Genomic DNA, 115,902 nt, shown 5'->3' on the forward strand with positions numbered 1-115,902 from the left:
AGACAGAGCATGAGCAAGGGAGGGGCAGAGAGAGAGGGAGACACAGAATCAGAAGCAGGCTCCAGGCTCTGAGCTGTCAGCACAGAGCCCCACTCGGGGCTCGAACTCATGAACTGTGAGATCATGACCTGAGCCAAAGTCGGATGCTCAACCAGCTGAGCCACCCAGGCGCCCCTAAAATGTTTATTTTGAGAGAGAGAGAGCACAAGCTGGGGAGGGGCAGAGGAGACATAGAATCTGAAGCAGGCTCCAGGCTCTGAGCTGTCAGTACAGAGCGTGATGTGGGGATGGGGGCTGGAACTCAAGAACTGCGAGATCATGACCTCAGCCAAAGTGTGAGGCCCAACAGACTAAGCCACCCAGGCACGCCCTAGCAAGCCCTTCTGACCATCAATTCCTACAATCTCTATTCTTTGTGGGATCAGTCTTTGATCCTAGCTCACTTACTCACTTTCCTAAATATAATGCCTTCTATTTGGAGCAATATATGTATACTTTTATTACCGGTAACCTACCACTTACGTCTAATGTGAGCTGCCTGCCTGTGGGTAATAATTGTAACCATTTATTGCAGTTCTTGCCTACCAGGACAGATACTACGTCCTCTGCATGAACGATCACTATGGTTCCCATTTTACGGAAGACGAAGCCAAGGCTCAGAAAGTTTTGACTTCTGCAAGGTCAAGCTAGAGAGCGGTGGGGCCAGAATTCTAGTCCTTGTGTTTGACAGCAAAGCCCTTACATGTTAATGGGACATTAATGAAACCGCATACATTTTTAAATTCTGCTTTAGGCTTTAAGATCACCAACATTGCTTTTTCAACCATTAAAAAAAATTTTTTTTATATTAGCTCCTGTCTTCGATTTTACTATCTGTTGACTTTCTGCCCGCTTTACCAACCATAGGGGAAGTTGAATGAAAAGAGGTTATTGTTTTTATGCCAAATACCTCTGTCCAAGTCTAAGTTTACAGCTAAAAGCAATAAAAAGGACGGAGCCCGCGGCTTTGTGCCTCTGCGGTGATCCGAGGATCTCCTTCCGCGTCCTCCTTTCGTTCTTCCGCTGAACTACGCTTCCCAGCGTGCCGCGCGGCCGAGAGCGCGGGCTCGGCCGGCCCTCCCTTCCTCTTCGCCTATCACTCGGTCGCAGTGTAATGATGCAAACGCGTCGGGCGCTGACGAGTGACGGCGTTCTGGCTCGCGACCGCGGCGGCGGCCTTAGCAGCGGCAATAGGCGCAATAGCAGCGGCGACTGCAGGGACGACGACGACGACGGCGGCGGGGCGGGCGCTGTGCGCAAAGGGGAGGGGTAGGCGGGCGGCGCCGGCGGCTTCAACTGCGGCAGCTACGGCTAGGGCGACGAAAGAATCCCCATCAGCCGGCGGTCGAGTTAGGCCTAAACAGCGCCTGGAGCTGATCGCGTTGTCCTCTGCGGGGGATCTCCATAGAGACCGTGACATACACAGAGGCGGGGGTCTGCAGGAGGCTGCCGGACCGGAGCCAGCTCCTCGGCCTCAGTCGCCGCCACCGCCTTCCCTGCTGCCAGCGCGCATTTTCTCTCCGCTCCTGCTCGAAACCTCGCGGCTCCTGGTGTGCCTGTGCCCTACTGTGTGGGCAGCGAAGGCGGACTTTTGGGCTGGGGCCGGGCGGGGGGGGGCTCTAAGGCCTCCACCTCTGCCTCTCCCGCCCCCTTACCCGCCCCGACGCGGGAAGCGGCGGAGGCTCCGCCATGGCCTCGGGAGCCGGAGGAATAGGAGGGGGCGGTGGCGGCAAGATCCGGACGCGGCGTTGCCACCAGGGGCCAATTAAGCCTTACCAGCAGGGGCGACAACAGCACCAGGTATGGAACCCCGACGCGGTGGTATCTCAGCGGGTTCGGAACTCAGCGGGAGGGAACAGGCGGCGTGGGGCCCTGGTGCCCCACGTGGAGCGGACGCTAGGACCCGAGGAAAGGCCCGAGCCAGGCGGCGGGATCTCAGGCCGCCGGAGTGGCGACGGGAAGTGGGCTGAGACAGGCCCATCTTTGCGGCACACACGTGTGGTTCGGGCCGCCTCTCCCCGATCTTCTGGGCCAGGGGCTTCCCCAGACAGGCGCAGGGCGGGAACAGAAATTCTAGGCCCACGTTGCGCGCATTTCTTTCGGTTTTGGCGGGGATTGGGGGGTTTGAGGGTATTACTCACGTCCTCTCCAGGGAGAAAGGAAGAGATGTGGCTGGAGGCCCATACGCTTGCTGTTTTCTAGTCTCCCGCGTTTCAGTTTGTGTGGGGAGGGGGCTGTCCCAGGCAGTCCGCTTCCGAGGCACCCGGGGGTGGGGACAGGGCGCTGTTACACAGAAAGTGGAATAACTTTGTTTCATGCTATTAATTAATTCCGCGTCTCCCCTGCCGGTGTCCTTCGATCTGAGACCATCCACTTAGATTTTTCCCCCCCCTCTCCCATAACCGGATAGTAGTTACCTAGGTCCTGGGGCATTTTGAAAGTCCCTCTTCACCCTTACGTCTTTTCTCCGCTGCGAGACTCTTCCCTCTCCTCTTCTATCCACTCCCTCCCCCCCCCCCATTTTATTTTGGAGGCTAGAACTGGCTGTTACGCACAGTTGACCGGGACTCCAGTTCTGATCTCATGCACGAAATATTTTAATATTACGGGGCGTATTCTAGAAGTTTAAGGTACTTTTGACACCCAGGAATGTTGGTGGTCTTCTCATTAACCACCTTGTGCACTCAATGGGTGTTTGAAGTATGAAAAGGAGTTTATCCTAATTGTAAACGATACATTTGATTTTGAGAAAATATTATTTTAAAAAACTTATTTGTTTATTATGGGAATTGAATAGGAAAATGTTAAAAAATTATTTTAATAAAAGTCATGTATAAAATTTGACAGTGAGGCTAAGGTGCAGGTGTGTGTCTTAAGGCTGTTAAACAAAAGTATGGGGAAAGGGTCTGGTAACTTGTTGCATCCTATTAAAGGTAGAATTCCTAGATTGCTTTATTTTGGATGATGGTGGTATTGAATATTTTAACATGTTTGGTGATGATGTTAAATTGTATCATTAAAACGCAAATTTTTTAAAGTAAAATTGGGGGGAAATTTTTTAATAGTAAAAATTGTGGTTTATAATTTTAAGTAGCTAATGGCTAGAAGTCGTGACATTACTTTTACCTCCCAGTAGGTTTCCCCCAGATGTATACAGAAAGGGCCGGTTTTTAAATTTCTTTGTGAGGAACGGGGTGGGGTATTGCAGGCAAATTTAAGATTAGAATTCAGGTCACACGCCTGGTCATTTAACCTAATCCTTTTGTAGAATGGAAGTTAGACACACATGCTTTCTGTTTCTCTTGAAGAATAAATGTCTTTGAGTTCTCAGATCTTCTTACAAGAAAGTTACTATATAAAAAATAAGATGTTTTAAGTACATGTATTGGATGATCTGGACAGAGTTTAAAAAGGAGTTAATATATTCCAGGTGGCAAATGTTACAATCACAGCTTATTTTTAAATGTACTTAAGATAAACTAATTTGGGGGACATGATGCCTTAACAACATAATACTTATGATCCAGATTGCCTTAGATCGGATGTGATTTTAGGCTGTGTAGTTTTAAGACCTTGATAATTTATCTTTTCCCCTTATCTAAAATACTTCCAGCTTCTTGCCCTAGCCATTTGAAAACATTTTTTTAATGTTTATTTATTTTTGAGAGAGAGAGAGAGAGAGAGAGAGCTAGAGAGAGAGAGAGAGAGAGAGAGCGCGCGCGCACGCAAGCGCAAGCGCACACTGGAGTGTCAATGGGGGAGGGGCAGAGAGAGGAGGAGACACAGAAGCAGGCTTCAGGCCCTGAGCTGTCAGCACAGAGCCCTATGTGGGGCTTGAACTCGCAAACTGGGAGATCATGACCAGAGTTGAAGTCAGGCGCTTAACCGACTGAGCCACACAGGCACCCCTTGCCCTAGCCATTTAATTGAAAAAGAAAATACATTTTAGCTTTTGAATTGGGATTAAAGATGTTTGGGGGTTTCTTGATCAACACGGCAGGTGTTACTTAATATTGGCAGAAAACACCAAAGAAAAGTATGCAGGAGTATACAAATGCTCAATTTTTAACAATCTAAAAATAAAAACTGTCCTTAGTCCTTACTGGAACTTTTGTGGACTTGTAGACTGCCTGCTAGCTGTCTGCTGTCTTACGTTGTCTGTCACCTCTATGTTTTGCAGCAGCTGCTGAGTCATCATGAATAGCAAGGAGCTTCATGACATGGCATGTTTTATACTAATGTTATTTGATTAAATGTCCACGGGTTTCTGGGCAAAAATGAAGTTTTGGGTTGTGTAGTAGAGGGTTGGAATAAGAACGGGAGGTCTGGCATTGTCGTGGATGTTTGCCATCGCCTGGCAGGCCAATTAGCTTGTGCGGTCAGGCAGTACCTGCAACTTTTGCGTGTGTTCATCTGACTTGTAATTTCCTGTTTTGACTTCTCAGCTCTGCTAAGATACATCTAAAGATTACATTTTTTTCCTTTTAACTTCTGATCTTTAAAATGCCATCTTGCTTGAAGTTTGGAGACAGAAATCCGTTTTCTGACTCAACTAACTGAAGGGCAGTTACTTAAAGAATTATAGAAGCAAAAATGAAGAACAGCCCTGAATAATATAAGTCGATCATTTTCACTTGCCTTCTGTCCTCCTTAACTCAGCCCAGATGCATTTAGGAAATGGTGTCATTTTTCTAGTTGGGAGTGAACAGATCACTGAAAGAAGATGTGGTTAGTTTTTGTCCCCGCTTCAGTCGCCTTTCCCACTTCTTGTGCAGATTGTCAGGCCCAGGAAGTCAGCTCTGGAGAGATCAAGCTTTTCCTAGTAGTAACCACAAAAAACCTGAACCCATGGGCAAACCAGAACCTTGCCTCTGGAAGAATCTACTGCCACCTCCTGGTGAGAGGGCACTATTTATTTTTGCCCTTTTTTTGAGGGGGGTGTGCTTAAGAGGTTTTGTCTTCTGGTCTGGAGCTGTGGGAATCCACTCATTTTATCTACCTGGATATAGCTTGTCTTCCAACAAGTTAGTTTTTGCATTTAGCTATTTTAGAAAAAGGAGGGAATCCCTTTATTTAGTAGCTTAAATCGGGAGTCTGCAAACTTTTTTTTGTAAAGGGCCAAATAGTAAGTATTTTAGGCTTTATTACTGCAAGTTGTTTTGTTTATGCAGCCCTTTAAAAAATGTAAAAATCATTCTTAGCCTGGGGCTTGTATAAAAACAGGCTGAGAGCTGAATTTGGCCCACAGACCATGTTTTGCCTAACCCTGGTTTATATGATAGTTTAGGTTTTTTTGTTTGGTAGTTTCTATATGATACTTTCTCCCAAGTATGCCCCACTTCCAAGTATGTCCTACTTGGGATCTGATGGCTAAAGAGTATTCTCAGTTTTGAAATGGAAGGATATTTAGACATCAAGTACTTATTGCAGAATGTACTAAGTAGTTTTGACTTTAATTTTATCTTTACTGCTTTGTCTTAGATGTTAAATACTATCAGTGGAAACAACTGGAAATAGTTGATAGGGAAAAAATAATGGAATCAGAGTATCTGGGTTTGAATTCTGTTCTGCCAGGATTTGGACAAGTTATTTAAATTCTCTGCTTAATTTATGTGTCTGTAAAGTGAAAATTGTTGTGAGGGTTAAATGAGATTAGTAAAGCTCTTAGAGCAGGGCGTGGCATATATAGTAAGGACTCACTTGAAATTGTTGTGATTAAATACAGCCTTTTTTTAAAAAATATTTATTTATTTTTGAGAGAGATGAATAAGCAGGGGAGAGGGCAGAGGGCAGAGAGGGAGACAGAGAATCCTAAGCTGACGGTGCAGAGCCCAACGCGGGCTTGATCCCAGGAACAGCGAGATCATGACCTGAGCCGAAATCAAGAGTGGGGCGCTCAATCCCCTGAGCCACCCAGCTGCCCCTAAATACAGCCTTTTGATATAAATGTTTGTCTTTGAATTTTGCTGCCTCTCAGTAGGGTTTTTTTCCTTTATGTACCCAACCTCAAGCTTTAGTAGGCTTTTATTGGATTTAGGGACTTTTTACTAGGTGATGAGGCCAAACTTAAACTTATTGAATACTTATTTTCGAACATGTTGCCTTCAAGAAATGCCAGTCATTTAAGTGTATAGGAGAGTAAATCCAAATATTAACTTACTTAGTGCATAGTAGGTTTTTTGTTGGTGATGGGAGGCCCTTGTATGTGATATTTTATCAATTCACTTACCAGTGTTTGAAGTAAAATGAAGACTTCGGTCTGATGTTACTAATTAAAACCATTTTCTTTAGGCACAGAATATTATCAGGAAGATGTAATGACCTCATGTTTTCAAAAATGGTTTTATTTGTAGGCAGTTAGCTTATGGCCCTGGTTGCAATATATTTTTAAGATTCTTCTGTGTTGGGTGGCCTGATTTAAAGTCTTGCTACAAGATACAATTTACTCTGTTTGCTATCAGAAACAGGATGGTAGAATGCCTTTCCTGTGTATAGATGTTTCAGTTTGCTTGATTTTGCTTATCTTTTTCATAGTGTGATTTAAGAAGTAAACTCTTAAATCCTGTTTTCAAATAGATTATTTAAGAAAAGTGACAATATCTTGTATAAAACTTTTAGTGGGTTAAACTGCTTTGGTCTTTATTGGGTTTCCTATGGCTAGTTTGAAAGGTCTTTTAGGGATTCCTTTTCTTGTTCTTGTTTGATTACTGTTAATTATCTATGAATACCACCTCTATAATGTGGAACACTAAAAATAAGAGACCAAGTCAGGTCATGTTTCTCCTTACTGCATTAGGGCAGACTTTTGAAGGACTTTTGAAATTTGTGGCCAGTTGTAGTTAAAAAAAATTTTTTAGCCAGAATAATTTTTATGCTCGTGGTTTTTTTGGCTTCATTTCTTGAAGTTGAGAAGAGAAATGGAAAAAGTGTGGATTTTAAGTGGCTGTAAGGATTTGGACTGTGGATGGGGAAACCTTGGCTGCTGAATGACTATCTGTAGGTTGTAAAATAGCACAGATAATAGCTTAGATTTGAAGGTTAAATTCAGATTATTGAAACCAGATTCAGTATAACCATATTAGATTTTGAATACTTCATTACTTTTTTCCCTTGTGGAAATAACTGAGTGTTAAAGTTAGGTGTTAAAATTTAGTAATGTTAGAATAGATATATTACAAAACTTGAAATAACTGAAGGATTATAATGGCATCTAGATTTTTGCTATTTAGTGTTTCAGATGTTTTTATAATTCGATATTCGTTATTTTATTTTAAAAAATTTTTTAACATTTATTTTTGAGAGAGTGAGAGTGCGCGCGAGCTAGTGGGGGAGGGGCAGAGAGAGAGAGAGAGAGAGAGAGAGAGAGAGAGAGCGCGCGCAAGCGAGCGGGTGACACAGAATCCAAGGCAGGCTGCATCCAGGCTCTGAGCTGTCAGCACAGAGCCCAATGCCAGGCTCGAACTCACGAACAGTGAGATCATGACTTGAGCCGAAGTCAGATGCTTAACGGACATAGCCACTCAGGTGCCCCATATAATTAGATATTCTTTAAGTCTTATGTGAAGTCTTGGGTTCTGTAGCCTTTGTTCTTCTTCATTCGGGCTTGGAGGGAGCAAGGGGGAAAACAGGGAAACTACAACATAAGACTTTCAAAAAAGTTTGGAAAGGTGACACAGGAGTTCAGTGGGTAAAGAGAGTGTGCACAGAACCCTGAAAGAAAACTAAGTAAAAGCCAGTGACAGGTATTAACAAAATAAAGGCAGCCAAAAGAGCAGATAGAAATGAAAACAGCGGTGTATTTGGGGCAATAGGGGCTCCAAAACCCTGAAACTGAAGATGGATTATATTTGGTATTTATAGTTAGGGACCCAGTGAAGTTACCTGAGAACAGGGATTTTATAATCTGAATACTACTACTATTTAATAGAGGATAACATGGAGAAAAGAGAATTTAACAGAACCAAAGTCAAGAAAACTAAAACCTAATAGGAATAGAGAGCTTTGTATAAGGAGAGGGAATGCTGTATAGTAATGGTAAACTGGCCACGTAGGAGGGATGTCTCTGGTTATTCTAAGGTTACAAATTGGTGAAAAGATACATAGGAAAAGAACGTTTTTTTCATTACAAACGAGTTCTGAATTAGGATGGTAAAAGAGCCTTGCCCCACCTCCACCGTCTTTCATTAATCCTTGAACTCAGGTTAAAAATAATTCGAAAAGCTAATATAGTCACAGTATCTTACACATTGAATGTGCTTGATATGCATTTAGTGTTGAATTGAATTTACTTCTAGCCTCCAAATTATTTGTTGTAAATATCAGTGGCATTTTTGCCATGTTTTGCCAATTTTTGTCACATGAAAATCCCTGAGTTCTTAGAAAAAAATTCAGTCAGTTTAACTAGTCCAAATTTAAAGATTCACTCTTTTAATCCTTGACACAAGTTCATTACTTATGATTCTCTAGTGCAGACTTCACTTCAGGGTTATAAGGAGTATTTTTAAGATTTTGATGCCCCATTTGTTCTGTTGATTTTTCTAAGCCCTTCATTAATTTTGCTTTCTTTGGCTACCTTTCTGCTTTTCTTCATTTCATTGGGTGTTATTTATCATTCCAGAGGATGGTTCAGTTTTCCTGTACTCTTGGCTAGCTTCACAAGTTGTCTTTTTGGAGGAAGGGCTACTAGTGTAGCAACAAAAATAATATTTTCTTTTTTTGTTTTTTTTTTTTAATTTTATTTTTTTAATTTACATACAAATTAGTTAGCATATAGTGCAACAATGATTTCAGGAGTAGATTCCTTAGTGCCCCTTACCCATTTAGCCCATCCCCCCTCCCACAACCCCTCCAGTAACCCTCAGTTTGCTTTCCATATTTAGGAGTCTCTTCAGTTTTGTCCCTCTCCCTGTTTTTATATTATTTTTGTTTCCCTTCCCTTGTGTTCATCTGTTTTGTCTCTTAAAGTCCTCATGTGAATGAAGTCATATGATTTTTGTCTTTCTCTGACTGGCTAATTTCACTTAGCATAATACCCTCCAGTTCCATCCATGTGGTTGCAAATGGCAAGACTTCATTCTTTTTGATTGCCAAGTAATACTCCATTGTATATATATCCCACTTCTTTATCCATTCATCCATCAATGGACATTTGTGCTCTTTCCATACTTTGGCTATTGTTGATAGTGCTGCTATAAACATGGGGGTGCATGTGTCCCTTCGAAACAGCATACCTGTATCCCGTGGATAAATGCCTAGTAGTGCAATGGCTGGGTCATAAGGTAGTTCGATTTTAAGTTTTTTGAGAACCTCCATACTGTTTTCCAGAGTGGCTGCACCAGCTTGCATTGCCACCAACAATGCAAAAGAGATCCTCTTTCTCCGCATCCTCGCCAACATCTGTTGTTGCCTGAGTTGTTAATGTTCGCCATTCTGGCAGGTGCAAGGTGGTATCTCATTATGGTTTTGATTTGTATTTCCCTGATGATGAGTGACATTGAGCATTTTTTCATGTGTCGGTTGGCCATCTGGATGTCTTCTTTGGAGAAGTGTCTCTTCATGTCTTTTGCCCATTTCTTCACTGGATTATTTGTTTTTTGGGTGTTGAGTTTGAGAAGTTCTTTATACATTTTGGATACTAACCCTTTATTTGATATGTCTTTTCCAAATATCTTCTCCCATTCTGTCGGTTGCCTTTTAGTTTTGCTGATTGTTTCCTTCACTGTGCAGAGCTTTTTATTTTGATGAGGTCCCAGTAGTTCATTTTTGCTTTTGTTTCCCTTGCCTCTGGAGACGTGTTGAGTAAGAAGTTGCTGCGGCCAAGATCAAAGAGGTTTTTGCCTGCTTTCTCCTCGAGGATTTTGATGGCTTCCTGTCTTACATTTAGGTCTTTCATCCATTTTGAGTTTATTTTTGTGTATGTTGTAAGAAAGTGGTCCAGGTTCATTCTTCTGCATGTCGTTGTCCAGTTTTCCCAGCAACACTTGCTGAAGAGACTGTCTTTATTCCATCGGATATTCTTTTTTAAATTTTTTTTTTTTTAACGTTTATTTATTTTTGAGACAGAGAGAGACAAAGCATGAACAGGGGAGGGTCAGAGAGAGGGAGACACAGAATCTGAAACAGGCTCCAGGCTCTGAGCTGTCAGCACAGAACCCGATGCGGGGCTCGAACTCACGGACCTCGAGATCATGACCTGGGCCGAAGTCGGCCGCTTAACCAGCTGAGCCACCCAGGCGCCCCTCCATCGGATATTCTTTCCTGCTTTGTCAAAGATTAGTTGGCCATACGTTTGTGGGTCCATTTCTGGGTTCTCTATTCTGTTCCATTGATCTGAGCATCTGTTCTGCCAAAAAATAAGGTGAAACTATTACACCAAGAAAACGTATCACTTATTTTTGGATTCTAGAATTACTGAAGTCCTTTTTAGCAACTTGTCATAAGATACCTATTTTTTCATGTTTATATATTTTTGAGAGGGGGCGGAGGGGAGGGGTAGAGGAAGAGGGAGACAGAGGATCTGGAGTGGGCTTGGTGCTGACAGCAGAGAGACCGATGTGGGGCTTGATCTCACAAACCACAAGATTATGACCTGAGCCAAGGTTGGATGCTTAACCTATTGAGCCACCCAGGTGCCCCTTTTCACGGAATATTCTTACGTGGGTATAAGAGGTTGGTTGAGCAGCGCAGTCGTGGATAAATTAAAACTGTGCATCAACTGATCTGTGTACCGTACAGATCTGTTGTCTGTCCTCACAGAGTTGATGCTCTGGTGGAGTGGATGGACAGACTAATTATCATTCTGTTAGACAAATTGCCATCATAAGGGAAGTACAGGGTACTGTTGGTGCATATAAGGGGTGACTGGCCCAGACGTGAGGGATCAGAAGTTTTCTGTAGGTTTCTGTAGGTTTTCCAATACCCAGGTATAATGGTGGCAGTTTTGCCTACCACTGAAGCCTCTGAAAGTCTAGAAGTTAGTCCGGTAAAGGAGGACTTGCATATTCACTCCTTAGTAGACCTTTACTCAGTGTACCTCTATTTCCCTGTCGGGTTTTTTTCCTCTTGGTATCATAAAGCGGTCTTTCTTCAGGTCCATATAGGAAGCTGACGTGCCACATTTCCATAAAGACCTGAAACATCTTCTCTCAAGAACTCCTGAAAATGTACACCTTCTTTAGTAAAAGCATCAGAGGTGCCTTTTCTTCCATAAGAAAACTATTTCTCTCCTTTTCTCGTTCCCTCAGCCTTTCTCAGTTTTCCACTTAGTGACTGAAGAATCTAGTAGTTAAAAAAAAAAAAAAACTTTTTTTGAAGTTTATTTATTTATTTATTTTGAGAGAGAGCATGCGCCTGAGCGGGAGAGGGGCGCAGAGAGAGAGAGAGAGAGAGAGAGAGAGAGAGAGAGAGAGAGAGAGAGTCTCAGGCAGGCTCCACACCGACAGCATGGAGCCTGATGCAGCCTGATGTGGCACTCGAACTCAAACCATAAGATCATGACCTGAGCCGAAACCAAGAGTTGGATGCTTAACTGACTGAACCACCCGGGTGCCTCTGGTACTTCAGAACTCTTAAAAAAAAAAAATTGCCAGGCAGGAAAGTATCTCTCCAAGTCTGTTTGATAGTCAAAGTCCCTTAGCTCTTTATAGTCTCTCCAGTTCTGAGCATAATCAGATTTATATTTTTCCTAGCAGTTTTTAAAAATTGTAATATCTGATAGCTGGTTATTAACTGTAAAGAAGTGGAAATAAAACAGATGCAAAGGTAGGCTTTTATGTTTACTGCTTGTTTGATTTTTCAGAGCTGATATTATAAGGTAGATATTTACAAAATTGGTATAAAGGTATGATAATATTCCATAATGAGATAATCATGGAAATAGGGTGGTCTTTTAGGTAAAACTTTATGTTGTAGTTCAACTTACCAGCCAGCTATGTTTTCCGTAGCCTTAATTGGGAACACAGTCTTTGAGTTTTAGGTGATTTTAGTACCCTGGTTCTCAAACTTTAATTTGCATAAGAATCACCTCAGGAGCTTGTTAAAAGACATTTGCATTTCTAACTTGCTCAAAGGTGACACCAGTGCTGCTGGTTTGAAGACTGTAATTTGAGATCCACTGTTTTAGTCCTTGTATAGTGACTAGATATATAAGCTACAGAACAAAGGATTGCACATACATTCCCATCCATTCACATGCACACACATATGATTAAAGAGGAATTTTTAAAGTTTTTAATAGTTATTTAAGGCTTATTAGATTTCGTATTTATTAATAAGTTTACCAGAAACTCAGAAGGCATGTGCCAAGGACAGTACTGTATTTAAGACTTTGCCCTTTTTGTTTACTCTGTCGTAGTTTACCAGAAGTTTGCATGGCTAGGTCTTTGCTTATGTAAAATGCCTATCCCCTTCTGCTTTGCTGCTTTATTTTTGTTCATAGCACAGAATCACCATGTTGTTTTCCTATTATATTTACTAAGTTCTCGGAGAGCAGGAACTTGTTTCTGTTGCTCCCCACTGTTCCTTGCCTGACATGTAGTGTGCCATCAGTAAGTATTGATTGAATGAATTGAATGAACAAAATAACACCTGCGTTTACCTATATAAGTTGGATAACATTCTCGAATATTTTACAGAGATAAAGATTGGACTGAACTTTTGAGTATTATGAGTGTTGTATGTGTGTTCCTTTGTTGATAAGGCTACATGGACTTTTTCATTTTCATGTTCATTAGAAAAAAAAAATTAACAAGTAGCACTGCTTTATCAGTTAGGGGGCCCTGCAAGAAACCGTTCGTTCACTCCAGATGTTCAACTGAAATATCTTTAAGGAAGAGTCTGCTTTGAGATACGTGGGCGGTTAAAGGAGTAAATACTGGCAACTAGCAGTAGCGGGAGGCTGCTACTCTGCCGAGGGCTGGAGGGATTAAGGAAGAAATGGTGTACCTGGAGTGCAGGGGGTGGGGCCCACCTGGCTGGAGCTGCAGTGTTAGAGATGGGGCCCTTGATCAGAGAGGGCGCGCAAGAAAGAATTGTCTTCTCTGCAATCCATGAATGTCTAGTATCCCCTAGTCTCTCATATGCCATTCCTACCAGAAGCCAGTTTGGTGGGACAGCCCATCGAGAATGAGTGAGGGAAGAACAAGTGAAGACCAGTACAACATCAAATCTGTGATTTGATAGATTGTATTGTGTAGGAAGAGCTGAATTTATTTTGGAGAAATGAATGGATAGAAAAAAACCCATTAATAATAGAAGAGGTAAAAACCATGGCTACAGTTGGGGGAATGACTGGGGAAATAGTTCTAGAAGTAAGCTGCCTTATGTTCACAGTCCACTGTAAGATTTGTTTTTCTGATTAATTTTAAAATATCTTATGATATATCTTAGTTATTGTACGACTAGTGCTCCACATACATATGTTTTCCAGATAACTGTTAGGAGTTAAGTATACATAATTTTTATTCCCCTCTTACAGAGGGACCTTTTCTCTAAAATGTATTGTAATTTCTTGAAATGCATCTAATTTCCGAGTCTCTTTAACTAGAATGGTGGCTCTCAAACTTGAGCGTACGTTAGACTCATTTGGGAGGGTTTGTTAAACAGGTGAGCCTGTTTAGTAGGGCTGTGGGGCAGGGCACGAGTTGACACTGAGATTACCGGCAAAGGGACCACACTTTGGGAACCACTGTGCTAGAGTATACTGAGCTTAATTGTTGTTGTTGCCTTAGGGGTCATTTACCCTACACAGGTATGTTGAAGTTAGGGATGCTGGTTTTTTATAATGATTCCAGGTCAGTTTTATCACCTGCGTTTCTTGTTTCTGCCAAGCTGTCCGTGCCGTCCCTCATTGTGCCATCAGTAAGCCCTCTCTCACTGTAATGTTCTTACACTAACGCTGCTGTGGGCTGTGACCAGACACATTGGTTAAATTTTGGTTTAGAAAAAGAGAAGGATCTAAGCAAACTTTAAGAGCTTTGGTGAATGAGCTTTATTTTATCCATTTTGACTGTTCAGTTTTGTTTGATTATTCTCCACAATACCTAATGCTGCCGCATAAGTGACCTTCGGTGAATGATGGTGTAATGTTGCTGTTCTGTACTTTCTTTTTAAAAAAATTTTTATTTATCTTGAGACAGAGAGAGTGGGGAGGACAGAGAGAGTGAGTGAGTGTGTGTGTGTGGGGGGGGGCAGAGAGAGAGAGAGAATGAGAATCCCAAGCAGGCTTGGGGCACGGTCAGCGTAGAGCCCAACTCTGGGCTCGAACTCACGAACCGTGGGATCACACCCCCGAGCTGGAGTTGTATGCTTAATGAGCGGAACCACCCAGGTGCCCCTGTACTTGCCTCCCTAAGTGAGTAGGGATCACAGAGGATCTCTGGTATTTTTAGTAGCCTAACACCTTAGAAATTCACAAAAAAATTATTCTACATTAAATTGTTGCTATCACTGCTTCAGGTAACTTACTGCTTCTATCAAGTATGTGTCTTTTTTTCAAGTCTTATTTAAACAGTGTTACGTTTATATTTTGTAAGCCTATTCAAATCTTTTGAAATATGTAGGGAGGTGGTAAATAAATATTTAAGTATAGGTAATAAGTAAAATAATAAATATTATGTATATTTTTAGAAATGCTAAATCCTGGATGTAGGTAGATAATCCTTCTGAATAACTAATACTGAGTTACAGTACTGAGAAGGGGAACAGTGAATCTGTTTCCAGTAGTGAGTATTTTATAGGACTGTTGGCTTCATGTGTTACTAGAGAGCTTACATTGTTGTAGAGTGGTTCAAAATTTCTGTTTGGAGAATACATGGAAAAATAATTACATATTTCCCAGTGGTTAGCTATACTTTTCATACAGTAGAGAAAATATTGTTCAAGTGCCTGTATCAGTCTTTTCTGTTGACGGGATTTTTCAAGGCTTCTTTGTCTTGGGTTAGCTTTCCGAGTAGATTTATCTATTCTGCCTTGATTTTTAACTATTGTTTTTTGTACCTGCCAATTCATGTTTTTCCTCCTGTGATTCTTTCCCTGAAGCCCCACAAATGGTACTTTATGAAGGAAATTGTTGCCTAAAATTGGTTATCTCACCCCAGTTTGTTTCTGCTGGCTTTTTCTTCCTCATTAGTAATAAAATTATCAGTATATATTTCTGTTATATTTTGTAAATTGTGAAGTACTTTCACTTTATTTCATTTGATTTTCATTATAATTCTCTCTCAGGTAAGAGTAGGAAGGGTATTATTGTTATTTTACCTAGAGTAAATCAAAGTACCGGGAAGTACTCAAATTTTATCCTAGGTCCTATCAATCCCAAAGCCCATCCTTTCACTTTATCCTAGATAAACCATAGTAGTTGTGTTTGTACCTTAGGTAAGTTACTTTAAACTACACTGTCTCTCTTCGTCCGTAAAGTGACATTATTAATGCCAGCTTCATAAAATTATTGTGAGGATTACATTTAATATGTCTAAACTGCTTAGAACAGGGCCTGGTACATAGCAAAGCTACAATAAATGTTAATAATACTGTTGTTATACCACACGTTTTTTCTCCCTTTAAAAGTTGTCATAATAAAGTTAATTCCTCAGATCTTCCGACATCCTTTGATGTAACAGAATTTTCCCATCAGAAATATCTTACTTGCTTTTGAGAGAAAGAAAGAGCGCGTGCACGAGTGCTCACAGGAGAAGGGCGGAGTGAAAGGGAGACAGAATCCCAAGCAGGCTCCGTGCTACTAGCGACACAGCCCCGCGCAGGGTTGGAACTCACAAACCAGGAGATCATGACCTGAGCTGAAATCAAGAGTCAGATGCTTAACGACCGAGCCAACCAGGTGCCCCCAAAATCTTAGATTATTTATTCAATTTATTATGTTGGATTAGTTATGTTCCTCCTTGTCTTAAAAAAAACTCATATTTATATTCAAATTTTTTATCTTTCTTAATGTGCAATAAAACAATTGCAGAAACTGTTGAAGGTATTGTTTATGTTGCTTTTTTTTTTTTTTTTTTTTTTTGCAGTTTTATACCTTTATTTGACAATCAGCGATTAGTTCTCATCCACATTAACTGTCTGTAGATTTTTGAAAGTGGTGACAGGTACATAGATAACCAGTGTATTGAGCTTGTTTGGTGAATCTTCATCCTTGGTATGTTTTCTGACAACTGCACATGGATACGGTATGGCACATTCCTCATTCCTTTGGTCCGGACACCTTTGTTGACCCTGGTGTCAGTGCATACATCTGGAGTTCCTATCTCCTTCATGGCAGATTTCCAGATCTCTGAGTGCCCAAGGAGCACACTTCTTGAAACTCATTCCATGGATGCTCTTATGAATATTGATGGTGTATTCTCTGGTCACTACCTTTTTGATGGCAGAATGGCCCTTCTTTTTTTGCCACCCTTCCTTGAGGAAGCCATTCTGCCAGGTCCTGTTTGGAGAGGAAGTGTTGCTTCTTTTAATATGCTGGAATCAAAATGGATGCCTTTCGCTGGGATTGTAACATTTTAGTGCATTATCTCATTACTTAATCTGAAATGTATGGGCTTATTTGATGGCCTGTTGGGAGTTTTTTTTAATTGTATTTTTTTAATAAAGTATTTTTTTTAAGTGTTTATTTTGAGAGAGAGAGAGAGAGAGAGAGAGAGAGAGCAAGCAGGGGAGGGGCAGAGAGAGAAATCCCAAGCAGGCTCTGTACTGTCATTGCAGAGCCCGATGCAGGGCTCGATCTCACAAACTGTGAGATCATTACCTAAGTCAAAATCCAGAGTCAGATGCTCAACCAGCTGAGCCACCCAGGTACCCTGCCTGTTGGAGTTTTTTTAAAGATTAGAATAATAAGGCCTTTTGGGGGCAGTTATTGATTCATGGGTGTGGAAGAAAGAAAAAAATAGGAATTTCATAATGTCTATAGAATTGTAAAATACCATTATTTTGGCGTAATTCAAGTGTCTGAACTTTAGGAAACTTTGGAAGTAGTTGTGTTTTGCTTGGTAGGGCTTTGTGTAAGTACTAATGTAGAAAGATAAATTTCTAAAACTGCCTTATGTATTTCTCCCTCCAACAGGGCATTCTTAGCAGGGTTACAGAATCTGTTAAGAATATTGTGCCAGGATGGCTACAAAGATACTTCAACAAGAATGAAGATGTGTGCAGCTGCTCAACAGACACAAGAGAGGTACCACAGTGGCCGGAAAATAGAGAAGATGATCATCTGATATATGCCGATGAGGAGAGCTCTAATATTCATGATGGGAGAATCACTCCCGAGCCCACAGTCAGTAATACAGAAGGTACACAGAATGTGAATATTTTGTTATGAGTGATAGGTTTTCATGCCTTAATTTTAAATATCTTTATATTACTTGGCTGTGGTAAATCTAATTAGGTAGTACATAAACCATGTAGGAGGAGGGTGATGATCAGGTTCAAATGAGTTACTTACCAGCTTTTTGTTTATTAAGGGAGGCTGATAAATCATTTAAGAGTGCAGTCTCTGGTGTTAGATTTGGAGTTTGAATTTTACAGACTGTCCTATGGCTTCGGACAAGAGAATCTGTTTTCTCTCAGTATCTTCATAAATTGGTTTGAAAAAAGTAAATGTGAAACCATTAGAATAGGTCCTGGCACTAAGATAGATGATGGGTGAGGAAGATTTGGAATACACACATGCACACACACACACACGCTCAGGAATAGTAAGCAACTATAAACAAGAGGGGATCGTGCCATTTGCAAAAACATGGATGGACCTGAAGGGTATTATGCTAAGTGAAATAAGTCAGAGAAATGAGAAGGACAAACGTCGAATGATCTCATTCATGTGGAGTCTAAAAAAACAAATGCATAAACAAACCGAAAACAGAATCAGAACTATAAATACAGAGAAGAAGCTGATGGTTGCCAGAGGGGAGGGGAATTGGGGGAATGGGCACAATGGGGGAAGGGGAGTGGGAGATAACAGTCTTCTAGTTATGGAATAAGTCATGGGAATAAAGGGCACAGCCTAAGGAATACAGTCAGTGATAGTGTGATAGAGTTGTGTGTTGACAGATGGTAGCTACACATGTGGGCATGGCATAAAGTATAAACTTGTTGAACTGCTATATTATACACCTGAAACTGACGTAATAATGTTGTCAAGTGTACTCAAAAACCCTGGGGGGCGGTGCCTGGGTGGCTCTGTTGGTTAAGTGTCCAACTAAGGCTCAGGTCATGATCTCATAGCTCGTGAGTTCGAGCCCTGCATTGGGCTCTGTGCTGACAGCTCGGAGCCCGGTGCTGGCTTTGGACTCTGACTCCATCTGTCTCTGCCCCTACTCCACTTGTGCTCTCTCTGTCTCTCAAAAATAAACATTAAAAAAAAGTGTACAATTCAGTGGTTTTAAATATATTCACAGAGTTGTTCAGCTATCACCACAGTCAGTTTTAGGACATTTTCCTCACCATCCCTCTCACCCCCACTTCTCCCCCAAAAAATCTATTCTCATGAATAGTCACTGTCCATCCCAGACAACCACTGATCTGTCTCTATAGATTTGCCTGTACTGGTCATTTCATATAAATGGAGTCCTTGAATATGTGGTCCTTTGTGTCTGGATTACTTCACTCAGCATGTTTTTCAAGGTTCATCTGTGTCACAGTGTGTGTCAGAACTTTATTCCATTTTATTGCCAGGCAATATTCTGTGGTGTGGATTATTTTGTGTATCCACTCAGTTAATGGACATTTGGGTTATTTCCACTTTTTGAATATTATGAGTATTGCTGCCATGAACATTCATGTGCAAGTTTTTGTGTGGCTGTTTTCTCTTGGGTGTACACGTAGGAGTAGAATTGCTGGGTCATACGGTAATTTTAACGTTTTGAGGAATAATTGTTTTCCAAAGTGGCCATACCATCTTACCTTCCCACCCACAGTATATGAAGATTCCAGTTTCTTTACGCCCTCACCAATACTTACTTTCCATTTTTAATTTTTTTTAAAGTTTATTTATTTATTAAAGAAAATGTTTATTTAGAGCGCATGCGCACGCCAGCAGGGGAGGGTGTGGCAGAGAGAGAGCAGGCTCCGTGCTGTCAGCACAGAGCCTGACATTGGACTCCAACTCATGAACCTTGAGATCATGACCTGCGCCGAAATCAAGAGTCAGATGTTCAACCAGTTGAGCCACCCTGGCACCCCAGAAGTTTCTTTCTTAGTAATCTCTGCACCCAACATGGTGCTTGAACTCACGACCCTGAGATCAAGAGCTGCATGCTCTTTTGACTGAGCCAGCAGGCACCCCTTTAATTTTTTTATTAAATCTCTTCTAGTAGGTTGAAGTGATAATCTCATAGTGGTTTTGATTTGCATTTCTGTGCCTGCAATACTGAGCATCTTATCATGTGCTCATTGGCTGTTTGTGTATCTTTGGAGAAATGGCTGTTCACACCCCCCTTTTCCATTTTTAATTGGGCTTTGTCTTTCGGTTGTTGATTGAGAAGAGGTCTTACGTATTCTGGATATAAGTCCCTTATCAGTGTAGGATTTGCAAATATTTTCCCCCATTCTGTGGATTGTCTTACTTTCTTGATGGTGTCCTTTTTTTTTTTTTTTTTTTATCTTTTAAGTTTATTTATTTATTTTGAGAGAGAGAGAGAGCAGTGAGCAGGGGAGGGGGCAGAGAGAGAGAGAATCCCAAGCAGGCTGCATGCTGTCAGCAGAGCCCAGTGCAGGGTTCAAACTCACAAACCGTGATGATGACCCGAGCCAAAATGAAGAGTCAGACATTCAACCAACTGAGCCACCCAGGCGCCCTTTGATGGTGTCCTTTGAAGCACAAAAGTTTTTAGTTTTGTTGAAGTCCAGTTTATCTCTTTGTATATATTTCTTTCTGTATATATATTTTTCTTTTGTTACATGTTTTAACTTATTTATAATTATAAAAGTTTTCTAACTCTGTGTTAAAGTCTTGTATTGCCTAAACAATTGGTGTGTATGGCCTATTAACTTTGGTGGTTGTAGTAATGTATTTTCCTGCCTGGTATGCTTGTAGTGAAACCTAGTGAGAGTGAAATGGTCCTGTAAGAATGATTCTCACTGTGGAGAAATGACGTATCTAAATTTTCTTAGTAATACTTGATTTGGCTTAATTTTTAAATGTTTGCTTATTTTTATTAGAATAACTTAGGAAGTTTTAGTATCTACACCTAGACAGATTTCTTTCAAATCTATTATTACCAACAACCACCTTGAGGCTTTACCTAGTAGGTCTAAGCTGAGTGCTGCTATCTCATTTTTCCCCCTGGACATTGAAGGGAACCCCAGCTTCTCTTTTTTCATTATAGACTTCTGTGTTCCCTAGCCTATATCCACAGTGACAGACACTCTCTTTTCCATCCTAATGACCATGCTTATGAGGATTAACTAACTTGAAGAATTAATTTAGTTCAGGTGTGAGATAGTGTTTCTCATTTTACATCTGTACAGTTCTTTTTTGTCTGTATTTGTATTTTCATTAATGGGATTTATTCAGTGGTTTGCCAAGGTCAGTTGTAACTCAGATTTTCTTTATTGTGTTAAGTTCATATGGTAGTTTTTATGTTACGTGTATGGTACACGTAGACCTTTGTGAGTAACTTCTAAACTTACATTACTATGGCAGATTTCAAACTGCATAATAAGGAGACTACTGCAAAGAACACCTGTGTACCCATTACCCATCTTTGAAGACAGCCAACTATGGCTGATCTTGTTTTCTCTGTTCCCACACTAATTCACCCACTTTCCTACCCTAACTCCTCTAATTGTGCAGAAGCAAATTGTGAGCAGCTTTTAGATACTAATTTCAGGAACTTGATAGTATTTCCCACCTCATTCTTATCTTAGATCTGAATCCTGCTCCTATCTTGAATTTTGTTAGTTCCAGACAGTTCTCTTCTCACAGTGTTGCATTCAGTACTTGTAATCACATAATGTGTGACTTAAAGTCCCACTGATAACTCCTCAGTGTGATGAATATAGATCTTACTAGATAAAACAATTCCATTTGTTTACTCTGAAATGTTACACTTAAATTTGACAATGCATTCTCAAAAAACAACTTAGACATGTCTGTTCTTAAAGTGATGTCAAATTATTGAAAGCTTAAAATAATTTCGATATAACAGTCCTGAATGTTGTTTACTTAATATTAATTTTACCAGTGTAACTTCCATATTAATAGTAACTAGAGCTGGAGAGTATTATACATTCCTCAAGTGGAGCTGGAGAGTATTGTACATTCCTCAAATAGCACAGTGCAGTAAGAACAGCTCTAGAATCTGTGGCCCATTTAAAATCTGTTGTCTGCAGCCTTATGCCTGTGTACTTCCTTGTGTTGACTGTCTTATCTATTTATCTATCTATCTATTTATTTACTTATAAATAAAGAGACATGGGGAGGGGGCAGAGAGAGAGAGGGAGAGAGAGGATCTTAAGCAGGCTTCATGCCCAGCACAGAGCCCGATGTGGGACTTGATCCCATGACTGTGAGATCATGACCTGAGCCGAAATCAAGAGTCTGACGCTTAACTGAGCCATCCAGGTGCCCCTTGTATTGACTGTCTTAATGATGGTGAGTCTTTGGGTGTTTGGGTTTCTTCTGCTAGGTTAGTGGGATGGATCAGTGAGAATCTGAAATAACGTACATGTTTCATTGAGTCAGTAAGAACTCAGGCCTCTGAAAGGCCCCGCAGTGGCATATCTAGCATATGAGTCGGCAGTAGACTCAAAGTTGTAGACTACTTTGTCTAATTAATGCCATGTGATGATAGATACACTCTTAGACACTGGGCATTTGTGAGTGATGTAAGTCTGTAGACGACATGGCCTTGTTTAGTCTTATTATCCCAAACTGTTCTTTATTGGTCCTGGTTTTGGGGGTAAAGAAGCTCTGTAAGTAATAAAAAAGTAGCATTGTTGTTAGCATCATACCTTCAAGTAGAAGTACATCACAGTAGTTTTCTTTTTCCATTATAGTGTCTATACAGACTATATATTTTTTTCTTAATTTTTTTTTTTAATGTTTATTTTTGAGACAGAGAGAGACAGAGAATGAACGAGGGCGGGTCAGAGAGAGAGGGAGACACAGAATCCGAAGCAGGCTCCAGGCTCTGAGCTGTCAGCACAGAGTCCGACGCGGGGCTTGAACTCACAGACCAGGAGATCATGACCTGAGCCGTAGTCGGACGCTTAACCAACTGAGCCACCCAGGCGCCCCTATACAGACTATATTTAACAGATGTCTGCCAATAGCTAGAAAATTGTCCTTTTGTTTTAAAATATACTACAAAATTAGAATACTTTGTATTTGAACAAGCATTTCAGTTTATACATATGTGTGTCCTAAGTGCAGAAAAATTAAAATAGTATAGTGTTTAAATGCCTATAGGTTTAAATGTCAGTAGTAGTAGATTTTCAAACTCCAGCCAGTATCTCTCTTAATTTGAGTGAGCTTGATAAAGAATTATTACATATGAAGCAATTTAAATATTCTATTAAATTTTAAAAATATGTTCCATGAATAGTGATTTTTAAAAGTTGTTTATTTTGAAAGAGCGTGTGTGTGTGTGTGTGGTTTGGGGAGGGGTGGGGGAGGGGGAGAGAGAGAGTGAGAGAGAGAGAGATCTCCTATGAGTAGACTCCTGTGTTTTTGTCCTTTTGTGGACTGGCTTATTTCACTTACCATGTCTTCAGGGTTCATCCACATTATACCATGTATCAGAATATATTCCCTTTTTAGGGCTGAATAATATTCCGTTATACATATATACCACATTCATTCATTTGTTGATGGATACTTTGGTTCTTTCAGCCCTTAAGCTATTGTAAATACTATTGTCGGGAACATGCTTGTAGAGATCTCTTTGAGACCCTGCTTTCAGTTCTTTTAGGTATATACCCAGAAGTGGAATTGGCTGGGATATATGGGAATTCTATTTTTTTTTTTTTTTTTTGGAAGAACCGCCAAACTGCTTTCCACAGCGGCTGTGTCATTTTACATTTCCTACCAGTAGTGCACAGGGGTTCCACTTCTTCCATGTTCTTGCCAGTGTTTATTTTGTTATTCTGATAGTAGCTGTCTTCGTGGGTGTGAGTGGATCTCATTGTGGTTTGATTTGTATTTCTCCTGTGATTTTTAATGCTGAGAGCATCTTTTCATATGCTTGTTGGCCATTTGTAGATCATCTTTGAAGAAACATCTCTTCAAGTTCTCTGCCTGGGTTTTAATCAGATTATTTGATTTTTTTGTTGTAGGAGTTCATATTTATATATTCTGGATATTAACCTCTTATCATATATATGATTGGCAAATACTTTCTGCCATTCTGTAAGTTGCCTGTTCACTCTGTTGATTGTGTCTTTTAGTGCACAGAAGTTTTTAAGTTTAATATAGTCCCACATGTCTGTTTTTCTTTTGTTGCCTATCAGATCCAGGAAATCATTGTCAAGACCAATGTCATGAAGCTTTTTCCCTTCTGATTTCTTCTAGTTTTATAGTTTTGGGTCTTGCTTTTTAGGTCTTTAATCCATTTTGAGTTAATTTTTGTATATGATGTAAGGGTTCACTTCCATTCTTTTTGCATGCATCTCTCCAGTTGTCCCAGAACCATTTGTTGATGAGATTGTCCTTTTTCCATTGAGTAGTCTTGGCACCTTTGTGGAAAATCATTTGACCATGTATGTAAGGGTTTATTTCTGGGCTCTCTGTTCTCTTCCATTGGTCTACATGTCTGTCTTTGTGCTGGTACCACACTAATTTGATTACTTTTTTGTGATATGTTTTGAAATCAGGAAGTGTGAAACTGACAACTTTGTTGTTCCTTTCAAGATTATTTTGGCTATTAAGGGCCCTTGAAGTTTCCATAAGAGTTTTAGGATGGATTTTTCTATTTTTGAGAAAACGTCATTGGGTTTTTGAAAGGCATTGTATTGAACCAGCAGATTGCTTTGGGTAGTATTGACATGTTAACAATATTAGTTTCTTCAATGTAAAAACATGGGATGTCTTTTTTTTTTTTTTTTTTTTAAGTTTATTGTGTGAGAGAGAGAGAGCATGTGTACCTGAGCACAAGCAGGGGAGGGGCAAAGAGAGAGGGAAAGAGAGAATCCCAAGCATGCTCGTCGTGGTAACATACAGAGCTGTGGAATCACTAAGTTGTACACTTGGAACTGTGTGTCAACTACACTTCATCTGAACAGATTGAAATTATATTGGGGGGGGGGGTGCTGGGAGGAAGAATATTCTCACTCAGGAACAGGTATTAAATAAGTCTGTTCTGTTCTTTTTACAGGTTCTGTTGCTATTGTAAAATACAAATTAGAAATAGAAAATACAAATGCCATTTGTCCAACTGTTGCTGATTTAGAGGAAAGCTGTTGGTTTTTGTATGGTGATCCTGAAACCACCAACCTTACTGAAGACATTTTTTTTTTTTAAAGTTTATTTATTTTGAGAGAGCGTGTGCATGTGAGCATGAGCAAGGGAGGGGCAGAGACAGAGAGGAGAGAGAATCCCATGCTGACAGCGTGGAGTCTGACATGGGGCTCGATCTCCTGAACCGTGAGATCATGAGGTGAGCTGAAATCCGAAGTTGGACCCATTGAGCCAGCCAAGCCCCCTGGGATGTCTTTCCATTTATGTCTTCTTAAATTTCTTTCAGTGGTGTTTTATAGTTCTCATTGTTCAAGTCTTTCATTTTCTTGGTTAATTTCTAAGTGTTTTGTTTTTTTCTGATGCTGTTAATGGAATTGTTTCCTTAATTTGCTTTCCAAAATGTGCATTGTTAGTGTATAGAAACACAGCTCATTTTTGTGTGCTTATTTTGTAACCTCCTACTTTGCTGAATTAATTTATTCCAATGAGTGTGTGTGTGTGTGTGTGTGTAATATTTAGGGGTTTCTACATACAAGGTATATCATTTGTAAATAGAGCTATTTTATTTCTTCCTTTCCAACTTTGGATGCCTTTCTTCTTGCCTTAACTGTTCTGGCTAGAGCTTGCAATACTGGTTTAAATAAAAGTGGGGAAAGCAGGTATCCCTGTCTTGTTCTTGATGTTAGAGGAAAATCTGTCTTTCACCATTGGGTTTGATGTTAGCTGTGAGTTTTTCATATATGACTTTTATTATGTTGGTGTTTCTTTCCAGTTCTAGTTAAGTGTTTTTATCTGAATCTTATTTTTTGTATAATAGTACTTTGAAACTAAATAATCTGGAATTGTTTTCTATTGCTTATGCTCTTAAGTATTTTTGAAGACAGACTTTGAGAAAGAAAATTACAGAGCATCAAATACAATCCAGCAGCCCGTTAAAAAATAGAATCTTCTTACTCACTAGGGAGAGTTAATCTTGGGATATAAGGAATCATTTATCATGAGGGAATTATTAATATAAGTTAGCATATTTATATAGTGGAAGTCTTGTAATTATTTTCTTTCTGGTAGATAATTAATAGGTATTTGCTATGTATTTTATTTAGAATTGTTTATTTCATTTAGAGCTTGCTTAACATGTTAGTCATCCAAAGGCCAGAATCACGTGTAATGGTGAAGCATTAGAAACATTCCCATTAAAGTCAGGTATAAAATGGAATCCCATCATCACCACTTCTGGATGTTAAAGATGTAATTAGGTAAGAGGATGTATGTATACATGTAAGTATTGGTAAGAAGGAAGCAAAATAATACCCAGAAAACCCAAGAGAGCCAATTGATGGGAAAAAAAAACAAACAACTGATTAGAATAAGAGATTTGTAGAAATTAGTCACAAAGTTAATATAGAAAAACAAAAAACAAAACCGCAGTAACTTATTTAAGCAGTAAACGGAAAGTATGAAGGAAGAAAGAATCCTACTTACAATATCAAACAACAAAAACCTAGAAATAAACTTCAGAAGTGTATGGCACTCTAGAAGAAATTCTTTTGTTCCGCTGAGGAACATAAAGGAGAGCTGAACGAAAAAAGTCAGTAGGAAAACAATGCTGGGTATGGTATCCCTTCCTTTTTAAAATCTTTTAACTTCAGTGTGATCCAAATCAAATCATTTTAATGAGTCTGTTAGGAACTTTGAACATAGCTAAAATACTTATTTTTAAAGCCTTTAATTGCATCATCTAATTCATGTTTAATTCCAGTTGACTTTTTTCTGCACTGTTGATCACATTTTTCTTATAGATGTCATTTTGAAAAATACACGTAGAGATTTGGGATGCTGTTATCTTCCACTGAGGAGTATTGATTGTTGTTTGAGCAGGCAGTTGTTACTGGTCATTTTGAACTTTGTAAACTTAGTTTTATGTTTTGTTAATTGTGCATCTGTGGAGGGTCCAAGATTTCTTAAATTCCCTAAAGTGATAGGACTTAGCCTGCAAATTGTTTCTCTTGTGGCTTTTTAGGTTGAGTCTAAACCTATGTCCTAGAACATAGGACATGTTGTTCTAGGACATGATCCTTTGTCTCAAGGGGAAGCTTTTCCAACATCTCGGTTGAATGCCAGGGATTTAAGGAGGTGTTTATGGCATCTCTAAGTTCTGGCAACCCTGTGGCTCCTGTGTCCTCAACACTGCTTCTTGCCCCCTAGCATTGCTCACTTCCTAGTGACTTGTTTCCTCAACATGTAGTAGCTCATACTTGGTAAGCCTTATATGGTCTCACTCTGTGCATGGAAAGCCCATTCACTGTCTGGACACACCCATGTGGACTTCTGGAGGCCCTTCCCTGCAGTTTTCTACTGTCCAGTGCCCTTAATTCTGATTTCTGCCTGCTGTGTTCTGCTTGGACTCCAGCTCTTTCTTCCAGGTCCGAAAACATACCTAGGTAGAGAGCTGGGTAGTGATAGGGTTCGCTTTTTGAGTTTTCTTGTGCCGTTTTCTGTTGTTTGAAAGATATCTCCTATTCTGTTCAGTTTTATAATTATTTAAATTATAGCAGAAGCACTAGTCTGGAGGCCCAGACATTCCAGCCTAATTGAGAGTCTTGGAAATTTGACAAATGATTTTAAGGGTTTTTGAAAATACACCTGAAGATGAGTAGAGAAATTCTGAAAAAGAGTAAGGGGAATGTGGGGGGTGGGTTGGAGTAACTTTTACAGTTACTAAATGTGTTCTAAAGTTGTAGTGGGTAAAACATCATTGTACAGATACATCACTGGGGAAGAGGGTGAAAAGCCTTTCGGGATTTAGTATGTGGTAGTGGTGGCTTCTCCGTGATTATAAGGTATTTTAGGGGTGGCTCAGTAGGTTAAGCGTCTGACTTCGGCTTAGGTCATGATTTAATGGCTTGTGAGTTCAAGCCCCGCATCGGGCTCTGTGCTGACAGTTCGGAGCCTGAAGCCTGCTTCAGATTCTGTCTCCCTCTCTCTTTGCCTCTCCCCTGCACGCGCGCCCTCTCTCTCTCTCTCTCTCTCTCTCTCTCTCTCTCTCTCTCAAAAATAAACAGCAACAAAAAAAACGAAGGTTATTTTAGAATGTAAACAGACTAACCATTTGGGAAACAATGAAGCTGAATCATTCCTTCACTACTATATCATAACTGACTCCAGATGGATTCAAGATTAAATATTATATTGAAATAAAAGTAACAGTGCAGTACCAAAAAATCAGTAAAATTTTCTATTTCTTATAGTCTTGGAATGGTAAATGCCTTTGTAAACCAAGTTTACAAAAGGTTGGTAAACCTTGTAAACAAATTACTTTCTGTACTGCAAAAAATAACATCAACAAAATGAATAGGTTCAGCCAACAGTGAAAAATAGTTGTAATATTTCAGGCCATATTGCAGTATCTTACTGATCAAAGATTAGATTTTATTGGGGCGCCTGGGTGGCTCAGTTGGTTAAGTATCCAACTCTTGATTTTAGCTCAAGTCATAATCTAACAGGTCATGGGTTTGAGCTCCACATTGGGCTTTGTGCTGACAGCACAGAGCCTGCTTGGGATTGTCTGTCTCCTCTTTTTCTGCTCCTCCCCCGCTGGTGTGCACGCTCTCAAAATAAACATTAAAAAATTACTATATCAGTAAGCAATTAATAGAAGTGTAAATGAACAATGAGTATAGGGAAGGATGCACTATCCCTCTCATTTAAATAAATGCAAATAAAATAATGGTGCCGTTTGATAGATAGAAATCAGAAAAGGTTAATATCCAGTGTTAGAGACTATGGTGGAAATGTACATTGTCATTTGCTATTTGTGGGAGTATAACTGATAGGATTGCGGTATGTTTCATAAGCAAAAATGAGCATACTCTCTGATTGAGTCCTGCAGAGCAATTCCATATAATTGTTTATCCCATTGATTCTCTTATGGGCCTAACTTCAGACTTACAGAATCAGATATTTTTGTGGGAAGCTTAAAAGTATTTTTAAAATTATTTCTCTTTGTGCTTCTATTCTTAGAGAACCATGGATTAATCCAAAAGAATACTCTTAAGAGTATGCAGATATCAGTGCATATATGTTCGATGGAACATTGGGAAAATAATCACAAAATAATTCGCATCAATTAGCATGATAACATACAATGTGGTCTTTAAAGGGAATGCTCTGTATGTAGAGACAAAATTGGTAAATGAAAAAACAGGTCATAGAACTGGATGCATAGCATGATTATATAATTAGAGAAACGATTTATGTCTGTATATAAAATATCTGGGAGATCTACAATTTTAATAGTGGTTGCTATGACTTATATAGCTTCTTTTACTCTTTATGAGCGGGTTTTATAGTAGCAATTCAAGCATCAATATCAATAAAGAGCCATGCACTTTTAGAAATTGCATGTGATCCCTGAAACATACATAGTTTGATACGAGGTTAAGTAAATTCATTGCAGCTAGATGAAACCTTTTTTGAGTAAAGAATAGCTTAAACCGAGCTTATGGGAGGCTTCAGTGGCTTGAATTGAAGCGATGTTATATAGTATGTTTTCTTAAAAACCATTTTGTTGTGATATTGTATTGCTTTTTCTAAGCTGTGTATTCATAATACTAATGCCTTTTTGGTTTTTTTGTTTTGTTTTGTTTTGTTTTGTTTTGTTTTGACTCTTTAAAGAACCCTCAACAACTAGTACTTCTTCAAATTACCCAGATGTATTAACAAGGCCTTCTCTTCATCGGAGCCATATGAATTTCTCCGTGTTGGAGTCTCCTGCACTACACTGTCAGCCCTCCACATCCTCGGCATTCCCAATTGGCAGTTCTGGATTTTCCCTCGTAAAGGAAATTAAAGATTCTACCTCTCAACATGATGATGATAACATCTCAACTACCAGTGGTTTTTCTTCAAGAGCTTCTGATAAAGGTATTCTTGGTGTTTGGTAGTAAAGTTAAATTTCATGGGATAGGTTTTTTCTTACTTGTAATTTTCATTTTCTGTTTATAAAAATTGAGGGCCTTGTAATTAGTGCTCTAACTATGCATTACATATTTTTGTTTCAGATATAGCTGTTACAAAGAACACTTCGGTGCCACCTCTGTGGTCCCCAGAGGCCGAACGTACTCATTCACTCTCACAGCACACTGCCACCAGCTCAAAAAAACCAGCATTCAACTTGTCTGCCTTTGGAACACTTTCCCCTGTGAGTACTAGTAAGATTGGATTCAATCACATTTGTTTTGAGTATTTATTGCTCATAATTTGTCATTTTGTTTCTGTGCAGTCACTTGGGAATTCTTCAATCCTTAAAACAAGTCAGCTTGGAGATTCTCCTTTTTATCCTGGAAAAACAACGTACGGTGGAGCAGCAGCTGCTGCAAGACAACTGAAACTCCGAAACACACCGTATCAGGTTGGTTTGAATAGGAGAAGGACTGATAACGTTAAAAATTGTCAGCGGCACTCCAGTGGAGTTTTGGTTTGATTATTTTTTGGTAAAATGATACCGTTTTCATTTAGGGACTATCTGAACGTTGTATTCGACTTAAGTGAATATTTATTCATTACACTCGGGAGCATGTTATGTGCGTCTGTGTTTTAGGAAGTGTGATGATTAATTCCTTTTTTAAAAAAATTGAGGTGTAAATTATGTATAGTAAAATTTACCCTTCTTAGAGTATTTGCATTTTAACAGAATACATACAGTTGTGTGTGCACTCTGCAATCAAAGTATTGAATAAACATTTCCACCACAGCAAATTGTTACCTTGTGCCTCTCTGTTGTCAACCCCTCTTCCTACCTCTACCCTCTGGCAACCACTGATCTGCTTTCTTTCCCTGTAGTTTTGATTTTTCCAGAATGTCATTTAAATTTAATCAATATAGCATCTAGCCTTTGAATCTGGCCTCTTGTACTTAGCATAATGCATCTGGAATGGATCTTTATTTTATTTTTTATTTTTTTTAATTTTTTTTTTTTTTTCAACGTTTATTTATTTTTGGGACAGAGAGAGACAGAGCATGAACGGGGGAGGGGCAGAGAGAGAGAGGGAGACACAGAACCGGAAACAGGCTCCAGGCTCCGAGCCATCAGCCCAGAGCCCGACGCGGGGCTCGAACTCACGGGCCGCGAGATCGCGACCTGGCTGAAGTCGGACGCTTAACCGACTGCGCCACCCAGGCGCCCCATGGAATGGATCTTTATTTTTGCACGTATCAGTAGTTCCTTCTGTTGTTGAGTTGTAACTTGTTTATCCTATCCATTCACTACTGAAAGGACACTTGGGTTTGATGTGATTTGGAGCAGTTGTGAATAAGTGGTTTTAAGCGTGTTATGTGAACATTAATTTCCATTTCTCTTGGGTAAACACCCAGAAGTTGGCTGCTCGGTCTTATAGTAAGTATACATTTAACTTTCTAATAAATTGCCAAACTGTTTTCCACAGCAAAGTAATGCTGTTTTCTCAGCAAAGTAATGGAAGAGTGTTCTCGCCAGCACTTGTCATCAGTTTTTCATTGTTTTATTTTAGCCATTCTAATAGGCATGTTGTGGTATCTCCACACCACCGTGGCTTTTATTTGTGAAATTAAGCATCTTTTCATGTGCCTGTTTGCCATAGATGTGTCTTCTTTGGTGAAATATCTGTTCAAATCTTCTGCCCATTTTTAAATCGGGGCGCTTTCTTATTAATGAGTTTTAAGAGCATGCTACACCTTTATTAAGTCCTTTATTACATACGTGTTTTGCAAATGTTTTCTCCCATTCTCTGGCTTAAGTCTTTTACAGAGAAGTTTTTACTTTTCATGGCATTCAGTATATTGGGTTTTTTCCTTATATGCCTCATGCATTTGGTGTAGTATGTAGGACATTTTTGCCTAGCCTAGGGTCACAGTGTTCTTCTGTGTTTTCTAGTGGATTTATAGTTTTAGGTTTTGTTTTGTTTTGTGTTTTTAAAGTTTATCTTCTTTTGAGAGAGAGAGAGTGGGGAAGAGGCAGAGAGAGAAGGAGAGAGAATCCCAAGCACACTCTTCTCTGTCAGCACAGAGCCCCCCGACTCAAGGCTTGAACTCCTGAACTGTGAGATCATGACCTGAGCCGAGGTCGAGAGTTGGTTGCTTAACCGGCTGAGCCACCCAGGCACCCCATAGTTTTTTTGTTTTTTTTTTAAGTTTGTTTGTTTATTTTGAGAGAGACAGAATAGGAGGGGCAGAGAGAGAGGGAGAGAGAGAATCGCAAGTGGGCTTCACACTGTCAGCGCAGAGCCTGATGCACGGCTCGAACTCACGAACTATGAGATTGTGACCTGAATCGAAACCAAGAGGTGGAAGCCTAACCGACTGAGCCATCCAGGCACCCCCACAGTTTTAGGTTTTAATTTAGGCTTCTGATTTATTTTGAGTTAACTTTTGTATATGGTATGTATCATGTCATGAGGGATCAAGATTCATTTTTTTTTTAACATAACGAATGTCCAATTTTTTTAGTAGCATTTGTTGAAAATGTTGTGCTTTCTACATTGCATTGCCTTTGCATCTTTGTTGAAAATCAGTTGACCATATACGTGGTTCTATTTCTTGACTTTCTATTATCTTCCATTTCTATGTATCCTTTGGCCAACTCTACATTCTTTTGATTACTATAGTTTATAGTAAGTGTTGAAATCGGTAATGTGAGTCCTCCAACTTTGTTCTTTTTCAAGCTTGTCTTGACTTTCCTAAGTCATTTACTTTTTCATAATTTTAGAATCATGTTACCAGTTTTTACAATCTATTGGAATTTTGATTAGAATTGCATTGAGTCTGAAGGTAAATTTAGGGAGAAGAATATACATCTTAATAAAATTGAATCTCCCAGTCCTTGAACACAGTATGTCTCTCTATTTAAGTTTTTGAAATTTCTTTCATCAGTGCTTTGTAGTATTCATCACACAGACCTTGCACATATTTTGTTAGATTTATACCTAAGTATTTCTTGTTATTTGGTGTTAATTAAGAATAAATGGCTGTGGGGCACCTGGGTGGCTCAGTCAGTTGAGCGTCCGACTTCGGCTCAGGTCATGGTCTCACGGTTTGTGGTTCGAGCCCCACATCAGGCTCTGTGCTGACAGCTCAGAGCCTGGAGTCTGCTTCGGATTCTGTGTCTTCCTCTCTCCCTCTCTGCCCCACCCCCACTCATGCTCTGTCTCTCAAGAATGAATAAACATTAAAAAAAAAAAATAGCTCCAATAGTCTGTTCCATAAATTGAATACATAGTCAGAATACCTTCCAGCAAAGAAAATTTCAGGCTCATTTAACTTCCTTGGTGAATTCTACCAAACATTTAAGAAAGAAAGAATACCAATCTTATGCATACGTTTTTGTATAATAGGAGGGTACACTTTCCAACATATTATGGGGCAAGTATTACCCTGATACTGAAACCAACCAAAGGCATTACAAGAAAGCCACAAACTAATATTTCTTAGGCATTACAGACCCAAACCTTCTCTATAAATATTTGTAAAGAGAATCTAACATATATAAAAAGGCTACTATTTCATAATCAAGTAGGGTTTATCTTGGGAATGCAAGGTTAGTTCAACATTTGAAAATTAACGTGAGCTACCATTTAAACAAACTAAAGAATAGAAACTGTATGATTATCTCCATAGATGCATAAAACACATTTGACAAAATTCAGCATCCTTTCATAATAAAAATTTCCTGTAGCCTGAGGAATAAATGGGGATCTTCTCAACCTGATAAATGGTAGCTACAGAAAATCTTTAGCTAACATCATACCGATGGTGAGAAACAGAGTACTGTTCTCCTAAGGCCAGGAAGAGAACAAGGCTGTCTGCTAGCATTGCTGCTGTGTAGTGCTGTACTGCAGGGCCTACCCACTGCACGAAGGAAGAAAGTGTTACTCCTATTCATAGACAACATGCTTATCCACATAGAAAGGCCTAAGAAATACAAAAAAGTTATCAGAACTTAATGAGTTCAGCAAGATTACAGAATACAAGGTCATTATGCAAAATCAGTTATATTTGCATATAAGCAAAGAACAGTTGTAAATTGATAATAAATTTAAGGTGAATCCCACCATCCTGTATTTTATCCTATGAGTTCTTTGAAGCCCGTAAGAAATTGTTTTGTCTATATGGCGTTGTGCTTACGTTTACAGATTTTGACATTTTAAAGATGGAGGAGTAATTATACTTTCAGTAAGTAGACTCTTGGAGAGGGGAATCTGTGAAGATGAGTCTATGACAAACATAGAAATGGCATAGAAACAAGTATATTTTAAGACTGTCTTGTCTTTAGTTTCTTGTTTTCCTAATTAGAGGATGGTTTCATGTATGTAGTTAACAGTAATTATGAGTTTTATTTCTGAATGTGTTCATGAAGGGCAGTATTTTGTTATTTAAGAAAATGTTAACTAGATGTTGGAGTTACACAGGGAGCTTTTTCTAAAGCTTAAACTGGATCGTATTCTTTAAAAAATTTTTAAAGTTAAAATAATAGTTCAGCCTGTTAGTAGATAAGATGATGCAAGCCTGTGATTCATAGAATAGTCCAAGTCTCAGTATATTCTTGCTTTTCTTCATTTCTTTCTTACATTGAATCCTGTACTTTTTAATGGTGAATTGTGACATACCCTTAGAATCTGTCTCAACACAGGCTTCCAGATGTTTATTGCTGACGTTTGGGACAAAGCTAATAATTCCTTTCCTAGAGTATTAGAGCGGGAGGTATATTAAAGATTCTGTAATTCAACTCCATTTTGTGGATTAGCAAACTAAAGCCCTGAGTGGTCAGTGGCCAGTAGAATCCAGTGACAGGACAGACTATCAGATTTTCCTAGAGAATTCTAATGTTGCTTCATGTTTGCCCAAGCCTCTGGCTTGAACAACAGTTCTTAATGGGCATCAAGTTCTCGATAAAACTAATGGAGAATCATGCAGCTACTCTGGAAATGTTATCATTGTTTGGTATCGGACAGAGAAACAAAGTAGTTATGGTTCAAGTTTTCAGACATTGTGAGCTATTTGTAGAGATTCAGTTGTGTTTTGATTGTGATAATATCTTTATATTAAGCATTACCAAACTTGCTTTGTGGTAGTCCTTTGGTTATTGGAATGTTGTAATGTATTTTTGAGAAAAGGAACTGTTTTAGTTGGAATTTGTAAACATTGCTTATGTATTAAAGGGTACTTGTCTATTCTTTATAAGGTTTTTTCCTTAACTTCAATTTTAATAAAGTTAAAAGGTTATTAAGAAATAGCCCGAGTATTTAAAAATTTTTCTTGGGGCGCCTGGGTGGCGCAGTCGGTTAAGCGTCCGACTTCAGCCAGGTCACGATCTCGCGGTCCGGGAGTTCGAGCCCCGCATCAGGCTCTGGGCTGATGGCTCGGAGCCTGGAGCCTGTTTCCGATTCTGTGTCTCCCTCTCTCTCTGCCCCTCGCCCGTTCATGCTCTGTCTCTCTCTGTCCCAAAAAAATAAATAAACGTTAAAAAAAAAAAAAAATTTAAAAAATTTTTCTTATTTCAAAATTTGAGAAATTAGTTTAAAAATGCTAATTTCCTTTACAATAGAGCCTACAGTCTCTTCATTTAGTTATCTTGGAATTTAATTAATACCCAGAATAACTAATATTTCGATATTCTCATTTATTTAGTTCTTTGATTTACCTATGTTTATTTTTTGTTGGATTACAGTTGACACACGATGTTACATTAGCTCTAGGTGTACGACGTAGTGACAACATAGTGACTCAACAAGAAGTGTTCTTTGATTTAAATATCAGGGATAAATGGATCAAAGTAATGCCTGAACTTTATACCAGTGATCTCCCTTTTCCCATTTAACATAGTTGCAGATCTTCAGTGCGGTGTGTGCTGTCTTTCTTGTTTCCGATTGTAAAAGTAATTGGCTTTTCAGTAAAAGGTATAAAGAAGAAAAGTTGAACTTAGGCATAATGACACCATCCAGAGATAAATTCCTGTTAGGACATTAATCCTATTTCTCTTTGGATATCTGTTCTGTTTTGTAAATACTTTTAGTTCCTGAAATCTGTGCTTTAGAGTTTATGGTCCAAAACAGTAATGCAACGTTTACTTCATAGGCGCCAGTCAGAAGGCAGATGAAAGCTAAGCAGCTGAGTGCACAGTCCTATGGTGTGACCAGTTCCACAGCTCGGCGGATATTGCAAACTTTAGAGAAGATGTCAAGCCCTCTCGCGGTAAATTTTTAGAATCACAAGTAAATGCAGGTATATAACGACATTTGACTTTTGTGAAAAATTTTAACTTTGGTATTGTTTCAACATTAACAGGATGCAAAAAGAATCCCGTCTGTTGTTTCTTCTCCCCTGAATTCTGTAAGTTGACTTATAAACCTTTTATAAGAGATAACGTTTTTATATATTGGTGATGAAAGTCCTGTTTTTCTCAATTTCCAGTCTATTCTAATGGCATTTTACTTTTTCAGCCTCTTGATAGGAGTGGAATAGATACGACCTCAGACTTTCAGGCCAAAAGGGAAAGGGTAAAACTTCTTTTGCCTTTATTTACTTAAAGTTTCAGCAGTTTTATTGTATTTATTTTTTAGTTAGTAAATATAGAAATTAAATTTGATAGTCATTAGGGGACACGTTTGAAAGATAAGATTTGTTTCCTTGGACATTGTGGCGGCTTGTGAGGGCCTGCCTTAGCACAACGCTATATATGTAGTAAGTGCTCAGTACTTTTTGGTTATTTGCCATTTCCATCTTCAGCGTCTTGGTAGTCTATGAGTGACTCAGACTTTTTGATAAATAAAAATAGGAGTGGACAATGCTTGACATGTTTAGTAATTATAGAAGTTCAGTGAACTAAACCCTCATTGAGCATAATCCTCTTTTAAACTTTCCTCATTAACATGTCAAATCTGTTGTGTGTAATAGAGTTTCATTAGTCAAAATAGTGTTCCAAGATACTGGAACTAATAAATATAACTTAGAGTCTAATTTCTTGATGACCCTTTCAGTGTATTCTATTTGGTTAAAATTAGTTTTGGAGGTTACTGTGGAAAAATTAAAATGCTTGATAGAGTTAAAGAGGTATATTTTTTGTAAGTTATACTTGTGGCTAGTTAAGTATCCTTCAGGAGAAGCAGAGTCCCAGATCCTTACTTGTGAAAGCTTTTACTACAACACCAGTTTCCCTCAGAAGTCACTGATTAAAATAATCATAATTTTCTGAATTCGTTGTGAGAACTGTGTGTGAGATATTGGTAAGTTATAATTATTTTTACTAAAATTCTGCAGAGAAGAAGGCTAAAATTGAGAGTTTGGGGAGGGATAGTGTTACTTCATAACACTATCTAGAATTAACTAGATGTTTGTGATCAGGCAAAAGAGAATCCATTATTAGCCATGGCGATGGGATTAATTTATGGCATTGGCTGCTTTTCTCACACTCCTGTTTTATATTAGATTGTTTAAAAAGTAAATTAAAAAATTGTACCATAATACAAGTTCTCATTGATAAAAGTCTTTATTAATGTTTAAATGTAGTATCGATACAGTTTTATTAATGGGTGTGAAGATATATAAAGGCCAGAATACAATATTGTAGTTCATGTTTCACAGATGTAACAGTCTACAGAATAGACTGTCATTGAGTTATAAGATCACAGTTGTGATGAGGATTTAGGGAAGAGCTAGTATGCAGGAGCTTTGCCTTGGAAACCAATGTTGTTCACAGCTGCTGCTAAGAGAAAGGACTGTATTCATTGTATTACAGTCTTTGGACAGAGTACAAGTTCTTGGCTTTATGGTCCTCTTTCACCAACAGGACTTTTACTGTGTTTCCGTGTTGCAAAAGACTGTTGACAAAACACTTGTGTGCTCAGATAATAATGCCAGTTTATTTTAGGATTTGGAATTCTTTTTTTTTTTTTTTTTTTTTAATTTTTTAAGTTTATTTAGAGAGCGCGCACATAAGCGCACGCGCGCGTGTGTGTGTGGAGGAGGGTCAGAGAGAGAGAGAATCCCAAGCAGGCTCTGCACTGTCAGCCCAGAGCCCCACGCAGGGCTTCATCTCACAAAATGTGAGCTCATGACCTGAGCTGAAATCAAGAGTTGGCTGCTTAACCAACTGTGCCACCCAGGTGCCCCTAGGATTTCAAATTCTTAACACAGTTTTACTAATAAATTTTAAGACTTTTAGTTTGGTTTTTAAATAACAATAGGGGAAAATTAACTTGGAGAGAGGTTTGCTCACAGTTTTAGCAATTATTTTCATAGCTAGTTTAAAAATAATCTTATTTCCAGCTGAAGGATATCTAGAGAGTAATTTGGGGAAAATGTGGCAAAATCAGTTTTAGTTTCTGTATTTGAAATTCAACATGTGAAAACTTAGATTTGTAGAACAGTTTTGAATATAGTTTCCATTTTTCTGCTTATATGAAAAGTCATTAAGTGTAGAAAAAAAATAGTCTGAAGCTATTTGGGATTTTATTATATACAGGTTTACATATAAACCTATTACTATTCTATTACTATCTATTTTTCCTTTTAGTATTTGTTTGCATATACTGGATATTTCTCTAGGCATTTTCATGGTCTCTAGCTCACATTAGCTATTGCCAGATAACGTTTAGATATGTGTCACCGATATATATGAAAAAAAAGTTTTTTCTATGATTTCTGATTACCTATAAGGTGGATTCTCAGTATCCCCCCGTTCAGAGACTCATGACCCCGAAGCCGGTTTCCATAGCAACAAATAGAACTGTTTATTTTAAACCGTCTCTGACCCCATCTGGTGAATTAAGGAAGACTACTCAAAGAATAGATAAAAAGCACAATGTGAGTATGTGTTTATTTTCACTATTCTTTTTTTTTTTTTTTTTAAACATTTATATGTTGGAGAGAGACACGGTGTGAGTGGGGGAGGGGCAGAAAGAGAGGGAGACACAGAATCCGAAGCAGGCTCCAGGCTCCGAGCTGGCAGCACAGAGCCCGATGTGGGGCTCGAACCCACAGACCGTGAGATCATGACCTGAGCTGAAGTTGGACGCTCAACCGACTGAGCCACCCAGGCGCCCCTATTTTCACTATTCTTTGGATATTGATAAAAATGAGTAAGAATAAATAATATATGAGTAGTCCACCATTGCAGTCTAGCAACTAGGTAATACATAGAGTTTGTGTATTAGTGATGGTTACGAGTTGGTGTGCCTTTCAAATGGCTGGCACTGTGATCAAATCGTAAATTAGTATTTACTAGTAAGTAACACTAGTATGTACTCATGGTTTAGATGAAATAATTTTGCCAGACTTGCTTTATTGGTGTGTTTTGTTTGTGTTGTTGTTGAACTATTTGAAAATAAAATTTTGTATAACACATCTGTTCACCCCTAAGTACTTTGGCATGCATTTCCTAATTACTTCTATATTACCATATCCAAAGAAATTAATGTAATATTGTCTAATATCTAGTCCACATTCCAGTGTTGTTTACAGCTCCTTTTTTGAATCAGAATCCAAGCAAATATCACACATTGCTTTGCGTTTTCTCTTTCTGACCTCAAACCTTGACCCTTACCACATTGTTTTTTTTTTTTTTTAAACAACTGTTTTATTGAGATGCAATTCACATACCTAATTGAAGACTACAGTGGAACAGTGATTTTTAGCATATTCACAGGGTTGTTTGGTCATTACCACTGTTAACTCTAGAACATTTTTATAACCATTCATCCCAACCACCCAAAATCTCATTCCCACCCCTCCTTCTCCAGCCTTAAGCAACCACTGATCTGTCTTTATAGATTTGCTTGTACTGGGCATTTCATTTAAATGGAATCATAGAATATGGTTTTTAGTGTCTAGTTTATGTCACTCAGCATGTTTTCGAGGTTCATCCGTGTTGTAGTGCACATCAGAACTTTACTCCTTTTTATGTGGCTGAATATTTCATTGTTTGGATATGCTAGATTTTGTTTATCCTTTCATCAGTTGAGGGAAATTTGGGTCGCTTTTACTTTTTGACTGTAACGAATAATACCGCTTTCAACTTTGGTGTACAGGTGTTTTGTAGGCATATGTTGCGGTGTTTCTGGGGTCTGTACCTAGGAGTGGAATTGCTAGGCACATTGGTTTTTGAAGAGACCAGGCCAGTTGTCTTAAAAATGTCACCATGTTCTGGGGTTGTGTTTTCTTGTGTTGTTTAGCTAAAGTGTATTTTTGGTATTTATTGTATTTACATGGTATCTTGTGCATTACTTGTGCATTTACTTATATTTAATCTCATCTGATCTTCATAATCTAATTTATTAAAAATTTTCAAGCTAAAGTTGACAGAATAGTAGTCTTTAGCCATTACTCCTCGTTTCACCGAATCATTAACATTTTGTCATACTTGCTTTATTAAAATTTTAAAAATATTTCACATATAATTTTGGATTCATAGACTTTGCAAGAACAGTTTTAAAACTTCACAGTATACTATGTCCTAATTTTACTGTGTGTTTCCTACAAACAGGGAATTCCTTTAATGTAATAATTGCAGAATAATTATCAAAAGCAGAAACTTAACATTATACAATTCTGTGATCTGATCTATAGATTTTATTTTGATGCTGCCAGTTATCCCAAAAGAAAAAAATTCAAGATTATGTATTGCATTTTTTAGTTTTCTTGTCCCTTCATCTCCTTTAGTCTAGAACAGTTCCTTAGGGTTTTTGTTTGTTTTTGTATTTGCTAACATTGAGATTTCTAAAGTGCAAGTAAGTTACTGTGTAGAATGTTCTGCAGTTTGGGAATGTCTGATGTTTCCTCATGATTAGATTCTAATTATGTGCTTTTGGTAATTAAGGTTGCAGCGGTAAGATTTTTTCGCTGCGAAGTGATGATTTTGTCTTTTGTAATTAATAAATATCTGGTGGGTAGATAACTGAGAGGATAAATCTCCTCTCAGTAGTTAGTATTATTGGTGATTTTTGCCTAAACCTGTTTGTAGATTGCCAGTGGGTGGTTTTCTAATTCCACCTATCTTTCAACATTAGTTGACCTCCTACTGGAGGAAAAGTTTTCTTTAATCTCATTTACATACCTATCTTTGAATGTGTTTTTAAAGTCAACTTTAATTCTCACATTCTGTAGTTTATAATCCTTTATTGGCATTATTTTGATGTTCATGTTCTATCATTTGGCCTTTGAACTGGCTCCTGTGTCCTTTTAATATTTCCTCTCAGTTTTTTGTTTTTGGTTTTTTTTCCCCCCTCAGTTTTTGAACATTTAGTTGCTTTTGATGTAAAAGAATCTAGGCTTGTCCTATAAGTTTCTGGTCTCAGCCCTGTGATTTGCTAGCTCTCCAAGGAGCCATGATATTCTTTTAATGGAAGAACTTAAATTAGAGGGATGCATTTCCCAAAGAAGATCCTTGTAAATTTGCTTACACCTTTAATAGGCCAGAATGAGAGAAGAGTAAAAGTATTTTTGCGGTCTGTAAGTGTATTAATTTTGTGTACTACTATTTTATTGAAAGGGCAGTGTGCTCAGTGACATTTTATGTGTATAGTCATGTTGTAACTTAGTTGTTGTTCAGAAACAGGGTGTAAGTTGGAAGTTTTAGGATTCACTCACTAAAAACCCATCAAATTCCTGATTTCAAATATTAAAATGGATTGACAGAAGGGGAGTATTAAGAAAATGAAAACAAATAAGCAGGCATGTAAATCTCTGGTGTGCTCATCTTATTCTAGACTGGATATGAGAACCCTGTGACACCAGGACAAAACAGAGAACAACGAGAAAGGTAATGCGTCTTCATAGTTAAGCTTCTTTATATGTCATTTGTAAGGTCTGTGTTTGACTTATGTATGTTTTTTTGAAGATTAAGAAGGTTAAAAAACAAACGTTATACACACACACACAAATCTGTCCGCATTTATTATTTTTTTTATTAATTTTTTTTTTAACGTTTGTTATTTTTGAGAGACAGAGAGCAAGCAGGGGAGGGGCAGAGAAAGAGGGAGACACAGAATCAGAAGCAGGCTCCAGGCTCTGAGCTGTCAGCACAGAGCCCGACGCGGGGCTCGAACTCAAGAACCACGAGATCATGACCTGAGCTGAAGTTGGCCGCGTAACTGACTGAGCCACGAAGGCACCCCTCTGTCTGCTTTTAAAATCACATTCAGTTGTATATTTATTTTCTTGTTAGCAGTTCTGATTTTTAGGTGTTCAGTTAGTTAACAAGTTATGGACCAGAGTAATATATCATTTGTTTTAATTTTCTTTTTCTTTGCCTAGTGGCTTTTCTTACCCAAATTTCAGTATGTCTGCAGCCAATGGTTTATCTTCTGGAGTAGGTAGTGGAGGCGGCAAGATGAGACGAGAGAGAACACGCTTTGTTGCATCTAAACCTCCAGAGGAAGAGGTAGGTTATATGCTTGTATTCTTGAAGTTTATTAAAAGCTTTGGTGTAGTGGTGGTGAGGGGAGTTCTGGAAGGGTGGGTCTTGGGGGAGACCCAGCACAGGAATGAATAATCTGCCACTGAAATAGTCCCTTCCAAGTGAGTGTGCATGCGTGTGTGTGTGTGTTCAGTTAGCGGGCTTTTTGAACCACCTTCACTGTGACGGCACGGAAAACCTAACCTGGTGTTTTATGGGTACCATTAAAAAGCCATAATTCCTTTCAGTAAGAGAATTACAACTGAAATTCTTTGACCTTTGGAATGTTACTGTTTGGTTGGGTTTTGTCTGTTTCTGAAATTTACATAAATGGATTAATACTGTTACATGTTCTTCTCATTTGCCATTTTCTTCCTCTGATTTGTGAAATTTGTGGGTGTTGTAAAAGATAATTGCCGGGTTGTTTAATTTCACTGTTATAGATTTATCCAGTATGAAAATATACCACAGTCCACTCTGTACATCCTAATACATGCTGAAGTCAGTATTTATGCACTTCTGCCTCAGCACATACAAGCAGTACTTTCTCTAGGCTGTTTATCTGGGAATGGAGTTGTTGGGTTATCGGGGAGGATCCACATCTTCAAACATAGTAAATGTTGCCTTATTGCTCTGAAGGCAGTTTGAATACTGTAGGGTAGATCTGCTTTTTCTTTAGAGTACTTGATTTTATTTATTTTTTTTTTACATTTTTGCCAAGGTGATATGTGTAAAGTGTTATGCCATTGGAGTTTTATTTAGCATTTCGTGTTTACTAGGGAGGGAGACCTCTTTTTGTGAGTTTCTTGTCATTTAGGGTTCTCTTCCTTTATCCATTTTTTTATTAGGAAGAGTTCCTTATATATTCTGAACCGGAAAGTTTGGAAACGATAAGGACTAATCAAAGATCGGTTAAATTAGCCTGTATTTCTATAGGCTGCTCTGTTTGTTTCCTAACTACTTCTGGGTTGAATGCAGGCCTTCTTCCATTCTTTTCACAGGTGAATTTCATCCTAACTGAATCATTTAAGTTTTGATACCTAATACTTGCATTTGTTTTTTGTTTCTTTTTTTTTTTTTTTTTAAGTTTCTTTTTATTTATTTTGAGAGAGCAAGCGGTGGGGGGGGGGGGGGGGGGGGGAGGGGGGTGCAGAGAGAAGGAGAGCGAGAATCCCAAGCAGGCTTTGAGCTATCAGCACAGAGCCCAAGGCAGAGCTCGAACTCACGAACCATGAGATCATGACATGAGCTGAAATCAAGAGTTGGACACTTAACCAACTGAGCCGCCCAAGCACCCTTGTTGTTTGTTTCCAATTAAAATTTCATTTGTGACTTCTTCGTTGATGCATGAGTTTTATTTTTTTAGGAGTTTTTAGATTTTTAAGAGCTTTTTTTTTTTTTTCAACGTTTATTTATTTTTGGGACAGAGAGAGACAGAGCATGAACGGGGGAGGGGCAGAGAGAGAGGGAGACACAGAATCGGAAACAGGCTCCAGGCTCTGAGCCGTCAGCCCAGAGCCCGACGCGGGGCTCAAACTCACGGACCGCGAGATCGTGACCTGGCTGAAGTCGGACGCTTAACCGACTGTGCCACCCAGGCGCCCCTTGGAGTTTTTAGATTTTTAAACAGGAGATCTTCTGGAACAGTTTCTGTTGACTATAAAATCATGTGTTAATTGAAATTATAAGAGTTAGTATTAATTTCCTTCTTGTCTCTTGGTATGCTTTCCAAGTTTGTGCAGAGTAGGCAGTCTTTCTTTTCCATTTTCTTTATCTCCTCTTTTCCTGTTTAGCACTTTTGTAGTTGTGCCTCTCTGACTCACCGGAACCACGACTGCTTTGGCAGCTCGGACGTTCTGCCTCTGAGCCTCGCTTGTGATGCATGACATTATGCTGGGGTCTTGGCTCAGTACTGGTCTTGAGGTTTTGTCTTTTTCTGAGGTTCTACTTGTTCTGCTGCAGTGTTGTGAAAGGAAGGACTGTATTAATGTATTCTGTCTACCATCTTGAAAGAAAAAGTCTTGAATGCCATTCGTGATTCAGCTCATAAAATTTTGTAGTTTTCTTAAGCAAACCAATTTTCTGTTGTTACAAAAGCTCTTTATGTAGACATGATTAAATTACCTTTAAGAAATGGGTTATTTTGGGGCACCTGGGTGACTCAGTCGGTTAAGCGTCCAACTTGGGCTTGGGTTATGATCTCACAGTTTGTGGGTTCGAGCCCTGCATAGGGCTCTGTGCTAATAGCTCAGAGCCTGGAGCCTGCTTTGGATTCTGTGTCTCCCTCTCTCTCTGCTCCAACCCCACTCGTGCTCTGTCTGTCTCTGTCTTTCTCAAAAATAAAAGATTAAAAAAAAAAAAACATTAAAAAAATGAGTTATTTGTCTTGCTTTGTATACATAAGGAAATTACTATGTGATTAGTATAGCTCTTTATGTAGCCTGTTCTTTAGACAAGGCTTTATATTTCTCAGTAAAATTTGTGTCTCTAGCTTTTTAAAGTTTATCCCTGTATGAAGAAAACATCTTGGTGTGGTGTTTGCCAGATAACAGATCTGTGAATTTTGTTTCTTTCTCTTCAGTTTCAACTTTTTTTTTTTTTTTTAATTTTTGTTATTTTTGAGAGAGAGAGAGACAGAGAGCAAGCAATGAAGGGGCAGAGAGAGAGGGAGACACAGAATCGGAAGCAGGCTCCAGGCTCGGAGCTGTCAGCACAGAGCCCAACGCGGGGCTCAAACCCACAGACCGCGAGACCATGACCTGAGCTGTAGTTGGCTACCCAACCGACTGAGCCACCCAGGCACCCCTCAGTTTCAACTTTTATGAAGAATATATTCCTAAGATCTTTAGCTGAAGTTGATGTTTAGATCTGTAGCTCAGTTTTGACTGTCTTACAGAAAGATATGTGTTTTGTGTGTCTTTTGTTGTATCAAGACATTGGGAGGGCGTGAAAGTTTATTAATTTACTTTGTTTCCTCTTACTGGTTGGTATACTGTAAGGAGCTTTATGAAAGTCTCACTCCAGAACTCTTTATCACCTCCTCCCTTCTCTGGGCCCCCTGTCCATTCTGGCCAACTGCCAACTGCCAACTTTGTATCCCAGGATGCCTCACCCAATTCCTGTCCTTAGTTCTGTTCCACACTGGAGTTAGTCTTCACATATCCGAGGAAAGTGGTACAAAAGGGGTGGCTGCCGCAAATTTTCTGCCTACCTTCTGTTTTTTAAATCTAGGTAGAAGAGGTTTCTAGGTAGACGCTTTCTTATTTTGTGTTCAGTGCTGTTTTCGCTTCAGATGACAAGTAACGTTTAGACTAGTTCTTAATTCAGATATAGTGAATAAGAACTTTTGGTAAAGGATGGAACATTTGTGGGTATTTTAATGGGTTTTTGGGATAAGTCAAATGGAAGACATTTTATTTTTAGTGGAATGTAAACAAATTAGGCTAGTTTCAGGTACTTTTGGCATTTAGCAGGGATTGGTATTTTTTATTCACTTAAACATTCAGGTTAATAGAGCTCTGTGTTGTAAATAACCCATTTTGCATTATGAGGTAGTAAAAGTATGTTTTGCCTTTCACTTTCTCTTAGATCTCAAAATTTATAAGGAATGTGTGTTAGTCACTAAATATTTGGCCTTTTTGTCTTTACTGTGATACCAGTAATAATGAAATAATGAAAAAATCTCATTGATACAGAACAGATTAGGAGTATATAATAAAACTGAGTTTGGGGAGATTTAATTGATTGATATTGTCATGTCAGGTACAGGCCTGCTGCTTACTAACTGAGTGATCTTGGTCAGAATAATTTGTATGTACATCAGCTTATCCGTAAAATGGGGATAAGAAGAATAAATAGCTTGTGTCTGTGGGATGGCTGCCATTTAATAGCTGTATGATATTAAGCCATGTATCTCTCTGTCTTAGTTTCTTCATCTACAACAGTAGTATCTTCCTCATGTGAGATAACCCATGTAAAGGTATTACAAAGGTAATACATAGACACATATCTGGTGATTGTGTTCAACTCAAAGTATCTGGAATAATCCAGTTACAATTCTTAACTTTCTTGTGGACTTGTGGGATCCACTTCTGATCAACTAAGTCAAAATTTTGGTGAATAGGCATCAAATTTAGGCTTGGTTCAAGGTCAGTGATAAAAAGAACCAGGATGTCCAAGTCTGTGGCTTATTGAGTTGGCATAAGTAAGATAATAGGTTGTTTAGCTGATGTGCCCAGGTGTTGTGAGGGTCTAAAGGGAAGAAAGTAAGACTGAAGATTGGAGATCAGATGAAACTTCCCTACTGAAATAGTCAAATGCATCTTCGTTCGCTTCCTCTCCCCTCCCTGAAATTTGATTATGATAAGTTTCAAGCATAAGAAATAGGGAAAGAATTGTGTAGTGAACACAAATATACTTAGCACTTAGATTCCAATACTTTGTTATATTTGCTTTATCAAGTGTATATCTTAGTTTCTGATGCATTTCACAGTAAGTCGGAGATCTCAGTATATTTTACCCCAAATACTTCAGCATATATAGCACAAATTGCAGTTAAATATTTGTTGTTTTTAAATTTAGCAAAAGTTTACATGTAGTAAAATGTAAAATTCTTAGGTGTATCATTCATGCATTTGACAAATGGTTGCACCTGTGTAAGCCAAACCCCTTTCGACGTGTCAGACATTTCCATTGCTCTAGAAAGTTTACTTGTGTTCCTTCTCAGTTAGTACTCATCGCCTCCTACTCTGGAGGCAATTATTCTCATTTTCTCCCCCATATGTTGGTGTTGCTTGTTCTGGAACTTCATATTAATACAGTTATGCAGTGTGTGTGTTCTTTAATGCCTGGCTATTATGAATAAAGGTGCTATGAACATTCTGGTAGTGCTTTGTAGACATGTGTTGATTTCTCTTGGGGGTAAATAACGTAGAAGTGGAGGAGCTAGGTTGTATGATATGTGTTTAACTTTCTAAGAAATGCCAACCTCTTTTCCAAAGTGAATATAATATTTTATACCCTCACCAACAGTGTGTCAGTATTTCTTTCACTCTTCATCCTTATTAATAGTTGTCATCATTTAACTTTAGCCATTCTGCTTTGTATATGGTGGTATCATTGTAAGACTGTATTTTACAGTTGTTGGGTATAGTGTTATATAAAGTGTCAGATGACTGATAGTATTTCTTAGATCATCTTTGTTCTTGCTGAATTTTTTTTCCAGGGTGTGGGGTGTGTCTGGTTAGTCTATTAAATTGTTGAGAGATAGGAGTTAAAATTGTCCACTTTCATCTGGTGGATTTGTCTTTTCCCCCTTATGTCAGTTTTTGCTTTACATATTTTGAAGCCCTCATTAAACCATACACCTTAACATCTGTCATGGCTCCTCAGTGATTTGCCTCCTTTAATATTATTAAATGTTCTTTAAAGAAAAAAATCTTTGGAGATGTTCTTTGTCTTGAAATCTGCAATATCTGGTATTAATATAGCTAGCCTCTGTAAGAATAGGCCTTCTTAGGCTTACTAATTACAGGTTATATCTTTTCCCAACCATTTGCCTTTTTTTTTCTTTTTTAACTGTTTATTTTTGAGAGAGAATGAGGAGGGGCAGAGAGAGAGGGATAGAGAGAATCTCAAACAGGCTGTGCACTGTCAGCACAGAGCCTGGTGCGGGGCTCAAACTCACGAACGATGAGATCACGACCTGAACTGAAGTCGGCTTAACTGACTGAGCCACCCAGGTGCCCCCATCCAATTCCTTTTAACTTCTGTCTTTTTAAGTGAGTTTCTTATAGACAGTATATAGGTTAGTCTTTCCTTTTTATCTGTTTTTTTGCCTTTTAATTGGAATGTTTATTTATAATTAATGTAAGTAACATTATAGTTACATATATGTGTGTGTGTATGTGTCTGTATTGGATTAAGGTCTCCCATTTTTATCTTGTTTTCTTCTTTTCCCATTTTTTGGTTTGCCTTCTTTGGAAAGCTGTCTTTTGGTTAATGTTATACTTACATTTTAATTACTTTGCTTTTTATCTCTACCTCTGCATGCCACTTTTAGTGGTTCCTCTTAGAATTTTACTATATGTATCCTTAACTTCCACATTCTACACTGTGTTAATATTGTACTACTTCCTGCAAAATTTAAGAATCTTGCAACTTTATAGTTTGATTTACTGCCCTTCTTTAGTATTTCAGGTTATACTTGTCATTTGTATTAAAATAAGATAGGCTTTAAACCCATAGTGCATAGTTTTTGCTTTATACAGTTATATGTATTTTATTATTTTTTTCTAAATAATTTTTCTCAAGTTTATTTATTTTGAGAAAGAGGAACAGTGCGGGGGAGGGATAGAGAGAGAGGGAGACAGAGAATCCTCAGCTATAGCTATAGCTATAGCACAGAGCCCAACCTGAGGCTTAAACTCATGAACTGTGAGATCATGTCCTGAGGTGAAGTTGGACACTTAACTGACTGAGCCACCCCAGGTGCCCCATGTACAATTATATGTGTTTTCAAGAAATTAAGAGGAAAAACAGTTTTTTTGTGTTTGCTCACATATTGTTCATATCTCCAGAAATCTGAGTCCATTTGTTATTCTGCCCCTTCGCCCTGAAGAAGTTGCAGAGCAGGTTTTATGGCAACAGATTGTTTTAATTTTCTTTTATCTGAAAGCATCTTTATTTTTCCTTTGGGTGGAGGGGTCGACTTTACAGAGCTGTGATTTATGTACCATAAACGACATCCATTTGTAGTATTCACATGGTTTTTAGCCGGTAGGGAATTTAACCCGAAGTCAAACTCTTCTCCCACTTGTGGTGGGTGGCAGCTGGAACTCTGCTAAGTTGGCTCCTTGGTGTCTGCCTTGCACGCGAGCAGGTTACAGGTCTGCTAGAAGCTTGGACAGTTTATGTGCAGATCTATAAGTTCCCCATTCCTGCATCTCCCCTCACGTTTTGAGCTGCTGTGCTCACCTAGCCTGTCCCCTGATTCCTCAGTGAACACATTTGCCGTTCTCTCTCCATTTCAATTGATGTAGTGGTACTAACTCCGAAAGAGTGCAGGAAACTTACCCAGTGCTCCTCGCTTCTTCCACGTGGTTTTTATCTCTGCAGTTTGTGCTTGTTTCTGGTCGCTCTTGCTTCTGGTTGCTTGGCAGTGTTTTCATATGGTTGTTTCTATTTTGTTTAGGATTTACAACTGTTATTTGTCAGGTCAATGTTCAGATACGAACTATTGCACCATCAGCAGAAGCACAACTCTGCTTGCCTTCCAACTCTGGGTTGCTTGAGATGCAGAGTGGTCTTTAGTATATTGGGATAAAAAACCAAGGCATTTCACCAAACTCATTGGTACTGATGTTTATTAAATGCTTGTTTTACATGCCAAGGCCATGTATAACTTTATGTCTTATATTAATACTACAATGGTGGTGTAATTTTTTTCCTCATTTTCAGCCATTAGGAAATTTGTACTGAGGGCAGTTAGGTTCACGAAGCCACCAGGTCTGGTGGTGGCACAGCTGGGATTCAGATCTTGTTCATTTCTTTTGATTTGAGAGCCCACATTGTGGGGTTTTTGTTTTTTTTTTTTTTTGACTGATTGTTATTTTTTTAATATGAAATTTATTGTCAAATTGGTTTCCATACCAACACCCAGTGCTCATCCCAACAGGTGCCCTCCTCAATACCCATCACCCACCCTCCCCTCCCTCCCATCCCCCATCAACCCTCAGATTGCTCTCAGTGTTTTAAGAGTATCTTATGGTTTGGCTCCCTCCCTCTCTTTTTTTTTCTTTCCTTCCCCTCCCCCATGGTCTTCTGTTAAGTTTCTCAGGATCCACATAAGAGTGAAAATATATGCTGTCTTTCTCTGTATGACTTACTTCACTTAGCATAACACTCTCCAGTTCCATCCACGTTGAGCCCACATTGTTAACCCTGTATGCTGCTGCCTCCTCCCTGTTCTCAGTTCCACCTGAAAGTAAGTAGGGATAAAAGAATGACTTGAAAGATGAAATCTATCATTATGACACATGTTGTGTTTTAGGAAATGGAAGTGCCAGTATTGCCGAAAATCTCTCTACCCATCACCAGTTCTTCACTGCCTACCTTCAATTTTAGTTCCTCTGTGATCACAGCTTCCTCTCCATCACCCGTTAGTCCTTCACAATCACTGACAAACAAGGTACAAAACTATTGTACAAATAGAGGTGATTTTTGTTCCTTATTTAAAAAAAAATACTATATTCTGTTTGAAGCGTTAAGTTCTTGCTATGGAAATTGAGAATAAGAGAAAAATGGAAATGGTGTTTTGCTTTTTAAAGTGTATGTTATAAAGGGATACATTATAATGGAGTGCTGTTTAATTCTTATGCAATGCCTTAGAGATTGATGATTATAAGTTTGTTTCCAATGTTTCTGATTTAAGATACTTTTTTTTTTTTTTTTTTTGTAAGATTGGGTTTATGTTTTTCTCAGGTAGGATTAACTACTCCTGAAAATTTTTATGATTTTGTCCTGGCTTTTACTTTTTCTGAACATATTCTTATGGATGGTATTTTTTTCCTTTAGATAAATACTCACCTACCTCTAAGATAGTGTATACTCCCCGTCCAAGGAGAAGCCAGATTTTATAGTAGTTACCATTTATTTTTCACAAGTTTTAACAAATTATTATTTTACTAATTTTGTTAAGATTTTATTTTTAAATAATCTACCCCCATCGTGGGGCTGGAGCTCACAACCCCAAGATCAAGAGTCTCACGCTCTACTGATTGAGCCAGCTGGGTGCCCCTTAACAAGTGATTTTTAAATCTAAAAGGAAATTGGGGCGCCTGGGTGGCGCAGTCGGTTAAGCGTCCGACTTCAGCCAGGTCACGATCTCGCGGTCCGGGAGTTCGAGCCCCGCGTCAGGCTCTGGGCTGATGGCTCGGAGCCTGGAGCCTGTTTCCGATTCTGTGTCTCCTTCTCTCTCTGCCCCTCCCCCGTTCAAGCTCTGTCTCTCTCTGTCTCAAAAATAAACGTTGAAAAAAAGAAATTTAAAAAAAAAAAATAAATAAATAAATAAATAAATAAATCTAAAAGGAAATAAATTGCTTTTGGCTTCTTTGAAATAATTTGCTTAAGTTAAGGTCTGTTTTATTGTCGATTACTTTTACTAAAAACTCTTTGTGTTATTTTAATAATTTGGAAAACCAGGTACAAATGGCCTCTCCAAACAGTCCTGGCAGTCCCATGTTTCGATTTTCATCTCCAATTGTAAAATCTACTGAGGCAGATGTTCTACCTCCGTCATCTGTAAGTAGCAAGCAAGGAATATTTCATACTGATTTCAGAAGCATACTGTATTTTTAAAATCCAAGATGCCATTGGTGGTAAGAAATACCATTGTTTTTCTTCCAACCTAAAAAAGTCAGTGTATAGAAATCTTGAATGAGTGAACACCTGTTTATTTTTCACTACACACACACACAAGCATGTGTATTTTCTCGTGATCATTTGAAAGTTAAGATGCAAACATCTTGATACCTTTACACCTTTCCCATATGTCCCCTAAGAAAAAAGGACATTCCTTTGCACACCCACAATACAATTCTATCCATGAAATTGTAACATAGTATAATAATAATGTCCATATTCAGATTTCCCCATTGGCCCCAGACTGTCCTTTAATGGCCCAGATCCAGTAAAGATCAAGACCTGATCAACTAAATTGCATTGCATTTGGTTAACATGTTTGTTGAATTGCCTTTAATCTGGAAAAGTTTTGGGGTTTTATGCCTCATAATACATATTTCTTCATAATTAAGAAAGAGGTGTTTTACAAGGGAAGGGAAGCAAAAATACTATAAAAACAGGGAGGGGGACAAAACATAAGAGGTTCTTAAATATGGAGAACAAACAGAGGGTTACAGGAGGGGTTGTAGAACGGGGGGATGGGCTAAATGGGTAAGGGGCATTAAGGAATCTACTCCTGAAATCATTGTTGCACTGTATGCTAACTAACTTGGATGTAAATTTAAAAAATTAAATTAAACTAAAAAAAAAAAAGAGGTGTTTTGAGTGATATAAGTTTAATGTTCAAGTTGCCCCATGCATCTTTGGCATGCATATCATTTTTACATGCTGCCTTGTGTTTTTCACTGTGCTCTTATTTTTGGTTACTGCTAGATATTCCAGATCATATTGTATGTAATCCCTGCTGTGTGCCTAAAACCTGTCCACTGTCCATAAAATCTCAGTGTTTTATTGGAAAATGGCATTTAGAAACCTAGAAATGAGCATTGGGAGCACGTTATTACTTTACTGCTTTGAATGAAAAAAATGCCTAAGAAATTGAAAATGCTGTTTAGACCTAACACACCATTCATTATAAGAAGCATCTCAATTTTGGAGATTGTAAAATCTCTACATGAAATTCAGTGTCTCTTTTTTTTTTTTGACTTGGAATAAGAAAAAGCTCCATATTTGACATTTTGTTTTAAAACTAAGTAGACTATTAAGGATACCTTTTCTCCTTACAGATTGGATTTACGTTTAGTGTGCCTGTTGCGAAAACAACAGAACTTTCTGGCTCTAGTAGTATTTCAGAACCAATTACAAGTAGTAGTTTAGGTAAGTAAAAATTTCTCCCAAGTTGTTACATAAAAATGGTTGCATGCATTAGATTAGTATTTCAAATTCTTTCTTTAATCTTTGGCAGTTCTTATAAATTCATGTGAATGAAATTAGCTCTAAAAAGCGGACAGGAGCTAATATCAACCTTTGGCAATAGTTTTTAGTAACCTTCTCAGAAACTGCTCACTAAATGGATATGTTACAGTTCAGTTATGGGAAGGGATAGTCACACCAGCAGTATATCCATTAAGGTGACAGTTTATTATAAATGAACTCTCATAAGAAATTCAGGTGTTGTTTACATTTGTTATCGAGGTGAAATTCTAATTATCGTGGATCCCATCTCTGGGTTTAGTGTTCAGTTCAGAAACATTTTTATGTGTTAGGGTTATGCTGGCCTCTACAGGTAGTGATACATAATATTTCAGGAATGGGGGTAGTTGAGGGAAAGAAATGAGCAAGCAGATAATTAAATCATGGGATTTTGTTGTGATGGTGGTTTTCTTTCAAGTGTTTGCAGTTCAAGAACTGGAGAACCATCTGGGCTAAGTTACTCACCTCAGGATGTTTTGAGCAAGGGCATTTTACTCCAGAGACACACAGCAAGTGCAGGGCTATGGGAGTTAGAGAAAAAAGGATGATATTCTTCAAAATCTGTAGATCTTTTGTAATAAAGCTAAGAAGTAGCTTTAAGTTCTAAAAATTCTTGAATGCCATGCTGAAAGAATTGGATTTTAATCTGAATGTAGTAGGAAGACAGTGACTTTAAATGGCGTGAGCTGGGTGTCGTGGAGTGACAGCCGTGTCCCCAAGTGAGGGGGTGGTTGGGAGGCGGGGCTTTATAGGCTGAGATATCAGTTAAGTTCTGTCGCCCTATCCAGAAGCGTGCATTTGTCTGTCTCAGTTTTTTTACCTCATAGTTTTGGAATTTAAAAAATTCTAGATCCTCCCTCAAAGGGTAGAGTAAAAACAGCAGCAGCAGCAGCAACCAACAACAACCAAAGAGCTAGGACATAGAAGCCAGATGTTCTAGCTCTGGATGAGCTGGAAGATAAGAGCATAGATTATGAGAGTGGCACAAAATAGGAATTTAGTATGTTTGCAGTCTTGTTTTTTATTGACTAAAACAGCCTTGTGTAAGAGAAAGTATTAACAGGCACATTTCAGGTATACTTTTTACCACGAATTTTTTCTTCAATGTTATTATGAATTCAAGAGGAATAAACTTCTACAAATTCCTGGGGTGCCTGGGGGGCTCAGTTGGTTAAGTGCTCAACTCTTGGTTTTGGCTCAGGTCATGATCTCACGGTTCGTGAGTTGGAGCCCTGCGTTGGGATCTATGCTGATAGTGTGCAGCTTGCTTGGGGTTCTTTCACTCTCCTCTCTCTGCCTCTTTCACGCTTTCTCTCTTAAAATAAAAAAATACATATTTAAAAAAAAAACTTCTGCAAATGACCATTTTCACACCTGGTTACGACGAAAGGCATGACAGTCCTCCAGTTTTTACTAATGCGTTATTGGTGATAACTGGATGAGCGGCAGCTTGTTCAAGCAACCTTTGTATTTCATTACATCTGGGAAATTATCCATATTTTTAAGGCATTTATTGTAAGTGGCATGTATACAATTGTGACAGTGATTCTCACCACTTTGACATTAACAAGCTGCTTGAAAATGTAGAAGTCACGATTAATTACTTTGTGGCAGATGCTAATTTTTCCACTATCTTTTTCCAGCAGTTTGAATACACTTCAGGGTATCCTTAAAATTTACTTTCAATTACTAAAAGCAGTGCCATTTTTATTCTAAAGGAGGATAGACTATGACAAAGTGATACAATTGTATGTTTTGACACAGTTATAAAAAGTAGTAGGTACAGTGTTTTGTTTCTTGTATGTTTTTGTTACTGTAGTGAGATTCATGTGAGATAAAATTAATTATTTGAAAGGGAACAGATTCAGTGGTGTTCAGTACATTCATGGTGTGCAACTACCACAGCCTGTCTAGTTCTAGAACATTCTTATCACCCCCTACAAAGGAAACCTGTACCTATTAAATAACAGTCATTCCGCATTTCTTCTCCCCCACCTCCTATCAACTACGAGTCTGTGTTTTGTTTGTATGTATGTACCTATTCTGGAATCCTACCGTGTGATTTTTGCATCTACCTTCCTTTACTTGTTTTCAGGGTTCATCTGTGTTACAGTATTTATCAGTACTTCACTCTTTTTTCTTTGTAAAATTTATTTATTTACTTACTTTTTATTCGAAGTAGGCTCCATGCCCAATATGGGGCTTGAACTCAAGACCCTGAGTTTAAGAGTCATATGCTCTACTTACCGAACCAGCCGGGCACCCTAGAATTTCATTCCTTTTATGGCTGAGTGAAGTTCCATTGTATGGATATATCATAGTTCTATTCATCCATTGATGGACTGTTGCCAGCTTTTGGCTATTGTGCATAGTGCTGGTATGAAAATTCAGGTACACGTATTTATTTGGATAGTGGTTTCAGTGCTCTGGGGTATATACCTAGAAATGGAGTTGGTGGTCAAATGGCAGTTCTATGTGTAACTTTTTGAGGAACCACAGAACTGTTTTTCTCAGCCACTGGTTCCTTTCACATTGCCACTAGCAGTGTATGAGGATTCTAATTTCTCCACATTCTCACCATGTGTACTTTTCACTTTGTGTTGGTAGCCATCTTAGTGGGTGTGAAGTGATGCTTCTTTTTGGTTTCGATTTACATTTCTCTAATGGCTAATGGTGCATAATGGAGCATATTTTCATGTGCTAGTTGGCCCTTTATCTTCTTGGGAGAAATGTCCATTCAAGTCCTTTGCCCATTTTTAAGTTGGTTTGTCTTTTTGTTGCTGAGATGTTAGCAGTTTTATGTAGTCTGAATATTAGATCCTTAAGATACATGATTTGCAAATAATTTCTCCCGTTCCGTAGATTGTCTTTACACTTTCTTGGTAATGTCCTTCGATTCACAAAGGTTTTTAATTGTGGCGAAGTTCAGGTTTTTTTCTTGTGCTTTTGATGTCATATCTGAGAATCTATTGCCAAATCCATGGTCATGAACATATATCTCCTGGATTTTCTTCTGAGAATTTTATGGTTTTAGTTCTCATGTTTAGATCATTGATCCATTTTGTATTAATTTTTGTTTATGGCGTGAGGTAGAGGTAGGTAGGATTTTTTTGAAACTTCTCTACTCCTTTTAAAATTGGCAAACACTTAAGAAAAACCTTGCTTGTATTTTATTATGGAAAACTTGAAACATTTTCGGAAGTAGTAGACTGAATTTCCATGTACTGTTTACCCAGCTTTGACACTTCACATTTTTTGGCCAGTCTTGTTTCTCTTTCTCTCCTTTCCCCTTCCTTCTCACACACAGAAACACACCTATCAGGTTATATTGAAACAGTTCCACACATATTTCAGCTGTAAACAGAAACTTTCCCCCTTAAAAATAGAACCACAAAGCCATTATCATACTGAAAACATAGATTTCTTATTTTAAGTCTAAGGGTATATTTATTTTGGAAAATTTAGGAAACATAAAAAGTAGAAGCAGTAAGTAAAAAGTCACTCAACACTGGCAGCCACCATTACTCTTGTATCATTCAAAATCTTCTGGGCTTTTTAACTTGTCTTTTACCTATAACTGTGCTTTTGAGAATGTTTTGTGGCCACATAGTAATCTATCGTGTCGGTATTCTGTAATTGACAGACTCAGTCCCTTATTGAGCATTTATCATCCAGATTTTCAATATTATAACTGAAGGATATTTTTAATCATAGGATCAGTTTCTAGAAATGAAATAACTGCTCAGTTGAGTATTTATTTGAAAGTTTGGTTCAATCAGTACTGTAAATTGCTGTGTAGTCAGATGCATATTTCTTGTAGTGTGGGAGCTTGCTCCGGGTGCCATAACCTCTCCAGTGTTTGAGTTTGATTGTTTTGATTACCAGTTAATTTATTGGGTAACAATTATAGTTCATACTTTCTGCCTTTTTGGAGGAGAAAAATGTACAGTATATAGTATGGGAAATATTATCTTTGCTTTCTTGTACTAGCAAATTAACCTTGTATTTTTAAGTAAATTTGTCCATTATCTTTGAATTACAGTGACTTTCATGATGTTTTAGAAGTTGATCCAAATTGGCTTTGAAAGCTCTCTTTAATACATTTAACTTGATCCGGTGCTTCTTCTTGACATAGTATCTTTTCTACAGCTCAAGATACCAATGCAGTGAATAGTACAAGCTGTAAGAAGCAGCCAGATGAAGATTGTGAGGGTCCTTTTAGACCTGCAAAAACCCTGAAAGAAGGAAGTGTCCTAGATGTTCTCAAAAGCCCTGGTAAGATAAGAGCTGCCTTTGACATACTCTAAAATCTTCATTACAGATTTGTGGTCCTATTTTAATGTCATGTGTGGCATAAATTAGGAAATTGACTTGAATGTAGATGTAGTTAGATGCAGTTCTTCTGGAGTAAATATCTTAGAAACTCTACTTGTTTAGAATTCAAAGACAGTCCTAAAATGACATCTCTTAAGGAGGTGAGGATAGCAGGAGAAAGAGGCAAGTGTAGAAGGGAAAATGAATTGCCTTTTAATAGAGATAGGCCAATATGGAATACAAGTAAATAAACCTGATGATATACCTGCACATATCTTTCTCTGATGAGATGCTGACCTGCCTTGTTCTCAGATTACTGCCCAGTTGTGATCGTCTTATAACAAGACCAAACAGAAAGATAACATTGGATGATTCGAACATACATATATGTAAGGGACAGTACTCACTTGAAACAAGAATTGAAAGCTAGTAATAAATAACTTGAAGGCAATGAATAGAAGTCATCAAATAGGAAAAAGTTTTCAATTTGAAAAACAGAGGATAGATACAATTCCGATTGTGACATGTACTATAGGAATGTATAAATGTTTATAAGGTGATCTAGTCACTCAGAGAAAATTTAGATTTACCTAGCAGATAGATGTGCTCATGTATAATTGAGTAAGAATTTCCAGATAAGAATGGCTTCTGCAGCCAGATTTAGGTCTCTCTGGTCTAGCTTTCTCGTTTTATAGATGAGTACACTGCCTACAAGGGTCCCAGCAATTTAGACGATTTGACGCCATTGGGGCAGAGCTCCAGGACGCCTGTGCTAGTTAACTGAGTGGTAGATATACATCAATTCATATGCTCTATCTTCATATAAGTTATACTTTGCATTCATGATGCCCACTCCTCCTCCCCTTTAATTTTCTTTAAATAGCAAGAATTTGGAGTCCTGTGTTCTTTTGAGAGAAATTAGAAAAACTTGAAAAGGGGGAAGGAAAATAAGTCTCTAAAATCTTGAGATGATTACTGTTAAAATGATGCCAACCTTAGTGACTCAAATTAATCATTAACAAAACAGTACATTTTAGACTACTGGGAGTAAGTGAAGTATATGGGTTTTGCCTTTATGCTAAAACTAGCTCTAGGTTGGATTAATTGTAGCACTGGAAAATCTCAAAATCTTTTATATATCTTCTTACCCTCCACTTTTCTTTTCGTTTGGTGCCATGAGCTGGAAAAACAGGTCACTGAGTTTATTGGCATGTGTAAAACAAAGGTTAATTGGTCCAAAGTAAAGGATTGGAAGGTCATTCCCGTGGATACAAGTTGGAGTGAATCGATTCGTTTCAATGACAGCAGTTCCGGTAGTGCGGAGACTTTTTCAGTTCCTGTTATTCCATGGTTCTGTGCAAATACCTTAATTGTCTGAGTACACCTTTAATGGTTACCAAAAGGGGACCCTTACAGTGTGAAAGGTTCTGTGATTATATTGGAGAACTGTTGGAGGCAGTTTGTCTGCGTTAGGGTTTGGTGACTTTCCATGGGCAGGTCTTTGAGTAGCATGAGCTCATGCTCCTCGAGGGTGGGCTGGGTCTTCATTTCTGTAATTTCTAGACCTTGCCAGATGGTTTGGTTCTTCTCTGTTGGAATTTACATCGTGTTTCTCATTGAACTGTTACCATTTTAAAGTCCTGTATGAACTTAGTATAATTAAGACCAGTCCTTACAACTCCGTTGTACTTTGGAGGGACGTCTGTCTAATATGCATACCTACTCAGCTCAGCTGGGTGTACTGAAAGTAGAGGATACCACAACAGTGGGTTATAAGTGGACAGAATTAAAAGATTATCGACGTTGAAGACATTTGGCATAGCCAGGAGAACACCTGAAGGAAAAAATAGATGCGGGAGGAAGGCTGTGAATATACTGCAGATCTGTATTGCAGCAAGAATGTAGCAAAACCTAGATGCCCGCAGGGTGTGTCAGTAAATTACTACAGATCAAAGCCTCAAATTAGATATTGGTTGAATTATAGTAAGTAGAAATTCCTAGAGGAAGAAGGTGATACACTATAAACAATACATCTTTTGTAGGATTTTAACTAGGTTTGAGTGTCACTTATTGATTATGTGATTAATAAAAACTGCTGGGACACCTGGGTGGCTCAGTTGGTTAAACATCCGACTCTTGATTTCAGCGCAGGTTATGATCCCAGGGTTGTGGGTTCGAGCCTTGCATCAGGCCTTGTGGTGATGATGCGGAACCTGCTTGGTATTCTCTCTCTCTGCCCCTACCCAATTCCTGCTCTCTCTCTCTCTCTCAAAATAAATAAACTTAAAAAAACAAATGGAAAACAAAACAAAACAAACAAAACGGCTGCTGGGGCGCCTGGGTGGCTCAGTCACTTGAACGTCTGACTTTGGCTCAGGTCATGATCTCACGGTTTGTGGGTTTGAACCCTGCATCTGACTCTGCTGACAGCTGGGGGCCTGGAGCCTCCTTTAGATTTTGTGTCTCCCTCCTCTCTGCCCCTCCTCTGCTCATGCTCTGTCTCTGTCTCTCAAAAATGAATACATGTTGGGGCGCCTGGGTGGCTCAGTCAGTTGAGGATCCGACTCTTGGTTTCGGCTCAGGTCATGATCTCATAGTTCGTGAGTTCAAGCCCCACATCGGGCTCCACGCTGACAGCATGGAGCCTGCCTGGGATTCTCTCTTTCCCTCTCTCTCTGCCCCTCCTCTGCTTTCTCTGTCTCTCAAAATAAAGAAACTTAAAAAAAAATTTTTTTTTTTTAATGAATAAATGTTAAAAAATTTTTTTAAATATTGCTTAGGTGAAAAACAACTCTACTTCTAAGTAGCTCATGTTGGGATTTAGGAACTCTGCAATAAATGTGTGTAAATACATGTTCTCCCAGTAATAGCATTTCAGTTAACGTTCTGATTAGAGAGCTTCTCTCTGTGTCTCTCTGTCTCTCTCTCTTTTTTCTTTTTAACTTACGCTCTTTTGCCTATTACAGGTTTCACATCACCAAAGGCAGATTCTCTTGCTGCTCAGCCTACTACCACAAGCCCAGTAGTTTATACAAGACCAGCAATAAGTAGTTTTTCTTCTGGGGGAGTTGGGTTTGGAGAAAGCGTAAAATCTGGGTCATCTGGATCGTCGTCGTGGCAGTGTGATACTTGTCTGCTCCAGAACAAAGCTACAGACGGCAAGTGCATAGCCTGTCAGGCAACAAAATTGCCGGCAAAAGATACTGCTAAACAAACTGGAATCGGAGCACCAAGCAAAAGTGACAAGTCAACTCTCTCTACATCAGGGACGGGTTTTGGAGACAGATTTAAACCAGCAGTCGGGACCTGGGATTGTGACACCTGTTTAGTGCAAAACAAACCCGAAGCGATGAAATGCGTAGCTTGTGAGACACCGAAACCCGGAACTGGTGTGAAGCGAGTCCTTACGCTGCCAGTGGCTGCGGCGAGCGCTGTGCCCGTGGCCGCCGCACCTCCCACCTGCACTGTGACCACGGGCGCCGTAGGATTCGCAGATAAATTTAAAAGGCCCCTGGGATCTTGGGAGTGTCCAGTATGCTGTGTTTCTAATAATGGAGAAGACAGTAAATGTGTGTCCTGTGTGTCTGAGAAGCCAGGTACGTGTATGGCTGTTTGAGATCATTTTGTTGGTTATTTTAGTAGAACACTTACACTTCTCTGCTAAGAACAGCCTTAATATTTTTAATGTTTCAGGATGAGCATTTCCTCCTGCATCTTAATTTTTCTAAGCTGTCTGAGGCAAAATGACTTACCTGGGACTGGATCTGTGTGTTCTCTCAGGATAGCCCAGTGTATACTTGTGTATACTTATACCTCTTTTTTATGTACACTTTATCAGAAACTTTGCTTTTCATGATCGTTTTCAAAGCTGACTAATACAGATGCTGAAGGAACTTAGAAGGGGCAGTCCTTCTCCACTGTTATCCAGAACAAAATGTCACTTTGTCTCTTTTCCTTGAAGTGCAAGTGAGGATGACAGATGGTCATTCCCAGAGAAGGTTTCACTAAGCGGTAGACAGTCTTGCCTTTTGAAACAGCTGTGGCTGAATATTAATGCGGAGACCTATACCTGAATGCCAGCTGCCAGAGGTGTTGCAAGGATAGTCAATTACTGAGTCACTAATGAAAACATTCTAACTTGACAGCAAGAAGAAGGGAGTTAGGCTTGAGTTTTTCCTGTTTCTCTGTTCAAATTTGAAAAAGTTACTGAAGAGTCCCATCTGGAAATGACTCTTTAATATTTTTGTAATCTCATATAATTATTTGGTACCGATGTATAGTAACATGGGTATTAAATAAAAACTGTTATGGATACCCTGGGAATTACACTTCCTTTTTTATTGCATTATTCATGGATGTGTAGTCTTCTGTCTGCAGTGGAGAGCTCCGGGTTTGTTAGCCTATACCCCGTGTTTGAACACAAGAGGTGAGCCGTATCTCTAATTCTTACTGGACATCTCCAGAGGAGTAAGATTTCAGAGGCTTCGTTCTGAAATAACTTTCTCCTTCCAGCTGGCATACCTCTTCCTCCTCTTAAAAAAAAAAAAAAAAAAAAAAAAAAAAACGAAAAACAAAAACAGGCCCTTGATCATGCAAGAAACCAAAATTAATTGAGTTGATTGGGAGAATAAAACTGAGTTAGGAAGTAAAGTGTTACTCACAAATAAAGAAAGCTCATATATTTATTACACAAATCTGACATCATCCCGTCAATGATGAACCATCATTCTAAGCAAAAGGAGTGATGTAGTTAAATTTGTATTTTTGACACATTGCCTGGTGGCTTTTTGGAGGGTCGATTTGAAGGCAGTGAAATTTGGAGACCAGAGGACAGATGGGAGGTTGTAGCGGTAATACATACAGGCCCAGAGAACAGTGATATGTGCTGGTGCGGTCAGGTTGGGCGTAGAATACGGCGTAGCTGAAGACATGGTGATTTGAAGCTGTGCAGCCCATGCTCACATATACGTGAGGACTCGGGATGTACTGTAACGGATACTCGGGGCTGGAAACACAAATATGAGAGTCATCAGGCTACAGTTTTCAAATAAGCCATGGGAGCAGAGGCGACGTAAAGTGAGGGCGGGAGGGGGTAGAGGAGATGGCCTAACCCTGCGCTCCGCCATGTTAAGGGAGTGGCAGGAACAAAGCTTTGGAACGGTTCATTTTAAAGGAGGAACCAGTGAGGAAAACCAAAACCTACTTGGCACCGGTTGCTTTGCAGCAGGATGGATTGCAGGGAACGAGAGCAGAGGTCTCGGTGAGAAGGCTGTTGTTTAAACAAGAGGTGAGGGCCGCTTGGCATAGAGTGGCGGTGGTGGGCTCCGCAGAAGGGGATGAGATAGATAGAAACATGTGAGGCAGGAGGAGATGTGAGCCATGCTAACCAGGTAGAGGGTGGCCCTACAGCTGAGAAGGGGACCGCAGGTACAGGTCAGGAAACCGTCCGAGTAGATGAGACTCAAGAGGAGGACAGTGGACCAAAGATGGAACCTCTGAGAGTGGTTTTATTGGCAAGGTGGAAGACAGCATAGCGGTGGAACAGAGACCAGTGGCTGGGAGGGGCGACAGTCAGAGAACGTGTGGAAACGGGAGGTGCCAGATGGATGGCTCTGCTCCTAACACACAGGCTTCTTGATCGCTTTGTGGAGCCACCTTCCCATGCCCCCCCCCCCACACCCCCCGTGCTCCCTACAAACTTCTAGTTCTGTCTCAGAATTGAAACGTCATGTCTGTGAATCCGTTCTGCTGCCCCTTAGTCACTTCCTTCCTTCTTCATGTATCACTTTCCTTTTTGGTGATGGGATTACTGTGTGTGTGTGTTTACTTGCCCCCTTCTTAGACCGTTAGCACTTTTAGAAGGTAAGCAGCATTTCAGTTGTCTTTATGTCCTTAGAACCTTAATAAATGTCTGTTAAATACTAATGCCATGAACACAGTAGATGGTGGTGAGTCGAAATGCAAAGTGGATGATAGAACACTTCTGTGCAAAACTGATCATTTCAAAGGCAGAGACCTGTGCTTTGAAATCTTAAAATTAGTGTGGTCTGTGGCTGTGTATTTTATGTGTTAGGATATTATTGCCTGCGATTTATATCTCATGTATGTATGTATGTATGTGTGTGTGTATATATATACACATATATATATAAATGTGAAAATTTTTTTAATGTTTAGTTTTGAGACAGTGTGAGCAAGGGGAGGCACAGAGAGAGAGGGAGATACAGGATCCAAAGCGTGCTTCAGGCTCTGTGCTGACAGCTCAGAGGCTCGAACTCGCCAACTGAGAAATCATGACCTGAGTTGAACTCAGATGTTTAATCTACTGAGCCACCCAGGTGCCTCTTATATGTTCGTTTAAAATGTGCTGTTTGAAGAAATCTGACAAAAATTCCTTTTTTTTTTCTATTTTTTTAAAAATTTATAGCCAAGTTAGTTAGCATATAGTGCAATAATGCGTTCAGGAGTAGAATCCAGTGATTCATCCCCTGCATATCACACCCAGCGCTCATCCCAACAAGTGTCCTCCTTAATGCCCCTTGCCCGTTTAGCCCATCCCCCTACCCACAGCTCCTCCAGCAACCCTCAGTTTGTTCTCCGTATTTAAGAGTCTCTTATGTTTGTCTCCCTCCTGTTTTTATCTGGTTTTGTTTCCCTGCCCTTATGTTCATCTGCTTCGTATCTTAAATTCCACATATGAGTGAAGTCATATATTTGTCTTACTGCCTAATTTCGCTTAGCATAATACACTCTAGTTCCATCCACATTATTGTAGATGGCAAGATTTCATTCTTTTTGATTGCCGAGTGTATGTGTATACACGCGCGCGCGCACACACACACACACCCCACATCTTTATCCATTCCTCTGTCAATGGACATTTGGGCTTTTTCCATACTTTGGCTATTGTTTGACAAATATTCTTAAGGACATTTTATTTTTTTGACTTTAAAAAAATTTTTTTTTACTGCTTATTTTTGAGAGAGAGAGAGAGAGACACAGAGTGCAAGTGGGAGAGGAGCAGAGAGAGAGGGAGACACAGAATCCGAAGCAGGCTCCAGGCTCTGAGCTGTCAGCACAGAGCCCGATGCAGGGCTTGAACCCACAAACTATGAGATCATGACTTGAGCCAAAGTCAAACACTTAATTGACTGAGCCCCCCGGGAGCTCCAAGAACATTTTAGTTTTTTAGGTTCTGATTTGTGGTCCTGATAATTTTTTTTAAACCATGATTATTCAGACCTCAGATTAAGAAGAGAGCTGTCACTAGGCCGGGTGAGCATAAGCTGCTTGTTTATAAGATTAAAAGAAATCTGAGATGTCTGTACTGTTTTTAACAATGTGAAGTTTATGTTTCTGGCATTTTATCTGTCTTAATAGGAAACACTAATTGAACACTTAGACTTAGTGGTGTCTTTTTCTTTTTTTTTTTAATTTTTTTTTTTTTTTAACGTTTATTTATTTTTGAGACAGAGAGAGAGCATGAACGGGGGAGGGGCAGAGAGAGAGGGAGACACAGAATCAGAGGCAGGCTCCAGGCTCTGAGCCATCAGCCCAGAGCCCGACGCGGGGCTCGAACCCACGGACCGCGAGATTGTGACCTGAGCTGAAGTCGGACGCTTAATCGACTGAGCCACCCAGGCGCCCCAGTGGTGTCTTAAGATATTGACATAACATGACATAACATGGACTGGAAATTTTATGTGTTTCCTCATTTTTTTTTTAGGAAGTTCAGTACCTGCTTCAAGTAGCAGCACCGTCCCTGCCTCTCTGTCTTCTGGAAGCTGCCTTGGGTTAGACAAGTTCAAGAAACCAGAGGGAAGCTGGGACTGTGAAGTGTGCCTAGTGCAAAATAAAGCCGACTCTACCAAATGCATAGCATGCGAAAGTGCAAAGCCAGGCACAAAGTCTGAGTTCAAAGGTAAGGCCTGGGTGAAGTGCCTCCTTGTATCATCATTTTATTTTATTTATTAATGTTTATTTATTTTTAAGAAGAGAGAGACAGAGCATGAGCAGGGGAGGAGAGAGAGGGAGACACAGAATCTGAAACTGGCTCCAGGTTCTGAGCTGTCCGTACAGAGCCTGATGTGGGGCTCGAACTCAGAGACCGTGAGATCATGACCTGAGCTGAAGTCGGATGCTCAACTGACTGAGCCACCCAGGCACCCCTCGTATCGTCATTTTAAAGTGAAATATTTGCAAACAGCTTTAGTTTAAAAATTGTTCCTTCTCTTATTGAAAATGCATGTAAAATAAGGTATTGTTTTGGACATTTTGACCTCACATCTGTGTCCGAGTTACTGTAAAGTTAGATTATTAGACTGCACAGCAGTGAGGTATCTTCTCTGCAGCTGGGTGAGGAACTTCTCTCTTGAGTAGTTGAATCTGAGAGAGTTTCAGTTACTTGTTTTTCATTGTTAACCTGTTTGGCATCTAGATGAATTTCCTCTTATCTGGGAATTTACACCCCTAGAGCCTTATTATAAGTACTCTGGATGTGGGATTTGGTTTCCCAGGGTATGTCCCAGAAAAAGAGCTCTCTTCATATTTTGTTCTGTAAATATAAAGGAGGAACCTCTAAAAATAATTTATGCTAAGACTGTCTATGGAGGTCAAATTTTTCGTCTTCGTAGTCATTAATGATTTATTTCATACTTCACATGAGGTACATTTCAGTCAAAATCTTGATAAAAGCTGGGAAAGAGAAGAGATTTTAGATCTGAAGGAACAGTCAGGGAGAGGGGAGAAAGAGTTTAATCTGTAAGGGAATAGGCCTCGAAGGTTAGTCTGTGAGGGCATTAAAAAAGAATGCCAAGCTTTATCTGCTCGTAACCATTCTGTGGACTAGTGGCTTTCAAACTTTTTAACTGGAAACCAATCATTAAACTTTTACATTGTGACCCCCTCTCATGCACAGGGTGTTTGTATGATTGAAAAGAAGTTTTACAAGTCAGTTCTTACTCTTTAGTATGTTTAAGTTACCCTGTTTCTCTTCCTTTTTCATTTAGAAGAAAATTACTGGTTATAACCCATAAAATTGCATGACAGTGAGTCACAGCTGGTTTGAAAAACACTGCGTTTGGGTGTGGTAGAAGATCCCTACTTTCCAGCCCACTTGAGGTCGTTAACCTCGTGGTCCTTTTCCCATGTTCTCTACCTGCAGCACAGTAATCAGCTTCCCTTTAAATCTGTCCCTTTGAGGCAGAGGTGATAATGAGTTAATTGTCTTCAGCACCTTCATTTTTAACTTCCTGTCTAAAGAAGTATCGCTTAAGGTATTTAGAGACCTTGTGGATAGGCCGCTCTCTCCTGAGATTCTGATAATTTTCAGTTACGTTTCTTAGCAAAAGAAGGGAATGTATCATCATTAAAGAGGGGAAGGTCTACAGGTCTGAGGGCTTGTAAAGTTTGGCTGTCATTTGTCTTATTTATACGTGGGTAAGCAGAATGAGGGGTAAATATCTTGGCACACGAATTGTATCTGTTTTGAGCTCATCAGTCAAGTACTGCGTTTCTAGTTTACTCAGCTACAAAAAAAGCATTATGAAACCAAGACTTTGATCTTGTCAATATAGTGTGAGCTTCTGCTTATGCAGTTCTTCTGGTTCTTTGATGCTGAAGTCTTTTTAAAAATTTTTGATTAGTAGCCCATTTACAAGATTTCAAACTCCAGTTACGACAGGATTCACAGAGGAAAGTTTATCTCTTGTCCCCATTGGTTCATTTTCCATCCTTCCTCCCCTACCAACAGTAATAACTGTGGTTAGTTCCTTACAACTTTTCCGTAGTTTATTTATGCACATGATAAGCAAATTCTATATATTTTTCTATATATAGAAATTCTATATATTTTTATTTCTGTCTGTTTTAGAAAATGTAGATCATACTGCCTTTCTGCCCCCTTGATTTTATCACAGATTAGCTTGGACACACCTTTGTTCTTTATTCTTCATTTATAGCTGCTGGGATCGCATATGGCATTTTATGTGTCTTTGAGTTTCTTTAAAATAAAGACTTATTTAACAGAAGACCATGGGGGAGGGAAAGGGGGGGGGGAAGTTACAGATAGGGAGGCAAACCATAAGAGATTGTTAAATAGTGAGAACAAAGTGAGGGTTGATGGGAGCTGGGGGAGAGGGGAAAGTGGGTGATGGGCACTGAGGAGGGCACCTGTTGGGATGAGCACTGGATATTGTATGGAAACCAATTCGACGATAAATTTTATTCTATAAAAAAAATAATAAAGACTTAGGATGTGAGGGTGATCTGGCTGTGACATCTGTCACTCCGAGTGATCTCCAGGGTTGATTTGGCCCATGTGGCTGGCTAGGCTGGTGTCCCCTTCCTCCCTCACGGCTCCATGTGGGTTCCCTCCCGAAGCTGTGCACTGGGCCCAAGAGGATGACCTTGTATGACAGAGGGGGACTGACTGTTGCTCAGGCAGAAGTGTAGAAGTAGCTGCGCTCCCCTCCTAGAACCTCCAGACAAGCTCTCCAGGAGAGCTCCCTGCAGAATGTAGGGTAGTCAAGCTTCCAAGACTCCAGGCACATCCAGATGAGGTGCCGCGTGTGGCTGTCTGCCTTTCTTAAGGAAGTAAATGAATAAATAAAATTAAAAAAAAAAAAAAAAAAGACATAGCCCTAGAATTGCTGGGTCAGAGGATACATGTGTTTGGAAATTTTGGTAAATATTGACAGTTGCCTTCCACAAATTTCATGCTATTTTACACATCCACCTGTAATCTATAAAGTGTCTCTTTTTCCTAGACCCCTTGCCATTACTGTCTTACCAAATTTATGTGATCTCTGCCAGTGTCCCAGGTGATAAGTGGCATGTCAGTGTGGTTGTGGGGATTGAGGTGTGATTCGTACGCTGAATACTAGGCAACTAGTTGGCGTTCACTGCCACTTCCTCACACTCTTCACCATAGGCCTTTTCGAAGTTACTCCTGTGTCTCTCTTTCTGTTTCAGGTGTACATTTTGTTTGAGAGGATAGCATTAATTCGGTGTCTTTTATATTTTGAAGGCTTTGGCACGTCTTCCCCGTCTCCGAACCCAGCTGCCTCGTCCTTCAAATTTGGTCTCCCGTCATCGTCTTCTGGGCCTTCTCAGACTTTAACAAGCACTGGAGATTTTAAATTTGGAGAGCAGGGAGGCTTCAAAATAGGTGTGTCTTCAGATTCTGAGTCTCCAAACTCCATGAGTGAAGGCTTTAAATTTTCAAAACCAATAGGAGATTTTAAGTTTGGAGTTTCGTCCGAGTCCAAGCCTGAAGAAGCTAAAAAGGACAACAAGAACGATAATGGTTTTAAGTTCGGACTCTCTTCGGGTTTAAGCAATACGGCATCGTTAGCTCCGTTTCAGTTTGGGGTGTCTAATCTTGGGCAGCAAGAGAAGAAGGAGGAGCTCCCTAAATCTTCATCTACAGGCTTTAGCTTTGGTACAGGTGTCATTAACCCGGCACCTGCTGCTGCCGTCACCGGGGTGACCGCTGAGAACAAGAGCAGCTTCAGCTTTGGAGCCATAGGAGCCAAGAGCGTTTCGGTGGCTCCGTTCACAGGGAAGACGTCAGAAGCAAACAAAGAAGACACGCCCGCCACCAAGGGAGGGTTCACTTTTGGTGGCACGGAGCCTGCCCCCGTGCCGTCTGCCTCTTTGTTCGTTTTGGGAAGGACAGAAGAGAAACAGCAAGAGCCGGTCACTTCTACTTCTCTGGTGTTTGGGAAGAAAGCGGACAGCGAGGAGCCGAAGTGTCAGCCAGTGTTTTCCTTTGGGAATTCAGAGCAAACCAAAGATGAGAGTTCTGCAAAGGCCACCTTTAGTTTCAGTGTGGCAAAACCATCTGAGAAGGAATCGGAACAGCCTACGAAGGCCGCGTTCGCATTTGGGTCTCAAACCAATACCACGACTGGTAAGTATTAAACACTTTTCTTTCCTTCTTTTTTTTTTTTTTTTTTTTTTTTTTTTTTTTTTTACAAGGCACCTCTGGTATCTGGACAAATGCAGCAGGTCAGGGAATGGTTTACACTGGACATAGTTGAGAGAGACCAATAAAGACTCTCTGGGAAGGAGCCTAGGATTTGCAGTGTTCACTGCTCCAAACCCTTATGATGCAATGGTGTTACCCGCAGATCTGATTCTGAGAAATACACCGCTGATGGAGAGCCCCCAGCATTTCCCATCTGTCCATGTTTCTCCCTTCTGTTTGAGCTTTGACAATCAGAATTGGCATACTGCTCAGGAAAGTAGGCCTTCTTTTGTCAGCTCATGAAATATTTTCTAACTAAATCTTTCTGTGCAGGCGTTCGTTCACAAATAGAGTTACCCAGTCATCATCAGGCGTCCAAGGAGCATAGACCACAAATAGAGTTAATCTCTGAAACAGAGGCGATTATGAAAACTAAAATCCTGAAGAGAAAATGAAGTAGCATTTTTTTAAAACTTAAAAACGTGCTTGGTGAAATAAAATCGTTCTGTGGGCTGAGCAGCAGAAGAAACACAGATGATAGATTGGTGAACTGGGATTTCCCAGAGCCCATGCCGAAGTGTAGAGAGAATGGAGTCCAGCTGGTTCTCAGGCCATTGCAAGAAGAGTGCTTAGAAGAAGAGGACAGGGCAGAGGAGAGAGCAAAGCAGTGACGGAAGAGTATTTCCTCCCTGTAGAGCAAGACCCTGGCCTTAAAAATGGAAATGGCCCACTCACTGGCAAAGACCAGTGAAATTACAGGACACCAAAGCCAAAATCCTGAATGCTCTCTAAGAGAGGAAAGCTGTTTGCCACAAATAAACAAGTATCAGGTTAGCATCACACTTCTAATTTGTAACATCATATGCTTAAAACAGTGGAGCACTGTCCTCAACGTGAAAACGGTCTTTTTATTTTCTAGAGAGAGAGCACGTGCTAGTGCGAGCACAAGCAGGGGAGGGGCAGAGAGAGAGGGAGAGAGAGAATCTTAAGCAGGCTCCATGCCCAGCCCAGAGCCCAGTGCAAGGCTTGATCTCACAACCATGAGACCATGACCTGAGCTGAGAGATCAACAGTCGGGCGCTCAACCGACTGAGCCACCCAGGTGCCCCGTGAAAATGGTCTTGGGTACCTGGGTGGCTCAGTCGGTTAAGCATCCGACTTCGGCTCAGGTCATCTCGCATTTCGTGATTTTGAGCCCCGCGCTGGGCTTTGCTGACAGCTCAGAGCCTGGAGCCTGCTTCGGATTCTGTGTCTCCCTCTCTGCCCCTCCCCTGCTTGTGCTCTGTCTCTCTCTGTCTCTCAACAATAAATAAATGTTAAAAAAGAAAATGGTCTTGATCCTACAATTTTATATCCAGCCAAATTTGGTCGAACGTGAGGGCAAAATAGAGATGTTTTCAGGCAAACAAAAAAATAAGAATTGAACACCCATGAACACTTCTGAATAATGTATTGGGAGCAAGATGAAAAATTAACCTGACCGGGGTGGGGGGGGTGGGGTGCGGGGAGAATGGAATTCAGTGAGTAGGTGTGAGCAGTTTGTGTCTATTGTCTGTTTGGAAATTCAAAACACTCTCCAAAAAAATAAAAACTAAATTATATATGATTTGGAAAGGAATAAAAATAAGATCAGGTTTAATCGGATATTATTATGGTGTTACTATACTCTTTCCATTGAAATAGACACTCTTAACCTCTCATTAACCAACTTGAAAGTGAACCAACTTGTTCCATTGTCTGTAAATCATACTAATGCCCGTTTCATATTATGGCCAGCCCTGTCCAGTAGACAGTATTGGAACTGAGACAGTATTGGAACAGTTGAAAAAATGTCTTCAGTAAAGTGGGTGGTTTCAGGATCACCATATAAAAACCAGTAGCTTTCCTCTGAATCAGCAATAAATAGTTGGACAAATGTCACTTGTATTTTCTAACATCTTTAATTTGTGTTTTATAACAGCAACAGAACTTGTAACAGGCTAAATAATTAAAAGAACAGAAAAGACCTATTTATTAATACCTGTTCCTGAGTGAGAATAGTCTCCTGCCCAGCTCCCCCAAGATAATTTGGTTTTTTGTGTTTAGTTGAAGTGTAGTTGACACACAGCATTACTTTAGTTTCGAGTGTACAACTCAGCGATACCCCAGCGCTGTGCATTTGCTGTGCTCACCACAAGTGTAACTGCCGTCTGTGACCACACAACACTGTTACAGTGCCGTAGACTGTCTTCCCTGCACGCTCCCTTTTATCCCGGTGACTTGCTCATTCCATAACTGGAAGCCTTAATTTCCGTTTCTTTTTCTTAACGTTTATTTGTTGTTGAGAGACAGAGACAGAACGTGAGCAGGGGAGGGGCAGAGAGAGAGGGAGACGCAGAATCCGAAGCAGCTCCAGGCTCTGAGCTGTCAGCACAGAGCCCGACGCGGGGCTCGAACTCACAAACTGCGAGATCGAGACCTGAGCCGAAGTCGGTTGCTTAACCGACTGAGCCACCCAGGCACCCCCTTAATTTCCGTTTGTAGAGGAATTTTTGTGGAGCGTGACAAGCTAAGGTCATTTTAAAATTCACATGGAAGGGAAAATGCACAAGAAATTTTGGGGAGAAGGGCAGGCACACAAACAGGTTTACTATCAAACCAGACTATAAAGCTACAATAATTAAAACAGTCTAGTAACAGTAGCTATAGAGGAAACAAATGCGCATATACTTAGAAATTTAGCGTGTCGTAAAGGTGGAGTCACAAATTAGCGAGTGAAGGACGCGCTGGTCAGTAAAGGCTGCAGAGAGAATTGACTGAAGAATTGACTGGTTGGAGAAATGATAATTTTGCTAACATAAATTGCAAAGTCAAGAGCACAGCTGTCTCCCACTATCCGAGCTGTTACCCGTAGTCTTCAGTTGGATGTGTTGAATTTAAGGGATATTTTTATTCTTATTAATCTGAATGCTGAGGGCTTGCCTTCTTCTGTAAGACAGACTTCAGAAGCCGTAAAAGGGAAGATGGATGTATTTGCTTACATCATAATTTAATATAGTGTGTGCATTTGCTGAATGAATTTGTATAAAAGTTACTGTTTCTGTTTTCTAGTGAATTTGTGGACCGTAGGCAAGGGAAAAATGCTTTCTGTGATCCCTTGTTCTTAAAGATTTTTGTTTGCATCTTTATTTCTCTCTTACAGATCCAGGTGCAGCAAAACCAGCGTTCAGTTTCTTGAACAACAATTCTTCTAATTCAAGTGCACCGGCCACTTCGGCAGCCGGGGGCATATTCGGTAGCTCCACTGCGTCCTCCGGTGCGCCGGTGGCTGCCTTCGTGTTTGGACAGGCCAGCAACCCTGTGAGCAGCTCCGCTTTTGGGAACTCTGCGGAGGCCAGTACTTCTCAGTCTCTGCTGTTTTCTCAGGAGAGCAAACCTGCAGCCACGTCCAGCGCGGGCTCAGCGGTCACCCCGTTCGTCTTCGGTCCAGGGGCCGGCGGTAGTAATCCTGTAACCTCTGGTTTCAATTTTGGAGCTACCACCACATGCAGCTCTGCAGGTACATTTATTTGCAAAAGAAAAACAGGTTGTAGTTGCATTGTTTCATCCTGTCTGCTCTTAGCAAGTAACCTGTCGCGGGTTGTTACAGAACAGCCCGGGTGCAGTTAGGTCGCCTGCCCCCTAAGGTTACGGGTGTGGCAGCCGTTCACTGCGTGGAATCCCGTGCAGTCTGTGTTCGGTTTAATAGAATTAACTCTTAGGAGGGATTTTTCTGATCTCGACGAGAGTGTAATCTTTAGATTTTCCAAGTGTTCTTTTTGAAATGTTAGGTTGTTAAGTAACCAGACACTGGGGCCTATTTCATTAGACGTAGCCCCGCATTACGTATATATACATGATGACGACATTAGCTGATTTCTGCAGTGCGTTGAATATGTGGTGAAAATCAGTTATCTTCTTGGATGGATCCCTTTACCTAAAAAAATTTGGCTGTGAAGGTGGGGACTCTTGGCTAATAATTTTTGTTTATATGAATTCTATATGGCTTTACTAAATAATAGGATTGTATTCTTCATTATTATTGAACACTGGCCCTGATGGGACTTGTTCAGCAAGGTAAAGTGAAAAGAGGCTCGCGGTTTGCAGCTAAATTTTTAGACCTTTCTTAAGGATTATCTGGTTGTAGCTGTCAGGTGACGTGATTGTTTCTCTGGGTCTCTAGGATCCTCCTTCGTGTTTGGCACTGGACCTTCAGCACCGTCTGCCAGTCCAGCATTTGGTGTTAACCAAACCCCGACGTTTGGACAGAGTCAAGGTGCCAGCCAGCCGAATCCCTCAGGCTTCGGAGCCCTGTCCTCTTCCGCAGCATTGTTTTCTGCCGCTTCTCAGCCCACGCCACCCACTTTTGGGACAGTGTCAAGCAGCAGCCAGCCTCCTGTGTTTGGACAACAGCCTAGTCAGTCTGCATTTGGCTCTGCAGCAGCTCCTAGTTCTAGTAAGTGTGTGCTGTTCACATAGTTTGCATCCGTACCCAGGTGCTGGTGGCTCCCGATAGAATATGGTTTCTGAATGTTGAAGCCACGTATGTGTCTTAGTTTTTCAAACGTCTTATACTTGGCAGAATAGAGGAAGTATGTGTTTGGACTTTGTAATATAAACAACATTCTCAACTTCATACCGTTAAAAGTAAGCGCTTGAAGGTATTCATGTATGTGATTAAAATGTAGTCATTTCTTAGTCTTTGATGTAGATTGGACATTCATTCAGTCCCATTTCTCCCCATCTGAATTTGGGAGCACTCCAGCCTAGATTCCAGCTATATTTTCTAGTCCTCGTCGTGGGAGGTTACGCCCCCAAGTGCAGTGCTCTCCTGGGACCGGACAGCCCCGTTGTCCCAGGAACTTTCTGTTGGATGACACTTGACTGGCAATATGTAAACAAGTGCATTGTTTTCAGTCTGGCTAATCACGTTGTACTATGATGTGTTTCCTCAGAATTGCACGATGTGTCTTTTTCTCACTGTGAAATACAACTTCATGTAGAAAAACCTGAAACATAAATGAACAGTGTGATGTTGCAGCAAAACGCTTGTGTAGCCCGCCGCCCAGGAGCCCCTCCGGTCTCCCTTTTTGATCACACACCTCTTTCCTTGCTCTGATGGGTCCTGGCCTTTATGATCATCACTTTCCTGGGGTTTTTTAAAGTGAACTACTGATACGTGAATCTCTACAAGATACCATTTTGCCTTATTTTTAACTATGTATATATATATATATATATATATATATATGGAATCTTACTGTATTCAGTGTTTTGCTTCTTGTGTCTTTTGCTTTACTTGTAAAGCACATCCATGTTATTACATATAGTTTGTTCATTTTCATTGCTGTAGAGTAAATCAGTCTATGAACATACCGCGATTTATCCATGTACCGCTGTTTTTAGCTGTGAGGACATGCCGTTCTGCTCGTGCCTGCCCACGCTGCGGGGTGCACGTGCATGTTTCTCTAGGGTACGTACCGGGAAAGGGGCCGCTGGATTCCGAGGTGCGTGTGCGTATCTTCTACGTTACAGCAGAACACGAGCTTGGCCTGGCAGATTGTTCACATTCACATCCTGCTGTCTTGTATGAGGATTCTCATGTCTGGATTCTACTTGATTTCATTTTTTGTGAATTGTTTTTATAAGGGTTTTTTTTTTTTTTTTAATTTTTGTGGCTGTTTTTCATTTCCATTGTTTTGCTTTTGCTTATTTTGTAGGAATTATTAATGTATTCCGGATATTAATACTTGGTCAGTAGTACAGGTACCGGAACTTCTATGACACGTATTACCCATTTTAATTGGGATTAGTTGATTCTTCTCACTGTGAGGCGTTGGAGAGTTTAGCTTTCTTTCACACAGGTGACATTTCCCTCAGTCCTCCTGATGTGGGGGCCACTGTGTGCTTGGATCAGTGGCCCGAGTGTGCAGACTGTGTGATATATACTTTGCTATTCTTCTCTCTACAGGGTTTTGTTTTCTGCAGCACGAATGATCCCCGTCTGTGTTGATGTCTTTGTACCTGTCAGTAGTTACAACTTTGGCTCTCCTCCTGTTCATCTAGATCACTTCTCAGTATTTTCAAATACATTGGCTGTGTGCTGTTTAGTACCTGAGAGAAACTTATCTGCTTCTCCCACCAGAATCCTCCCACAGAATCTTCTAATCTGCTCCTTTCTAGGCCCACTGTTGAACTGTGGTCTCGGCACCTCTTTTTACCTTTCTCTTGGAGATTCTGGAACCCTTCCTCTCAAAAGAATCTCTTTGCTGGATGATGTCAGTGTTGTCTTATTTCTTTGTTTTAATAGAGCAGCTCTTCCAGTGATTTCTGAAGTCCTCAGGGAAGAAAGTTTTGAGACCTTACATTTCTGGAAGTATTTTCATCATGCCCCTGTGTTTGGTAAGATTTCAGTTGAGTACAGATTTAGATTGGACATAATTTCCATAGTTTTGAAGGCATCTCTCCATTATGGACTTTCTGGCTGTCTCAGAGTTACTCTTGAATTCTTTCTTCATCTCTGCTCTTTGACCATTTCTTCTTTCTGAAATCTCATTAGAATCTTTTCTTTTGCCTCCAGTGTTCTGACTTATCAAGAAGCTGTTCCGGAGCGCCTGTTTGGCTCAGTCGGTTAAGCGTCCGACTTCGGCTCAGGTCAGGATCTCACGGTTCGTGGGTTCGAGCCCCGCGTTGGGCTCTATGCCAACAGCTTGGAGCCTGGAGCCTGCTTCGGATTCTGTGTCTCCCTCTCTCTCTGTTCCTCCCCTGCTCTCACTTGTCTCTCTCTCTCTCTCAAAAATAAATAAAAGATTTAAAAAAGAAAAAGCCATTCCTTGGCCTGTCCCACTGATTGTGTAAGGAATTTAGTCTGTCCTTTTGTGAACTTTCATTCTTGGGAATTTTCTTGAATTGTTTCTTGGGAAATTTTTGTGCCTCACTCTTCTTTAACTTCTGTTCTTTTTGTCCTTTCTGCGCTTTCTGGGAAGATTTCTTCCACTTATCTTTTATTCCTCCTTCTGTTGAGATTTTACTTCTGCTAGTATTACTTTTTAATTTCAAGTGTTCTTTTTTGTTGTGTGGATGCGTCTTTATATCCTTCCGATTTTGTTCCAAAATTGTTACCTCTTGGTCTCCCAGCAGTCACCATCCGTCTCTCTGCTTCTATGGTTTGGCTGTTTTAGATACCTCATAGAAATGAAATCAGGCAGAACTTGTCCTTCTGTGACTGGCTTATTTCACTTAGCAGAATGTCCTCCAGAGTCCATGTTTTGCATATTGTAAGATACTCTCTTTTTTTTTTTTTTTTCCTTAAAGGACGAATAACCATTGTATGTAATGTACATTGTTTAACTCTATTCATGTATCAGTGGACAGTTAGGGGGGTTCCACATGTTGGCTATTGTAAATAATGCCACAGTGAACCCCGGAGTCCAAGTATCTCCTCAAGATTCTGATTCCAAATCTTTTGGATAAATACCCAGAATGGGATTGCTGGATTATGTGGTATTTCTACGTTTAATTTCTTGAGGAACCTCCATACTTTTCCACAGTGGCCGCATCAGTTAGGGCACAGGGTTCCTTTTCTTCACATGCTCACCAGCTCTTGTTGTCTCTTTTGTTTTTGGTGCCGACAGCCATCCTAACAGGTGTGAGGTGACACCTTACTGTGGTTTTGATTTGCTTTTTCCTGATGATCAGTGATGTTGAGTGATGTTAATGTTTGTTTGCCTGCTGGCTGTTTGTGTATCATCTTTAGAGATGTCTGCTCAAGTTTTTGTCTATTTTTTTTTAATGTTTATTTATTTTGAGAGAGAGAGCACAAGCAGGGAGGGGGCAGAGAGAGGGGGAGAGAGAGAATCCCAAGCAGGTTCCACACTGTCAGCACAGAGCCTGACACGGGACTCGATCTCATGAAACCCTGAGATCATGACCTGAGCTGAAATCACGAGTCGGATGCTTAACCAACTGAGCCACCCAGGCGCCCTGCTTTTTGTCCATTTTTAAATCAGGTTATTTGTGTTTTTTGACCATTGAGTTGTAGGCGTTCTTGATATTCTGGATACTTGCTTCTTATCAGATATGTGGTTTGCAAATACCTGTTCCCATTCAACTCAAAATTTAATTAGTGTAGGATACCTAAGTACCACTTGATAATTCTTTGTGTTTGGATAGGCTTGTAGATCTTGAATTTCCTTGTAGGTTTATCTGACTGGCCTGTTTACTTGGGAAGACCTGGATGTTAGTGTCAGCAGGTCTGGAATCCCCAGAGAAGATTATTCGGTCTCCTACCTGGAGGGCACATGTACTCCCCGTGGCCAGGGTTGGTGGGGCGCGGGGCAAGGCCGCAGCTCTCGGCCTTCACCCTGCTTTTACTCCTCCTGGTTTCTGTAGGGTGTCCTTGCCTTTCTGTGTGATACATCCTGACCCCTGGCCAGAGACCTCTCTAGAGACTTGCTGGGCTGGAGAATGGCCTCTTGTTTGTACCGGGGCGGGACAGATCTGGGCGTCTGCTGCCCACACGGATGATCTCCCGCCTTCCCTGTTGTAGCCCACCCGCGGCCTCCCTTCCTCGGCCGTCCGGCGCCCGGGCCCGTGGGTGTGTTTCGTGTCCGAGGAGTTGCTCCCGTGGGCACCCGCCGCTAGCTCAGTGCTTGGCTCCAGTCCGCCTTCTGGCGTCTCCTCCCTCATCTTGCTAAAAACCCTGTTCCTGTTATTTTAGCATCATCTGTGAATTTGTGAAGAAATTGGCGCTAAATGTCGACTCTACTGTCTTTGTCCAGAAGTCTCTTCTACCCTTTCCTCCTTGGTCATAGGGAAGTCGGGTCACTTGTCAGGAGGGCGTGTGAGTCTGTAGCGTGCGTCAGTGGAGAAAACACTTCCTTCTAGTTTTCTTCCTATTAAGCGAATGTAAGTAAAGGAGCTCAACCCCTCCCACGCTGCGCGTGGCCGGGTCAGAGTCCTTACTAGAACCAGTAGCATTTTCACCTTAATGACGTTTTTCTGCTTTAACTATCGTAGCTTCAGTTTTCCAGTTCGGCAGCAGCACCACGAACTTCAACTTCACGAACAACAACCCGTCGGGAGTGTTCACGTTCGGTGCGAACCCCAGCGCTCCTGCGGCCGCGGCCCAGCCCTCGGGCTCCGGGGGCTTTCCGTTCAGCCACCCCGCGGCGGCCTTCACCGTGGGGTAAGAGGGCCTGGCCCCTTGGGGCTGCGTGCGTGCTTGCGTGTGCGCGCCAGCACGTGTCTGTGCCTGTGTGTGCGTGCGTGTGTGGGCGTGTGTGTTTGTGTGTGTGACAGCGACATAACAAAGTATGTTTACCAGTATGTCGCCCCCCCCTTACCCCCCCCCCCCCCCCCAGTCACTGGGAGCCCTGAGTAGTAGGATTCTGAGGTTTTGTCCGCGCACTTTGTCACATAATGAAGTTTTTGTTTTCCCCAGGTCAAACGGGAAAAATATGTTCTCGTCTTCTGGAACTTCAGTTTCTGGGCGCAAGATAAAGACTGCCGTCAGGCGCAAGAAATAAAGGTCACTTTGGTGTTGTGCGCAACACTTCCACAGCAGCCGGTGCCCTGCTTTCCAGATACTGGATCGTCCTGTGTGCTGGGTTATCTGACGTCAGATCCGCCTCAAGACTTCTTTAATTTGGGGGTTTTCCTCCTTGTTTTCTTTCTTTACAGAAGCCCTGCCCTCACCTCTCCCACTCCCGTTTTAAAACAAATCATAGCTAGATCGGTGACTGATTCTTCAGCGAAACTCTGACCCGGCGCATTGGTCCCTGGCCCGGCGCAGGCTGGCCGGGCCCAGGGAGGGAGCCCGCTCCGCGAATGGCTTTGTAAAGAACCCCTGTGTCTGCACCACCGCGTGCGTTGACACGCGTTTATGGAACGCACTGACGTTGTAATTATATCGGAGGACCCCCGTGTAGATTAGAGAGTGTCGAAGTGAGTGATTTCTCTGCCGAGTTTGTGCTGGTGTATGTGTGGAGTGAGTCGGGTGTCTCGTGCACTAAGATTTTCCGATAGAGGAAGCCTGATGAAAGGATGGTCCGTGCTAAGGACTTACTAGATCTAGTTCATTCTCCATTTAATAATTCTCTGCTATTTCTATATTTTCATTCTCCTGACTCTCACCTGTCTTGCCTTTTTCATTATTTTATTATGAAACTTGTGTAAATACAATTTTGTTTCTGTACTTTTTTGGCATAACATAAATCTGTGAACTTGAAATTTTAATTTTGTGTTAGAAAATTTGTTCTTTGTTTAGTCTCGTCTCAGATTTTATTATGTAAATCCCATTATTCAAAGTTGCCTAAATCCATTTGGAAATCTTTAAAAAAAAATTGGGGATTCTTAAAGTGAATTTATTGGCTTTTCTGATCCAGTTTTGTTTGGACCAAAAACCAGTATTGTACAAAGTATTAAGCATATATTTTTATATTTACTGAAATGGACTGTGGTGACTTTGGATAATAAGGAAAAGTTTAATATTAAAGCCATGTTTATTACAGTATAATTAACATGTTAAACCATGGGATAAATGCCATCAATAAAAAATTATGAAATATTTTTCGTTCTAGTGTTAACTTAAAATGAAGGTACCGGTGTTAACGGAAGGGAACCTTTGTATAAAGGTTCGCCACGGTCAGAGAAATTCCAAAGAATCCATTTAAGTGACCTGGACATCTCCTAAGTGAAGCGGGGAAGTGTCCGAACGTAAAACGTGTAGAAGGTACCCTGCTTTTTGTCTGGTGCTAGGAATCACGCCTACTTTGCATATAAATTGACATACCTTTTTAAAAGTTGAAAATAAACACACGTGACCATTTCTGTTTGTATTTGTATCTTCCTTGAGAGGTGACCAGACAGCCGTTTATCGATTGAGCTTTTGGAGACACGTGCCCAGAGCAGCCTGCAAAAACTTGAGTGGTTCTGTCGTGTGGAATTCGTGTGGATTATGTTAGCAGATTTTTTTTTTTTCTTTCTGACTAGGTCTCTTCGGTGGTCTGTCAAAAAGAGCTGCTGGGATACCATTTGCCAATTCAGAACTTGAAAATGTTTATAAGCTTTTTTATATGTGTTTCCAATTTTGGCGTAGGATGTTTGTCGTCTTGAAAACCTCTTAGGCCATCGTCAGATGCTGGTTTGGGGGTAGACATTTTCTAATTCTCACTTTATTAGTAATACACATTTGACACGGGCCTGTCTGGGGGCAAATGGTGATGAGTCCTGGAAATCCAGTCTTAATGCTCGGATGTTGATGCCGAACTAAATTGCGGGCTCGTTCATGTTAGCCATTCTCTAGGCCTGTACGAATGGGGACATTAGGCTTTCTACTGTGGGAAATTCTCATAAGAAATGTGCTAGAAATACTTAGTAGAAGTGACTGAAAATCCTACTTAAGGCGGTTGAAGAAGGAAATCTTCCGGCGCCCAAACTGAAGTCTGTAGAAATGTGTTCGGCGTGTGGCACTTGTACTTTGCATCTCGACTGCGGCTCTTCTCCGGCTGCACGGGGGAGCTCTAGGGGCGCTCTCGAAAGCAGCTCTAGCCTCAAGCCTGTCTGTCCCCTGCTCGGCGAGGTCTCCCGCCCGGACCGGCTCCGGCTGCAGACCTGCTCTCGGTGGCTGTGGGAGCAGCTCGGGCAGGTTTCTGTTACGTGTTCTATACACAAGTGGAAACTGAGGGCGGTTGGTTGGAAGAAGGGGAAATAGCACAGGAAGAAAACCCCCTTCTCTGGCTGGAGGACTCCAGATGCAGGAGGTCCAGGCCTGCCACTTTGGGTGTCGGGTGATTTTCAGTAATTCAGGATTTGGGGCGTTAAGAAACAGTATGATGTAAACAACTGGGAAATCTCTTCAAGCTAGCCGCCTTTGTTCACATCTGTTATAAATTCTCTCCTGCAATTGTTTACATAATTAGGATTTTGTTATTTGAAATTGAAGTGTTGGGATAACTATTATTTTTTAATGTTTATTTTTGAGAGAGAGCGTGTGTGGGAGGGGGACAGAGGATCTGAAGTGGGCTCTGTGCTGATAGAGCCGATGTAGGGCTCGAACGCACGAACCGTGAAATCATGACCCGAGCCGGAGTCCATCGCTCAACTGAGCCACCAAGGCGCTCCTGAAGTGTTGGGACGAATTTTAAAAATTTGTAACCAGGCTATAAAGTAGTCTAACACTTTAATTTCAAATGATAAAATCCTAATTATAGGAGGTTTATTTTTAAAATTTATTTTTAACTCTTGTTGACCTACCATACTCGTTTCAGGCGTACAGCAGTAGTCTCTCCTTCGTGCTCCCCACAGTTCAGTGCAGTCACCGTCGGTCACCGTACGTTATTCCAGCAGTACTGACTGTTACGCTGTCCTTTTCATCTCCGTGACTTGTTTCCGGGGCCTGTTTAAAGTGAAACTCCCTGAAAGCTGTACGAAGGTTACGAGCCTGTGTGTTTAATGGAAACTGCACATTTGGTATAGTCAGGTTGAGGAAATGGCCGTGTACTGGGTCTAGTGACACACACCAGCTGAATTTACGAATAACACGGGGCAGCTCGTAAAGCTTGCTTTAAAAGTTCCCTGTAGTTCCACAATGTGTAGTGTGCGCCTGGGCTCAGATCAACACGGTCTACAGAGCTCAGACCAGGCCATTTTAGCTCCATTTAGGTTTCTCAGCTTTGTTCTTCTTGGGGACCTGTTTTGTATCCTGTCCTCCTCTAGATGTGTTACAACAGGAAATGCTTGTTAAGATCAGAACTAGGTTTAAATTGCCCAGCGCGGTCGTTCACCACCTATGAGACTTTGAACTTCCGGTTCTTTGGGTGTAAAATGCGTTCTTAGTATCTTGTATAATGCGGGACGGTTAACCACTTTAAGGAAAGGACAGGACTGGCTTAATATGAAGCTTAGTCATCTCTGGGGAACTTTTGAGTGACTTTTGCTACAGGACTGTACAACCCCTAAGGGTGGATGGCTTGTTGCTAGATCTTTCTGAAAGCACTCTAGCTGACTGCCATTCTCCTGAAGGCAGAGAACGCTGGAAAAGCTGAGCAAGGTCTCCGTGAGCAGGAAATTCTAGAGCAAATCTCAACAGTCAAAAAACGAAAGCATCGGTGATCAAGTATTTATTGAGACAAAGAATACAAATCGGTGGCATACAAATTATTAAAAATAGAATGCTGAATTTTACTTATAGGCAGGCCATCAGATACTGTTTGTGGGTCAAGTCTTACTATAATGAACTGCAAGAAAATAGACACACAGCTGGAGAGGAGGAACGTCACCCAGGCAAGCACTTCTTGTAAAAGATTCTGGCCTCTGGGATGGAGGCCGGGCAATGGCAAGTATGTGAAATGACACTGGTCAGGTTTTACGAACACTGCTGTTGGCATATTCCTCCAAAGGAACCACAGCTTTGAACAGGGTAAGTGTAGAATGAAAACGTCCTACCCCTCCTCTCAGAAAGCCCTCCTCCCGAGTAGCAAGTAAACTCCCTTTTTTGTCTTCCTTTGCTGGAAACACATGCATAAGTAAAACACCCAAACAAGTCCCATAAGGGAACAAATCCTTTTAATGCAGCTAAAAACCACTTTTCCTGTCATTTGAAACGATGGACACTAAAGCCTTAATTTTATAATTTAGACAAAGGGGCCCTCAACCATTTTTTTTTAAATCCTAAATATCTGGGTAAAATCGGAAGGTAAATGTTTAAGTCACTTCTGAACCAGTGCTACACAGGTATCAGCTGGGCGATACTTTGAAGGCTTTGTATCCAAAAAAGCGTTGGCTTTAGTTTTATGGTCACAGATGAGTCAAAAAGAGCGAGGCTTGTCATCCTCGGGTTTCCTCACCTCGGCCCGCGTGAACACTCAAGTCAGACTTCTCTTACGGTGCACTACCACTCTAGCTACTTTTAGTAGGTACTGAGATTTTTCTAGATGCCTGAGTTAACTGCCTATTCTGTGGTTTTCATTAGGGCACTTTCACTGCAATAGTGTTCTTTTACTCTGCTTACTTTTGATTTTTGTTCCCTTATTATCTTGTAAAAGTGATTAATAATGTTTGTAAACATTCTTTGAAAACAACTATCTTTTTGCCTTTTTAGGCTAGAGCTTCGGCATGAGAATTATACTCTGATGCAGAAATTTTCTATAAATGAAATACATCAAATAGAAAAGTGTTTTTGAAAAGATGGGAGGCTTCCCACCCCCCCTCCCCCCCCCACCACAACCCGAAGAGAAAAGAACTCTCCCTCCTTCCCCATTTTTTGTCATTTTTTCCCAATGATCTGGGCATCAAATATCTTTTCCTAAGTGCATTCAGAAATACAAACAGCCTTGCAATTTGTTGTAAAGGCAAAGCAGGAATACTTTTATTTTATCGGGCTATGTAACTTGAACCCTAAGATGGACCTAAATGAACCTACATAGATATGATTCTGAATAACTCAGATACAGAAAATATGCAATTTTTTAAGAAGTTAAACTGGGTGACGTGACTTGCTTTTGTTTGTATACATTAAAATAGCCTAGAAGGTGAACCTTCCAATTTTCTGAGAGGAAATTATAAAGATCTCCAGAGCTACATGGCTGAAGGACATTGCAACTGGATCTCCCCCATCAGTGGCAAAAATAGTGTATCCACCAATGCTAATGTAGTACACTACTGAGTGGTACGTTTGGGTAACACTTACCCTGAAGGGCCGTCAAGCTAAATATCTTCCCAGGGGCAACAAGTGAATGATTTGTCGAGTACCTGGACGCAGTTAACGGACAGGCTTTCTGTGGTGTTGAATTTAATGTAAAATTATTTTGAAAAACATGGCTTATGAGATTTTATAATAAAAAGGTATTAATAAGGACACTGTTAAGGTTTCTATAGACATCAAATGTGAATACTTTCAGTTTTAAAGGAAAAACCCACTTTAAAAACTGATACAGTGATAATATACCTGTCTTTCATTCGCTATCAAAGACCAAAAAGTCAAGATCTTTTAAGCAATCTAATTATGAAGTGTCCAACAGAGGTTAGTGTTTTTTGGGAAAATAGTATCAGGGTTGGAGAAAACGCCTAAGAAATAAAACTTTTTCAGGTATTCTCTCAACACAGCTAACAGGGCCATCTAACAAAACATGCACACATACTTAAAACACTAAGCTTTGCCTCAGTAGAAGAATAAATTAAAATGGCAATACACAAACTGTTACTTAACATTTCCCTCAAGACACCATCCCTGACAGACCCAAAGTGAGGTTTTGGCCCAAAGAACTTAGAAAAATGTCTGGAAATACCTGTCCTTGTTTTAGAATAGTTCATAATGGGAAAATCGCTAATATTTAATAGGCTACCTAGTATTTTACCATGAAATACTATGATTATTTAACTCTTTGAGGTTTCAAAAGTCCTAGAACTATATAAAATATAAAAGGAAACTACCTAGTGTGTAAATATCCTTATAGAAACAGAAGTTCTATTAGAACACTGAAAAGCACTAACACTTTCTTCATGCTGCACACATACTGGGAATGTTGTTTTACAGTAAATATGCAACAATTTGACGAATAATTTCCCCCCACATATAGTTTGATTTAGGGCACTAAAAACACTTGCACATGAATTGTAATTTTAATTTATGGTGAAAATTTAGGACCCCTCTCCCCCCACCAAAAGCAATCACTAACTTACCTTTTCTTTAAAAAAAATCAGTAATACAGCAATATGACTTAATACTTTTTCATCATCATGCAAAACTTGCCCCAAATACATGTTAGAACAGTAACGATACTTGTAAAGTGGCATCATTCCCACAGTGCATTGCAGTACAGATCTGAGAACGTCAGTAAGGGAACCTAGGCCTGCCTCCTTTGCCCCTCTCTCTTGCAGCTGACTCACTTCCTCCCAGAGTGGGAGATAAGCGGGTTATCAAATTTGTGTCCCCACCCCCCTCCCCAAAAGCAAAGACAATAATTGCCCCAAGAAGTGTTGACTAAAATATGAATTAATGTGTTTACAAAACACAACTGGACTTTTCCATCATTCTGGGATAAACCAAAATTTTTTAAGTTTCATCTGGAGATTTCAGAGCTGAAAATGCTTTCAGCAAATTCTAATGCCTTAGATCTTAAGAAAGTATATATTGTCCATTGTTGATTATAAAATCACTTGCCTTCTTTTCAATCTAAAAATTTTTAACATTTAAATTTAACAGATTTTTCTTCTGGAAAAGTTCTTTGGCATTCAAGTAATATCAATACTTTCAGAATAGTCACCTGCATCACACTGGAGCGACTGCTTTAATTTCTAAATCATCAATTAGTGTAACCCAGGGATACTGATGGCCTTGATACATAATTTAGTCTTGTCATCATTCCAGAGAGTATGGAATTCAGGGCTCTTTTTGGGGCATCATCTGACCCCATTTCTCTTTACCACAATGGTTCCTGCTACAATGTCATAGGCTGTTCGATTATGCTGAAAAAACAGCAGTGTGATGAAAGCAGGGAAAAAAGAAGCAATAGAAAAGTTCTTGATCAAAGCTCGTATAGTGGACCTAAAAAATTAAGGCAAAAAAATCAGACAAATGATATACCAACCACGCGGAGATTAATAGTATCCTATCAAGTTCAAAATACATACTTAAAACATACAAAGTCCTGACAGTTTTTTATCTTTGATATGAGTTACTTTCAAGTAGCATTATACTCTAGTAAGACCATCTGGGCTTGTTCTAAAGACATCATCAACATAAAAAGATTCAGAACTGTCACATGAAAAGCAGTAATAAACAGGTCTTGTAGAAGGTGAACTAAAGGTTACAGTATTTTCTCTGATATTTTGTAGACAAATATCTATTCCCTTTACTTACCTTTTCTACAGTCATTTGTGTTTAGTTCCTTCTAAACTAATATACAAAATGCAGTCCCATTTTCCACCTTCTATGAAGCACTCACATTTTAAATTACTGGGTATTCTTTCTTTGTGGGATGCTGTGATTAAAGAAAGCTTAAAAAAAAAAAAAAGCTTTCAACCACAGCTCAGAGTGGAAACTTACCCTACTAGTGCTAGATTTCTGAAAGGCTATAGAAAAAGCACAGTGGCTGAGGGTGTGGGCTCTGAATCCAGACTAAATTGTTTCTATCAGTCACTTGTGTTTCATTTCTGTAAAAAGGGGATAATAGTACCTATGGTACCTGTCTTATTAGTTAATACATATTCAGTGTTTTTAACAATGCCTGTTACAGAAGAGGTGCTCAATAAGCAGCCATTATTGACTCATTAAAAGTAGCAACCAGGATTATAGTCACAAAACTGTAAGGAAATTTTGGAGATATTAGCAAAATCAAGGCTTCCAGAGTCTCTCATATTTCTTTATCTAACAACCCAGTTCTGAATCACTTGGGCAGCAATTCCAGCCAGTATCCTGTTTTGCTCAACTGACAGCCCCTTAACTAACTCTCTAGAACTTGCGTTAGCACTGTTTGAACCTCCTCACAGAGACAGACACCAACAGCTAGCCATGAGTACTACCAAGAGTTACACGCTGTCACTTAGAGCAGGAGCTGGACACACGCGTGCATCTCTGTCCAAACTCCTGCTGCCTGTTCAGGACGGGATGGACAGGATTACCGATAGAGGCTAAAGGCGGATCAGTAACTGGCCCGATAACCACAGATTTATTAGAGAATAATCAAACTAGATACAGAGCACTGATACACAGACCACCACCACCCAGACCCTCTCATTATGGTGGCTGATAGTTCATAAAATGACTATCTTGAAATTGTACACTGAAGAGTGGTCTATAATCATATAACAATTGAAAAACTCAAACTTTTCCATTTTAAATCTAACAATGTCTGTTACACGCCATGAAGAAAAATTACCAACTAAAAATGCTAAAAATACTGTATCAAATGGTAGAACTTACGAATATCGGATACTACGCTCAAAATTTGTTATTTTCATAAGTAAATTAAGCTAAGAGAAGAACTTACGTTGTAATGCTAACATTTGAGGAAGGAATCACTAAAACCCGACTCGGTGCAATAAGCACTGATGTATCACACGTCACAACTCGAAGCCCCAGCAGGAACTTCCCGGGGGTGGCTCCGCCTGCTCCCCAAATGCAGATTATCTAAGGAAAGAAGGATAATTTTAATTTACTAGCTCAACGCTACCAGTTTCAAAGGTTAAGTTTTTCTGTCATCTTATTCCTTTAAAACAATTTTCAAGTTGAAAGAATTTCCTAGAATACTCAGAGGTTACCCTTGTAATGCATTTCTACTGGTCTCTCAACCCCTCCATGCCACAAGATGTGTACTGTAAGATTTCTCTGTAGCCCCCCCCACCCTTTTTTTTTTAGCAAGTTGTTTCTATGGAAAAATACATTTCAAGTTCCACAACCAATTTACAAGTATATTTTTGGACCACAAGACTGAAATATGTTACAAAGAAATTGTAAAACGTCTCCACTCAGGGAGCTGTATTTTTTTATCTTTTTATTTTTTTGATATTTATTTTTGAGAGAGACAAGAGACAGAGCGTGAGCAGGGGAGGGGCAGAGAGACAGGGAGACACAGAATCCAAAGCAGACTCCAGTCTCTGAGCTGTCAGCACAGAGCCCGACGTGGGGCTTGAACTCACAGACCGTGAGATCATGGCCTGAGCAGAAGTCGGACACTTAACCAACTGAGCCACCCAAGGTGCCCCACGTATTTTTTTTATCTACATTCGAGAACATTTGGAAAACATTTTTAAACAGAGACATTTGACAAAAATATGAATAACTGTAAATTCCCATTTCTTTTTGTATTGGGGTGATAATTTAAATTAGATTGTTAGGGGCACCTGGGTGGCTCAGTTGGTTGGGAGACCGACTTCGGTTCAGGTTATGATCTCGCAGTTTGTGAGTTCGAGCCCCGTGTTGGGCTCTGTGCTGTGCTCGGAGCCTGGAGCCTATTTCGGATTCTGTGTCTCCCCCTCTCTGCCCCTCCCCTGCTCATGCTCTGTGTCTCTCTGTCTCTCAATAATAAATAAACGTTAAAAAAATTAAAAAAAAAAAAGATTGTTAAGTGTTAATATTTGCTGAGTCAGTAGCTTACCTCATAGAAACAAACTAATAATCTGTATATAAGAGCCACAATCATCATTTTCTGCAAGTCTTCCATTGATGTGTCTTCATCTATTTCTTCTATTATATAATGCATAGCAAACTTAGAGATATCCCTGCATAAAATAATAGTTTGGGGTTATAAAGACTTAGTCACCAGCACAACTGCACTGATATTTTTTCCATTAGTGTAAGTCACAAACTTGAACTGAAATTCTAAACTAATCTTAGGTTTCCACCCGTTTAGTTTCACAAAACATTCATTAGTCTGTTCAACAGATAAACAGCACTATTGTGAGCAGGCACTGTACTAGCCCTGGGGACATAATGGTGAGGGAACTCAACTTGGTCTCTGCTTTCAAGGAGATTCTTACCTACTAGACAAAGCAGAACAATTAAGTAGGTAAGAATAAAGTGGGATGAGGGCTATTACGTAGACCCATAGGGCAGTATGGAAACGCATACCAAGAACATTTACCACGGTGAGTGAAGCCTTCCCAGAAATGACATTTGAGCTGAGATCTGGAGGATGAAGAGAAGTTAGCCAGACTAAGAAGGGGGAAGTTTCAGAGAGAGGGACTAGCCAGAGAGAGAGAGCCTTTGAAGGAGACTGTGATGGAAGCTGTAAGCACTTGGGTATGGCTCAAATATTAAGTATAAAACAAGTGATTAAAAAATGAGAGCATCTGTTAAGCCATATGAAGACTAGACTTTATCCTGATGGCAGTAAGAAAGGTTTTAAGGTGGAGAGGGGAAGAATCAGAATTTATGATCTCTTTGGTTTATATCAGAGACTGGATTGAGATAAAACAGGAGTTGGGGGACTAAGGTACCAGTTAGAAGACTTTTGCTATGATCTAGAAAAGCGATGACAATAACTAGACTAGGGAGAAGCAGTGATGACGAAGCACCGTCTGTCAGTCAAGAGGAAATTGTCTGAGTTGAAGGCTCTTCAAGAGCCTGAAAAGAAGGGAGCTGGTACCTGACTGGATGTGTCCCTGGGAGGGACAGGGAGGAATCTCAGTAACACTCAGGTTCCCAGCAAGGGCTCTAAAACATGACCACAAGGGTTTGCATCTTGACACTATCACTTCTTACCTTTGCAATGATAAATCCTGGGCTTAACTTCTTACAAACCCAAACTTCAATATATAAAAACGAGGGTATTAAACTCTACATCTCATAGTGGTTTTAAGATTAAAGAATCCATATTATTTCTACCTGCTTACTTAGCATGTATAAAGTGCTTAGCAAGTGATAAGTGCTATATGCTCATTAATAGGAGAGGAGGTTACTCAAATAGATGGCCCACTGTGTTCACGTGGGACATGCCTGATAGTATAATATGCAATCCCATTTGGAAATGCCATCTAACTTATAATCAACAGTTGATTTACCAAAAGCTCTTTATGCCTTTGTCTTTACTCTGAACAGGATAGTAAGAGGGAAATTAGTGCCTGGCCCAACAGCTGAATTAAAAAAAAAAAAGAAAAAATCAAAACCTTTACCTAACTTTTAATAGGTGAGAGTCCCAGATCTTTCAGAATTTATTAAATGTTTTTCTCTCTTTTGTAGTTATTTCTTAAAACTACCAAGAAAAAAATACGACAAAGAGATTTCCCTATTAGAGAAACCATGACACTGGCACACAGACTGTCCATTTAGTGACTTGCAGCTGTGAACAGAACCTCAGAAAACAAGATCTCTATGCAGTAGACATTAAAACCTTTCTGCAAATAGCCTTAACTTACTTTATTCCACTGAGGTGCATAATACTTAAGACAATCGTTGCTTTTATAAAGAACAGAATAAAGAAATCCACCATTTCTGCCATAAATCTGTGGGCCAAGGATGGAATAACATACTCTCTGCCTGTAAATTAAAAAAAAAAAAAAAGTTAGTAAAACTACTTATTTCACATAGGCCTTGGAACCCAAGCTAGGTAATAAATCAGAGAACATAAAGTCAAGGTACAACTTGCTAATTAAAACCTTAACGACAATTATTGGTATTGCCTACATGAATAGTACATGTTTTTACAGCAACTCTATTCCACTATTTACTGAACAGTTTAAAAGTTTGCTTTCATCCTCTTAATGTTTAAAAAATGATTTCACAGATAAATTTAATTATTTAAGGTACTCAATACATTTCACTAGGGACTCAAATGAGAATCCAGGTGATCACAAGCCTAGGTCACAAAACTAAACTTTTTTTTTTTTTTTAAGTAGGCTTCATGTCCAAGGCTGATCCCAAAGACGGGTTGGGGGGATTGAACTCAGGCTGAGATCGAGTTGGAAGCTAACTGACTGGGCCACCCAGGCGCCCCCAAATTAAACATTTTTTGTAAAAACCAAGGTTAAGTATAGACGATTACTCGAAAGTAAATACCTGTGTTCCTCATTTTACCCCCTATTCACTTTGTCTTGCTTTCTATGTAATAAATCCAATGATTATCAATCTGACATCTCAAATTCTGAGCGGGATCAAATTCAGGAAAACTAGTTTTTGTCCCTTGTATCTGTGGCTGAATAAAGTAAACAAAGAGTCTAGATAATAAACTAAACCGCGTAACTAATGCAAAACATTCTAATTCCCATAGAGAAGTAAACAGACAATATACGAGATCATTCAGCTAGGTCCCAAAGGTTCATAACTCCACTTATATTTATGTAAATCTTTTATATCCGTCAGCCCCACTGTTCTTCATATAGGTAATATATAATTATATAAATTACACATTATAGAAAAGATTATATATCATATATCCTGTCATGCATAATAAATCCACGTCTGGATTTTTTCCAGCACTACCGGCACCCTCCAACCGCCACCAGCCGTCAAAACGGGTTTGCCATCTGACAATTAAGCTTTGGCTCTCTCCACGTCGTGGAGATCAAGGGCACGGTTTCAGGAGCAAAGACGTCCTTACACGTGGAATAAGGAATCAATTCGGAGAGCCAGGTCTAAAGGAAGAACAAACTGTGCAGCTTCGGGCCACACGTTGGGAATTTGAGGCCTGGGCAGAAGACAGCTGACGAACGTGGAGAAACACCAGTTCCAGATGTAAAACGCGTGCCCTCTCTCCCCACCAGCGAGCTCCCGTAAGACCCCTTCGCTCCGCCCAACCTTCCCGACGCGCTACTCACCTGCTTGCCGCCCGGTCTCGCTCGGGGTTCGCGAAGGAGCGGCCGATCCCACTCTGGTCACTGGGGTTGAGCGGACGGATCCCTGCCCTTGCGGGGCCCGGGGTCCCAGGCCCGCGACGGGAGCAGCGGTGGTGACGCCGGTGGCCACCCCCGGGTCGGGCCCGGCGGCCGCGGCGCTCAGGAAGTAGAAGGGGTTGTAATAGCCGAGCTGGGGGGGCGGCGGCGGCGCGGGCTGGGGGGCGGCGGCGCCTCCGCCCGAGGGGTAGCTCGGCGGGGGCGGCTGGGAGCTGCAGTAGGCGGGGAAGGCGGCTAGGCCGCTGTGCCAGGTGAGGTAGCCGCAGTAGGACTGCCACAGCCACTCGTGCACCTGCCGGGAGTACTCGCGGGCGCTCAGCCGCGCCGGCCTCTCTCGCGGCGCGCCGGCCTCGGGCGCCTCGCGGCCTGCCGGCTCCTGCGGCCCCGCACTGGAGCCGGGGGCCGCCTCCCCGCACTTCCCGGGCTCGCGCGGCGGCTCCGACTCCTCGGCGGCGGCCGCAGCTACCGCGAGGCCCGGGGCCGGGGGCCGGCCCGGGGCCTGGGGTTCGGCCTGCGGCCCGTCCCGGGGGCGTGGGGCGGCGGCGGCAGGAGGGCCTCTCAGGGAAGGGACGGGCTCGGGGTCCCCTCCGCCGTCGTCCTGCCCGGGAGGGCGGCCTCGGGCTTCCTCCGGCCCCTCTGCCATCGTCGCCTCAGCAGCACCCTCGGCGGTCCTGTCACTGCGCCGTCTCCCTCCCCCACTAGCCCCTCCCCAACGGCCCGGTCGCCACCGCAGCAGCCGCAGGCGTCAACAATTCGCCACCGGAAGCGGAAACCCCGCCTCTCCCCAGCGTCGCCGGCCGCGGGGCGGGGCAGGCGGAGGGGGGCGGAGCGGAAGAGGGGTTGCGTGCTCCTGGCGGGGGCGGTGGACGTCGGGGGCCCTTGGTTCGCTGGTTGTGGGGCTCGCGCTGCCCGCTCCCCCGCCACCTTTCACGTTCTTCATGAAACCTAAGGCCTGTGGCTTCCCCACATCATCCCCTGGGAAGTGGACTCAGGCTGTCCCTGGAGACACTGCTGGCGGAAGAAGAGATTGCCAAGAGCAGTCCCAGCTCCCTATTACCGAACCGCGACAGTTTGGGTCTCCAGGCCCTGGGCTTGTTGCTTATTTCCGCCTGCATTCATTCCAGTGAATTTGTCGCTGGCCATTTGTACCCTAGGGAGTGACAAAAGACATATGCCCTTAAGAGGATAAGAAATTAATAACCAAGTTAAACTGAAGATAGTATGGCTCAGCTGCAGAGATTTTCAGTGTATAAAAGAAGGGAGGGGGGGATTATGTTGATTTAAGATCTAGACCCTGTCCTTATCCTGGAGCTCATTTGTGTCCGTAAAATCTTACTTCCACTGCTGTAGACTGTAGCAAAGCTGCCTTGTGTTAACCTTGATGCCTGTTCCTTTATTTTCCGCTAAGGCAAGACCCGTTCGTTTCCCAGGGCTTTGGAGCCTTTTCTGAATACCCTGGCCCAGGCATGATTTCCCCTTCCTCTTTCTTTCTTCTCTCTTTCTCTCTCTCTCTCTCTCTCTCTCTGTATGTGTATATATATGTGAATATGGTATTGAATGAGTGTGAAATATTGTCGTGATTGGAGACATGGACTTTGTTTTGAATATCGTTGATTATGTAGCACCTGGTAGAGTGCCACCCACATAGTAAACATTTATGTTAATCAGGACTCTTGGCTGCAGTTGTCAGAAATCCAACTGTAATTGATTTAAGAGAGAAAAAGATAAGTGAATTTACTGACCTAAAAGTTCAGGAGTAGTTTAGGTTTCAAGGTAATTACTTCCGGAGTCACCTCTTTTTCAGTTTCTTTTCTCACTTGCCTTTTGAGGAAAGTAAGAGTGTTTCTGTTTCAGTGACTTAAAAAAGCCTGAATTCTAACTGGCTTGAACAAAAAATAACTTTTTTTTTTTTTGCCTATGCAAATTAACAAGTTCAGAGGTTCTACATAAAGTGAAAACGTTCAACCGGACATCTAATAGGCAGCCCACGAGAGAGAACAGAGGCAAAATTAAAATAATGGCCCCCAAATTTTCTAGAACTGAAGACAGATTATTACTCTTTAGATTGAAAGAAAAACCCAGTCTTGAGAAAATAACATACACATCATGATGAAGTTAAGCAAAGAGAACATTTTAACAATAGCAATCAAAACTTAAACTACTGACAAAGAAACAACATTGAGACTGGAAGCCAAGTTTTCACAAGTAAAAATCAATGCTGAGGAGAACAGAATACATTCAGTACTGCAGAGAAGCTACGGACAACCTAGAAAGTTACAAGCAAGTAATCACTCAAAAATGAAGACGTGATGTGACACGCCACTGCCACTCCAAGCAGCGTGCTGATTAACCCTAGCCCTTTACCGTCACACCCAGCTAAGGAGTGAAGCCTCAGGAATATAGAAAGAGAAGTATTCATGACTCAAAATGTAAATGGATCCTGGAAATACGGCAGTACGTGACTTCTGAATCTCTGGAACTCCCCACAAAGAAACAGACTAGTTAGTAAAACCAAAAATGTATGAAACATTTACAACAAAACTAATTGACAGGTAACACCACCAACCCCAAAATACAAGAGGATGATGTCAAACCACAAATGCAAAACTTGCACAATATCAGTGCAAAAAAAAAAAAAAAATCACGTCAAAAGTAAAGATGTTAAAATGATATAAGAAACAAAAGAGCAAAATAAATCAGAGAAAGAAGAACTCAGAAATGAACTAATAGAACTTGGGGAAGAATTAGGAATAAAAGAAAAAAATATTTCTGAAGAGAATACTAAACTAGGAGGAGGGGCGCCTGAGTAGCTCAGTCGGTTAAGTGTCTGACTTTGGCTCAGGTCATGATCTCACAGTCTGTGAGTTCGAGCCCCACGTTGGGCTCACTCTTGTCAGCACAGAGCCCGCTTCAGATCCTCTGCTCTCCCCCCCACCCCCCGACCCATTCCTTCCCTGCTCATGTTCCTTCTCTCTCAAAAATAAACATTTAAAAAAAATTATTAAACTAGGAGGAACCCAGGAGTAAACAAACACTACAGATAGTGTCCAAAGATAATGAGAATTGGGAAATGAGATTTTTTTTTTAAGTAAAAAAGAAATTTAGAGAAAAATTATTTTACAGAAATGATAAACATTGAAGATTGGCAAAGAAGATCCAATATATGGATAAAGAAGCCCTGATAAAGAATAGTTTGTTAAAAGAATACAACATGATAATTCAAGAGAACTTTTCCTAAAATAGAAATAGATTTTTGTACTTATATGTAGTCAATATGTTTTATATTAATGTATTAATATGTATATCCATATATCTATTTAAAACCTCATGTTGAAAGAATATACTGTGAAAACACTGAATAACAAAATACATTCTAGTAAAAATTACTCGACTTTATATTTTGGTCATTTAGGCCAACATTCATGAGAGAAAAAAACCAGATTATCATAGGACTTCAACAGTAACACTTCATGCAAGAAGAAAATAGTGAAGCATTTAAAATGTTCAAAGAAAGAAAATGAGAGGGATACCTGGATAGCTCAGTCAGTTGGGTATCCGACTCCTGATTTCAGCTCAGGTCATGATCCTAGGGTCGTGGGATTGGCCCTATTGAGCCTGCTTAGGATTCTCTCTCTCCCTCTGCCCGTCTCCCGCACTCATTCTAGCTCACTCTTTCTAAAAAAAAAAAGAAAAGAAAAAAGAATGAGAACTTAGGACTTTGTATCCACCAAAACTGACTTTCAAGTACAAAAACATAGGCTAATTTGTTATCATAATGGAGGAACTCCAAGAATGTCATTCATTTGAGTTCTTCCTGACAAATCTAGAGAATGAAACTCAGCATCAAACTGACTAACAATGACAGAAGGACAGTGGTGAGCATTCAACCTTTCATTACGTCTAGCACTAAGACTAAATGAGGGCGTGTTTCAGTCAGGGCTTATTCAAGGGGAAGAAACCAAGTAATCTGAAGGAGAACGTTTACTGTAAAGGATTGTTAATGGAATTAGGAGTGAGGTTGGCAAGTAAGAGTCAAAGAGGACTCCTACCACATAGAGGCAGTAGATCTGGGGAGCAGCCACCAATCCTAGCACTGAAATTGAGTGGCCAAGGAAGGGCTCCTCACCGCCACTCGGGGCTGAGGTCTGGACCTTGTTGGAGAGGACAGGACTCTGTCTCATTGCTGTGCACAGAAGATCCCTGCAGTGTGGCCTCAGTGGGATCTGTTAGAAGCCCTTTCTGTCTGCAGTGTGTGAGGATGCTCTCCACTGGGTAGCTCATCTCAGGTGCCCCATCTCAGAATTCACCGCAAAGTGAGAGAGCCCAACGTGGGGCTTGAACTCACAAATTGTGAAATCATAGCCTGAACCAAAGTCAGAGGCTTAACCGACAGAGCCACCCAGGTGCCCCCAGAAACCAAATATTTTTAAAAAGAAAGGCCACCCTTTCCTTGCTGCCTAGAAAGAGGTCCGTATTGTGTTGTTCTGAGTTCCTGGCCTAACTTAAAGAGAAACTTTTACAATGTCTGGAGCCCTTGATGTTCCACGAAAGGAGGAGATGTCCTCAAATTCCTGTGGCAATACAACTTACATGGCAGCAATCTTGACTTCAAGATGGAAAGTACATCCACAGAAGGAAAAGTGATACCTACATCGTAAATCTGAAGAGAACCTGGGAGAAGCTTCTGCTGGCGGCTCGTGCCATTGTTGCCTTTGAGAACCTGGCTGATGTCATATCACATCCTCTAGGAATCCCGGCCAGCAAGCTGGGCTAAAGTGTGCTGCAGCCACTGGGGCCACTCTTATCACTGGCTGCCTCATTCCTGTAACCCTCACCGAGTAGATCCAGGTTGTTTTCTGGGAGTCATACCTTCTGGCGGATACCCCTCCCAGGGTTGACTGCCAGCCTCTCAGAGACATGTCTATGGTAACCTGTTGACCCTGCTCTGGGAAACACAGACTGTCCTCCGTGCTATGTGGACGCTGCCTTCCCTCACAACAACAAGGAGCTCACTCAGCGGGTCTGACGTGGCGGGTGCTGGCCCTGGAGTTCGGTGCATACATGGCACCGTCTCCTGTGAGCACCCATGGGAGATCATGCCTGATCTCTATGTCAACAGAAATCCTGAAGGGATTGAAAAGAGACTGATAATCGCACTGCTGATGAAAAGACCATGGCCAGGGAGGAACTGCAGCATAAGTGGACTGCTCCAGGTCCCAAGTTTACCGGCACTCCACCTGAGGTCAGAGACTGGCCTGGAGGTGAGCCAGCGCCCTCTGCCTATGCGGCAGGTCCCTACTGGGGCCTGGAGAGCTCAGCCTGCCGTGGCCTGTGGTTCCCACTGCCCGGGCCCCTGAATGGCTAGAAATGACCAATAGTCTCAGGCTGTTCTTCCACAGACGTTTAAGCAGAAGATGGAAATAAGGGTGATGGAAAATAAACAGTTAAAAAATATATCAGGAAAATTTTTTAGAAAGCTCAAGAGAGGAAAGGAAACATAATCATAATTACAACTTCCCTTGTCATTGAATAATATTTACAAGAGTAATAATGTCAATATTATTATTTTAGCCGAAATCATGATGTATTACTTTGAGAGGAAGAGAAATGAGACGGTAGGGGAAGGCAGAAGGTAGCTCAAGGCAGATCTCCTACTAAAGAGTCAACAGACACCTAAATGACATGGTATCTAAAACAGATATAAAGAAGTTGAAGTACACGTATTATTCAGAAATATGAAAGCAAATGACTTGAAAGTGCTCAGGGTTGCCTTCATGGAAACTAAATGCAGGCTCCCCTTTTTCAAGACCCATAAACCTGTTAGAGAGTTAATTTAGTATCCTGATTCTGTAAACACACACACATACACACACACACACACACACACACACACACACACACAAACCCACCGCCACCAGCAAGAAAATAAACAATATGCATGTTGTGAATACACCTGCTAGGGTTCTGCAGCACCCTGCACACCAGTGAGCTTGCTTCCAGGGAGTAGGATGGGGTGCTCGGAGCGGGGAAAGGTGGGGCAGAGTATTGCCATTTTTCTTCTATTGTGTGATTAAAAAAACTATATAGGGGCGCCTGGGTGGCGCAGTCGGTTAAGCGTCCGACTTCAGCCAGGTCACGATCTCGTGGTCCGTGAGTTCGAGCCCCGCGTCAGGCTCTGGGCTGATGGCTCGGAGCCTGGAGCCTGTTTCCGATTCTGTGTCTCCCTCTCTCTCTGCCCCTCCCCCATTCATGCTCTGTCTCTCTCTGTCCCAAAAATAAATAAACGTTGAAAAAAAAAATTTAAAAAAAAAAAAAAAACTATATTACTCTGTTGGCAAGGACGGAAGGAAAGGTGGAAGAGAAAGAAAAGAAAGAAGAAATGGGAGGCTGACTTCAAGTACGGCGGAATAGGGAGGGTTCAAATAATGTCACCAGGATCTGGTTTCTGTGTCAGGAATGCAAACTCTGCTGTTAGGATCAAAAAACAAACAAACAAAGACTTCAGCCTTCAGATTCCATATTCCTAGTCTTGAGAAGGTGCGTGGTTTCTACAGGTGAAAAGTTGCGTGCTAATAAAAGTTGTGTGCACATTAGTTAAGGGACAGGAGAGTCCATGAAAGGAGACAACAGTAGCAGGAAAGAACATTTACAGAATCAAATAGAAATAGAGGATTAAAAAACAACAACAGCAAGGAAACTGTTTAAAATATAGCAGAAAAGTCAAGGAAAAGGGAGATGGAGAAAAGACCACAGAATTGATGAGGACATTGCTGACTTTGAGAGAACAGTACCATGGAGCAGTGGAAGCCAAATCTATCATAGTGCTTTACAAAGTCTGGTTCCTGGACCAGAAATAGCAGCATCACCTGGGAATGTGCTAGAAATGCAAACTCTTGGGTCCCACATTAGACCTTCTGAATCAGACTCTAGACCCGAGGGTCTACCAATCTGTATTTTTTTTTAATTTTTTAACATTTATTTTATTTTTGAGACAGAGACAGAGACAGAGCATGAACGGGGGAGGGGCAGAGAGAGAGGGAGACACAGAATCGGAAGCAGGCTCCAGGCTCTGGGCTGATGGCCCAGAGCCTGACGCGGGGTTCGAACTCACGGACCGCAAGATCGTGACCTGAGCCGAAGTCGGACGCTCAACCGACTGAGCCACCCAGGTGCCCCTACCAATCTGTATTTTAACAAGGCTTCCAGTTGATTCTGAAGCACGCTAAAGTTTGTGGGCAGTGCACAATCCCTATGTACGGCAATTTAACAATATCAGTCATACTTGGAAATTCGTGTACCCTCCGAGCTACCATTTTCACTTGCAGCAATGAACTCTACAGTTAATCTGCATGCAGACAAAATGATTTATGTACAAGGTTGCAGCATTATTCGATTGGAAATTACAGGACTGGTGAATCTGTACCATGCAGTGCTGTGTAGCTGTAATCAAAATGAGCACATTCTTCATGCACCAGTATCTCCCAGATGAGTTATACCAATGTCTCCAGATTAAGCTGCAAAAGCAAAGTGAAGAAGAACATCTCTTGAGTGCTGTCATTTGTGGGAGTAAAAGGAGCAGTATATATAATGCATTGACTCTACGTGTGTTGACAAGATCTCTTGAAGGCCAAACATGAAATAACTGGTTACCTATCGAGGATGGAAACTGGATTTTAAGGAAGAAGATAAGAGGATATTTGAACCATGGGACCTTATTACCTAGTTGAAAAAAAACAACATGTATTTTAAAATTGTGCAACAAATTCACCTCTCTGTCTTTATTACCGCAAAGCAGGCTGTCATCAGTTGTTATAACTTCTACAGTAGGGTTACTACCGTGATACCTACCATACCACTGGCCTCCCTGCTTCATCTTCTCTAGTCTTGACCTGCTCCAATTCATTTCCTACACTGTTATAGACAGATTTCCTCTAAATCGAGAGAAGAGAAAAGATAACGCCTTTTATACCTTTCCTGAGCCCTGTACATCCTCCTCTTCCCCAGGGGATTGATACTGGAAACGACCACCCCCATCCAAGGTTGCTGTACAGAACATACATTTGGGAAGCTCAGGAAAATCCGCAGCAGCTGCCCATGAAGTGTCAAGGGAGCCATTTATAATTTGTTTTAAAAGTCGGCTCCATGCCCAACGCGGGCTTGACCACGCCACCCTGCGATGGAGACGGGGGATCAAGAGTGCGTTGCTCCATCCACTGAGCCACCCAGGCGCCCCTCAAAGGGGCCATTTTATTTCTTCTTCTGTTAGTAAACATTTTGGGTTTCAGATCCAGACTGGAAAATTTTACTTTAAACACATTTGATATTTTTAGTTGCTATATGTAACAGGATTGCAGAAAGGTGGCTTTTTCTCTCTCTGATCCTTACTCTGGCCTCTGAGGTTTGGGAGGAGTTAGTGTTTGGGTGTGAGTGGCAAGGACACTTGACATGAGATCTATTCTTGACAGATTTTTAAGTGGATGATACAGTATTGTTAATTACAGATACTGTATTGTACAGATCTCTACAACTATGCATCTTGCATAACTAACTTGCTATCCATTAGCTTTTGGCTTTTACTACTGAGTGTCCTTTTCCCCTTTGAGCAACCGCATCCTGCTTATGATTTGGAAAACTGCCTCACCCCAATATTTTCGATTCTTGTGGGAATGGGGCCGTCAAGCACCATTCTACCAACCTGCCCACTCCTCCTTACATGTGGGCCAATCCAGTTTTTGTCTCAGTAGAACTTCAGTCTTGAATGGTGACTGCCGGTGGTCGGATACCCATCAGTCTAAACAGACCATCCGTGAGCTTCTGTGACTGGATCCTTGGATTGTCCCCGGTTCCTGATCACTTTAGAGTCCTGCTCACCTTTCCCTTTTATTCTGTGAGTGACCCATTATTCTTACAATACTCTTTTTTCTCTTGTTAGCCAGAGTCAGATTCTTGGGATTATGACCCCAAAATAGTAACCATAACAGGATACTAATCGGAAAACTGTACCAGTTGAGCCACACCAGTTGAGCCTCGTTTTTCACTATTCAGCACCTCACTGGAGAAGTCTGTCTCCCCTCATTTTTTAAAATATTTATTTTTTAGAGCGGGGGGCAGAGTGTGAGCAGAGGAAGGGCAGAGAGAGAGGGAAACACAGGATCCGAAGCAGGCTCCAGGCTCTGAGCTGTCAGCACAGAGGCTGATGTGAGACTCAAACTCACGAACTGTGAGATCATGACCTGAGCCGACATCGGATGCTCAACCAACTGAGCCACCCAGGCGCCCTTGTCTCCCCACATTCTTAATCTGTGGTTCTGATGAGACTGACTGCACCCCTCTGGCCCTACAGGTAGGCACACGAGAGTAACCCCCTAGCCACAGGTTCAGGGATAGGGTAACCTCTGGGATTTTGTCATCTGAAAAGGGTGTCTGTGGTTCACCACACTGCTAGATGCATGCCAGGATGGTATGAACTTGTAGCTGCTGGTGGCCATTTCTAATTTTTTTTTTTTCAACGTTTATTTATTTTTGGGACAGAGAGAGACAGAGCATGAACGGGGGAGGGGCAGAGAGAGAGGGAGACACAGAATCGGAAACAGGCTCCAGGCTCCGAGCCATCAGCCCAGAGCCTGACGCGGGGCTCGAACTCACGGACCGCGAGATCGTGACCTGGCTGAAGTCGGACGCTTAACCGACTGCGCCACCCAGGCGCCCCTTATTTTTAATTTTTTTTTTTTTTCAACGTGCTGGTGGCCATTTTTGATGCCATGTGAATGACTTTGCCTGTGAAAGTGAAACCGACATAGAGAAAAGTAGAACTGAGAGATGGAGAAACAAAGAAAATACTCTTGTGACATGTTTCTCTCTTGGACCCAGTGATGTCCGAAGCAATCTCCTTGAATTTTAGACTTGCTCAAGCTAGTAAGTCCCCTTTTCCGTTGTTTCTGTCACAACCAAAAGAATCTGAATACAGAGTGGGGTTCCAAAGTTCTTCACCTTCTTTTTTCGTCCTGTCATTGAACTAAATAGCTTACAAGTTCTCTCCTGCAATGTTCTCCATGAGGAGGAGGAAGGTAGATCACTGTTTATAGCTTCCTACCAGTATTCACTTTCAATAAACTTCCTTAGAGCTGGATCATAAAATATTTAAATGGTACCATCTGGTGTTGCTCTTGAAAGCATTCTTCCTCATTGATTACAAACCAGTGCCCAGGTCAGAGACCAGTGGTGTTGACTGATATTCTTCCTTTGGTGGGAGCCCTTAGTCACCTGGGTGTTCTGCTCCTTCTTGTCCCACAGTCTGGCTATAGTCACAATTTCAGGAGTACTGTGCACCAGTGGTCTCAATCCTGGCTGCACACTATAGTCTCTGAGGAACCTTTACAAACCACCCATGAAGGGGCACCTGGGTGGCTCAGTCGGTTGAGTGTCTGACTCTTGGTTTCAGCTCAGGTCATCATCCCAGGGTGGTGAGATCGAGCCCTGTATCGGGCTCCATGCTGACAGTGCGGAGCCTGCTTAAGATTCTCTCTCTCCCCCTCTGCCCTTCTCCCTTACTCGTGTGCTCTCTCTGTAAAGACAAACAAACAAAAAACCACCCATGTCTGGATTCCACCCCTAAAGATTCTAATATAGGTCTTGATTAGGGTCTAGTGATCCACGTTTTCTGAAAAGTCCCCAGGCAATTCTGTGCAACCAGATTTGAGAGAGTCACTGACACATGCAGTGCACCTCTAGATTGGCCTAGCTGGTTCTAACCAAAAAGTGTTGGTGCTTCTGCTCTCCCTGACCTCTTCAAGTGAGAATGTAGATGTTCTCCATCTCCTCTAGCCACACATTCGTTTTTGTACCCACCTTCCTCAACTTACCACGGGGCTGTGTCCCAAGAAACCCTGTGTAAGTGGGGAAAATACATTTAGTACGCATAATCTGCGGAACCTCACAGCTCAGCCTAGCCTAACTTAAACATGCCCAGAATTACCCTACAGTTGAGCAAAATCATCTAGCACGAAGCCTATTTGATAATCAAGTGTTGAACATCTCATGTAATTGATTGAATGCTGTACTACAATTGAAAACAGAATGGCCATCCGTGTATCAGTGGTTCACCCTCGTGATTGCAGGGCTGAGTGGGAGCTGTGGCCCCCCTGCATCACAGGAGAGGGCCACACCATACATCACTGGCCCCGGGAAAGATCCAAATTCAAAATTCAAAGTATGGCTTCTACTGAATACCTATCACTTTTGTACCATCATGAAGTCAAATATTTGTTAAGTCAGACCATCATAAGTCAGGGAAGTCCTTTCCTGAGCATTTTAATCCTGAATGCTATGCCAGCTACTAGGAGTACAGAGGTGAATTAAGTCCAGTCTTCATACTTGAGGGGCTACAGCATAGATGGGAGAGATTGGTAGGTGAATAAGTACAAAGCCAAAAAAAGCGTGAGCCTAAGGAGGGAGCGGCCAGTTCTACTCGCAAGAACGTGGAGGTCTGATTCAGGAAGGGCTTTATACAGAGGGTGATCTTGAGCTGAGGTAAGTCTTACAAGTGTAAGAACCACTAGGGAAGGTGATTCCAGGGAGAGGGTGCAACATGGGAAAAATCCATGGAAATAGCAAAGCTGATATTTATGATCTGAGGTGGATAAATCTGGAAAAGTTGGGAAGGGCCAGATTGGGAAGGGCCTTTGCCTCTTACAAGACAGCTTGGGACTTAATCCAGTGGGCAGCAGAAGCCATCAAAGAGCTTTAATCAGGGAGGTCATAGTTTTTTTAGAAACCTCTGTCCAGGACCATGTGGGAGGTGGGCCGGGAAGGTGTAAGACTGAAGACAGGGACTGCAGGTGGGAGACTGTCACGTAGATGACACGGGGGGAGCCAGAACCAGGGCAACAGCAATGAGATGGAAAGGAGAGGAGGCATTTGAATGAAAGCAAGGAAGCCCAACTTGCAGAATTTAGTGACTGGATGGATGTGGGGAGAGAGAGAGAAGCTCAGTCTCCAGCTTGGATGCCCGAGTGAGTGGACTGTGATGCCATTCATGGAGATCAAAGGCAGAAGGGAGCACAAGATGGTGGAAAGGAGGACCGGTAAGATGCCTGTGGGATGTCCAAGGGGTACTGGCTCTTGACTCTACTGTGTCTGTAAAGATACTGACAGAGGAGTCATAAGCATGCAGGTAGTCCTTGAAATAACAAGCAGGTGGTAGATATGAAATGACAAGAAAAGAAAGCCAAGAACAGAGGCCAGGGGAACACTGAAGAAGGACCAAAAAAAAAAAAAAAAAAAAAAAAGACCAAGAAAAAAAATAGGTGGGAAGGAAAGTAGGGCTGAGTAGGAGACTTTCCATGAGAAGGGAGCTACATCTGGTGTCTAAGTCCTAAAAAAATCAAGGACAACGAAAATGGTGGTGGGTTTTTTTTCTTTTCTGACCAGCCTGCCTCTCTCTCCCTCTTTTGGTAATAGCAGTCCAGTCTCGCCTTGCTGATCACCCCTCTCTTGCTGTGTGCAACTCTGGTGGGGCTGTCGGGGAGGGCAGAAATTCTGCTGGCGGGGTGGGCACGCCACCCAAGCTTCGTCAGCTGATTGGACGTACCCTCTTGGGACTTGGAAACTAGAGCCAAGTGACACAGAGATGGTGTACATTTCACGTCAGCATCAAACTATGATAATCTCTCTCTCTCGCTCTCTCTCCCTCTTGCTCTCTCCCTGGAGAGAGGGAGAGCGAGAGAGAAAGCGAGAGCGAGAGAGAGAGAGGACTGTGAATTATCTGTTGCTATCGACATTTCTTTCTCTAATTTTAGAGGCTGTGATAGCCTTCCAATAAATTCTTTAAAAAAATATTTCATTTTATGGGGCACCTGGGTGGCTCAGTCAGTTGAGCATCCAACTTCGGTTCAGATCATGATCTCACGATTCGTGGGTTCAAGCCCCGTGTCGGACTCTATGCTGATGACTCAGAGCCTGGAGTCTGCTTCAGATTCTATGACTCTCTCTCTCTCTCCCTCTCTCTCTGTCCCTCCCCTGTTTGCGCTCTGTCTCTCTCTGTATCTCAAAAATGAATAAACATTAAAAAACATTTTCTTAATAAAAAAATATTTTATTTTAAAGTAATCTCTACACCGAACATGGGGCTGGAACTTACAACCCCAAGATCAAGAGTCCCATGTTCTACTGACTGAGCCAGCCAGGTGCCTCCCAATAAATTCTTCTTAAGTGTAGATTAGCAAATGCTGGCTTATGATCTTTGTAACTGAAGGGTCTTAACTGGATTCAGCCATTAGGAGGTCAGTGAGTAGTTCAGTGAGGTGAAGGGTGAAATGTTAATTGAAAAGAGAAGGAAGGTGAGGAGGTAGAGATAATTGCATTCGTCAAGCAGTTTGATTTAGGAGAGAATATATTAGGAAAGTAGCTAATTACTTTTAGCTACATTTAAACCCATGTTTTGCTAAGACAACAGAAAAGGAGTTCCTGAAAACAGCAGCCATGAATCTTGTCTTAGTACTGATTTCTCTAATGTTTAGTGAGATTTCGTTTATCAACATATTTCACCTATTCTTACTAATTGTATATGACAGAGTCACCCATGATGGGAAAATTATTCTTTAAAATGTCTACTTCGGAGGGACAGCTGGGTGGCTCAGTCAGTTAAGCGTCCAACTCTTGGTTTCAGCTCAGGTCATAATCTCATGGTTCGTGAGTTCAAGCCCCGCACTGGGCTCTGTGCTGACAGCACAGAGCCTGCTTGGGATTCTCTCTCTGTCCCTCCCTGGCTCGCTCTCTTGCTCTCTCTCTCAAAAATAGATAAGTAAACTTTAAAAAAAATAAATAAAATGTCTACTTCAGAATCAAGGTTTGTCTGATTTGATATAGTGATAGAAGAAAATAATTTGAAAGAAATAATAAAACCACCACCAAAAGAAACCAAAGAAACCAAACCACGAAAAGAAACCAAAAGTTTCTTCCAAAAAGATGTCCAGGGCACCAAATAAAATATTACATTTAAAAATAATTTGATTTTGCTACTGGATTTTAGAAAGACATAAAATAAGGCACCTTTTCCTTGTCCAACCAAACTTGGAGTGAATTTCTGTCTGATGCTTTTCTGCCCTCCAGTGGTTGTTAAAAGGCATTGAGAAATGTATCATCTTCTTTTAAATATTTTATAAGGATATATTTTCTTTGCAACAGACTTTTTGGCTTTAGGAATTCAAAGCAATTTATAAATGCCTCAGCATTCACAAAATGCACACGTTCTTAAAAATGGGCAAAACTCAGAAAGCAACCCAAGCCTCACAGAATGTAAACTTGACTTTAGGCAACCAGTAGGTGGAGGAATTTCCAAAGCTAAGAACTCCACCACACTATCCAAACCCAGAACCGGAGGATCTTTAAAATAATAGATCTGGATCTTCATTTTATACTAACAGAAACCCATGACTGTCTGTCAACTAGCTCCCAGGTGTGTTTACATATACACTTAGTGCCCAGGAAATGCAGGAAAGGAAGGACTACTTTGGGATTTGAATTAGATATTACTTGCAAAATATGAGAAGCGTGGCTGAAGTGAAAGCTCGAAAGGTATGGACAGTGTAAGGTAAAAAGCTGAAAGAAGTAGATGTGTGAAGAAAGTGACTGACATCGAGAGGAAAGAAGCCAACAGAAAAAGTGCCCAGGTCACACGTTGGAGAGCGGTGATGGTGCCCAGATAGGTCACAGTGGGAGGCTGAGTGTGGCTCCCACCCAGTCAGCAATAGAAAGCTATTATGAAAGACAAAGGCCAAATATTTATAAGGTGTTGGTACAAATGAATGGGGAAAACACTCCTTTGCCTCTGTCTGCACCTTTCTTTATTAGCACTGAAAGCAACCAGTCCAGGGAAAAGCCACAAAAGCTCTTGAACAGCCAGCTCATCTTAGCCCTTTTATTTATGCTCAACTCAGATTCTTAGAATTTCACCCTTGGCTCAGACACCACTCCATCCAAATCTCTCCCTAACTTCCCTCCAAGGCAGAGCCCGCTAGCCTAATGCCACTCTTTCCCTCCTCATGATTATTTTACTTTATTTACATGATTTCCCCCATGTATTCTCCTTATCATAAAGTGGGGCCCCACTGCCAGGCTAGTCTGGAGTTGAAATATGCAGGATGTGAACAGAAACTAGAACCCAACTTCGTCCAGTTCCCACTCTGTTCTTGGCCTCCTCACTCTTGGGGTCAAAAGAAGGAAAAATTCCATAATTCCTCATTGCTTCTCCATTTTTCTCTCTTGACATGGAGTTTTGTTGACCTGTACACCCTTTTCTAAATTTAATATCCTGGCTCAATTTTTTATTCATACTACCACGATGACTTACCCTCTTTTTATCGAATAAGCTTTTCCCCACCCCCAATCAATTTTGTGTACTCAAATAAGCCATATCCCAACAGGCACATGAAAGATGTTCAACATCACTCCTCATCAGGGAAATACGAACCAAAACCACAATGAGATACCACCTCAAGCTAGTCAGAGTGGCTAAAATGAACAAATCAGGAGACTATAGATGCTGGAGAGCATGTGGAGAAACAGGAACCCTCTTGCACTGTTGGTGGGAATTCAAACTGGTGCAGCCGCTCTGGAAAACAGTGTGGAGGTTTCTCAAAAAATTAAAAATAGATCTACCCTATGACCCAGCAATAGCACTGCTAGGAATTTACCCAAGGGATACAGGAGTGCTGATGCATAGGGGCACTTGTACCCCTATGTTTATAGCAGTGCTTTCAACAATAGCCAAATTATGGAAAGAGCCTAAATGTTCATCAAATGATGAATGGATAAAGAAAATGTGGTTTATATACACAATGGAATACTACATGGCAATGAGAAAGAATGAAATATGGCCTTTTGTAGCAACATGGATGGAACTGGAGAGTGTTATGCTAAGTGAAATAAGCCATATAGAGAAAGACAGATACCATATGTTTTCACTCTCATGTGGATCCTGAGAAACTTTACAGAAGACAACAGGGGAGGGGAAGGGAAAAAAAAGTTAGGGAGGGAAGCAAACCACAAGAGACTCTTAAAAACTGAGGATAAACTGAGGGTTGATGGGGGGTGGGAGGGAGGGAAAAGTGGGTGATGGGCATTGAGAAAAGCACCTGTTGGGATGAGCACTGGGTGTTTTATGGAAACCAATTTGACAATAAATTTCATATTAAAAAAATAAGCCATATCATGCTTTTGTCTATCAGACTGGAAGAATTACCAAGATGAATGGTACCCAGTGTTGATGAGGTATGGAGAAATAGGTTACTCATGCACAGTTGGAGGGAGTGTAATTTTGCACAACTTTTTGGAAGGGTAATTTGGTAGCATCCACCAGCATTCAAAACATCTGAGCTTTGTTGACTCATTAATTCCCCTTTTAGAAATCCACCTTTCAGAAATATGAGCATGAGGGTATAAAAATACAAGTCAAGCATATTTCCTATAGGATTATTTGTAAAAGTAAAACAATGAAAATAAATGGGATAGCCATCAAAAATTAAAATCCAGAAATCAGAACAGTAGTGTAATCTGTCAATAAATTCAATAACTAGTTTTTTGAAGAAAAAACCAATACAATGAACAAAATTCTGGCAATGTTAATAAAGAAAAAAAGAGACTACAGGTGTAGAACACCAAGGAAGAACAGTTTAAGTTTAAGCCTCAAGCCCTCAATCCTTTGTGGAAATTCAATAATTTTATTCCTATGGTTTTTAATACCAAGAACTCAAGCTCCAGGAGGGCTAAAGTCTAATTTGTCCTCCAAACCAAGTAGCAGTGCAGTTTGTTACCACTGAGGCTGACCCATACAGACTTCAAGACCAAGTCCAGAAGACATTATATAATACCCTAGAAGGTCTGAAAAATAATTACTCATTTACACAGCTGGTCCTTCAGAGCTTTTTACCTATGTTTTCTGATGAACATTATTCAATGTACCAAAGATACATTGATACAATATGACAGTTTCATTCCAAATAATCCAAATGGATTATTTTTTAGAAAAAGAAAAGTTGCTAAAAGTTGCTCAAGAACACAAAAACCTAAAGATACTTATAACTGAAAAAATTTAAAAAATCAAAGAACTCTCTATTTAATGGTTAATCTTGTAGTTAGTTTTTAATTCTCATTTTCTAGCCTCATTGTCTTAATCTCAGAAATGATGCTTGTGTATTTTTTGCATTTTAGAACTTGATACTAATTTTGAACTACTGTATGATCAATTTTTAAATGTTTCATAAGGTATTGGAAAAATAATCAATGTAAGTGGCACTTTCTAGCTAACCTGCAAAAGCCAGAATATTCCTTATTTGCCTACCTGTCATCTATTTTTTAATTGTAAAATATGCTTGTTATAACAAATTCAAACCACAAAGAAATATCTTTGCACCCCAACGGATGGTCACGTTGTCTATATAGATCTTTCTACTTGTCTTCTTTTTCAAACATAAAAAATATTTTAATTGCTACAACTCTTTAATATTTGCCTTATTAATTTATTTCTCCAGCATTCCTTTAATATGGTTTGTTTCCCTTTCTTAACTTTTTTGCCAGTATGCTTATCACTCTATAATCTTTCATATAGTGTCTCCATTGTTACTAATTTATTATTGCAGTATTGCTGTCTTCTTTGGTTCAAGACTTATTTAGAAGTGGGGTGCCTGGGCCCCTTGGTGGCTCATCAGTTAAGTGTCTGACTTTGGCTCAGGTCATGATCTCATGGTTTGTGAGTTCAAGCCCACCTTGGGGCTCTGCTCTCAGAGTGCAGAGCCTGCTTTGGATCCTCTGTCTCCCTCTCTCTCTCTGCCCCTTGCTTTCAAAAAGTTATTTTTGAGAGAGACAGAGGAGAGAGAGAGAGACAGAGTGCAAGCAGAGGAGGGGCCGTGAGAGAGGGAGACACAGAATCCAAAGTAGGCTCCAGGATCTGAGCTGTCAGCACAGAGCCTGACGTGGGACTCTCATTTATGAGCCTTGAGATCATGACCTGAGACAAAATCAGACACTTAACTGACTGAGCCACCCAGGCACCCAAAAATTAAAAAAAAATTTTTTTAAAGCCTGAAAAGACTGTAGATACTGTATATAAAAAAATTATTTAGAAGAGTAAACTTTTTCAGTGGTTGGGCTATCTTACTAAATCTTCTCTTGGTTTTAGCTTTACTACCTTGTCCTCAAACACCATGGCCCATATAATATTTACTTTTTAGGCTCTTCAATTTTCATTTAACCTTCATAAAGGATTAAGTCCATAAGACACTGGAAAAACAAGTATTTTCTCTATTTTTAGAGTTCTGATCATCTTTGAAATGAATCTCATTAATAATATAATTTCGATTTTTTTAATCAGAGTCATAGTTATTTTGCGTACTCAGTCTGTCCAAGACAGAAGTGCATATTAGAGCCCACTACTTTTGTATTTTTAAAAGATTCATCTTTGTGCATTTTTAACAGTTATTGCTGAACACATTTTCATGAAAAACAATTCAATGCTGTGGCAGGCAGAATTCTAAAAATGTTTCCAAAATCCTTGCCCCCTGGAGGACATCTGGGTATAATTTCTCTCCTTGAGTGTGAAAGAGTTCTGTGAATATGATGGGCTGTTACTCCCATGATTAGGTTACATTATATGGCAAAGGTAGAAGGGATTTTGCAGATAAAATTAACCATACCTAATCAGTCAACTTGAAGTTAATCAAAAGGGAGATTATTCTGAGTGGGCTTGACCAAATCAGGTGAGTCCTTTAAAAGAGAATTTAAAGGTCAGAGATGAAAGAGGTTGCGAGAGCTGCGGGGAGAGACAGATTCTCATGCTGGCCTGTCGTGAACTGCTTATGGAAGGGGCTGTGAGCCAAGGACTTGAGGGCAGCTTCTAGAAGCTAAGAACGATCCCCAGCAAGGGAACGATTATCCAGCAAGGGAATACAGACTTTGGACCTACGACCTCAAGGAATGTAATTCTGTTAATAATCTGAGTCTAGAAGAGGACCTCAAGCCTTGGACAAGTTCTAGAGGAGAGAGTACAGCTCTAGGGCATCTTGATGGGATTTCAGTCTCGCTAGACCCTGACCAGAGCTCTCACCGCGTCAGACTTGTGACGACAGAAATGATGGGATAAGTGGGTGTTGTTTGAAACCATTTGGTGAGGTAATGTGTTATGCAGCAATAGAAAGCTAACACAGCCCCATAAAGACTTCTGAGAGTTGTGTTTTCAGTGTGATGTATATCCTTCATCATTATAAAGTAGTAACCTTTGATTTTTTGCTTAATGTATTTTCTTTGAATTTTATTGTATTATATAGTATTAGTAATGTGACTCCCACTTTCTTATTTTTTACATTCCCCTATTTTTCTTTACCCATCCTTTTAGTTGTAATATTTTGAGATGCTTGGTTTTAGATGTGGCTTTTAAAAATAGTGTGTACTGGGGCGCCTGGGTGGCGCAGTCGGTTAAGTGTCCGACTTCAGCCAGGTCACGATCTCGCGGTCCGTGAGTTCGAGCCCCGCGTCGGGCTCTGGGCTGATGGCTCAGAGCCTGGAGCCTGTTTCCGATTCTGTGTCTCCCTCTCTCTCTGCCCCTCCCCCGTTCATGCTCTGTCTCTCTCTGTCCCAAAAATAAATAAACGTTGAAAAAAAAAATTTTTTTAAAAAAATAGTGTGTACACTTGTTGAATTGAGTTTCTGTTTTCCTGTGCTATAATGTATCACATTTATCAAACCCTATGTCTACAAAAAATTTGGTCTTAGGTTTCCTCTTGCTGTTTCTTCTATCTCATTCTTCCTTTTATTTTCTGTACTTTGGCATATAACTTTTTTGTTTTCTCTCCTCATGTTTTAGAGTGGGTGCATTTATTTTTTAATAATTTTTTTAGAAATTAAAAAGAAAATTTTAATTTTTTCTAAAGCATCTTCAACCTATATTTTTCCTCAAGGTAGAGACTGTGACACTTGTCCCCTTGTATCCTCAGTCCCAATCACATTAAAGTGTCTAAAAAAATGTTTCATTTGCCAAATCAAAATCACTAGGCTCTAAGCAAGTGTCCTGGTTAAATAGCTTTTAGCACTTTTTTTCAAATTTTTTTCAAAGGCACTTAAAAATATTTGATTTTTCCCTTTGGACTGTATTTTTTCACGTTGATTACAAAACATTTTCTTCATGTGTGCTCTTTTGAAACAGAAACCTGTAATCTGTAGCAGACAAAAATAAACTGATAAAAGGTAATTATGTTCTTTCGAATGTGTTTTAAATTTCACTGGGTGTGGGGCCTGGCTGGCTCAGTTGGTAGAGCATGTGACTCTTGATCTCAGGGTCACGAGTTCGAGCCCCATGTTGGGTGTAGAGATTATTTAAAAATAAAATCTTAAAAAAAATTATTGGGTCTTTAATAACAGAGGATTATGAGAATTTTAGTAATCAAATGCATATAATGCTTATTCTGACAAACTCAAACAATAAAGAATAGAAAGAGAAAAGGTCCTTCCTTCCTACCTCATACTCCAAAGATAGCCATTATTGCCATGTTGCTATCTTTCTAAATAGTATTTTTCTCAATGCTATAACGATGACAATAATATTGACTAACAGACGAGAGGCCAAGATGGTGGAACAGCATGGAAGCTTTTATTGTGTGTCTCTCGCCCCCTGACATGCAGCCAGATCAACACTAAACCATCCTGCGCACCTAGAAAACTGATCTGAGGATCAACAAAACAATCTGCACAACCTGAACCACAGAACCCAGCAGGTGTGCCGGGTGGGGAGGTGAACTTGGGGAGAGAGAAGCCACGAGGGAGGCTGGAGATGGGAAAGCATTTCCCACACCCCCTGAAAGCAGCTGGAGAGAAAAGAAAGAGTGTGAACAAAGGGACTGAACAAAAAAGGGAGAAAGGAGAAAGGAGAGGGTTTAAATTCCATCAAGACTCTATAAACAGGGGGAGCGCAGAGTCTGAAACAACACAGCTGGATACCCGGCGGTGCTCTGGTGGGAAGGGCGAATCCCCAGGAGCAGAGTGAAGACTGGGGTCTTTGGGCCACACGGGGAGAAGCGGTTCCCCTGCTGGGAGGACGCCTGGTAGAGGCTGTGTGGTCACCTGGTCTCAGCAGACCCCAGAGAACAACCACATTCGCTGGCGCTGGAACAAGGTCGTTAAGGGGGAAGCCTGGGGTCAGATGTGGGTCGTGACTTACCATAATCCCTGAAACGCTGCTGCTGCTGCACGATCGCGTGAACTTTTTCTGGGGCGGGCTGGCACCCGGCTGCAGTCTCGCGGAATCGGCAGCGGCAGGGTCTCGCGAACGTTCCTGAGGGCTTCCGGCACCGGCCAGTGCTCGGTGAGACCCTCCTCCAGAGGATCTGAGCGGTCGAAGCCTCGGTCCCTCAGAAGTGAGGGGTTGGAACCGGCCACATCTGAGATAAAACTCAGGAGGCAGGTGCCTCTCGGCAGCCTGACGGTTTGGTCACGGACAGTGTAAAAGCGGGGGGTGGAAGGAAGCCGGAGACAAAGGAGGGGTGCTCAATTGCCAGGGAGAACACAGAGATTTGATACTGGAGAGTGGGTACCTGGGTGACGACATTTTCACACCTCCCGCGCATGCGTGTACACGGCTATGAGCGAGGCAACAATCCACCCGCGTAAGCTAAGCAGCGCCATCTCGTGGAGAATGGAGCCATTACACTAAATCCCGCCCAACTGAGCCAAGAGTGCTTTTGACAAACACAAGTCTCTCCACCTGCTTAGTTTACCGACTATAAAGTACTTCATAGTTTGACTTCTAGGGGAAACTGGATATAATTTCAATTGTATTTCAGTCTGATCGCTGGTCCATCTATTCAATTTTTTTCTTTTCTTATTCTTGAATACAGAAAGAAAAAATGTATTTTTATTTTCTATTTTTATTAAAAATGTTTTTATTTTTTAAATTATTTTTTACTTGTTTGTAATTGTTAAAAATTCCATTTTATTTCCATTATTTCATTTTATTCTATTTTAGTGTATTGATTTTTTCAAATTTTCAAACATTTTCTTTATTTTTCATTTTTTTCCCCCCTTTTTTCTTTTCTTCTATTTCCCTTTTTTTTCTCTAATCTATCAAGCTCATTTCAACACCAGACCAAAACACACCTAGGATCTAGCATCCTTTATTTGATTTTTTTGTGTTGTTTTTAATTTTTTAATTTTATTTTTTTTTTACCTTATTAATTCCTTCTCTTCTTTCAGAATGATGAAATGAAGGAATGCACCCCAAAAGAAAGAACAGGAAGAAATGACAGCCAGGGACTTAATCAACACAGATACAAGCAAGATGTCTGAAGCAGAATTTAGAATCACAATAATAAGTATACTAGCTGGGGTTGAAAATAAAATAGAATCCCTTTCTGTGTAGATAAAAGAAGTAAAAGCTAGTCAGGATGAACAAAAATTCTGTAACTGAGTTGCAATCTCGGATGGATGCCACAACGGCAAGGATAGATAAAACAGAGCAGTGAATCAGCAATATAAAGGACAAACTTCTGGAGAATAATGAAGCAGAAAAAAAGAGGGAGACTAAGGCAAAAAAGCATGATTTAAGAATTAGAGAACTCAGTGACTTATTAAAAAGGAATGACATCAGAATCATAAGGGACCCAGAAGATAAAGACAGAGAAAAGGGGGTAGAAGGTTTATGTGAGCAAATCACAGCAGAAAACTTCCTTAACCTGGGGAAAGACACAGATATCAAAATCCAGGAAGCACACAGGACTCCCATTACATTCAACAAAAACCAACCATCAACAAGGCAAACCAATAGTCAAATTCACAAAATACTTAGGCAAGGAAAGAATCATGAAACAGCAAGGAAAGAAAAAAAAGTCCTTAACCTACAAGGGAAGACAGATGAGGTTAGCAGCAGACCTATCCACAGAAACTTGGCAGGCCAGAAAGGAGTGGCAGGATATATTCAATATGCTGCATCAGAAAAATATGCAGGCAAGAATTCTTTATCCAGCAAGGTTGTCATTCAAAATAGAAGGAAAGATTAAAAGTTTCACAGACAAACAAAAATTAAAGGAGTTCGTGACCACTAAACCAGCCGTGAAAGAAATTTTAAGGGGGATTTTTCTCTGAGGGGAGAAAAGATGAAAAAAAAAAACAAAACAAAAAAACAAAAAACAAACCAAAAAGACCAAAAGCAACAAAGACTAGAAAGGACTAGAGACCACCACCAGAAACTCCAACTCTACAGGCAACATAATAGCAATAAATTCATATCTTTCAGGAGTCACTCTAAACGTCAATGGACTAAATGCTCCAATCAAAAGACATAGGGTAACAGAATGGATAAGAAAACAAGATCCATCTATATGCTGTTTATAAGAGACCCACTTTAGACCTAAAGATACCTTCAGGTTGAAAGTAAGGGGATAGAGAACCATCTATCATGCTAATGGTCAACAAAAGAAAGCTGGAGTAGCTATACTTCTATCAGACAATCTAGACTTTAAAATAAAGACTGTAACAAGAGATGAAGAAGGGCATTATATCATAATTAAGGGGTCTATCCACCAAGAAGATCCAACAATTGTAAACATTTATGCTCCAAATGTGAGAGCACCCAAATGTATAAATCAATTAATCACAAACATAAAGAAACTCATTGATAATAATACCATAATAGTAGGGGACTTCAACACCCCACTAACAGCAATCATCTAACAGAAAACCAACAAGGAAACAATGGCTTTGAATGACACACTGGACCAGATGGACTTAACAGATATACTCAGAACATTTCATCCAAAAGCAGTAGAATACACATTCTTCTCCAGTGTACATGGAACGTTCTCTAGAATAGATCACATACTGGGACACAAATCAGCCCTCAACAAGTACAAAAAGATCGAGATCATACTGTGCATATTTTCAGACCACAATGCTATGAAACTCGAAATCAACCACAAGAAAAAATGTAGAAAGATAACAAATACTTGGAGACTAAAGACCATCCTACTAAAGAATGAATGAGCTAACTAAGTTAAAGAGGAAACTAAAAACTACATGGAAGCCAATGAAAATGATAACACCACAGTCCCAAACTTCTGGGACGCAGCAAAGGCAGTCATAAGAGGAAAGTATATAGCAATCCAGGCCTTCCTAAAGAAGGAAGAAAGTTCTCAGATACACAACCTAACCTTACACCTTAAAGAGCTGGAAAAAGAACAGCAAGTAAAACCCAAAACCAGCAGAAGAAGGGAAATAATAAAGATTAGAGCAGAAATCAATGCTACTGAAAAAACAAAAACAAAAACAAAACAAAACAAGACAAAATGGTAGAACAGATCAATGACACCAGGAGCTGGTTTTTTGAAAGAATTAACAAAATTGATAAACCACTAGCCAGTTTGATCAAAAAGAAAAAGGAAAGGACCCAGATAAATACAATCAAGAATGAAAGAGGAGAGATCACAACCAACACAGCAGAAATAAAAAACAATAATAAGAGAATATTATGAGCAATTATATGCCAATAAAATGGGCAACCTGGAAAAAATGGACAAATTCCTAGAAACATATACATTACCAAAACTGAAACAGGAAGAAATAGAAAATCTGAACAGACCCAGAACCAGTAAGGAAATCGAATTAGTAATCAAAAATCTCCCAAAAAATAAGAGTCCAGGGCCAGATGGCTTTCCAAGT

At 40.5% G+C, this 115,902-nt stretch overlaps 2 protein-coding genes across 5 annotated transcripts; one reads left to right on the forward strand and one right to left on the reverse strand.

The window, feature by feature from the left end:
- The first annotated feature begins 1,627 nt into the window (after positions 1-1,627).
- NUP153 (nucleoporin 153) lies at positions 1,628-79,705 on the forward strand. 4 transcript variants are annotated; one of them, XM_030314783.1, is made up of 22 exons: positions 1,628-1,839; positions 17,111-17,336; positions 29,117-29,365; positions 29,503-29,642; positions 29,724-29,852; positions 35,549-35,665; positions 35,759-35,803; positions 35,914-35,970; positions 38,129-38,275; positions 41,176-41,228; positions 41,723-41,849; positions 49,915-50,052; positions 51,066-51,164; positions 52,391-52,481; positions 56,727-56,852; positions 59,858-60,487; positions 64,618-64,812; positions 67,918-68,802; positions 72,041-72,397; positions 73,061-73,333; positions 77,896-78,064; positions 78,320-79,705. In XM_030314783.1, the coding sequence occupies exons 1-22, from the start codon at positions 1,729-1,731 to the stop codon at positions 78,402-78,404; spliced, it is 4,449 nt and encodes a 1,482-aa protein (XP_030170643.1). In that variant the 5' UTR covers positions 1,628-1,728; the 3' UTR covers positions 78,405-79,705. The 4 variants fall into 4 exon arrangements, with proteins under 4 accessions (XP_030170643.1, XP_030170646.1, XP_030170644.1 ...); XM_030314786.1 differs by lacking the exon at positions 49,915-50,052; XM_030314784.1 differs by lacking the exon at positions 35,914-35,970.
- A 2,278-nt stretch (positions 79,706-81,983) lies between these two features.
- Positions 81,984-91,917, reverse strand: FAM8A1 (family with sequence similarity 8 member A1). The gene is made up of 5 exons (XM_030314788.1): positions 91,132-91,917; positions 89,734-89,854; positions 87,975-88,098; positions 86,868-87,007; positions 81,984-85,423 (listed from the first exon to the last, which is right to left on the reverse strand). Exons 1-5 carry the CDS (start codon positions 91,847-91,849, stop codon positions 85,279-85,281), a joined length of 1,248 nt encoding a protein of 415 aa, XP_030170648.1. The 5' UTR covers positions 91,850-91,917; the 3' UTR covers positions 81,984-85,278.
- Between the last annotated feature and the right edge of the window lie 23,985 nt (positions 91,918-115,902).

This window comes from Lynx canadensis, chromosome B2, assembly GCF_007474595.2.
Source record: "Lynx canadensis isolate LIC74 chromosome B2, mLynCan4.pri.v2, whole genome shotgun sequence".
In the NCBI taxonomy this organism is placed as follows: domain Eukaryota; kingdom Metazoa; phylum Chordata; class Mammalia; order Carnivora; family Felidae; genus Lynx; species Lynx canadensis.

What these genes read in the sequence shown, in the direction of transcription:
- NUP153 (XM_030314783.1), top strand. Translation starts at nt 1,729, where the DNA reads ATGGCCTCGGGAGCCGGAGGAATAGGAGGGGGCGGTGGCGGCAAGATC. An exon ending in AATTACAAGTAGTAGTTTAG is followed by an intron (nt 52,482 to 56,726) that starts GTAAGTAAAAAT and finishes TCTTTTCTACAG; the next exon opens with CTCAAGATACCAATGCAGTG. An exon ending in CACCACATGCAGCTCTGCAG is followed by an intron (nt 72,398 to 73,060) that starts GTACATTTATTT and finishes CTGGGTCTCTAG; the next exon opens with GATCCTCCTTCGTGTTTGGC.
- FAM8A1 (XM_030314788.1), bottom strand. Translation starts at nt 91,849, where the DNA reads ATGGCAGAGGGGCCGGAGGAAGCCCGAGGCCGCCCTCCCGGGCAGGAC. An exon ending in CGAGACCGGGCGGCAAGCAG is followed by an intron (nt 89,855 to 91,131) that starts GTGAGTAGCGCG and finishes TTTAATTTACAG; the next exon opens with GCAGAGAGTATGTTATTCCA. An exon ending in TCAAATGTTAGCATTACAAC is followed by an intron (nt 85,424 to 86,867) that starts GTAAGTTCTTCT and finishes TTAATTTTTTAG; the next exon opens with GTCCACTATACGAGCTTTGA.